The sequence below is a fragment of the Pongo pygmaeus genome, chromosome 4 (genome assembly GCF_028885625.2).
Source record: "Pongo pygmaeus isolate AG05252 chromosome 4, NHGRI_mPonPyg2-v2.0_pri, whole genome shotgun sequence".
NCBI lineage: Eukaryota > Metazoa > Chordata > Mammalia > Primates > Hominidae > Pongo > Pongo pygmaeus.
In genome coordinates, this window is record NC_072377.2 from 104757495 (window position 1) to 104901673 (window position 144179).

At 34.9% G+C, this 144179-nt stretch overlaps 1 protein-coding gene across 1 annotated transcript; it reads right to left on the bottom strand.

Moving 5' to 3' along the window:
• Positions 1-15517: 15517 nt before the first annotated feature.
• ST8SIA4 (ST8 alpha-N-acetyl-neuraminide alpha-2,8-sialyltransferase 4) lies at positions 15518-115915 on the bottom strand. Its single transcript, XM_054488190.2, is given in 6 exon segments — positions 15518-22997; positions 68349-68642; positions 98991-99248; positions 108343-108474; positions 115508-115791; positions 115793-115915. Coding segments are annotated over 6 exon segments (1365 nt in total). The 5' UTR covers positions 115907-115915; the 3' UTR covers positions 15518-22714.
• Between the last annotated feature and the right edge of the window lie 28264 nt (positions 115916-144179).

A 144179-nucleotide genomic window follows, 5' to 3' on the forward strand; every position in this document is an offset into this window, starting at 1 on the left:
ATGGATGCATGAGAAAATCTTTTTTTTTTTGAATACTGGAATTGGTATGGAAAAAAGTAGAAAGAAGAAATAATTCAAAAATTCATGAAAAGAGAAGAAAATTAAATTACGTGAGACAGAGATGAAAAGGTAAATAGGTCCCTTAGACCTGAAATAAATGTTAATGATTGCATTTGAGGCTATTCATCTTCTAGTGTTATTGATACCATTATCATAACAACAAATCTTTCTTTAATTCAAATCCAGTGCTTTATTATACATTAATTTTAATCACAATTTGTATTTCCTACATATTAAAGTATTTTAAAATATTAGAAATTAATTCATTTTAAAATGCTGTCAGGTTTTATATGTCATTCCAGGAAATGTGTGGCCTCTTGGTTATCCCACCAGGGATAATCACACCCTTCCTATATGACTGTTTGTTTTCTGACTTGACTCCATGCAGCAGAAGACTTTCTGCAAGGAATAGTCTAACCCTAAAGCATGGATAAGCAGTGTGTTCTAAGACACGTTGCCCACTGAAGGTAGGTTTTTCTCACTAAAATGACCTACTCAGGATCTCTCAGACTCTCAGGTGCTCTGAAGTATAGTTTTGAAGTAGTGGGTGACATGCTGCTGCTCATTGTGTTTTCACACAATGCAGCCCTCGATTATGTTGTCACTTCACACAAACAGACTCAGATGGAGAGTACGATGACTTTTGCTGTGTTCTCAGAAATGAACAAAGACACTCACTCTGGGAGAGTCAGATCTTGAATTTTCTAACCTGATTGAGCAATATTTCACCTGGCTGCAAAGCTACCACATGCTACACACTTTCCAACCGCCTTTAGACTTGCTAAATGCATTTATAGAGTAGATTGAGCAGTAGAAAAAATATGGTAGATGAAACAAAGTCTTTTTTACACTGACCCTTTTATTATTGTTATAAAAAACCCAGCCTCAAAATAGATTGAGGTAAATTTATCTTTTAATGAAAATCGCCAGGAGGTTTGAAGTCAAATATTCTTATCTTATTCTCATGCTCCAGTGCAGGACTCCTGTGCAGAGCTAACCTTGCAGTGCCATCCTAGAGGGAGCTATAATGATTACTGTGGACTGACTTCCTTCATTTCAAAAGGGACACTTAACAGAGACAATGAAGTCAGCATGCCTCCTTTAAGGTTCCATTGTCCAAGGTTGTGCCTGTCAGCTTTTCCGGAGAGGAAAGGACAGAAAAGTTCAGGGAGATTGTCTGCAGCAGAAAAGAGCAAGCTCTCAGGACATTATTAGAAAAGTGAACTTAACTGCTCCAGAGGCCACCTGTAGCACTGAGATGGTGGCTTCAGTGGTTATGTTAACTGAAGGTTAGAGGTTGAGCTGGTCTGTCTGTATCTGAGATCTCAGACCACATTCCAGCTGCCAGGACACTGAACAGAACCCTGATGCCGCAGCTGCCAGGGCTCAGTACTACAGAGCACTGCAAATGCTTCTTCCTGCTGTCACTGCAGCCTCGCCACATCTGAAATGGGCTCTCAGAAACCTATTTAGTCTGAGAATAATTTTACCAATTGCTTCTTGTCTTTGTTTTTCTTTTTACAGAAACCAGTGGGGAAATAATAATTTTGTGCTTCTTTTTGTTTTTAGTTCTTTCCTACAGAAATTTCAAAGGTCATAACAGATAAGAGGGTGGAGTTAGTGTTGGGAGGAATGAACATCGAGGTTAAGAAAGAAAAGTAGACAAGGGAATAGTATTTAAGGAAAGATTGTTGTCAGTCAGCATTTCCACAAATATCTGTAAAAAGATCACACAAGGGAAATACAATAATGAGAATTTAATGTCAAAATAATTGTAATTTTATGCCTAAATGAGTCAACATGACAGAAGATTCTCTTAATCTTAATTAGAAATAGGTGGGGGCATTTCAATTTTTTCCCACAAGCTGCATAGCTCCTGGCATAATCACTTTCCAAAACAATAGATAATAGAAAGACATGACTGCTGCATCAGATGTTGTGGAGAACATAAATAGCATTGCGCTGATTTCTTAACTCCCTGAACTGGAGCAGCATCTCAATCTAGCTGGTAGTAATTAAAATTTCATCTATTGGAATGGAAGGTTTTACTTTTTACGTGTGTCATTGTATAATCACCTTACTGTGAATGAATTCCATGTGCAAATGCAAAAGTAAGCTTAAAGAACTGTTTTGTGTAAGTGCTTTTTATCCATACTCTTAAGTGAAAGTCTTAATGAAATTGTATGCTGCTCAGCTTTTTAAAGATTTTTGTAAATTGGTGAAACAAATATATCTGCAGTAGATATGCTTATCTAGGACTGACTTATTATGCTAAAATCTACCCCCTATCTCTTCTGCTGCCTTACTTCTTTTAATGATTTTACATAACCACTTAGAATCCAGCCAGGGATGCCTGAATATGCTTGATTAAATTTTAACTGTCCTTCACTCACCGGAAACTTTGTCAGACTCTCCCTCAAAACCTACTGGAGCCTCCCTGAAAGTGAATCCTGTCTGAACAAAAAGTTTCTCAGAAAACATTAAAAAGAGATTTTCATTTGTCTTTCTTATCTTTTATTTTTCCTTACTCCAAGACACCACTGTAACTTATATTCAGTTGTGCCATGGAGATGATGTTCATAACTGGACCTGATTGAAAATGTTTACATGTATCCATGTTACTTGAAAATACAGAGAGAGCTTTCATAGTAAAAACTTAAGAACCATAATAATATAATTAAAGTTAGAAAAGAAGCCAGCCAAAACCATCAGTGTGGACACTGGCTTGTATACATGTGTAAGCTGTGAAATGCAGCACACTTTCTGCCAATCTGAGAAGCATACTTCTCTTCTATCCTTTAATAGAATACCTGGTAAAAAAGTTAGAAGATTTCTATGTCGAAAAGGTCTTTAGGGAAGCATATCTGACATTATGAAAAAAGAGAAAATAGGCTGGGCTGTGCTAAGACAACCAAAATTTATTTTGTCTTATTTGTGTGGTGAAGTTCTGGAACCTAAGACCAGAAAGTCTGTATTTGCTGTTTATTGTTTTGTTTGATAAGGTGACTCATGATAAGTCAAACTGACTAGTTGGTACCATGAGTCCGTTATAACCCTACATTAAAAGAATGAACAAGTGAATAAATTAATGATTCTTTGAATTTAATTTATGGTTGTGATCACAGTGTCAGAAATTTTTGAAAATACAAAGGGTGAGTCCAACATTTTTTAATTGAAAGCCTTAGATACTTTTGGAATGAATGTTACCCTGAATTTCAATGTATAAAATTAGTAAGTTTAGTCATGGAGAATGGGCTTGTTGAATTAGATATGTTTTCCACTGTAATCCCTTTATCCACTTTCAAAATTATGGACTTGAATATCATGGCTGTCCTGAGTCTTAAAATGTTTTGAAAATTTTTCTTTCTCTCAAAAACTAGTTTTTGAGCACCTATTATATATCAGATAATGTTGAAAATGCCAAGGATAATGCAGAGACTAAGATCAAGACTTCTTGCCTTCTCAAAACTAACATTCTAGTAAAGGAAAATAGCCAATGAATAAGAAGTAAGTAATGTATAGATATCCAATAGTGATGAGTGTTAGGCGAAAAAATAAAGCAAGAAAAGGAGGTGTGTTTAACTTTAATATAATGTAGCTAGGAAAGCCCACTGAGAATGTGAAGTATGAGGGAGGAAGATGAAGAAGTGAGCCCTGAGATATCCACGAATAGAAGGAACACTGAGGAGGACAAAGGCTCTGAGGCAGAACCATGACTGACATGTCAGAACAGCAGGGAAACCAGTGGACTGGAGGGAAAGGAGAAGAGCAGCATGTGAGTGGCTTAGAGTGCTGCAAATTCTGTTGGGCCAATCTTAGGACTGAATTTATGTCTGGGTGAGGTGAGAAAGGGGATAATTTACCTTACAAATTTTCACTACTTTGATATATACATTTTCTCTTAAATTCATTTGACAGCTACTCTTTTGAGCATTTCAAAACAAGTCTAATCCCTGAAACTTCAACTTCCTCCCTGAGCCAAAAAAGAGGGGTTTTATTGTATTTTGTCAGATAACTGTCCATACTGTCAAAATGCATTGAGGAGTATGAACATTTTGTGAAGAGCATTGGAATGAAAACAACGATGTATGTGAGGTCTAAATTGGACTCAGAAGACCTAGATGTGTTTCTCATCTTGACAATCATTCTGAAAATTTCAAGGTGGGCTCATTTGTGCAGTAGGCTGATGACAAGAGTGGGGTAAAGAAGAGTGTGAAGCCCAGTATCTATGTGACCATCCAGGTATTTTTTTCCCACAGTCAGAACTGGGGTTCACCAACTGGAGTCTGACTTTTGAAGAAAATCTAGAGACCAAGGAAAGGGATTACTAGCTTAGCAGCAACAGCTCAGAACAAGAAGACCAGCACTTCTTGCCCACTGAGCCCTAGAAGTCTAGATTTTATAACTATGCACTGGTGGGGCCCCTGTGTTCTGATGCAGCTACAAGGTCAGTAGAGACAAGTGATGGGAGCCACCCATCTGGAGCAGCCAGTTGCAGCAGGGGAGTCACAGCCAGGGCTGTTTGCTCCATGGAGTCAACGAGGCAGGAGCCCCACCCCCTACTGAGTTCGTGGGATGGGAGCTCTACATTCCCTAGTGCAGCTGCAGCCACCCAGAAGCAACTCTGGACCTGGGCATCCCTGCACTTTCGGGGTCCTGGGAAGCCCTACTTCCCCAATAGTCTTAGAAGTGCCTGCTCCCACTCCTCCCTGCTCCTGCTCCGATTTCAGAGCAAAGCAGAGGCTCAGCCCAGGTGCTGTCACAACCCGGCCAGATGTGTACATATTCAGGGTGTGCTGACACTCCATGGTCCTGCTAATTCAGCCTGCTCTGGACTTTGGGTGCCAATGAGCATGGAAGAGAGGCCAACGGGACACTGAGGGCAGCTTGGCAGAGCCTGTAGGCACCCCTTGGCATGAACAGCCTGAGCATCATGGATGGCATGTTGATGGCAGCAGGAGGAAAACACTATCCTGGGTTGAAAGGGATGGGTCCCTGGTGAAACCCCATCATCAAGCCAGGGAAGACCCAAAGACTGGGGTCCAGGCTGCCAGTTGTGGGTGGAGTCCATGGCCCAGAGTGAGAACTTGCGGTGTTTTTCCAGGCCCACACATGGCTGCCCATGGAACACTCAGCAGGCACTTCCTCCCTTCTGAGCCCATAAAAACCCAAGACTCAACCAGACTCCAACAAATGTTGGGACTACCAGCTGTGGGAAAAAGCTACTCACTTCAGGTCTCCTGGACTCATCGGGATGACCTGCCTGTAGAAAGGAGCTACCTGGTGTGGGTCTTCTGAGAGCTGTTCTGTTGCTCAATAAAGCTCCTCTCTACCTTGCTCATCCTGTAGGTGTCCACATACTTCATTCTTCCTGGACACGGGATAAGGATTTGGAACCCACTGCATGGTGGGACTGAAAGAGCTATAACACAAACAGGGCTGAAACACCCCCTCAACCCCGATTTTCTATGCTTCAGGCAATGAGAAAGAGAGAAGTGCTGAGGCCTTCCTGGGAGCCCAGAATTCTGGGATCCCTGACCTAAGGCTGTGACACACTGTAACACCCTCTTTGGGGCTCTGCATTTCCTGGCGTCTCTGAGATTTCAGGCACCATTGTGTTCCCCTTGACCAGATGCTGGTGCCCACGACAGAAGCCTCTTGTGGTATGTCTACTCTACCTTCAGTCTCGCACAGAACCAATAACTGTGCCAGCACCTGGAGCTGCCTGCCCTGCCACAGCCAGTGTGCCTGGCTGTGCACAGTGGCCAGACCCTGCATTCGTTCACCCATCCCTCGCCACTCTGCACCTGGCTAGCCCTTGGCAGGTGTGGGATCCAGGCTGATAGTGCAAGCTGAGTGCAGCCTGCAAGACCAAGCGGGTGGGATGAGCCCAGTGGGCCTGAGCAAAACTTGGGCATAGGTGCCACTGGACACAGAGGTTTCCACCTGGAAAAGTGACATCCTAAGGATCCTGAGACACAAGCAGCACTCTGATTTCAGAGATGTTAAAATATATGTGCTTTGAAATAAATTGAAACACAGTAATTAAATAATTCATTCATCTAATAGTATCAAGGACCTATTATGTGCTAGGTACTGTGAGAGGCCTCTGGTAATAACAAGTTGAACTGATAAAATAAAATCTGTCTCTATTATTTTGATAGTTTTATGAAATCAATAGACAATTAAACAAGTAATAATAAAATTTGGATGGTGCTGTGATGGGGGAATGTAGATTGATGATTGAACTAAGACCCGAGTGATATAGATACTAACCAGATAATATGTAGTGAAAATGGGGTATCATATACTCTCACTGAAAGAAATAAACCAGAGATAATAGAAAGAGGACAATGCACATAGGAAACTAACAAAATATGATATGGCTAGAATATACTGTTTGGCTCTGATGGGGCCCAGGAAGTGCTACCCCAAAATATGATATATTGGTATTTGACAATGTAGAAGCAGAAGGAAGGTCACTCTCACCTTCTCCTTGAACTTCTTCCCTGAAGCTGACCACAAAATCCAGGAAGGCCATTCTCTGACTTTCTCTTACCATTTCCTCTGTGGCAGGTTATAAAACCCTTATTTAAAAGGTACCCTCCTATACCTAGAAATAAGGAAAATTCTTATCTCTGAAGACACAGAAAAACACAGTTAAGGATCCAAACAGGCCTTTCTAAGATTCCCTCAGCTTAACACTATTGGTTCATGCCCCATTTGTCCAATCATACTTCCCCATCACTGCCCACTCTTTATCAAACCTAAGCATAAAAACACACAGGTTTCCCTGTTTCTTTCTGGCTTCATTTTCTTATGAAGCCTCCTGTGTCATGCGAAACATATATTAAAGAAATTAATATTCTTTTCTCTTATTTATCTGCCTTTTGTTAAAGGGGTCTCAGCCATGACCTAATAATGGGTGAGAAAAATAATTCTTTCTTTTCCCTACAGCCTTTGAAGTTTAAGCATCAAGAAATGTGATAAAAGAGACACACAAAAAAGAAGTTCTTGAAGGGTTGATCAGCAAAGATTAACAGAAAAGTACATCTAGATCCATAAAAGCTATCATTTAATACACTAAGAGTCCAAATCACCCTGAGTGCATCTTCTCCTTGAGATACCCTGCTTCCTTTGGAGAAAATGGAATTACGTGTTTGTGGTGAGAGAAAATGTTTACCTAGAGAATCAACCTGTAATTAACAGAACTTTTTGACTTGAGACATGCAGGTGTGCACATGGAATGCATCTTGACACATGCAGAGAAACTGGTTTTACATCTGGAAAGCTGAGGGCAGGATATTATCGAATGATTCTTTCATTTGAGTAACCCAACCAAAATAATTTAAAAATTTATATTATAGAATGCAATACAAAATAGTAGTGAAAATGTATCAAATAGTGCTACATGTATCAACATCAATATGGCCTACAAACATCCACTTTTATTGAGCTTAAAGCCATACAAAATGAACTACGTATCATTTAATAATGTAAACGTGTGGTAAAATTGTTACAGAAAACCAAGGATTCTGTGTTCTATTTTGTTATGAATAAATGTTAATGTACATGTTAAGTTTTCTGTATTCTATTTGTTATGAGAAACTAGTTCTTTTACACTGTTTCCAATATCTAGTACACTCAGCACATCACACAATTCTTCTCACTGCTAAGATTATTTTCTATTAATCATGGCATCTTATCATACCTAAGTGTCAGACGCTATGAGGGTATTATTACTCTCTCCAGTTAAGAGATGACGAAAATCAGAAATTTCTCAGCAAATGAGTAAAGGGGCTAGGACCAGACCAGGCCTGTAGCCCTGGGGCTCTTTCCTGTATAGATGTAACCTGATTGTTGACTGTGACGGTCCCTCCACAATTTATCAAAGAGGAATGTTTTGGGTTGTCCTGTCCAAGTCAATAGTCATTAGTCCTATGTTGCTCTTGAACACATTAAATGTGGCTCAGGAGAATCCAGGAATTCAATAAGTTGAGAAGCATCAGCCCATGTGTCAGACTCATTTTTTTTTCCCAACAAGGGTCCTGATTTTGACATAACAAGCTCCCTTGGTTAAGAGTTTTACCTTCTTTGGAGGTGGGCTACTCTGTCATTCTTATAATTAGGTTTTGGTCCTGGTCCTCAGCTGTCTATGCCTTCCCACTGCGGAAGAAGAATGTGTTTGTGTGAACTCTCAAAGAATCCTTTTATCGTTCCTATGACTTTTAAAATGCCTATTAATTGGAAGTATCTTTTCCTAGAGCATCAATTATTGTGCTTAACAAGAGTCATTCAATCCTATTGTTCTTATAATCACTATTTTCCCATACCTGTTATATGACACCACTATAACATCTAAACTAGAGTTGTAACAATTAAACATCAATGCATGCAAGTAGATACCTGTGCTTTACCTACCAACAGTGATGAAATGAATTCCTAATTTTCAACTAGGTGGCATCTTATTGCTTGATTTCTCTGCCGCCTCTAACACCAATTGTCACAGGTTGAATTCTCACGAAGCAGACATTGAGATGGAGTTTTATAAGTTGTGTATTTATCAGGTATGAATATCTGTGAACTAGGGAGACAGAAATAATGTTTTGGCAAAGGAAAAAGTCAAACTCTACTGCAGACCCTCAGACAGCCCCATAAGCATTGGGGCAGGGACTCTAGAATGTATAGAGTTCCTCATTGATTATGTTTATTTTCATTGTCTGTTTCCTCAGACATAGAAAGAAGCATATTACTCAGAGGGACACTGGATTTTGAAGGCAGCATACAATGGACTTGGAAAAAATACTCTGACTCATACAACAGAAGACAGAGGATTCTGTGGCAGGTCTAGGCTGCAGTAGAAGCTGATCCTACCACTTTGGCCTTGTGATCAGATAAGATGATGCTTGACATTTTTGTAGTAACTAAGTTTTCTGGGTCAATTTTCTGGAATACTCCAGTTGGAATGTCACACCATAAATCCCTAGTGTTTTGGAGTCAGAGTAATGTCTTCCTGGGGAGATAACTACTTGCAGTTTGAGAAGCAACTCTGGGAATACTAATGGACTCTGGTAAAGACTGAATGGCTGTGCTTAGGACTTCAAGGGATTATGCAGCTAACACTGCCCACCATGAGCTGGGGACTGTAAGATACTCTGAGTAATAAGATCATACAACTGCAACCATATGTAGGATGAAAACCAGGATAGAACCCCTGTTAGTCCATTTGGGCTGTTGTAACAATATGCCATAAACTTATTGGCTTATGAAAAAGAGAAATTTATTTCTCACAGTTCAGAGGCTCTGAAGTCCAAGATTAAGGTGCTAGTAAAATTGGTGTGGTAAGGACCCACTTACTGGTTCATGGACAGGCTCTTTTTGCTATGTACTCATAAGAAGTGAACAAACCCTCTTTGGCTTCTTTTTTAAGGGCACTGATCCCATTCATGGGCATTGCCCTCATAACCCAAATACTTCCAAAATAGCCCACCTCATAATAACTTCACCTGAAAGATTAGAATTTTAAACTATGATTTTTGAGGAACACAAATACTCAGACTGTAGCAGGACCTTATTTCATCTAGGTATATACCTAAGTTACCAAGTAGGTGGCTTATCATCCCATGTAAACTACTTCTAGTGAACCATTGTTTATCTCTTAGCTCACTTCTATGGCCTTCTAGGGCGTTCCCTATGACCAAGTGGTAGAGATGGAAAATTTGGGTCTAGTTCTCAGATGTGTCACCTCAATAGATGATGTGACCTAAATATGTACTGCTGCTGTACTTAAGCCCATCCCAGTTGTGTTCCTATAGGACAGTGGTGAGGAGATATCCTCCCAGGGAGCAGAGTTAGGAGTAATATCTTTGATCATTCACTTTGGTATCAAAATAGCAAATGATTTCTACTAGCTGAATTGGGACCTAAACAGACAAAAATTGGGAATAAAAGAAAGTTGGGAATATTATAAGCAGTTGATTATGGGGAGAGCGTTCAGTTTGTGAATTACTGTGTGTTTCATTGATGTCTAAAAGCCTCTATCACAGAGGAGAATCTCAACCAGTATGCGAATAGGATGGCTTGTCCTGCCGATGTCACTTGGCTTGTTTCTCAGCTGCCATGGTGTTTGTACAATGGGCCATTTATCGTGGCATAAATGGAACTATGTAAGGGGCCCAACAGTATGAGTTCCTTCTCACTAAGGCTGATTAGCTACTGCCATTGCTAATTGGACAAAATGTCAAAGAGAGTAACCAGTGTGGACCCCTAAAATGTTATCAACTCAAGTTAAATAATTTGGAGGCATGCTGAAATGAGACAGGTGCAATTCTATTGGACTCTTTAAACTCTGGAGAAGGCAGTAATTTAATCTTATCAAATTGATATAATTAAGTCTGGATATGGATTTGCTTTCTTATATACAGTACTTCTGCCAATCTTGTCATCCAGGCTCTTACAAAATCACTAATTCATTGGAATGGGATGCTGAACAATGTTGTTGTTGTTGTTGTTGTTTTCAGACTAACAATTTCCTAGCAAACAAGGTGAGGTATTAAGTGCATTACCATAGAATCCACTTCTCTCAGTACATAGCTTATTACCACAAAGCGCCAACATAATACAATGGAATGACCTGTTAACTGTTTTGCAGAATGACAGGTCAGGGGCAAGACACCATGCAGGTTTGGGAGGCTGTCCTTTAAAATGGGTTATAGGCATTAAACTAATGGCTAATATATGATGCTGTGTCCCCAATATCTAGAATCCCAGTTCCATAACCAAGAGGTAAAAGTACAATTACTCCTGTTAATCCACTTTGGAACTTTGGATTTCCCGTATTCATAATTCAGGATGTGGCACATCAGAAGTCCTGGTTTCTAATGGATGAATGTTTCTTCCAGGAAACTCAACTTGAAGCTAAAACAATTACTTTATTAAATTGGGCTCCTCATCACAGTGAACCAATAGGCAAGGAAGAGAGTTACTATGCTGGCAGGAGTGATTGACATTGATTATGACAAAGAGTTAGAGCTTATGCCGTACAACACAGGTAAACGAGAGTAAGTTTGGGACCCAGAAGAGTCATCGTGTCTTTTGGTGCTTCAATGCCCAGAAATAAATCTGAATGGACAATTTCAGCAATCAAGTTCACCACATAAAAGTCAACTAAGTGCTCAGTCTCCTTGGAGTAAAAGTTTGGGTCACCTTTTAGTTAACAAACCCACACTAGGTGAAGTGAGGGGGCCCTAAAATGAGTAATGGGAGGAGTTGATAAATACCAATCATCCTGGAATGATTTACAGATAGAGGGGCTATAGTTTCCAAACTAACCCTCTTATATACAGTCTTCCATAAATTCGGCAGCCTTCTAACAATTTGGAGAGTTGGCTACGAACTGGAATTAACGGAGTGCAGGAACCTATGCAAGTGACACACTAGAAAGACTGTGTTAAACATCTAATACACTATCTCACTTCCTCTCGGCTTCACCCACGATTCCAGTCACTAATTCAGCAAACAATATTTTGCATACAGTGCCTCATGTTAAGCACTACCTCTCTTGATACTGCAAGTGCTTTTCTGGCATATGCTATGAGTAACTTGTGGGAGCTAGCTTAGAATTCACAAGCACAACCCAGAATTTCAGGGACTTAAAGACTCATAGGGAAACTCTGCGTAGGGGATGGGGTCTGATGGACAATTACTTCTTTCTTTCATCTCTTGAATCCTGAGACCCTTATCTTAAGGCCCCTCAGATAGTCCGAGTGGGATTGAGCTCCCATTATTCACAGAAATGGCCAATTTGAAATGTATCTTTATATAGGCTTTCACTCCTTTTCTATCATACTTTTCTTGATTCTTCACTTCTGTTTCCTAGGAACATTTGCCCAATAAAGTATTTGCATTAAAATTCCCTTGAGCCATGTTTTAAGGGGACCTAGACTAAGACATGCATATGCACACTGTTCAATGACTAGATTCCTTGTTTTTATTATTATCTCCAGGGTGTCCCTACATCTTTCAAAAGCATCAGAATAGATTAGATCTCTAGAGGTGTGGAGATTTAAAAACAAGACTAAAATATCTTCCTCAAAACACAATATTTTAGAGGAGGACATAATAGAGGAGACTATGGAGGAGAGAGGACAAGTCATTGAGTGAAAATTGATATTAGAAGTTTCAAGTCACATATCATGAAAATTTTGGCAGGTAGATTTTCAGATCTTGGGATCACTCAAAAATCAAACTTTTAAACTAGGATAATTTGGAAACATATATTAAAGTAACTAAAATCATTTTAATTCATTATTTAGAATCAAGTCTGAGACATTTTCTTTTATGATGCATTCATTCAAGCTGGAAACACAGAAAAAATATTGAGAGTAATATTTGCAAGTGAAGGGTGTCATAAAATAAATACTTTCAGAAAGTCTGCAGTTACCTGGTATTGGTAGTAAGTGCATGCTTTATGGTATGCTGCAGTTTTATTTAAACTTGTAGTTCAACAGTTAACTTGGAGAATTATGATCAGGATGTGGGGAGCTCAGATAATTTTATAACTTCCATATGCAGGTATTGTTAGGTATTTCAATTATCTAGGACAATAGTTAGCTTCTATCAAACTCTATTGTTTAGATTATTAAAAACAAGCAAACAAGAAAAACAGCTGCCTTTTGTTATTTTGGGGTTCTGTCTGAAACGAATATTGTTTATCTTATTAATTAAATATCCCTTGTCTTGATTTTACCACTGACTACAAACCATGTCCAACTTTGCCCATTGTCCCCTGCTCAGGATATTTCAAGTTTGCAGAGGATGTGCAAGGGCAATTTATTTAAAAAGAGTGGTGTTCTTCCACCAGGCTCCGTTCTTTCCCAAAATTCTTCTGCTCCATGTCCTGCCTAATCAACTGCTGCACTTGTAGATGATCAGAGTTCCTGTGTTGCTTGTTGTATTAGTGTGTTCTCATACTGCTATAAGGACATACCTGAGACTGGGTAACTTATAAGGAGAGATATTTGATTCATGGTTCAGCATGGCCAGGGAGGGGGAGGCCGCAGGAAACTTACAGTCATTGGTGGAAGGGGAAGCAGGCATGTCCTTCTTCACATGGCAGCAGCAAGGAGAAATATGGGAGCTGAGCAAAGGGGGAAATTTCTTATAAAAGCATCATAACTTGTGAGAACTTAATCACTTTCATGAGAAGGGCATGGGGAAAACCACCCCCATGATTCAATTATCCCCAACCAGGTCCCTCCCACGACACATGGGGATTTTCAGAACTACAATTCAAGATGAGATTTGGGTGGGGACACAGCCAAACTGTATGACTTGTCATTCAAATAACTGAAATAAAGCTGCACAGATGTAAAAATTGCTAGCTCTTCATAGGTGCACATTATCAACACTGAGTGATGGTTGTCAAACTGAATTAAAGATGTTCTTTAACACTCAGTTTAATAGCCACTGGTCAGAAGATGCTTTCTTGATTATCCATTTCTATAGGCCAAGATCAATGTCCCTCATCCACAAACCTCCTTGAGGCGCCCCTAACTCTTTGGGCACACTATGAGTAGAGTACTTGATGACAAATGATATCATTTATTTTCTTCTATGCTGATTCTATTTAAATCTTGATAACCACAGAGAAAGGTATTCCTCCATGTTTAACAGAGTGACAAGTAGTTACTATTACTTTATAAATGCTGAATAAATGTAACCATTTTATACAATGAAGTATTTCGAGATTTTTATATGCCATCAAGATTTACAAATGCATACATATTAAATGAGTTTATAAAGTCATATAAAAATGTACTTCCAAGATCTACAGTATTAAATAAAATTTACCACAACTGAATGCTGAGTATTTCAATAAAAAAGCAGGACTAGAGCTATTAATACGAATAATGATTAGAACATCACAAGAGAACACTAAATTAAATTATACCAATGATCATAGAAAAGCAGAAACAATGCTTATTTTTCTTTCTCTAAACTTTATATTTTACGGTTGAAGAGCTCAGTAAATGAGATATTAAAGTAAAATAAGTCCCATTTATATAAGAAGAAAAATCTTGACCCATTAGGAAAGCCTTTAACAACATTTCTACATATATGAACATGGTAAATATAAAACAGGTGAGCCTTAGTCTACTGTGTTATTGCTCTATACCTGGGAGACAAATGATCTATTTGAACATAATAGCCTTATATCCAATCATAAAGATCAGCTAACAGAATCCAAAGCAGAACAACTCCAGTGTAGTGATCTTTCCTGGAAAACATCTGCTGCCAGCTGAGTGTGTTTACATTTTGGCAGCATTGGCAGATGTGCTCATAGTCAGCCCATCTGTGTGGTGCCCAGAGGCTGGAGCCAAGGAAGCTGGGCTGGACTGACAGCAGAGAATGAGCTTACTATAATATCCTGACTTGTTCTAGAAAATGCAAATTAGTGCCTCATAGCACTTTGTTTCTTCCTGTGCTAAAAAAAAGGCCTGAAAGTTAACTGATTTGTACGTATGGTTTAGAATGAGCAACGGCTTTTAGTTGTCCGACTGCTCTTAGGAATGTAATCATGTAGGTGTGTGATCAATATTTTAGAAAAGAGAGTAATAATTTCTGTGAAAAATAATTTAAGAAATGTTTAGAAAATAAAGAAATATATCAATTTAAACATTTTACATATTTGAAAATATTAAAAATATATAGTAGGTGGGAAAACACTGAATAAGTATGAGCTTTTACACGTGAAACTCTTATTTCTTCTTTCTTCTTGTATTGTTTATTACATTTGTTACCATTTGTTACATTCAGAAGTGTTATCCAAAGTATGTTCTTCAGAAAATAATTTCATAGCCAATAGAAGTACTTATAAAAGGATATATGGCTTTTAAAACAATAGAATTTCTATATTGCAGGTTCTCAGCACTTTTATGATGTTAATTCATTTTCTCAATCTCCAAGTAGGGAATCTATGGAGTTGTCTTTTACTGAACATATTTTTGTGGAACACATTCTGGACTAGAATTCTTTTGTGTTTACTTGAGTAATTCTACTTTGGTAATTGAATCCGAAATCAGCAATCTGGAAACAAAAAGTAAATAAATAAAGAGTTATTTTCATATTGGCATTCATATTTTACATAATTTCTGTATTGAGATAATTAAGCAACTAAGTGACTGAAATATTTTATCTTTTAAAAGTTGGTTAAACTAGTTTTATTCTTTTTGTTTGTTTGTTTGTTTGTTTGTTTTTTGAGACGGAGTCTCGCTCTGTTGCCCAGGCTGGAGTGCGGTGGCGTGATCTCGGCTCACTGCAAGCTCCACCTCCCGGGTTCACGCCATTCTCCTGCCTCAGCCTCCGAGTAACTGGGACTACAGGCACCCGCCACCAGGCCCGGCTAATTTTTTTTTTTTTGTATTTTTTAGTAGAGACGGAGTTTCACCGTGTTAGCCAGCATGGTCTCAATCTCCTGACCTTGTGATCAGCCCTCCTCGGCCTCCCAAAGTGCTGGGATTACAGGCATGAGCCACCGCGCCCAGCCACTAGTTTTATTCTTATATCTGATATTATTTTTTTTCTTCTCGTGGGATCATGCACAATGAAGCTAGTTTATAAAGCAAGTATTTAAGCTGCCACCTTAATTTGGAGATTAAGTTACTCCTATCCCCAGGAAGAGAGATAAATTAGTAAACAAAACAAAACAAAACAAAAACAGTATCAAATAGGTGAGTTTAGCTATCTGCAGAAGTTCAACTTTAAGAGATTTCTACAAACAGTTGCTAATGGAGATGAATAAAACATTTAAGTTCAATCAAAATGTTTACATAGGAAGTTCATATTTAGACTTTAAAATAACTGTAATGTAATAAATTCTGGGATACATAAAGTCAGATTTGAACATAAAGGTAATCCAGCTTGCGTGTAAAAAATATAACAAGAAGAGTCAGAAGCAAGAATTTGCAGTTTTTATCCAGCACCATCCAGGGGAAAGACACTGACCTGGAAATCAAGATATTCTTCTTATTAGAAATGATTGTCCTATTTGGGGGCAGGAATCAGTAATTAGACCTTACCAAAGTCTAAATTATATGTTATTTCTATATACTTACCTATATTTTTGATCTGTACTCATTAAATAGTCATCTATTTTGCAAACTGTTTCCCAAAGAATTTCTTGGCAGCTAAGAAAAGGCAGCATCAAAATGTGATGGTTAGGGAGGTGGACATTGAAGTCAGTGGTTTCAAGTCCTTGTTCTCTCATTTTTGAGCTATGTAATCTTGAGCACATCACATGACCTCTCCCTTAATCTTATCTATGAAATTATAATATTTGCAGAATCCATTTTATAGACTTGTTATTAGGATTAAATCAGTTAATACACATAAAGTATTAAAAACTATGTTTGGCCCAGAGTAAAGACAATTTAAGTCTTGATAACATATGAAAGGGGAGATTCAAATGGCTGATACATTTTTGGGTTACTATGAATGCATATTCAATCCATTTCACACTAACATTATAGGCCCTGTTGAATTGGATTGATTTGATTCAGTAATCCATAGCTAATAAAGCTTGTTCGAAAACTTAGAGGAATGTACATTTTAATAAACCATATGGAAAGCCCGTATGTAATCAAAATGTTCATCTTGACACTTGCATTTTAAATTGTAGCATGTAATATAACGAAAGGTGTGAATAAGGCAATCTATATATCATAAATTGTGTAGAACATTATAGATAATTAATCATAAGGCAAATAAAAATGTATGCCCAGTTTTTAATTCTGGGAAAAGGTTTGTAAAAAATAGTGTATTTTGGAATTTCTTAAAATAAGTACTAAATATGCAAAAATTTGATACATTTTGACATTCTTGGTTAGGAAAATTTAATACATTTTCTTTATTTGGAGACTTCTCGGTTTGTAATATGCTACCATCTCTTATTAATTCTTGAGACCATTGTGGAATTATGTGAGAACATATCATTCCTTTGCAGAGCATGTTGAACAGCAATGTTTCCCAGAATATATTTTGAAAAGGACTAGGCTGTAATATAAAATAATAAGAGTAAAGAGAGGGATTATAGCAAATCTATCCACCATTTCAGGCAAAACCATACCTAAACCTATTTTTAAATAATAAGCATTTAAAATAATATTTGACAGTAGGAATAAATTATTTGTAAATACTCCCTTTTAAAAAATTGCTTCAGGCATCAAAACTCATATTACAATCCTGAAATCTCTTCCATAACATCAAAAATGGAGTTCCACATGATGAGATCTGATTATATCCCCCAAAGTAGCTAAGAATAACCTGTTGTATATGAATCTTTGAAAAAAGGTAATTATGCAAATATAAATAACATCTATATGTATTAATTATTGTCAGTGCTTCATTGTTGGTCTCCAGTAAATGTTTCAAAATTGCAGAATGCTACAGTGGCTTCTTAAAATTACAGTTAAACATTTCTGCAGAAATCAATACAGAGTCTGAAAACAGACTTGCAAGTTATAGAAAGCCATGGAAGAAGATTTAAGCATGTAGTTTTTCAGAATCATCTCTGGAAGGCAAATCGCAAACAGTATTAAGTGGATCAAATAGCAGTTGAAATACTAAATCAAAAATCTACCATAGAATGTGCAGTGTGTATGAAGTCATTGTAGCTAAAACAACCCACTAACATTAGTCAGTGGGAGTATAAAATGGATATAAATGACTGTCACTTGTGAAATACTTTATTCCCTCAACCACAAACAGAATGTACTATACAAAATATCATTAAGGATTTCCTAATATTTATGGGGTTTTTGACATTGTTCATATTCCCATGTATACACTTAAAAATAAACGGTTTGCCTAATTGCCAACCACTAGGGCTAAGGGGAGTGGAAAAGTAAAGCACTAGCCAAAGCTTGTTAAAAATGATCACCTAACATTGACATACAAAGTATAACCAAGGGCTTGGATATATGAGATAAGAGAAACAGTGAAAAAAAGGGATTTAATTTATTTTACAATTTTACAAATGATAAAACAATAATACCTGGTTGCTATACACAAACAATAAGAAAACAGTGTTGAACAGAATGAACTTGAACTAGACAGAATAAACCTCATCTTTCAATTCCACAAATTCTATAAGAAATACTCAGTACCAATTATTCTGTGCAGCAATGCTATCTCTGTAAACTCTTTTTTTTTTCCTGCTATTTACATTTGAAACACTTGTGCTTTTGCCTACACAAAGAAACGGTTTTTATTAAAAGGTGCTACTTAAATGAGAAACACAAGGCCTGGAGCCACAATCTGAAAACTGTAATTCGAATACATTGCTAGCTTGAAGGCTTTACTTTTCTTCTTTATTATTATTTTTAAGATTTGGACATACTAGACCCTTACTGTAACTGTACGTATGAATGACATAGAATTCAGTTATAAAGTAGATACCTCTTAAAGCAGATTAGTAACTGAAGTCTCAAAAGAACTTCTTTATTCTAAAGTGGACTTACTTATCTCCAGGGGAGTTCACAGTGCAGACCCTGAAGATGTTAGCATAACACAAATCTAGTGTGTACATATTACAGACTCAGTGTGTATACACACATATACACATATATAACATTGTATATATGCATCACACATGTCTATTTGTACTATATAGGTATATCTATAGCACATATATAATAAAATATCTATTTCTAGGTGGGCTTTATTTGGATTTTCTTTCATCAAATACAAATAATAACCCTCACTCAATTTTTAAAACATTGGTATATTGATAATGTTTGATGGGAAAACTTTCAAACTTGTAGAGATAACAACTAACTATACACAACTCTTCCCATACCCCTTCCACAATTATATATACTCCCTACAATAACCACATGAAAACAACTCTTTCATGAACCAAATATCACGTTATATGCATTACGTCTAACTGGCTCAATTAGAAATAAATTAATTTGTTCATCCTTTTTCTGTATAGTAGCTGAATAACTAATTGGTATGTACACTACCCCTAGCATTACTTAAATAAATTGCTTTTGTAAGCATATATGTAGAAATTCCCATTAGTAATTGATATACAATTCATATGATATACAATACATGAAGACATTTGAATGCCCAGCACCTTCTTTCAGATAGAAAAACTTCCGCAGTAGTTTCAACAGTCCTGTGGGCTGAATCATTAGATTTGCCCAGAAAATCTATTACTTGCTCACTTTTTATTTCAGCAACTTAACATTAATTACAGCACAGGCTGAATAATAATGATGAAAATGTTTACATGGTCTATTCATGTCAACAGCACAATAACAACCATGTTCTGTAAAGGATAGGAATATTTCACAATCAGCTGCCTGAGCATTGCCACGTACAGGGTTAAATAGTAAAAAATAAATTAAAATATTAAAATTGTGAATATATATTTTCAAAAGAAAAAAACTCCACCTATTTCAAGTATGCTTTTATAATTTGATTTTGTCATGATCCTTTATGCTCCGCTATTGGTTAAATCTCAACTCTTTTTCTTATTCTTGCCATTCGCCTTCATTGATCTTGCTCTGTTCCTATAAAAAGGCCACAGTAGACAGTTAAAATGGGAGGGCAGATGGAAAGGTATACAACAAGGAATGAAATGGGCTTGTACAGTTTGTCTTCTTTGAACCCTAAATACCTTTAACTGAATTCATTCTTGACTATTGCAAGTTCCCTGAGATGAACAAAAGCAGTCTCAGTCGATACTGAAGCCCTTTTTTTCATGCTGAACATTTTTGGAAGTGGGCAAATGTATTTAGAGAACACAAAGGATATGGTGACAAAGCAATGTGAAAAAGTTAAAAAGGCACTACTCAATGCATCTATGAGATAAACATCAATGCACAGAACAATGAATGGCTGAGATACATGTGCTGTGGCCTTAACATTGTTTAAACGTATTTATTGAAAATATACTAAAAATGGTCCGGCTGCGGTGGCTCACACCTGTAATCCCAGCACTTTGGGAGGCTGAGGTGGGTGGATAACCTGAGGTCAGGAAGTTCAAGACCAGCCTGGCCAACATGGTGAAACTTTGTCTCTACTAAAAACACAAAATTAGCCGAGTGTGGTGGTGGGCACCTGTAATCCCAGCTACTCGGGAGACTGAGGCATGAGAATCACTTGAACCCAGGAGGCGGAGGTTGCAGTGAGCTGAGATGGCATCACTGCATTCCAGCCTGTGTGACAGAGTGAGACTCCATCTCAAAAAAAAAAAAAGAAAAGAAAAAAGAAAAAGGAAGAAAATATACTAAAAATGGCAAGGTACCTTGCTGCTGCTTTTTTAAGACATACTTTAAATGAGTGCCCAGATGGATTTTACCTATAAGATATTTGCTTGTGACTTCTAGATTTCTGTTGGATTTAAATTAAAGGCTACTAGAATAGCTTATCATTTGCAAGTAGTCCAAATTTAGATTTTATAAATCACTTTCAATTTGTTAAGTAAACCAGACTTTTCAACTTTACATTCAAAACATGTATCTATTCTCTTAACAATTTCCAATAGATAAGAGGTTTAATTATAAAAGTACATTAATGTTCATTCATTTTTAGCTATCAGTCTCCTATACACATTAGATTTTACTTACTTAGAGACACATACATTCTCAAAAGATGTAATATTCTATATCCCAAGGTTTTACTATATTAAAAAAATATGACATCTAATTAAAAATATTGAGAACTGTACTACTGTGAATATCCTTTTCCATGGTAACACACACACACACACGTACTTCATGCTTTTTATTCATTTCTCAGACTGTTTTCCCGAAGAAACAAAACATATATTCCTCATGCCATTTCTTCTTTCCTCAAATTGCCTCCCCAAGAAATAAGAAATCAAAGTACAAGTGAGAATGCAGTGCTTCTGCCCAGTTTCTAAAGAAACAATCTACTATCATAAGTTACCAGAAAACTGGCCTATTGGTCAATTCTGTTATACATTAAAATTTTTAAAATTACTTTATTAATAATTTCATGTGTTTCTTGAAGAACATGTGATATTGTGACTAAATTTAACTACAGAAAATATAGGTCAATTGAATTCATTTTAAATGCAAAATATTGACACAATTTCACTGTTAAACCTCTTGAAATTAATCATCTCTGTTTTGAAAACAATACTCTATTAATAATGTTATTTCTGCACTAAGAAATTTAACAGTAATATATAAAGCATTTCCATATTTCTATTTGAATAACAAGGGGAATATCAAAGAACTGGAAGTCACATTTCAGCTATATCAATCTAATATTTATTCTAAAGGGCAAAATGCTTCCACAAAATTATTATGTAATGCAAAAGGTGTGAAAAACATTTCAAATGAAAATAAAGTATGAGTTTGAAAACTAAAAAATATTTAGAGACAACTTTCACATTAATAGCAAAATAATATGTTCATGTTAATAATATATTATTTTCATGAAAGAAAAATGGTTTGCTGTGTAGAAACACAAGTGTAATCTTTGGTACCAAAAATTTTTTTTTTCCTGCCTATTTTACCATCTCTGATGACATGGAACAGCTTTCCTTTAGAATGGCCTAATATTACATAGTGGTTCACTTTAGCTGGTACCTTCTACACCATCGGAAAATAATATGGAGGTTTAGAGCTGTGCAAAATAAAACTTTTTTTAAAAATTCGGCTGGGCACGGTGGCTCACGCCTGTAATCCCGGCACTCTGGGAGGCCGAGGCGGGTGGATCACGAGGTCAGGAGATTGAGACCATCCTGGCTAACACGGTGAAACCCTGTCTCCACTAAAAATACAAAAAATTAGCCGGGCGTGGTGGCAGGCGCCTGCAGTCCCAGCCACTCAGGAGGCTGAGGCAGGAGAATGGAGTGAACTCGGGAGGCGGAGCTTGCAGTGAGCTAAGATCACGCCACTGCACTCCAGCCTGGGCAACAGAGCAAGACAAAAAAAAAAAAAAAAAAAAAAAAGTCTTTGTGTGATAGCTTTTAAAAAGTATAAGACCTTTAAAAATAATTACTTAAAGTTTATCTCCTCACTCATATGTATCTCAGAAAGGATTTCTAAGGATCCCAATATCCAAACCAAAAGAGATTCCACAAGACAAACAAAAACATAAATTAAAAGAAAATTCATGATCAGACTCAGAGTCCTGACTGAAGGCATTTACTTGAGTTGTTTAATCTTACGGATTTCATTGCTCAAACTGCTTCCATCTTGGCTTCTGCTGACAAGGATGGTTTAATTTCTCAAGGTCTGAGTTGTGTTCCTGGGGTTCCTCTTCTAATGTGCTTGGTGTTGCTGTGGGCAGCCTGACAGTGATGAACATATTTGCTTTGTTAACTAATGATGAGTGCACTGTTGGATCTTGTAAACACTACTGATTATACATTCAAACTGTATTCTTAGTGGAAGTGGCACTTACTAGGACCCTTAAAGTCAAAATATTTAATTTTTAGAGCACTTTGCAGGTATTTCATCAGCTGGTAGTCGATTTCTCATGAACGTCCTTTATTCACCTTTCAGTTCATTGGTGGATGCTGAAACCCAGCCGTGTTTTGGATCCTATTTTCAAATCTTCGGAAGCATCTTCAGAAAAGAAGTGCGTATTGTTTGTTTCAAAATGTGCTTTATTGCTTTACACACTTTCCTGTTGTCAGTTTTAGAGCTCCTCTATTATGTAGCACATTTAACGTTTTGAATTCTAATGGCATTCTGTGAGGGCTTGCATTGGAAAAGTACCTATATTTTAAGTCATCATAATAATGATATTTGACCGCTTTTCCATTTAAATCCTTAGGGAATGGCCAGAATCCATACAGGTGAATTTCATCACAGAATCTTGTGGCAAGTGTATACATGAGGAGACCTGTGCTGGGTCTTTTGATAGGAACTTTGTTGGTCAGCCAGTAACTGGAAAAACAAAAAACAAAATCAAGAAGAGAAGAATTTAGAGAAACATAGAGCATATCCTATAGCAAGTATATAATGCAGAAAACTTAAAAGGTGTCTCTATGAATAATATTTTAAAGAATAACTGAAGAAATATTTTTAAGCATTTAGAAAATTTGATGTTTTTATTTTATTTCTTCTTTATCCTTTATTTTCTTTCTTATTCTTGAGGTCATATAAATACCCAGGGGACCTGGAATGTAGGTGAATATTACTCTAGAATCTCACCTTTGAAATGAGTAATAGCAAACATTTATATAACATGCAGAGTAAAATCTTCTCAAAAAGGATTAAATACGACTGCAGAACTCATGGTAATTGGGTAGAGATTAAGTAATCCTAGAAAAAAAAGTTTGAAACTATGCCTATAGATTTTCAAAATGTGAGATATTGCAATTAAAAATCCAAAGAAATAAATGCTTTATCTATGTTATATCAACTGATTTATTCAGCTCCAGTTTTCCAACTCACAATTTACTAAAGCAAATTAGAAGCCTCACTTCCACTCACATAAGAACAACAATAAAAAAAAGTTGTAGAATAATTGATAGTTTTCCAGTTATGCAATTTAACATTTTGTTAGATAGATAAAATATATTTCAATGCTGATAAGTACTTTATAGGCAATAAAGTACTTCAAAATGTTTAAATCCATCATTGCTGTCAAACAGTGGTGTGAAAAGCACGCAAACTCACATCTCTGGAAGGAAGGAGACTTCCAATATTTCTTGGCATATTCATTTCCTTAAGGACAATGATCTTTTTTGAAAACAGCTGAAAGAGGGTGGATTTTCCTCTTACTTTCAAAGTTGTCCAATAATAAACACAAAAAATAAGTTTAAAAATTATTTTGTTCTTGCTATTGTCTTCTATTTGGAGAGATATGTGCTCTGCCATCCAAACGTAAGAGGAATATTATGTTAGATCCTGTTTGTTGCTGTATTTAATAAGCTTGCTTTAGATTTCACATATTATTTTCTTTTTCTCTAAAACTTTTATAAAACTTTCCAGGGGAGATAAAATACATCTAGAGTACTGAGTATGAAAAAAACTTAAAGTGATATGTTACTTCATTTCCTTAAATAAATTTATACTTTCAAACTTCACTGGAAACATCCAAAACAGGGAAAATATACCTGGCCATCATAATTCTATATTTTGTCTTTCATTTTCTCCCTTCTCTGAATCAGGATCGGCCTCACACATATTCTATTTTTTCTCATTTAGTGAAGGCCATGGGCTAAATATTTTGAGCTGTATGAAATGTGTTATGAACCCTTTATTATCACAATTGTTTTGAGAACGTCTGTTCTCAGTAAAGAAGATTTTATAAGAAATTTTCAGAGAAGAACATCTAGGAATTTTCTCGTAACTGAAAGTAACTGAATGAGCAAAACCATAACTTATACACTATAAACATAATGAAGAAACCATAGACAGTGATTCTATGCAAGGAGCATAGTCAAACTTCTTTGAAGGCTTTGAAGAAACTATGATGTGGCCTGAAGCTCTCTGGGCTCTGAGAAAACAAGTGTTTTTTAACATGAAATAATGATTATAAGAAAGTATTGTGAATGTGATTTATGTGAAAGTATTGTGAATATGTATGGTTACAGAGGTTAGGTGATAGAGTTGGTTAGTTAAAAAAAATCTATCTATTTATAAATTTTTAAAGTAAGCCAAGCAAATTCAAAATCAGTCAAAAAGAAAATAATATTTCCATTAGGCAAAGTTAATGATTAGGAATAATTTGGCAGTATGAAGGTCATGCTGAATTATTTCTAAAGTGAGAAAAATGCTGCTATATTACTTGTATGAAACTCCAAACTTCTTACTATCAATAAATGCTTTCCATCTCCTAATTCTGGAGAGATTTCCTCGAGGTTCATGTAACTATGGTTGCTCATTGACAAATACCAAACCTATTTCTACATGCAATACAAATAAGTAACTACAATGTTAGAAATGCTGAAGAAATATTAAATTATTGGTTTTAAAATGGTGTCAGAGATGTGCAATCACTCCAACTTTTTTGATACAGGGCATCTTATGAGATACCACAAATAGAATATCACTGAAGTGTCTTGAAAATGAAACTGTGATTGCAAAGCATCTTATTTGAAAATAATGAGTAGAGTGACTTTAAAAACTTTTTGTGGTCTTGTTCTAAATAAATTAATCTATGCAGTTAAAATACTGAATTAATTTAGCTTTAGAAATGCTAACAGAAAAATAAATTTTGTGAGATTTTATTTGCAACAGTTTGAATAATTTCAAAGAAAAACATACCATCAATATTTCAGGACATTTTTGAAGAAACAACACAAAATAAATGCCACTTATCCTATTGATTTCTAAAAAGTGTCACAGAAAGATACACCTTAATAAATGGCATCAATATGTAACAGATAAGTTGAAAAATACCTTAAATCAGGTCACTAAGTCAGGCAATAAGTAATAACTTTCTAAAAATCTAAAAACACAGAACTGATCAAATATGTCAGTAAGACTGTATTTTGTGTTTATTATCAACCTAATGTTGTGTTTGAAATTATTTCAATCTAAATTATTGCAATTCAGTATTAAACCAGTAACAAATTCCACATGTGAAAAGGACGAGAATAGATATTCTTTTTAATTCTGTCAGCATAATTGGTTAGATAATATTTATCAGCATTAAAAGCTAGAGCCCAGACTACAATTTTGAAATCCATACCTGAATGTATCTGCCTATACACAATTTGATATTTGAAAACTGCAAATTTTTATGGAGTCTATCAAAAATAGAATATTAACTTGTGTTTCATCCTCATTAGGAAAAATATTAAATTGAAAATAATGCATTGATAAAATAATGGAATATTCACACTGTTTCAGTATAACATGTTCCAGTTTTTATCCCAACTGTACATGTCATGGCTTAAAATTTAGCAAAATTTTAAATTCAAACAATAATTTAGTTTGTATATATGTATTTCTTTCTACGTAAATTGATTTTTTTGAGTTAACCAAATCCATCTAAGCTCCTTGTAGAAAATTTGAAGGAAAAAAAATCTGAGTAAGAAAAACACTACCTATAATCCATCCACGTAAGGATAATTACTGGTATAACATGCAACATCCTTTTGCTTCTCTGGTTGATTTGGATCTTAATATACGTTACATTCACACATAGGCATATACAAATTATTTTTCATCAGAGAGGCTATGTTTTATTTTTAATATTATTAATTTCGTTTTGTCCTTCCTTTCTTCCTTCCTTCCTTCCTTCCCTCCTTTTTTCCTTCTTTCCTTCCCTTTTGTTTTATTATTATACCTTCTTCTGTTGTATGAAACATTCACTCTGGACTTCATGTGTAAGTAGAACATTTATAACTTTTTAATAAATTTGATAGCCTGTGTAGATCTCACTACTCTCTCACATACAAAACAGAGCATGAAAGCTCTGTTTTGGCTAAGTGAGGGGTCTTATCTACTCTTGCTCCAACATATTAGTTCAATTTCTTACTTCAAACAAACTGAAAATTTGGCATGTCTCTACCCACCAAATCAGTGTGCTATAGAAGGCTATATTTATAGTCAGAAGACACAGCTTTGAATCTGTGATATGTTTATAAGTACTTGAGAAAGCTGCTTCACTTCCTTGGAGCCCAGTTAACAATATTTAACATGAAAGATTTTAATGCTGTAAAAGAGAGAGTAAAGGTAAAAGAACATAAAGCTTGACATATAATAAGCAATACTACTTGGCTCTCAACATATCCCAAAACAATCATTCTTCAGTCCCACTCACAAATCCCACTTCTCTCTTGGAACCTTCTGTGACTACTTATTGGCTGGACAATTGTGGTAATGTCATTTAACCTCAATGGACATGTTTCCTTAATTCTGAAACAAACATTTAATTCTATGGCTTTCAGGTTTCCTCTATAAAATTTGATTGCAGTTTCAAATCTTCTCTCTCCGTGAAATTGTGTGAAACACTCTTATTCCTTGTCTCCTTCCTCCTCACCATTTTGTTCCCTTTCCTTCCTTCAGGTTGTAATACATTGTGAAAAAAAGAAGGTACCTAATACATGCTTATTGATTTTAAATCCTATAATATTTTAGATTTTATCTCATAATAAAAGCAGATAATAATCACCTGATGAGTCAAAATACCTGATTATTTCAAGCAACCACAGTTTTAGAACAAAAATGTTATATTTAACAACGTTGATACTAAGGAGAGCTCACATTCAATATATTGACAAACAAGGAATATTGATTTGTGTTTATATTTAAATAAAGAAGTCTAAAAGTTTAGAAGTATTACATTGGTGCAAAAGTAATTGCGGTTTTTGCTATTGAAAGTAATGACAAAAACTGCAATTAATTTTATACCAACCTAATAGTAATAGTTTTTTCTCTTAAAATGTTATTATTCTTCCAAAAATCAAATGTGACAATTTCTAGAAGAATTTGAGTATCAAGGATGGAATGTCACTGTGCCAACGGTTGTAATTTAATGTTATATTACAAGCAAAGTTTCCATTAATGAGCTCAGAAATTCTTCTATCTGGAATGTGAGATGAAGTGTATAACAAAATGTACCCTTATATTCTTAATTAAGGAGTCTCCTCTATTTCTCCTCTCATATTTATCTTCCAGTAACTGAGATTTGTGCTTCATTCCACTGGAAGACTATGTCAAGGGTTAAAAAAAAGTCTTTTGGTTCTTCCAGTCTGCAGTAATTTGAGATATTATAAAATAATTGGCTTTCTTTTTTTTTTTTTTTTTTTTTGAGACAGAGTCTCGCTCTGTCACCCAGGCTGGAGTGCAATGGTGCAATCTTGGCTCACGCAATCTCTGCCTCCCGGATTGAAACTATTCTCCTGCTTAAGCCTCCCAAGTAGCTGGGATTACAGGCGCCCACTACAATGCCCAGCTAATTTTTTTTTTTTGTATTTTTGGTAGAGACTGAGTTTCACCATGTTGGCCAGGCTGGTCTCAAACTCCTGATCTCGTGATCCACCTGCCTCTGCATCCCAAAGTGCTGGGATTACAGGCATGAGCCACCGCTCCTGGCCAAATAATTGGCTTTCTATTAGTAATCTTTGCAGGACATATCTGCACATTCTCAACTCTAGAGTCACCCCGGAAAGCTAACGGAGACCATTTATGACGATATTATTTTTCCCTTCAAAAATCACAGTATGGAGCAATAAATAAATGTATGTTTTTTGAGATTCCATCATTCGCATTTGTCAATATGTCCATTCATTCTTATGAGGAGTATATGTGTGTCAGCTACATAACATGAAACTTAAAGCAGTCATCTGTGGACATATTGAAATGGAATATCTGCTGTTTTCTTCCTTACTGTTAAAATAGTCTTTTCATTGTATTCTAGTCTGCAGTATATTACATAAAGCACAAACAAGTTAATTTTGTTTTGAAATTATTTTGGTACAGTTCATGATACCTTTTAAGATTATGAGATGGCTTGTGTTTGTCAGATAAAGCAGGGATGATAGTAAATTTCTTAAATAAAAGTGGAACTTCCAGCACTGAACTTGCTGAGAATAATTCACTCTGCCATGAAGTAATCCTTATAGTATGCCAGACAGACAATAAGTGATAGATCTTAAATCTTCTTCTAATGCATGTAATAAAGGGACAGACAGACATATTTAACATGATTTGGCAAGCTAACAGTAAACCTAGGGATAAAAAAATAAGCAATTACTAAGAGGTAGCAATAAGAATAGTTTATTGAGAGTATATAATGGGCCAGAGACAGTGTAAAGAGCTCTATACATGGTGCTTTTTCATTTAATCCTCACCAAAAACCTGTGAGTAGATGTTATGTCATAGATGAGGACACTGAGGTTTGGTGGTGATGGGAAAGAAAGGATAAATAATCAGTTGAAGGTCACAGAAATTGTAGGTGACAGGACCAAGATTTAAGCTCACATATATCTGGCTATAACTATTTTAATTTTAACTTTAAAAAATTGTATTCTTTAGCTACTTAAGAACATTCAGCTTGGAATAGCAAGTCCTTAGGATCATTTCCAACATGGAGTTAACTGGTGGAAAAAATAAATAATGATCTGTATGGTGTTATGGTGATTAACAGGCCAGTATCAATAGTGATTTTTTTCTATGTGTGAAGCTTTTTGGGAATTTTTTTCAAAGGTAAATAAGAGAGGACTAGTATAAAGGACCCACTTTTCCCATGTACACTCTCAAAAGTGCTTGAAGTCAGAAGACAATTTTGTACTTTCACTATATATTTTACTTAACCACATTGCAAATGACAAAGGCAATGACATTGTACCAAAGGGTAAGAATTTCCATGCAGAATTGCATGATGCCTCTGAACGTACTTTGAAGTATCATTAAAATGAAAGCAGAAGTCTGTAACTTTAAGAGGTCAATTGTTATTTTTTTTTCCTATGTGCCCTTTGTATTCAGAGGTCTGTGTCAAGTAGCTGAGAAAAAGAAAGTAGAAAATCTTTTCTCCAGAAGCTCTTCATAGTATACATACAGACAATACTTTATCAAACTTTATAAGCTTAATTCATCAGAGGCATAAAGGACTCATGGCATGAAGAAAGGAATGAAGATACTACTTTATGCTCAATGATCACTAAATTCTCTTCAGTACCAATGTATGTTATCTGACATCTATCAGAGAAACAAGGCTTTGCCATTAGCTCTGAATTTCACCCCTCTTCTTTTTATCTGTCTATGCACATTGTCACGTCAAGTATGGATAGAATGTTAAGAAATTCTAGATCTACCTATATGATGTTGGTTTTGCCAACTGTCTCATATTTAGTGAATACATAACTCTCGTTATTGTGATATTAGTAATTTTACTCCATATAGTTTCAAACCACTTTCATATGATCCTCATAAAATATTACAATATACGCAATAGAATATATTATCATCCCTACTTCATAGAGGATGCAGCTGTGGCTCAAGAAGTAAAATAGCTTATCCAGTTTTGCTCAGCCAACAAGCTGTACATTGGTACGTTGGTGAATGTTTAAAGCAGACACTGGGTGTCGGGAGACATTTCAGTGATATATAGCATTTGTCAATTTCTGTGGAAATTCTAAGTGGTTCCTAAAAGCATTCCCAGCAAGTATCAAACTGATAGCATTTGGGAAGGTTAGTCAAATATAAATCTTTATTCTCTATTTTTATTCCTGCCATAAAGGGGAGGAACTGCCCATTTAGACAATTGCCTTTTCCCTGGCATAAATTGAACACTCAAAAAAAGGTAAATATTACGATCATGGCTGATTTCAAGCTACCAACCTGACATCAGTGAACACTGAATTGGGAAGAGATGGTGCAATGAGATCTTGCAAGCCAGTACAAGCAAGCTCCAGTATGCTGCAGACTGCAGAAGAGACAGAAAATATTCCTCCTGGCCTGTAGCTTCATGAGTTTTGATCAAGAAAATTCAATTTAAAAAATTACTTAGAAACATTTCCAGGTATTAGTTGTTTATTCCATTTGTGAAGAGAGAAAATGGAGTAAACCATTTATAAAGAGAGAAAGTGGAGTAAGGAAGCTATCTTTGTAAAGATAAAAAAAAATTACATATTAATATAAATGTTTAACATTAATAAAAATAGAAACAAGAGATAAATGATGTTTTTATTTTTAACTCATATTCAACACAATGCTGGATACACAGTAGGTACTTAATGCATGCTTATTTAATTTATTCTTGCTGGTATTTTAGAGATTTGTAGTGTTAATAAAACAGAGCATTCTTGTGACTTGCTAATCCCTGAGTTACAATATTCAATAGTGGGAAAGTATTGGAAAAACTGAAGCCTGGCCTTGATTTACCTTTGTTAATGATGTGATCTTGGTCAAACCATTTAAACATATTAGGACCCAGTTTACTCACCAACAAAATGAGGATCTTAATATGGTTTCACTATGTCTAAAACATTCACTTCTATACGGTCAAAAGCAGTATGAATTCACAATATGGAACATGGGAGTTCATCCAACTATAGCAGTAGTCTAATCTTTACATCTTGCTGGCAGATACTAACTACCCCTACTTTATCTGACATAACATGCAGCATTTCTCTTCAATCGCATTATAGAGCTATTTGATAAGATCATCCCTACTGAAAAACAATATAATTTCCACTTTCCTGTAATACTTGTAACTAGGGGTCATATAATCTTTTCTCCTAACAAATTCATAATTAATGTATTTTTTCAAATTTATTTATTCATTTTAATTGACATATAAAATTGTACGTATTTATTATATAAAACATGATGTTGTGATAATGTTTGATTATCTGAAAGTTATAAAATGACCCCTTACAATTTCAAAGCTAAAGCTAATGTAAGAGAATGAAGTCACAGGAAAATGGAATCTTGCTGAAAACTGAGAAAAATAAAACAAAAATAACCAGAGAGAATACTCTAGACTTTATTTACCATGTCAGATTGTTGAATGGAATTAAAATAGATGACTCCCAAATTACATGAGTGATTTAAATAATCATATGTGGGCTAGATTTTGGTGAAGAAGAATTTTAAAAATAAGCATCATATAATAGATGGATTATAACTGCATTTAGTAAAATATCTTTTGGGAGTTGTCAAAGATAATGCTTAAAATCTTGACCTGGCAAATTAGAGGTAGAGTAAAATATGAAACAGATGTCAAACCACAGATGTTAATGGCCTTTTCTTTTAATCCATTACTATTTTAATGACCTTCACTTTTAATCCTTCTGAGAAAAAACTGAAACTCATAATCTAAACTTGCAGAATGAAGAAGTGGTGACATACAAAAAGTGAAATACTAGAAAAATAGAAAAGGGATGGTCTTCTGAAGAATGATGAAGGAGTTATATTAGGTTAATATTTAAGTGCTCTTATGAGATCAGATTACTTTTTGGAAATCAAAAACCATGGAAACTACATTTTTCTTACTAAGATTGAAAGGAAACAGTGCAATCATTTATCACAGGACATGGAGTCCTACAAAGAAAAAAAAAAAAGCATTAAAATACAAGGTGTGGTAGTGGTGTAGGTAATCCTAAAGCTCAGTAAAAATGGGTTAGATAGGGAAGACAATAATGATCTAGGTGTTTATCCATGCAAATTTTTTCTTTACATTAACATGGAGTCCAAGGAGGCACTTAGAGAATATACTTCCATATTCCCCAGCCTATATGAGGTTAGTTTCCCAATAAAAGTTAATTTTACTATGACAACAAAATATAAACAACTCTTCTAATGGTCTGATGATCTTATTTTAGCTTGATCTGGACTATTTACAAATGGATATGCTCAGTTTACATCAATAAGTCAGGTTACATTAACCTCCCAGATAGTTGTGCTAAAATCAATTTCAAGAAAAGTAAGGACCAACAAATGTGATCTATATTCCATTGAATAATGTAACGTTCTTGCTATCAAAGTACACTAACTAAACATCAGTCAAATATCAGAGTTCTCAAATCCCAGCAAATGAATAGAATTAAGATAGCCATAAGCAAATTCTAAGTGGTTCCTAAAAGCATTCCCAGCAAGTATCAAACTAATAGCATTTGGGGGTTAGTCAAATATAAATCTTTATTCTCTACTTTTATTCCTGCCATAAAGGGCAGATACTGTAGGAACTGCCCATTTAGACAATTGCCTTGTCCCTGGCATAAATTGAACACTCAGAAAAGGGCTTTCCATGAGCATATAAGAAAGGGAACTTCCCAGCTGAGGAAAACCTCCATGAAGGAATAACGTTAAGACAATGTCAAGGTGGCAGGCTTTGGGTTTTGAATTATATTACAAAGCCACTGTTTTAATTCTGCTCCACAAAATTAGAGAAAAACTTTCAACTTTTAGCCCTGAAACTTTAAAGGGCTATAAGATGCTATGAAATATTTTTCATTAGTCAAATATTAATAAATACCTGGATTGTTTTTTCCCTCCACATGTCAATCTCTATTTGGTGAAACGTCAGTCTATTCAAACCATTGCTAATTTTCCTCCCTTTACTTTTTGTTTGAATCAACGGTGATACCTTCAACACATTTTAGGCCGAATCACTTAATTTATGAACTGCATTTATAAAATGGTTGCAGAATCAAGAACATTAATATAGCGAAAGTTTCTAAAATAATGTTAATGTTCCTATTGAACAACTTCGGTATAGTGAAAAATCCTAGGACTTAGAATGGAGTCAGCTGTCAGAGTGTAAGCTCTAAGACTTGGCTAGTCCTTGCAATGTCTGTGTTTCAGATTCCTGATCTCTAAATGTGGGTAAAAACATTTTCCCTTTAGGAATGCTAAAAGAATTGAATGATAACATACAAATAATAGTTCACTGTAAATTATGAATCAATATGTAAATGAAATTTAATATATTATGTCGAAGCAATCACATTAACAAAGTCAGGTCACAATACCTATGTACATGTGTCAGAGGCATTTGAAAGAGAGCAACTCCATCTTGAATAGGGGCTGGGTAAAATAAGACTGAGACCTACTGGGCTACATTCCCAGACCATTAGGCATTCTAAGTCACAGGATGAGACAGAAAGTCAACACAAGACACAGATCATAAAGACCTTGCTGATAAAACAGTTTGCAGTAAAGAAACCAGGCAAAACCCACCAAACCTGTAATCCCAGCACTTTGGGAGGCCCAGGCGGGCGGATCACGAGGTCAGGAGATCGAGATCATCCTGGCTAACACGGTGAAATCCCATCTCTACTAAAAATACAAAAAAGTAGCCGGGCGTGGTGGCGGGCGCCTGTAGTCCCAGCTACTCGGGGGGCTGAGGCGGGAGAATGGCGTGAACCCGGGAGGCAGAGGTTGCACTGAGCTGAGATCGTGCCACTGCACTCCAGCCTGGGAGACAGAGCGAGACTCCGTCTCAAAAACAAACAAACAAACAAAAAACCCACCCAAACCAAGATGGTGATGGGAGTGACCTCTGGTCATTCTCACTGCTACACTCCCACAAGGGCCATGGCAGTTTACAAATGCCATGGCAATGTCAGGAAGTTACCCTATATGGTCTAAAAAGAGAAGGTATGAATAATCCACCCCTTGTTTAACGTATAATCAAGAAATAAACATAAAAAAGGGCAACCAGCAGCCCTTGGGGCTGCTCTGTCTATGAAGTAGCCATTCTTGTATTCCTTTACTTTCTTAATAAACTTGCTTTCACTTTACGGACTTGCCGTGAATTCTTTCTTATGTGAGATCCAAGAACCCACTCTTGGGGTCTAGATGGGGTCTCCTTTCCAGTAATACCTGTTCATATAACACTCAACTCAACTAACAAATTTAAGTTCAGTTTCATTTAACTCTTATTTTTGTTTAAATAATTTAACGAACTAGTGCCTGAATTATACAACCAGGACTTGAAAATTATCTGGTAAAACAAAACAAAACAAATGAAGAAACAAAAAACTCCAATAGTTACTTTTTTTGGACTTGATACATTTTAGAAAGCAGTGAAAACTGATCATGTGGTATCTATCTAGAATGTGGACTATACAATTCAACTCAATATAGCAATCATGAAATTCACTTAAATTTAGAGGCACTGCCTAAGACAAACATTTATTCCATACAATTTGTTTTCTTTCTGTTACTCTGGTGTAATAGAAATTCAAGAATGAGAGTCACAAACTTTTTTTGCTGACACTTTGAATAAGAATATAAGTTGATAGAGATAATTAACTCAGACTTTATAACAATAAACTTAAAGAGGGTGAAATATAACTTTCTTTAAAATGAAAATGTGATTGAAATGGCTTTTTGTTGTTGTTATTGTTCAAGAGGAATATTTCCATAATAAAGCCTCTCAAATCACTTGTTTGATGATTGGTTCTACTTGGTCAAAAAATCTGAAGAAAAGCAATCTGTGGGAGTTGGTTTACGAAGAAATGTACAGTATTCTTGACCATCTGTTTCTCTTTTAGTACATTCATGTAATATTGTTTTGTATGATGACTCAAATTTCATGTATAAACTGCTAAAATGCCTGTAATACCTGTAGAGTGCAGAAGGCAAAAGAAGAATCTAGGGTATATACAGGTTCAAAAAGAAAGTATAGAGTGCTAGAGTATAAACTGCATTAAAATATTGGGGAAATATTAAGTTTAAAATATTAAGAAACCTCACATTGTATCTCTAATGGGATTACTTAACTAAAAGAGAACTGAAATAGCTCAGTTGCTATCTTAATTCATTCTTTGGAAGAAGGCTATGAATCCATAAAATTTACGGGAACTCTTTAAGGGATATCCAGAGGATCCTACATTTTGAACATTCATGAAAAAAAAAAGGCTTTTTATTTTTCGTCTAACAATTGTGTATCAAAGCAAACTCAGGAACTAAGGAACTCTGTTATATATCTAAGGAATTTTAAATTACAGCATCTAAAGAAAAAGGGGGGGGGGGCAAGGTAAGCCATCCCATTCAGTTCCTTAATCAAATAAGAAAATACACCTAATGAGTTCCTCCAATGGCTGCCTACACAAAAGACTTAGTTAATAAGATCCTTAGGTCAGGCACAGTGGCTCGTGCCTGCAATCCCATCACTTTGGGAGGTTGAGGTGGGAAGGTCCTGGAGGCCAAAGGTGTGAGACCAGCCTGGGCAACATAGCAAGACCCTGTCTTTACAAAAAAAAAAAAAAAAAAAAAAATTGCCAGCAGTAGTGGCACACACCTGTAGTCTTAGTTATTGGAGAGGCAGAGGTGGGAGGATAACTTGAGCCCAGGAGTTTGGGGTTACAGTGAGCTATTATCATGCCACTGCACTCCAGCCTGGGTGACAGTATGAGACTCTGTCTCTAAAAAAGTAATAAAAATAAGAGATTTTACCAGATTATTAGAACCAATGATTATTCACTGTCAGAGAAACATATAGATTCCTAGAGTGGGATATAAGTAGAAGAAGTATAATAAATACCGTTGTTTTGATTGGGTTCAAATCATATTATTTAATTTATTTTGCAATTCCAAATATTACTAAAGATAGACATGAGATTTCATGTGTATTTATTTATTTATTTATTTATTTATTGGGAGCAAGGGTTAAAGAAACTTTGAGGATGGTCTATGATTCTACTGACTTATATTTTATATATTAACATTAAACTTTCTATATCAGTGATGTTGAAATTAAGTAATGAGCACAGAAATAAGAAGTGCATCAGTGTCTGTCTTGGATAGTTGACATTTTTGTTATCAAATTCTGTCTGTAGGATATGAAGTTTTCAAATTTGCAGGTGTTCAATAATTAAGATTTATTCCAGACCAACTGCCAATTAGATTGTTCTCACAGACTTTAAAGAAAGCGAAGGATACTCAGTTTGATTGCTGTTTCCACTGTAAGAATTATCAGGTCAGAAACAGGCTCTGAAAGTGCAGGACCATGACTGAACTCTGGACATTAAGTGGCGTTTTAGGTCTGGTCACTGGCTATTGTAAGGAAAATATATATTATTTATGAATAGGATATCAATGTATAAATAAATGTACCTTTTCTAGCCATATAATTAAGGTCTGTCTTAGACAGATATTTTTGTCATTATTTACCTAACCTGTAGTTTGTAGAGAGATTATTCACCTAATTTGTAGCTTGTAGAGAGCTTATCCTAACACTGAATTACCAGTAATGCTTAATTTGACTTGCCTATATTAGGGTCAAAAAATACAATTATAATTTATATAATTACGTAAAATACAATTCAGCAGAGCAAACACATCCTTGTCAAGGGGATAGCTCATTTCTTTCTCTTGTAACATTTCACCAGCTCTTACTGTATTTCCAGAATTCTAGTTCTTTTGAAGAATATTCATACTGGATAGAAACACAGGCAACCTGATGAACTTTTGGTTGGTTTGGAGCAACTTAAATTTTTTTTTTTATTATGTGGTTCTATAGAATAAAGAAATTGGAACTATATGGCAATGCTAAATAATGATCTTCCAGTATTTCTTGCCACACACCCTGGCCAGTTCCCCTATTCGTTGTTTCTTCTCTATATTTAAGAGCTGACTACATATGCCAATGTGGGAAAACATTGCTCCTTTTCAAACAGAAGTTCTACTTAAGTTTCAATTTCCAGTTGATTCATCAAAACAAAGCTGGTTCAGAAAGGGGAAAAATTACAAATTGCTTACATCTGTTCAATGTAAAACAGTATTCATTATCTGCCAGTGATGATGGCTAAGCCATCTGGGGAATATGATAGGTACTTGGGGCCAAAAAAAAAATATGAAAACAAAAATCACAGTGCAATGAAGAAGTGACAAGTGTGAAGGTCTGAAGGTTATCCTGTAGTCTAGTTATGGCTTTCAGGTATTTGGGGATATGCAAGTTCTAAATTTATACGTGAACAAACTAGAAATACTTATATACTTAATATTTTCACATAACAAGCTTGAATATACTTGTTAAATTAATGAATTATTAAAATCAAGAGTTTCTGAGAAAAACAAGTGAAACAAATTGTTACAGGGCATCATTAGGTAATATATCATTTCATTCTAATTAACGAAGTAAATATCTATATGAGTGCCCTATTCAGAATAGTTACATAACACGTATAGTTATATGTTGCATATTATGTTTATATAAACAATTATATATAATACATTAATACATCGAATCCTATCTGTAAATGTATATAACACATATGTAAATATATATATTCAGTTTTCTATTCAGATATATGTGTGTGTATACACATACACACACACACACATCCCATGGGAAGGAAATTTCCTCCCCAAGTTTTTGTTACCACTTAATTGGGCACACTTGTGGGGTGATACATGTTAATTCCTTATTAGACAAACACTTATAAAATCACTAATTATATTCACTGGGCTTCTCCTGACACTAATGGTACAAGTCAAAAGTTTTGAAGTTCCATTATAAATGTGTTGCTAGCACTATACATTTGTCAGAGTGTTGAAGAGAATAAGTTCAATATCAAGAAATAAATATAAAATAACTTAAATCTACGTTGTGAAAACATCTCTTTTTCAGATGTGTCATGGATAATCTATAACAATTTTATCTTCATTGAGGAAAAAGGACAACTGGATATCTTAACTCTGTATGGCTTACAAATGTTCCCTGACCCTCTCAGATACAAACTAAGAAAATTATGCCTTCAGAAAATGCTCAGCAATCAGAGATGAGAAGAGGTACTGGGGTCACTTGCACACATCTGCATATTTAATATGGACCATCCTGCTGAAAAAACTCACATTCAAATATGACTAGAGCTGCTGTGCATTTGTATTCATTCCACCATGGAAACAGTTTGAATGCTTTTCTCTGGAGACTTATGTATCTCAGTGACAGCTGCATTGCCACAATATGCTGAAGTGGCTCATCTTGACAGGTCATATCCTGGATTTCACATTCTGAATGGCAGCTGGGATGCCAGAGTGTTTTCTCACAGTGGGAGGGCCCTGTATTTAATCAGGCCCTCCCTGGCTTCAGAGACAAGCTGCACGTGTGGCCACAGGCAACTCTAAGAAATCCAGGATGTATCTTTGTCACTCTAGTTCCTCCCTAAATAGCACTGACATTCACAGCAACAATCTGCGGCTCCACAAGAACAGGGCAAAGTGCATTTTAAGATCACAGATTTCCTATGTTTTATTGTAGCACTTTGCCCTGATGCCATGTGCAACATCAGTACTGTACACTGTTGATAAACACTGGTTAAGTAATTCAAATTTCAAACTGAAATCTATTTCTATATCCACTTAGCTATGCATATGCAGAATGTATATACTGAAGCAAAAATAAAACACTCTAATTCACAGTTCTGGGACATCTCGCTAATCAGAGCAAACCTGTGATTGCAACTATAAAAACATGAGTCCACTACCATTCACTGGAAAGTAAATTACCTGTCCTGGGAGAGCCTGGGGTTCTGGGGGAGTTTTCACTTCTCGGGTTCATTACACACTGGGGCCCGCATAAACCAACCACCGTGTAAAACCCTAATGAGCTGATGAGTAATAAATTGATACGTGCTGAAATGAGGAACATTTTTGTCAGCCTTTCAGAGTTCCTCTTTTGTGCCAGGCAAGCAGCTTTCCAAAACATTCACTCATAGCACCCTGAGAAAGCAACTTTCCGGTACTCCTTAGGGTCAGTGTGCTTTTTGCAGACTCCAAGCTCCACTTTTCCTTCTTTGAGACCTCAAAAAGCAATACCTCTTTGAAAATCCCTGAAAGTGGCTCATTATGGATCAAAAGCTTTTCTGTTAGATGGAAACATAGGTTGGATTTAAGATTTCTAATCACGTCTTTGTTAAAAGGCTCCTCTCAGGCCAAAAGTTGATTTTGCCCTGGATTTCCTCACTCATGGGACCCCACAGACATCTCTAGGGCTATTTCCCTTGCCTAAACCTGCACTTTGCCTCTAGAAAATTTAGGTAGAAAGGCCTTAGAATTCTAGAAGAGGATCAGAAGACTGTGCGGATGTGGAAGATCCTTAGTCTTGAACGAGCATTGGTTCAAGTCAAAAGCGGTAAACTACTATTTTTTTAATACTATTTTTAAGTAAGCAAGGGAAGAGTTCCATTTTCTTTCAAAGGCCCATATTCCTCGGAAATTTTCTTAGCAGGTCTGAGACTGAGAAGAATTTTCATTAGCTTAATTATTGCAGCCAGGAAAAGAACAAAGACTTGTCAAATGACTCACTATGAAATAACTATGAATTCTGATGCAGGCAATATTTGAGCTTAAAACACAGCCCAGTGACCTACAAAAACAGTGTGGGAATAGTCATTTGTAGGTGTAGGAATATTCGCAAGTCACATGTCTTTACCTATAAACTGCGAATATTCTGCACATAGGAGCATCAGTGTGTATTCACGCTTGCTCTCACCTCACTGCCATGCTCTGCTCTCTTGGGCTAATTGCCAAGAGAATCCCAGCGAACAGTACCCAGTGAGCCCCTACAGAGCTGTGTGAGCTATGCAGTCTTCCCCAGCACTGTCTCTCTCTCCCTTCAAAATAGTTATCTATTGGTTTGATCACTAAAGATTCTTTGTCTTTTGGTCTCTCATGGATTAGAAATTTAAACTCAACCCTTTTCCAATACAAGCACCTATATATTATTTGATCTATTTTTTCCCTTCACTCCTCCCAACTATTACCCAAATGCTTTGATAAATCCTTTCATTTACTTGAACTTTTTTCCTTTGCCTGAATTCTATTTTAGAGTAATAAAGATTGAAAAAAAAGGATATTGACAGTGATATATCTATAATAGGGGAAAGGAAAGTCATAAGTTACAGTAGATATAATAAATTACTTGTTGTGTATAACCTCTAAAATTCTCGAACACATTCAGACCCTTTAGAATTACTACAACATTTCTATCTAGCAACATTTTCTTATGTAAGGAAAAATGATCTTTCCAAAGCATAATTAACCAACATAAAGAGATAAGAAGTCTTTATTTATTATTTATGTTTCATTTATAAGAGTATATTTATGTTATTTTTGCAATCTTTGGTCATAAATGTGCCACACTGAAGATAAAATACTTATGTGGCTCACTCTAAGACTTTAGCAATTGCTTGCAAAGCTGCTGAAGACCTGTTACAAGGGGCAAGTAAGTGAAAGGGAATAGAGCTTACAAGACATTCTGTGCAATAATTATGGGTGCAGACTCTGGAGCCAGACTGATGAGTTTCAAAGCCTAGTGCTACCACTTACTATGTGAGCTGGTATAAGATATTTGACTTCATTGTGCTTTATTTCATCATCAATAAAATGGGAATATTATTTACCTTATAGAGTTGTTATGGAGACCAAATAAAGTAAAATTTGTAAAGTGCTTTAAGTAATGCCTAGCACATAATTAGTACTGTAGTATTTATTGTTGAATAAAACAGCCAATAGTTCCCTATCTGCATTTCAAATTTTTAAAGCCTAATCCATTTCTAAGTTAGAAACTCTCATATGCAGCAGATATCCGTATACATCAAATATTTTATTCTTCTGAATTCAAGATACCTCTATAAACCCTCGACAGACTTATTTTATGTCTTATAATATTTCTGGATGGTAATATATTGTAATAACTTCATGAGTTCAGGCAAGCAGTCAAGGACACATCATCAAGAATGGTATGGCAACTCATTATTGTATAACTTAGACAAAGACATTATTTCAAATAGTTGCATTATGTTTGTCTATGTGTGTGCATAAATGCACAAATATGCAAGAAATATATGTGTGCAAGTACAACTAAAATTAATTTTTAAAGGATACAAGCAAATAATTTCTACAGGAGATTCAGTAATCATATCTATTTATGTAACTATACTTCCACGTGACTTCAAATATAAACATTATGTTTTACTATGTTTACTTAGAATTGGTAAAGCACAGTATAACCAATGCATTCTTAAAATTAGACCTATAGCTTCTCAAAATAAACCCTATTACATATACATATAGGACTTATAATAAATGTCCAGTGGCAAGTCTCTTCAATAGTATTAATTGAAATTGAAATAGCTGGTTTGCCAGAGGTAATTAGTTACATTATATAATTATATTTATCTACCTAAATTAACTTTTTGAATGATTTCTTTTTTCATTATTGCTTCTGTTCTCCATTGACCATTTAATTTTGAGGAACTACTGTTCCCCAGGTACTTGGCTGGTGAACAAGCCCAGATGAGAAAAGACATAGTCCTTACCCTGGGGTGACTGACAGTCTCTATCCCATAACTAAAGCCCAGGTAGCTGTTTACTGGACCACAAAAGGACTGTATAAAATGCCTTGCAGGTGCCACATCAAGATAATTTCCGAAATGTAACTATAAAAAATACTAAAATTATACCTTGAGACATAAAACATTTATTAATTCTAAAACTTCCCACCTGGATTCTGAACAAGATTTTTTTAAATTCTTTTTGAGGCACAATTCTTTTCATCTTAAAAAAAGACTTATAAAACCTACTTACAATGATTCGATGATAAAATAAACGTTCAATAAATGGAATTATTATTACTACCATTGTTTTTCTTTCATGCAGAGACACAACTCTTCTTCAGCATATTTTCTCATCTCCATTGTGTTTCATGAAATTCATTTTTCTTTCATTCTCCACAATCTCTGCTCCACTGAAATTATTGTCCATCAGGCCCAATGCATAGAGCTAAAATGCCCCCATATGAGTTGGGTCTGATTATCTCTGAGGGTCAGGGGGCTCAAAAATATATATTTTTTAAAAATTTTCTTTATCTAATTCGTGAACTAACTTTTCTACAGTTGGTTTGTGTTATGGGGAGAGGGGCTGGAAAGGTGACACAGGAATTGAGAAGTGATGGGAATCTATATATTGTATGCAAGTCAAAAATACTTGAGTATACTCCCAGAATCTAGAACCATAACTTTATTTAAAATATTGGTTCTAGGAAATATTTAGAAGGAAGGAACTTACCTATGAATTCTAAAGAGAATCTTGTTTAGTTTAAATGCTATTTTAATCTTTCTCTACATAGATACTAAATATCAATAACAAACACTCCATATTTGGATGGATTAAGTGTGTACAAAGCAGATGCTTTGATACAAATCAGTTCACACCTTAGGTTTTATTTAATTAATTATTTATATTTATTTTAGTTAAATCCATATGGGTTAGTTTTTCTTTTGGAGGCTCTATTGGGGCACCACAGTGTTTGCAATTATAACTAAGATGTGATACTGTATATCTGGGACATATGCCTGAGGGAAGCCTTCTCAATTTCTAAAAAAAAAAAGAAGATATTTTTGTATCGCAGATGTTTTGTTATTGAAGATATTTCAGTATCACGGATGTTTCATTTTCAAACATGCTTTGGACCACAGAAACTGCAATGATAAGAGAAATTTGCTATGCCCATAAATGAAATGAAGGAGATTGTTCTTATTTTCAAAGTATGACTCTCTCTTTTTCAGTTAATGTAGGTTACTGCACTAAAATGTATTGCAGCATTCTAAAAACATAATCTTAATACATCCCTAGCTAACTTCCACATATATCTCTTTCCTTCTCTTCTTTTTTTCATTGGTCTGCCTTAGATCACCATTAATTTGCACAAAGGGTAACAAATTAACCTCTAAAATGTTCTTATAGGCTCCTGTTACATCATTCGAGGCCATCTAGAAACTTACACCAACCCAACTCTTCAGGACATTCTCTCATTGTTCTTATTCAGTTCTAACTTTTCTACTCTATTGCTTTTGCTTCTCTTTCCCTCTATGTGTCAAGTTTCATCTACCTTACTACTCTACCACCTTCCATTAAGAAAATCCAATCCACTCTTACAGGCCCTAAATGCCTCCTTTTAATGAAGTATCTCATGATTCATCCCAAGAAAAGTTTTTCTTCCCTTTATAGCATGTTGTTGTGTTCATTCATTCATTCTGTCTTTAGTCAGGTAATATACAGCATGCTATGAATTCAAAGGTGAATCAGGTAAACTCTGCACCCTCATATCACACGTAGGTGTCTGCTTGGTTGTATTTGGCATCAGTTTTATAAATTCTTATTGGTTAACATATTATTTTGCAGGAAAAATTGTGAACTCTTTCAGGGAAGAGATTAAACTAACTGATCTTTACATCCCTCGTAACTGGCACAGAGTCCTGCATGTAGAGGAAGACAATAAATCTTTGTTAAAGTGAAGTAAATTCCTAGCCTTCTTGCTGAGTTCAAATTCTTGATTGATGACACAGGGTTTTTGTATTATTTAAATGTTTGTAAGTTGGTTTCTAAAATTATTTTACTCAATTGATTGGGCTGCAAAATGAATACCTAGCATAATAAATTAAATCTTCTGTGCATTTTTATTGTAAAAGGCAGTATGGAATTGAGAGGAAGTAGGAAACGTACAGATGATGGAACCAGGCTACTTGGATCCCAGCCTTGAATTTTACTGGTTACGTTAACTTGGGCAAGTTACTTAACTAATTCATTCCTCAGTTTTCTCAACAGGAAAATAGGAGTAATAACAAATCTATGTCAAAAGGGTTGTTTACGTAGTGTGAAAATCACTTGTAATAATGATTGGCTTATAGTGTTACATGAGTGTTAACTAATATTATACAGCAAAAAGGCCTCTGGTTTTACACATGTAATTTTCTCTGCCTGAAACGTATTTCCCTGTTCTTGGCATTAACTAGAATATCAATTTCATCAGCAGGCCTTTTTCTTTTAATCAGTCCCCTAACTCAGTTTTGCTAGAAGGGATTCTCCAAGAGCATCCACTCCTCACTCATCTTGCACTTATCATACGGTACTATAATTTCCTAATAACGATATAATTATCCAAGTGAGGTAAGAACTGTATCTATTTAATCCAAATGTGCATCCCAAATAGAGCAAAATGCCTGGCACCTAGAATATGTTCAATAAATATTTGTTGAATAAGTGAATGAAAGAATTAAAGGATATTGAAGAGATTAGGATATCATCTTAATCAAATGAGTGCTAATATAATAATCAACAGACATTATTTCTATAAAATTCCATCTAAATATACATGCATTTATATATACACACACATGTAATGTATATGGATATGTACTACTGAGGTCCGTTTTTAATAGAATTAGACAGGTAGAAGAATGAAAGAATAATAAAACATAGAACGCTCTAGTGACAAAAGGAGCAATTGTTAGTTGTAGGGCATAGAGAGCAGAATGCTTAGAAATTAGAAATTAGCATTTACTAAAACTTTAAATATTAAGCACAGTTATCTCATAACTATTTAACTGACATTAAAAAGAAATGTTTGTATCTATGAAAATGCCTATAATTTGGTATCAAATGGGGACATTAAAGTATAATTGCTAAAAAGGTATTATTATGGTATTTATTTTGACAGTTTTGAGTTTCTAAAGCTTTAATATTGTTTCTCTTCTTATTGTTTATTACTTTTTCTCTTTCTTAAGTTGTCACTACTGATCAAATTGATTCAGTGATATAATCTGGGTCTATGTCCCTGAGGAATACCATGTTGAGATGTCAGCCTCAACATTGGATGTGGGGCCTTGTGAGAGGTGATTGGATCATGTGAGTGGATCCCTTATGGCTTGGTGCTGTCCTTGAGATAGTGAGTGGGTTCTCACAAGATATGATTGTTTAAAAGTGTGTACCATCTCCCAGCTCTTTCTCTTGACCCTGATCTCACCATGTGAGAGCCTGTCCCACTTTGCCTTTTGTCATGATTGTAAGCTTGCTGACGCCTCCCCAGAAGCCAAGCAGATGCTGGTGCCATGATTCTTATACAGCCTGCAGAACCATGAACCAATTAAATCCCTTTTATTTATAAATTACCCAGCCTCAGTTATCTCTTTATAGCAACATAAAAATGGCCTAACAGATCCGGTCTTCTTGGATTATTGTTTTTTTCAAAATGTAAAACATAGGTGAAATGAAAAACAAACAAGGAACTAGGGCTGAGATGTCTTCCAATTTATATTCCTGTTATTATAGATGTAGCATTTTTATATTCCAGAAAATATATTAATTTGTTCTTTTTCTGTTTGTACACAAACTTTTCAACCACAAATGCTAAAGCTACCCGTAAGTTCAGATCTATTAGTAAATGGCACATGATTAGTTATACAGTGACATTTCTCCCTTGAATTATCATATGGAGAGTTAATCAATTTTTCATGGAATTGTGGGATATTCTGACAGCCAGGAATGATTCTCTACTTATTTTGAAAGAGGTTGTCATATTTTCCAACATAAGCAAATTAAGTTATACTCACATGAAAGTAGGTAAATAAGTAGGAAAATGCATGGGAAAAACTACTAAATTTTTAAAAATCTTTTTTTTCAACCAAAGTAAATGTGGCTACTTGAAATTTGAAAATGTGTAATGCTATTAAAGATAAACATTGGAAAGTTAACTTCTTACAGTATTGCTATTACTGGTGGTTAAAATAAGGTTCTCCACTAATTCATATTCATTCATACCAAATTTTTCATCTGAGATTGTACTTGTCACTCCTGTGAAAAGCTTAAGATGAAGTTTAAAATATAAAAACGTCATTATAGATGCTGTGGTTGCCAATTATTGCTTCAGAAATAACATAGTGAAGTCCACAGATATTCACCAACAATTAATGTACAGCTATTTCAACTGCCAAGTTTGGAATGGACTTATCCCCACTTTGTGGGTTACATTGGACATATTCATTCATTATTAATATTCACCAGAATAGAAAGATAACCATCAGTTGACTTCAATCTAAATTGAGAGAGATATAGAAGTAAAAAGGAAGATAAACTCAGACATTTTTAGTAGATTACTTTCTGAAATCAAGGTAAGGCATAATACGATGTGATCACTAGGTCTCCTATTTGTTTTTCTAACCAAAATTCATTTATGTATTTCAAGATACTTTATTAGAACAACTGTGATTAATTTAAATAAACCTGCAGAAAGGGAAGAGTTGTCTGGAAAGAGAGAAATACCTTGAGAGAGAAATGAGCTTTGCTTAATTACCCAAAGGAAAATTTACTGAATCTATTTTTCAGTGATGTATTAATTAGAGATAAGCCTTATTTAGCACTTATAATGTGCCAGGCACTGTTCTAAAGGCTTTGCATATAACTCAAATGATTTCTCAGAGCCCTATGAGTAGGCACTCTTAATAATCTTATTTTACAGATGAGGAATGATAGTAACTAACTGACACAAAGTCATGGAGCTAGTAAATGTGGAACTGGGAATTACAAAGTAATCTGGCTCCAGAATCTGTGCTCCTAGAGACCATGTTGAGCTGGATCTCTAGTATTACTATTAATTTGGCCATGGTTGAATGCTGCATTCATTTTTTTTTTTGCATTGTTCTGAGATTTGTCATTAGGTATGGTAGACTACTAATGGATAAAAATACATAGAAAAGAAACCTAAGATTGAATGTAGAAAGGAAGGTTCACATGCTTTCTCAGCTAAATATATGGTACTCCTTACTAAGTATAACCTAGAAATAAATAACTTTCACTTTTCTACAGCAAATGTTAAATCCCACGTTGACTTCTCCAACTTGGCAAATTAAAGATATCATTTCATAACTCCCAGGTGGACAAATAATTTTTTTTAAAGAAAACGAAATTTAAACAATCAACTTGAATTATTCATAATTTTTAAATTCTAAAAGCATCATCTCCAGATTCAATTTTTTACTTAGATTTGGTAGAAAACACTAACTGAAACTTGGAAAAAAATAAAATCCATCAGAGAAAATTGCTACTGTTCCATACTGACATTAAAATGTAATACTTTGGAGACTTACTTTCCAATTTCCAGGTTAAAATACTCCCATGTCACTTATCACTATTGACTTTACTCATAGGAACTCTAAAGGAAGTCTAGGGAATTTTCTCATTAGTGCTAAAACAAACACACACACACACACACACCCCGTAATACCTGAGGGAAATAAGATGCCATTCTGATCATTAGCTCTACTTTCCACTTGCAAAACCTGAGTCATCAATAAGCGTCACAAGTGCTTTAGGGAGCCAGTGTTGAACTGGTTTCCGAGAGAGAGAGAGAGAAAGGAGAGAGAGAGAGAATAGATAGGAGATAGATGGGTAGATAGCTAAATAATAGAGAGATCTAGAATTGATTGTCTACTGCAGCTTTATTTTCCATACCCATACTCTCTCATTAAATTTGTGAAAGAACATATAAGAAAATAATAAGACATTTTAAATCTCAGTATCATGTCACCATTTCCGCTCCAAATTCTTTCTCAAGAATAATTCTAGAATACTTGAGCACAGACTATTTTACTTTTCTCTTATGCCCTTTTCTATTTTCATACACTGTCCACTTCAAATTCAAAGTCTTCTCTCCAAATTGTTGGGCAAAAGGATGATTTCCTTTACATTATATGTGAGGAACTATAAACAGCGAAGGACAGATTTCAACAACCATTCCAAGTGAATTTCCCAACACACACACACACACACACACACACACACACACACACACACACACTTATCTATTTTGCCAGTCTTTTCATAGACAGTAAGTAAAATCATTGGGGTGCATAAGTTCTGTGAGCAGCAGAAATCTTTTACTAGTGTTTAATACTATTTGAATATTTTTCAGCAAATTTTATCTTTATTTGCTTTCTTTAAGTCAAATGTTACATTTTTCTGTCATTTTATGGATTGCTTTTTTCATCCAGACAGGACAGTTAATGGAAACAAATGATGCAGATTCTCTATCTGTAACATTTAATAGTTCTGTAGCACTGGGCAAGTCTCCTTCCAGCAAAAACGGTGAAATATTTTAGATGCAGTGGTTGCAATAGAATGACATTCAACCATAAGAGTGAATTTAAGAGGTTTTAAATGAAACATCTGCTATTTTATTTTGCTCGTATAGTGCCACAAAATCACAGTCTTTTGAGAAAACCATTAAGCTCAATATTAAATTAAAAATGCTAGAAATTAAGGTAACCTATATATTCTTAAGTACTGTTGCAAAATATTCGGTTGTAATTCTCTTTAGTGGTGAGATTCCTTTTTTTATGGAATGAGTGAGAAATTATATTTCAGTTCTTAATTTAAAAGCTCTATCAGTCAATCACTGAGAGGTACAGTAAAACATCAAAGGTGAAAGGAGTTTTTCCCCCTAAAAAGTTGAGCATACATTACACCCAAATACCTTATTTCTATTTAAGAATTAATCATAATCTGTATTAATAATTAGTTTAATAAAATCCTGCGTTATAGTTCTGGAATTAGGAATAGAATTGAATGCATAATAACCTGAATATACATACTAACTGGAATATGTATACACACACAAATATACACATACATATATATATATACACACACATGCAAATGTATATATATATACATGTATATGTAATATTTGCCATATTTTAATCATGTATTATCAAGAATTAAATCTTATTTCTGTTTCTTGTATAAAACTTATATCACAAATTCTAAAGGAAATTATATAATTTTACTTTCTCAGATAAGCAGCAATCACCTTACTAATATCTCGTTTTCAGGCTAAGTAGTTAAGAAATCAATTTTTTCCAATCATGTAAGTAAACATATTTCTTACTTGTGAGAATCAATGTCATAACTACCAAGTTTCCAGAATAAAATGAAAACATTTAAATAATGTCAATGCTTTTAAGCATATATAATAGAGAAATTATAATATATATACTGTGCCATGTCATTACTATTAGAATTTTTTACATTTTAGACAAAGGATGAAAATTTAGAAAAATAATAATAGATTTAGAGTAAATATCCATTTCTGACACACATCATAAAATCTGAATGCTATTCAAAAGCATTTAGCCAGTCCAAACTCAATAGGAGGATGAAGACTTTAAATATTTTTTCTTCGTCCAAAACATTTAGAGACTCCACTTTTGGGATTATTATATAAAGTATCCATTACACATGTTGATATTTGATTGGTATAGTAAACCAGAAGTCATGAAGTCCATAAAAGCTATTGACTTTGTGTTTACAGATATCACTGTTGCCAGTGCGATTGCATTGGCCAATCTAAACTATGATGACAGATAAAATTTAAAGAAAATATTCTAATACGTGAGATAGACATTTCTGATTGAGGTGCCAATGTGATAGAAATGATTTCATTTATTAAACCTGAATGTTAATAGCTGCAGTTTTCTTCACCCAATTTACACAAGAATCTCCTTGAACCCTATGTCTATTCTGGTGTGCTAGAGCTGGCCCTTACTGATCCACAGAGCCACAGTGAATTTTTTTTTTGGAATTTTGTGAGCTGTTTGTCATCTCCTCATTAGTTTGAAATTGGACATGGTGGGAGTATTTACATTATGAAAATCAGTAAATGCTATAAATCCACTTTGTTTTCCCAGAGAGTTAGTTGTTAAACATTTACTAGCACACACTGCCTGAAAGGAATCTCTACTGGTGAAATGTTGCCTACTTTTTTGCAACTATTTCAAATTTGATTTCTTAAACTCATGCGGAAAGATGTATATTTGAGACCTAGCTATTGTATATGTTGTCTTAGTAAGTCACTTAATCTGCCCAATAATGTCTTAATGTCATTATTTTTAAATGAGATATTCATTGGAAAATATGCAGTATTCTCCATTTCTAAGAGTGTCTGAATCAATTACCATATATGTTTATACTTCATTCTACTCTCATAAGGCAGAATAATAAAACAAATGGTTAGAGAGCTGGATAAAACCAGAAAGTAGGATGAATGAATCGGGCTTGTTATCAGGATGAATGAGACAAAGCGGTACATGGGACTGTCAAGGACATGATGTCAGTGCCTAGAGTATAGAAGACAGCACAGTTTAGCTCTGCCTCACCATAATCATGAAGAAATAGAGATCTAGGACTGCCAGGTATTCTGATCTTTAAAAGAATCACCAGATATTGAAATGTCTGTTGAAAAATCTCGTGATACTTAGATGTTGACAGTTAATTTCATTTTTAAATATCTGTGTTATTAAGCAGGTCAGTAGGCCAAGTCAAACTGTGAGTCATGAGTCTGCTACCTCTCTTCCACAACCAGAAGAAGGAACAGAAATTACAGTATGGTGTTTCTATAAGATAAATGAAAGAAATCAGAGATTTTAATGAAGACCGATGTTACATTATTTAGACTGCTAACGAATACACATCAAATAACATAACCAAAATACATCTTGGCCAGAAGTAATATGTAAATTATGTATTTTTTTCATTCCAGTCAAAACATTAGTAACTGATTAAATTTGGAGCACTAGAGAAAAAAAACCTGTTAAATTAAATATCAAATTAAAAGTCACTGTATTACAAGTATTTATTTATTTATCTATAAGAATATGATTAATTTAATCTGAATTTATAATGAAAATGTTTCTGTGAATTCCAGAGACTCACTGTAAGTCATCAACACTGTAGATGCTTAGGAGGTATTCTCTGGCAGTTTCTTTTGCTATAGCTTCATGAATATTTGCTTTGAATAGACTAGCAAATATGTACAATAGAAAATAAAATTGCTACTGGGTAATTTCAGCAAATCATAAAATGGTGGTATTCAGTTTCCAACACTATGACATCCACATTATAAACTTCCTAGCAAAATGATTTAAGCCATAGTGACAAAACTTGCACTTAAGAGAACATTAATTTTTTTTCTTTTTTGTAGAGATGAGGGCTTGCTGTGTTGAAAAGCCTGATTTCAAACTCCCAGTCTCAAGCAATCCTCCTACCTTGGCCTCCCAAAAAGTTGGAATTACAGGCATGAGCCACCACACCCACCCTTTTAAAAATTTTTCTATAACCTTCTGCCATCTTAGAATATGCAAAAAAATTATATTTAATTATGATATGAATTTCACTTGTTTTCTGGGTGAATACACATTGCAAGGTTTCATATCTTGTTTCAAATTTCATTTAAACTAAAATATTTCAAATGTACATAGTTTGAGCCTTATAAATAATATGGCACACCATCAATCAATTTGCCAGAAAAGATCTTGATTTTGCTCTGCAGATGTCAGCTGAAAGCCTGAGCAGATAAATGAACTTAAATTTAATGAAATGCTTCGGAACTCAGCTATAGAATTTATGCTCTCTTTGTTAAATTGAAAAAATTACCATTGAAATTCTATTTTAGAATTATTTAAAAACTTGGGTCCAAAGTTTGAACTATAAATCCTTAGCTACAAAGGCAGTTAATTTAGTTGTTTCCTCTTCTTGTCTATGAAAAATAATCTTCTCTTTATCTCTGGCCAGGAAACACAAGACAGAAACAGCTCAAGATCTGTGATAACTTATATAAATAGAAAGCACTCACTTTCTGAATATTATTTTGGCAATACATACAAGGGTCTCTAAATCAATAGGTTTTATTATACTGAAAAATCATACATCAAAAAGGAATGATAAAATGGCACAAATATTGCCATGCTATTATAAAGATACATTGTTCTATAGTGAGACTGGTCGAAAGAGAGCTGCTCCTGGAATCAGCAACTCTAACTGTGCCACTAACTGAGTGTCTATTTTTGAGCAAATGAGACTCTGGGCTGCAACAGTCTCCTTTATAAAATAAGGAATTTAACTGGATTATGTCAAAAAATCATGAAAATATTTTCCATATGTAAGCATTAGCTACATATAATATATACATATATTTAAATAAAAATATATACTTTTAATATTTTCAATTCATACGGAGTCTTTTTAAAACTGTTCCCGATCCCAAACTTTTATATCATGTCATCTTATTTGGTTTTATCAGTGAGACACAGCAACATTGTCTAATACCTGAAATGAGAATTTTCAAATGTGTTTAGATTTCTCCAAGTTCTTATAAATTTCCTTTCACCCTTTTCTTTTAACATTTTAGAGTATTTTCTACTTATTTTAAGGAAGACTGTAGTGCTATTTTAAAGAAATCCAAAGCAGAGAATACATACAGTTGTTTGATGAAATATTTGTGTGTGTGTGTCTATTTATATATATATGTGTGTGTATATACATACATATGCACATGGCAATTTTAGAGTTTTTTTTAGGGTAGAAGTTGGGGAATTTTCAAGGAGGCTATGAAACTAGTTTTCAATGTGTTGATCTAATGGACTAAAAAACAAGCTATGAAAATGTTCCCTAATATCATCATCAGCTTGGTTAGAAAATCCCCAATCATACCTAAATATTAAAAGGGTCAGAACATTGAGCGAGTTGCAAAATTCCCCCAAGCAGTTCATTTCATCATGACTCACAATGCTTGAATAAGGCAAAGTCATTTCTTAACACACAAGTTACCGTAGAGGAAGATGAATGCCTATATTATCTCCTGACTAGCTTGGGCAGCATAACATTTTTGGAGCTTTTTGTCTTCCATAGGGTCTCTTTTCTAGTCAGCCTACATTATCTCTTATAACATTCTTGTCTCTAGGTTACTTAAGAATATAAGGAAAAAAAAAGTCCCCAAAGTTTTCTTATTACATATATTCCAAACAATAAAAACAAATGAAGATAGTTTGTTTTTTAAAAAAAAAATTGTTTCTGTGTGTTTTATTCTCTAGTAAGTACCCCTTTCCCTGGCCCCCAACTAATCCATTTGCAATCACAGTATGCCTCCTCATTATCACACTCAGTGTCACAGTAAGACATCCAAAAACTTATTTCCTGTGCACGCCAAGTTAAATGAGAAAGCCAAAATAAGGGAAATGCAAAACCTACTGTACATCATGATAAAGAAAGAAGAGAGGTTCATAAATCTATTTGGAACGTATTTTTGTTGTCATGTTGGTAATTTCTAAACAGGTTACTGATTTAAATAGTTGCATAGCTGTTTACTCTTATTGCCTTCCATGCCCTTCTAGAATAAAGTTGAGTATGTAAAATTATGGTTGGGAACCTGATGCTTTTTGTAAACTGGGACTTTTGTAAATTGGGATCAATACAAACTTTTATTCAAGCCATAGGTATTGGAGTCATTATGCTTATTTCTTTCAAAAGAGGTCAATTATGCAGTATATTGCTGAGGCAGGAGGATAGGGTCTGGAGGCAGGGAACATAAGGCCAATTCACGCTGACTTCTTAGAACTACATCAAATGGAAACACTTCAGCTATGACAAGAAATATCCTCTCCATTTACATAGGGCATACACCAAGTAACCAATGGAAACCTCTAGAGGGTATTTAAACACTATAAAATTTTGTAACACAGTTATTGAGCTCCTATTCTTGGGCCCGCTCCCATCCTGTGGAGTGCACTTTCATTTTCAATAATTCACTGCTTTTGTTGCTTCATTCATTCCTTGCTTTGTTTGTGTATTTTGTCCAATTATTTGTTCAAGACAGCAAAAACCTAGATACCCTCCACTGGTAACATAGTTTTGATACAATTTATGGATAGGCATTATTGTAAATTCTTAGTCTATACTTTTAGCTGATCTTTAATACTCTTTGGAATCTCTTCTGTGAATCTCTAATCTGTGACAAATTACATGTCACATCCACCAGAGGTATTACAAGCATTTGCCAAATCCCTTGATCTAGCATTCCAAAACTACTTTGTCCCTTCCCTATGTAATCTTGTTGGCTACCAAGCTGGTTTTGTTGCTTGAGGAAGCCCCTGCTTTGTTTTCTTCTTTGCAGCTTCAGACCTAGCCCAGTATAGCACTCTGTATATGTTTATAGAAGGAATGAACGTGATATAGCAGGAACACTTCTATTCGTATTTTCAAAATGTTGTGGAATTACGTGATTTCAAATATTTGACTGCTTCAATAGATTTTTTAATGAAAAATATCTGTATTTCACTTTTATTCGGTCTGATAGGAATTTGCAATTTGTACATTACTAAAATATTTGTATTTATATATTCTGTGTTATTTCTCATAAAATAATTAGCTTATTAATTTTGAAACTGACAGCAATTCTGGTGTACGCATCTGTTCCAGAGAAAACAGAAAGAGAGGAAATAATTGTGAGCTGAGCAAAGAACAAAATTTTAGCAGCATTGATTCTTCCTGGTAGTGACGTTTATTAATGGAGACCTGCTGATGGATTATTTGATTATAGCACAGATGGATTCCACAAAGTGTCAAGTTCCTTGTTTAAAAAAAAAAAAAAAGTTGACTATTAAGAAGCAAAAACAAAGCTGAAAATTTTGATAAAGTGCCCACATCCCACCCCAACACTATCCCCAATTTTTATTATTCCCAGATAGGGACTATTAACATTTATAATGACTGTACAATTCTTTCAAGCAGTATTGAGAAACATATATTTTGGTATAAGGTTAGCTTGCCATATTGTAGATTTTATATGTGCCCATAAAATAGTTTTTGCAAAAAGCTCACTGAATTCTATTGAGAGGAATAAGATCATAATTTGAATAAAATGCAGAATCAGAACTTTAGCTGCAAGTAATGAGTTTACTTTAATTAAGATTCACAAGTGAAAAGAAAAAATAGTTTCTATTAGATCAAATTATGAAATATATTAATAGTGTAAAGTAGAATCTGTGCCATGTTAGATTATGTTATGATACATTCAGTCACATGATTCTTTTAGCTATTTAATTTCATCCAAGTTTGTAACTGGTGCAAATATTGTTGAATATCTAAAACAAAGAAGCTTTGAAGTTGAACTCAGTTGCTTGATGCTATAGCTTAATGAACATTGGCAAAGTTTGCTGAAATTTGTATAAAGGCCAAGGAAGCTCCTATTATAAAGACCAATAATTTATTAAGGGAAATCCATATATGCTATTTACCTAAGAATTCCTAATTACTTTATTATATCGTCACTTTATTATTTTGTTTATTTTTTAAAGAAAGATAATTTTCCACTGATTTTACTATCTCTAGAGTGACATCAAAAGGCAATATTTTCTTTAGGAGTGTACTTTAAATGACTAATTAGAGAATGGGCAAAGCAATATAGACCATACTTTCATTATGAAAACAATTTGATGTTGACAATAAAAGTTTATACTGTCTGAAACAAAATCAGTTTATTCTTAGTTAGAAATAAGGTAGCAACTGCCAGCACAATCTCCCTCTGCAACATATTCCATTCAACTATCAACATGGTCACTGGAAGATGGTTTGGAGGATAAAAGTGGAAGCAGGTAAGAACTGAGTGTTTATAATTGAGTTCTTAAGATGCTAGCATTCGACTTGTGTTCTCTCCAGGAAAACTTAACCAGAGGATATAGCTAAACAATATCATTGCTGAAGAAATGAAGTCTGATGTTGAAAACTCATGTAAAAATAAAAAAGCAGCAGGCATTTACACAATATAGAGCAATGATTTCTCACCTACAATTTTTTGTTACTGAGCTTAAGTATGATGCCTAACCTTGATCCACCTGAATGAAGATGCAATGTATGCATTATCATGAGGAATAGAAGTCAGCCATACTGTTGCTCCAACATATTTTCCACTTCTTGCTCTGCAAATTCCCAAAGTATGTTCATAGGGCCCTTATAAATCCCTTCTTTTAATCTCAACAACTTATTTGCCCCTAAGAATGAATTAGCTATCAGTTATTTACACCTTACTTGGTATTTAAGCATTTTGTTATCTCTCTCCAATATTTGAAGTTTAGGTGGTGCTCATTGAGACATAAAGCCTTTTGAGTTATATTGAAGCAAAGTCTTAAGAGGGATAGAAATTCTTCACGGAATGTACAAAAATGGTACCATCTGGATGGCTCCCTAATTTGCCAACAAATAGGCACAATGTTATACTAGAGGGCCAGAGTTCCTAAGAAATGATGGCAAGTATCCTTCCTTAAGAACTGAGCAAATACTTTAAAATTTTGCTTTCACTTATGCTCCTCAGGTGACAGCCCCAGCATAAGATCATCTGGAAGAAACAGTTGTGTAAGAATTTGCATCTTATATAATGTGATTTGATTGATCTCAAAAGAAACTATTGAACAATATTTCCCACACATATCAACCACCATGTATTATGTTTAAATATAATCTTCAGAAAACCATACTCAATCATAAATGTACTATCTTGAAGGGAGAGTACATTCACCTACTAACACATAAACAAGAAATCTCATCCAGCAGAGTAGTGGGGAACACAGAATAACCCTGGCTATTTGGGATGCACATTGATGAGGGGAGGCTGCCAGAGGTATCAGAATCAGGCCACTGCATTTTGATTTTACTTCCTGCACTGGATACTGGTCTTCACTAGGGCTCTATTTTGTGATTCTTCTCTTGTAGGTCTGAATATTCTTTTTGATTTATTTTATCCATTGAATGTGAAAAAGTAAATGGCTTATTTCTGAGAAGTCAGTCATAGGTGTTAGGCTCAAACTGGAAACTGTAAGAAACAAAACTTCCAGCTTGCCTCTGGTTAATGTGGCTCTAATACTTGGCTTTATGTAATCAAATAACTGAAAAAGATTGTTAAAGCCACTTTAAAAATAAGTTTATAGCTAAAGTCTTTAAACTTATTCTGCTACAATGTATTTACTCATCCAGGTTTTTAAATGATTTGGGGGGTAAGGTTTTAGAGCAAAGAGAAAAAGAAACAGAAATGACTCTTTCTTTGATCTCTTACCAGTAGGAATCTGATGTGGCACACTAGTCTCTGAAAAAGTTGGCAGAATGTATCAGTATCTTGTTTCCTACATGGCAATTCTAGTGGTCAAGCCCCAAGTCTTTTGCCTTATTCTCTAACTTACTTCTTGTATGTTGAGCTGGCTTGACAAATGGCGATAGCCATAATTTGGAAGTTGTGGCCTGAGGCTGTGATTATATGATCAACCACATGAGACACTAGAGTTAGTTAACTGACCATGATCAATCACATAGAAACAAAAGACCTAATCTAAACTATTACACTCAAGCTAAAGCACACTTGTATCATTTGAAGAAGATAAGGACCTGTAACGTTTCCAAAGATTTATGGGAAATTTGATTAAATAACTTTTCTCCACAAACTCAGGAAGTAGCTAGTCATGTTCACTGTCTAAAAATTTATATTTGCATTTAACTTTAAATTCCCAACTATTTAATATTTAATAATTAGTTAAAATACATTAATTATTTTACTATATATAAGAAATCTCTGAATGCAGTACTTGACCAGTCATCTTGACTTAAATTAGAATAGCTTAATGCAAATTAACTCCGTATATATTTTGCATATTGATCAATGTTCTTTTCTCCTGAAAAGTCAAAGAAACAAGGGAATTCCTGAGGTTACCTGTGCACCTTCTATCACTCATTAAAAGATTGAGCCTTGAAAGTAAAAGGTAATAGAACAAATTATTGAGCTTTCCCTATCGTTCATTAATATAGCAGTATAGTGCTTTGTTCTGATTATGAAATTTTAGTCTTAGAATTTATAAAATAATGACAATTAATTTATTTCCCCAGCTAAAATGTTTTTAGTAACCATTTTTCCTCTATTGAGCACCATGATAAATTAATATTAACAAATAATGGATTGATTTCTTTATGCAGATTTTGAAAGATAACACCCAAGAGAAAACTGTTACTAAGTTATAGATCTAGGGTACTTTTCTCAGGTGGCCAGGATGAATTTATAGATGGTCAGCCTGGATGCTCCCATGCGTCATGCCTCATTATTATGATTCATCTACTTTTCTTATCAGAACTTGCTCTTTTATTTTTACCCTAGCAACACCACAGGCAGGTAAAATTTAGTAAGCATTAATTTCATAATTTAGTAGATTCAGGACACAAGTTGATACATAGTTTGATCAATAATAAATTGCAGGAAAACAAACTATCCAGATTACGTCCTCACTATTTAGAATTCAAGCCTTCCTTCTTGAAAGTTTCCCTCTTCTTCACCATAATACTGCCTAGTGAAAATAATTTCTAGTGCTACCCAGATTGATGAAAAAAACCTCTTCCTCAATTCTGCTTGGTTCCCTGCTTGTTTGAATTGCTCTAGAGAACTAACTGAACCAAATTGCACTGTCTAACTTCAGCACAACTTTGCCCATTTTTATTCCCCACCCCTTTGCACATGTGCCTCAACCTCCACCGTAACATATACTGGGAATTTATGCTTCTTATTAGTTATAGAGATGAATAAGTCAATCTTTGCTATGAAAAAATTTAAAATAAACCTACAGAGTTGAAAACAAACAATAGTCATACATTTTGAAGAATGTTCCAAAAGGGAAATACATCCCTTGAGAAGAGAATACAGAGAGCAGAAACCCAGGTCAATCTCACCAAAAGGAACAAGAATGAGAAATGATGCCCAATTGAAACTTACCTTTAAATTGAGACTTGAAGGAATAAAAAATGATCTATGTGAAGAGGAGAGAAAAATACGTACCAAGAAGGAAAGCCCAAATTTGCCAGTGTTACAGGGGTGCTATGAAAGCTTAACTACTCTTCCAAAGAAATTCTAGATATTTCGCAAAGCCTTTTAGTCTCAATGAGAGGTAAGCAGAACTGGGAAGCATATTGGTCAGGGGCAGAATGAAAGCTGTTTTCCATAGGTTCCAGTTTGAGCCACACACTTGGGAATATCTTCTCAGACACAAACTATTTATACTTCCACATTACACAATGCAATATGAATAACAGGATCTGCTAGGAAATAACATTGTGACTGAAGGGTAACCAGATTAAAATATCAGGAAACACTGAAGTTCTGGAAGTGTGCATATCAGAGTCTACCAGTAAGGAAAGAAGTATCCTTTCATGGAAATCTCCTTTGGTTTAAAATACCTAATACGCAGCATCTAGCTACTCAAAAACATTAAACTAGGACACATGTTTTATAAAGAAATATTACAGCTGTGTTGCTCATAGGTCAAAATAGAAACCATATGGAAATATTTTTAGCATAAGACTAATTTTAAAACAAGTAAGCCATTTTCAGAAAGCAGTTGGAGTGAATATTCTCTTTTCAAAGTTGTTTTTTTAAAATTGCTTTTCCTTATGTGACTTGAGTTGATTGAATACTCCAAAACAATCCATTAGAATGACTAATAAACTTGATTTCCTGAGGTCTATTGATGATGTATTTTAGCCTATAGTTTTGCTAAAGACTATTGGGAGCCTGGTCTGATTCAAATTCTTCTGAAAACCCATGACATTCACATGAAGTTATCCTGCAGAAGATCATCTTCATTTTATACAGACTTTAACCTTTACATTCATTTAAAATGAATTTTTACATCTGAAGATGAGTGCGGCAACTGACATTTGAGAAACCATATTTTTGTTAATTAATGCTGAAAAAAAGTTGATGGATGATGTGTGAAAATATAATCTGTTTATTTGTTAGAAACCATAAAAAATATTCTACCAAAGCAACTAATGTGTGCTTTCATTCTTTTAATAACCATTAAATACTTTTCAACAGAGTGAAAACTACCCAGATGAGAAGTTAGCTAGATATGTCACTTGATATCTGTAAGACGTAATTTTTCCCTCTTACATTTAGCTAGGAATTATGGTATTGATCATCGTGGTGTAAAGTACAGGCACAGGTAGTTTAGGAAGGTATGCCAAAATAAAATATCAATGTTCTAGCAAAACTCTGGGAATCCTGGGCGGGTACATTAAGTGATATCCTCTTGTTCACCGTAATTTTATTTAATAAAAATAATGAAGCAAAAAAGATGCTGCATATAAAGTATGTAAATCAATTAGACTATTATCTTATATTCTTAATGAGGAAATAATTCAAAACTTATTTAGTCACTTAAAGTAATAATGTGAAACAATACCTACTTAAAAACAAAAGATGAAATTACTAGAAATAAATTCAAGATGGCATGTCAAACACCAACAACAGAAATATAAAAGGGGGGCTATTTACTATACATTAAGCATGGAAAAACTGATTTCTGAAAATCCAAAGTGACCACAGTTGAATAAGATTCAGTAATGTACAATTATTACAAGAAAATCAATATATTATTGGCACTGTGTTTGACATACAAAATGTCTAACAAAGTAACTTGTATAGAAGAATAAACATATATATTATGAGTATACTATTACATATTATATAATTATATAAAATACATATTTGTATATTTTATATTTGTTAGTATGTGTAAATTATTTACAGTATATCTATATATGTGCCATGTGTATATATATACAAAGAATATACACATATATGCACACAGAGTATATATACTCTGTATAGTATACATAGAGACAGAGAAACAGCAAGAGAATATATAGAATTATATATAATATATTAATATATATGTTTTGTGTGTGTTTACAAAGAAAGTATATCGACAGTATATATAGACTATATATATAAAGTCTGTACAGTGTGTGTATATATAACAGTAAATATGTATGTATACTAATTTTATTTTTCAAATACATAACAAATAAATACTACTTCAGATATAGGTTTTCCACAACTGACATTTATGAAAAAAGTTACGCATTTTTAAAAAAATTAATAATTGCAGAAATCAAAGAAAGGGCAAATTCAGCAACAAACATGTCTGTCTATTCTTTTTATATAATATTTACCTAGGTATATATACATGCTTATATATATGAATGTGTAACTATGTGTGTCTATGTGTGTCTATATATTTCTTATATATATTTCTTATATATATTTCTTCTGCTGTCAAGTAAACATTTAGATGATGGTGGGTTAACTTAATTGTGGTGTTGAAATGTAAAGAATAAATATCAAGAGAAAATGACTTTAAAGAAGAAAGACTTTAGAAAGCTATCTTTATTATCATGATTACCAAAAATTTAATGAACCTCTTTAGGAAGTTACAGAGAATACATTCCTGAGGATGTTTAATTAAGGACAAGAGTTTTTTTGTGACAGTTTGAATATTCCCATGTGTAAGGACAAAGTTCAGAACCAGTGATTCTTAGAGCCCAAAGGAATCTATACGATTATATACATCAATACCTATATTTTAATGGTTATAAATCTGACACTCAAGGATTTAAACAGTCTTGTCTAAAGTCAGAATAGGAAAGGTTTGTTTCATCTTCCTTGGAAATAAAATTTCTGTGTAATTCTTCAAAATTCTCTACGTCAGTGTTCTTAGAATTGTTCAAATCCTCTTTAAAATCAAGAAAATTTTCGCAGAACCTCCAAAATACATATATGAGATTGAATTTAAGAAACACTGCTGGCTGAGTGCGGTGGCTCACACCTGTAATCCCCGCATTTTGGAAGGCCAAGGCAGATGGATCACCTGAGGTTAGCAGTTCGAGCGCAGCCTGGCCAACATGGTGAAACCCCATCCCTACTAAAAATAGAGAGAAAAAAAAAAAATTAACCGGGCATGGTGCCTCGTTCCTGCAGTCGCAGCTACTGGGGAGGCTGAGGCAGAAGAATCAATCGCTTGAACTCAGGAGGCGGAGGTTGCAGTGAGCCGATATTGCACCACTGCACTCCAGCCTGCGCGTCAGAGCGAGACTCTGTCTCAAAAAAGAAACCCAAAAAACAAAAATAAACAAAAAACAAACAAAAAAACACTGTTGTAGGGCATGAGATGTTTACCAAGTATTTCTAATAAAAAGAAAAATTCTTAATTCCAGGCAAATCTAAGCCAGTTTATGTAGCCCATTTATCTTACACATACTCGTCCTTTGCAATCACTAAAAAAGACTATATTTTTTTAAGTATACAGGTATCTTATGTATTCTCCACTAAAAGATAAATAACAAAAACCGAAAGTATTAGGCTGGTGCAAAAGTAATCATAGTTTTTGTCATTACTTTCAGTGGCAAAACCCACAACTACTTTTGCACCATATTACTACTCACGGAATCAAAATTTTAAAAATCTATATGAAATGAATTATCTTTAAAAATTTTTTGAGAAAGATGTAAGTTTAAAAATGGTAAATAACTTTAGAATTATTTACTATGGTGGTGACGTCACAGAATATTATATACATTTATCAATGTCATCTGTGAGTACTCAATCCAAGTTTTATCTTGATTAATACAAAGTAGAAGCTTATTAATTTAATGAAAGCATAACCCCCATTATATTAAAACAAATTACTACTTATAATGTGGTGACAAAATAGTACATATATATTACTTTTGTTATAGTAGAATTAAAAAAAGTAAAAATTAAAAAAAAAACTAAGGGGCCATAAAAATTTATAAGATAATTGAGTTAAATATCTAATTTTGGGTTTAAATCTTTTAATAATAGTTCATAATAATTAGCAGGGGCCAAAGGATTAGAAAGTAAATATTTTAACATTTTTTTCCCAGACTCGAATATCAACAGATCAAAAGCTTAATGTTTAAAATTAAAATATCTGAATACAGATCACATTTTCAGAAGGGAACATATTATACAGTATTCAGTAGGTTTAAACCCATCCATACCTCTATGTTTATTAAAATTCCCTTTTTTTGTGGGAAAAAAACACATTCTAAATGAATCCATATTGTGTAGATGTGTGTGTGTATATATATATATATATATATGATGTATATATATAAGATGTGTGTGTGTGTGTGTGTATATATATATATAAACAGACAAAAAGGATAGATGAATAAGAGCAAATATTAACTGTTGTTACTTCAGGATATTGTAATTGAAAAGGTAATATAAGACTAGTTTATATATAATTATTTGTTCAGAATTATTATTGTAAGCATACTTTTTTTTTTTTTGAGATGGAATCTCATGCTGTCGCCCAGGGTGGAGTGCAGTGGCATGATCTCAACTCATTGCAACCTCTGCCTCCTGGGCTTAAGCGATTCTCCTGCCTCAGCTTCCCTAGTAGCTGGGATTACAGGCATGCGCCACCATGCCTGGCTAATTTTTGTATTTTTTGTTAGAGATGGGGTTTCGCCATGTTGGCCAGGCTGGTCTCAAACTCCTGATCTCAAGTGATTCACCCGCCTTGGCCTCCCAAAGTGATGGGATTACAGGCATGAGCCACCATGCCTGGCCTATTGTAAGCATATATTAATTTCTTATTTTTAAAAATACTATTATTTTATAAAATCAGCTAACCAGAATTGTATATTTATTTTCCTTTCCCTATCTCTCATTGTTCCTATAATTTAAAATATTTTTAATAACAAAATAAAATTATACACAACAAGAACAAATGAGAAGTAATACAAATGTCCATCAAACAAGATTGGTTAAATACATTATAGAAAAGTATATAATGGAATATACTTTCTTATTTAAAAAAACAAGCTGTATTTATATGTTGTTGAGAAAATGTCATGTTAATTTAAAAAATACAGTGCAAAAGAGTACATATGATTCGAGTTGTAGAGCTACTACAATAAATACATATTTAGGTTTGTGCATATGAAACATAATTTTAAAATATGCTTCTCTATCTATCTGTCTATCTGTAGGTTTTTTGGAAGGATTCTTAAGAAATTATCTGTCATAGTTCGATAGTGAAACTGAAGATACACTTCCTGTAATGTTTGTTTTTTTCCCATATTAAAAGTAAGAAAATTAAGTATAATCATCCCACCAAAGTAAAAACAACACTTGGTTATTACTAGTCAAATTAAAGTAACTGTAAAATAAGAATTTTTACCTAACTCTAAGTATTTTATAAAAATGTATTTTGAGCTATGTGTTAGATAATAATTTAAAATATTATATAAAACTGTCATTAATTTAAACAGGTTATTAAGATATTAAGTGGTATATTAATAATTTTCTTAGAACTGTATAAATAAGAGGCTTTTATTTTACATTTTGTAGTCAAATTTTTAAATGACTTTGAAGTCCCCAAATCCCCTCTTCATGCTTACTATCTTATTTGCTCCACTCTTTTTTTTTTTGAGACGGAGTATCACTGTGTCATCCAGGCTGGAGTGCAGTAACATGAGCTCGGCTCACTGCAACCTCTGACTCCCTGGGTTCAAGTGATTCTCCTGCCTCAGCCTGCCAAGTAGTGGGGACTACAGGTATGTGCCACCACATCTGGCTCTTTTTTGTATTTTTAGTAAAGGCAGGGTTTCGCCATATTGGCCAGGCTCGTCTCGAACTCCTGACCTCCGGTAATCCACCCACCTTGGCCTCCCAAAGTGTTGGGATCACAGGCATGAGCCACTGCACTGGGCCCAAAATTGCTCCTTTCTTTATTAAAAAAAAAAAACAAAAAACAAAATGTTGATTTGAAAAATGCAGCCCATGTGGGGCTTCTGAAGAACTACCAATAAAAAAGTGGCAATCCCACACCAATTTTATGCTTTCATACATTCTCTTAAACTTGTAATTTATATATCTGATTTGTCCCCATTAGATTACTCTCTTACTATTTTTCAAGATTCTTTTTAAATTATGAATCTACCTACATATCTTTTCCTTCTATTTTACTGAATATGGTTTCAGAAGAATGACAATACATTAAAACAATACCTAAGAGTATCTGAAGTTTGTGACTGATGGTTTCATCTTCAGAGCTTTTAGAAAAATCTAAAATTGAATAGGTTTTTAAAGTTAGTAAGGAGTCACAGTTTTTAGAGGGCAAAATGTTTAAGTATTGATGTCTGACCGTATGAAAACTATCTAAATGATCCTCATTGTGTTCAGGAATCTTGTTTTACAAATCACTTAAACTTTTTATTTTAATTGCAGTACTTGGAAGAGCCTTCACATTTTAACATTATGATTATACACACCCTAAATTCTGTGTCTTGGGTGCTTTAATTGCTCATGAGAGGTAACCAACTCCAGTAATCAACAGAGGATATGAAACTTCTTATTTTGCTGAACTGTATTAACCACAGGGTTTCAGAGAGGTAAGTCAAAGGAGATGTAAAACAGTTACTTAAAGAATAGTTCTTTGGGGAGTTTGCCTTTGCTTTCATATCACATAAATCATTTTTGTTTCATCGGCGCTCACACTTCCTTATTTTCGTTTACAGTTCCAGCAGCAAGTACACACATTATGTCAAAACGCTCTCTTACGTACATCAATGTATTAGTTTCAATAAAATCCATAAATGAAGTTGCCTTTCACATGTACACCATGTGTACAAATTTCCATTCTATTTGAAAAGTCACAAGCCTCTCTAGACCGACTTTTATTATTCTTGGCCACAGTTTAGAACTCAATAACTTGACACTTTAAGAGGGTATATGTAGATTTGTGAACAGGAAGGTGAAGAGAGAAGTTATTTCTACAGAATTCAAAATCAGTTTAGAAAATATATCTAATTCACAGTAACCAAAAAAAGCATACCATTCCTTTCACCAGTGGTCAGAAGTTTGGCCTTGTTGCTCTTTGGAATAAAATGGTTAGGAATTAGTGAAGTAGTTTATATTTATAATGGTTATAAAAGTGAATAGGACAAAACGTAGGAGTCTTGTTAAATTACTAAAAGAATCTGCAAAGTTTATGTTTAAAATATCTGTAAAAACCCATGTGTATTCCCTGTTAATCATATATAACACTATCTGTATTCTAACTTACTGAAAATGCACTACTGCAGTCACTCCTCTTATTTCATGCTTTGGTTTTGGTATTGGATTGAGAAATATAAACCAAAATCTAGGAAACAAAGGTAGTAATTCAGAGTAATCTTAAGTTTTCTCATTAGTTTTCCATAGTCAGGGAGGACTTACTTCAGATTATTTATTTCTAAAACTTAATCTGCTATCACTGGAATGTGTTTGTGTGTGTGTGTGTGTGTGTGTTTAAGATGGAAATGTTATCTTTTTAAGGTGTTTTTCAGAATAATATGATACCCAAACAGACAAAAAAGGACATGTTCTTAACACAATGCACTGTAATGTTACAGTTTCTTAAGATGTACATTTTTTAAAGAGTCAAATGGTAATTACCAGGGATATTTGTAACAACAACAAAAAAAAAGCAGTGACTTATTCTTCAAATGCAGTATTTTTATCTTATTTTGTTGAAACTTCCTGTCAAACACCAAGAGAATGTGTGTTGAGTAACCATGATCTAATTATAAGAATTCAATTTAGGCCAGGTACGGTGGCTCATGCCTGTAATCCCAGCACTTTGGGAGCTGAGGCAGGCGGATCACGAAGTCAGGAGATCGAGACCATCCTGGCTAACACGGTGAAACCCTGTCTCTACTAAAAATACAAAAAATTAGCCAGGTGTGGTGGCGGGCGCCTGTAGTCCCAGCTACTCGGGAGGCTGAGGCAGGAGAATGGCGTGAACCCGGGAGGCAGAGCTTGCGGTGAGCCGAGATCGCACCACTGCACTCCAGCCTGGGCAACAGAGCGAGACTCCGTCTCAAAAAACAAAACAAAACAAAACAAAAAACAAAACAAAACAAAAGAATGTAATTTAATTGTATGCCAAATAATACAATACAAGAGACTATCTAGAGATTTAAACAGGAAATGGTAAATCCTTGCAGGAAATTATCTCAGGAACAAAACAAAAATACCTTAGCCCAGTTCCTATTACAGTATAAGAAACTATTTTTAAGTCTGGGCTTGGAAACCTGTTTTTTTCAGGACTTGTATCCATTGTATTTAATTGGCCCCCTGAACTTGCCCTTCCTTCCCAAGTCCACTGCCTCTGTTTTACATCCTTATTATCTTATGAGTAAATCAATCAAAAGCCTAATTGGTTTTTATGCCTCTGGCATTTTTCTTGTCCTTGTCAAATAAATGTCTGCAGTTACAAGATTTCTTCTTAAATTCAGACATCTAACTGTGTTTCATATAGCATAAACTCAATTCCCTTCTCAACCACACCCCAAGTTACTTTTCCAACTTTGTATTCCAGTGTTCCACAACAGACTCCATTATTCCATGTTTACTGTTCACTTCATCATTTGCTTGACCTGGTACCCTCTAATAATGCAACGGCATTTCCTTCTGTTTGGTTTTCTTATTCTCTTTCTTTTATCCCTCTGGCAATTGCTATTCTGTTTTTAAAGTCCAGTTCAAATGTTTGGTCCACTTTCCAAGTGTCTTTGTGAACTCAAGGGACAAATTATACACCTCTGACAATAAATTCCCCTATTAGGCCACTAGTGAATTGTATATGCGTCTGTCTGTACCATAAAGCCTATGCATTTTTTAAAGGTAGTGATCAGCTCTTCATTTTTGAAGCTACAGTATCTGACACTCAGTATACTTCCAGTAAAAATACATAATTTCTCATCTGTGGTTTATCTACTTTACATACTTATATGTGTGCATGAGTGAATTTGGCCTTTTGGTCGTTTGCCACTTTTAAGTGAGAGTTTATATTTTAATGCTTTTTTCTCAACTTATGTTAATAAAAGGGAAATGTTGGCTTAATTCATTAAAACAGCATCTGTGACTTTGGGGGGAAGCATTAAGGCATTTTATCACAGCCAGCCTCCTTTCTCACTAGTAGGCCTCTTGGCTACAGATGGGACTTCATTGCTTCTTAAATATATCTAACATTTATGCTTACACAATATTGCCCACCAGCCATTCAGCACTTCTGTTGTTTCCTTACCCAAAACTCATTAATTTTACTGTGAATTCTTATTACTTTTTAGTGCAAAAATATAAAAATTAGTAGTTTGTTCATGAACAGACATAAATAAGTGCCAGGTTCAACAATTTGCTTTTTCAAAAAAGAGGGTGAGTTAAAATCATATCATACGTAAACAAACCTCAAGTTTGTAAATAGAGTAACCATTATAAAATAACAGAACATATATCCATTTGGAGATTTTACTGAAGCTTATTCTTGTCTAAGGAAAATGTTTAGTTATATGTGTTCCACTGTGCCAAGGACAAACTGGTCCTTTCCAGTCACTTACCCTCTGACAGCATGAATAAGTCTCAATGATGGATAGGCAGTTCGCACTTTCAGTTTATTCTTAAGGATTAATGCATTAACCCACTCCACGTGCTTCTCTCCTCCTTTGACCATGAAAGCAGGAATCCAAAGGACACTGTCATTCAGCATGGAAAGTCTATGCACAAATTTTTCTCTGTCACTCTCATTTCGAAAGCCTCCAAATGCTCTTTGTACAACTGATGGATTCATGGTAATAAAATCTGATTTAGTTCCCACATCTGCAGCAAATTCCACCACAGGAGCTAGATTACACCTGAAGAGGAAAAAATTAATGGGACAAATGAAAAAAAAGAAATATTCACTGGTAAAATGGTGTTCATGAAAAGAAGAATGGGAAATGAGCATTTTTTTAACTGTGTGAAAAGAAAACCAAAAGATCATCTACTTGGTAAGATTACATTTTCAATAAGTCTCTGCACATGCAGGAATACTGCCTGCAATAAAAATATACACTCCCAGTACAGGGCTCAAAATGCCACTTGTATGAATTCAATCTGTTGTCTAAGAATACCCTTTGCTATTGTCTCATAAAACCACACAATTTGAATTTGTAATCAGAGAATTTATGATGGTAAATTCACAAGGGTTCTTTGGCCATTCTAAATGGGGAAGAAAAATAAGAAAAGTGGAGATATCATGTTTAATATGACTTTCTGGGGTTTTAAGTAATACAGAAAAGCTTTTACTATAAGATCAAATATCAACCTTCCTGTTATTTTAGGACATCCTCAAAATATCTGTTTTCCCTTTTCGGGGAATGCATCCCTGGGGAATGCATATGTAGGGAAAGGACAGAATATGTTGTACTGTTTTCTCCACTAGAGCCATAAGGTTTTGAAAAGAGCTTGGGCCTGATGTTATTTATATAACCTGTTATTTATATTTATATAATCTAATATAACATTCTTATATTAGAAGAAAGCTTTGAAAAGCACCTGAATTTGGCCTTTAACCAATTTCTGATACTTCTTTGATCGGTCACATAAACCTTTTTATACTTGATTTTAAAAATAGCTTCTTTTTTTTTTTTAACTATTTTTAACTTGCTTTTAAAAAGGTAGGTTTTAGTTGATAAGAGAAAAGTTAGATTTTAATGATTGCCATTCTAACTGGTGTGAGATGGTATCTCATTGTGGTTTTGATTTGCATTTCTCTGATGGCCAGTGATGGTGAGCATTTTTTCATGTGCTTTTTGGCTGCATAAATGTCTTCTTTTAAGAAGTGTCTGTTCATGTCCTTCGCCCACTTTTTGATGGGGTTGTTTGTTTTTTTCTTGTAAATTTGTTGGAGTTCATTGTAGATTCTGGATATTAGCCCTCTGTCAGATAAGTAGGTTGCGAAAATTTTCTCCCATTCTGTAGGTTGCCTGTTCACTCTGATGGTAGTTTCTTATGCTGTGCAGAAGCTCTTTAGTTTAATTAGATCCCATTGGAAATCATCATTCTCAGTAAACTATTGCAAGGACAAAAAACCAAACACCACATGTTCTCACTCATAGGTGGGAATTGAACAATGAGAACACATGAACACAGGAAGGAGAACATCACCCTCTGGGGACAGTTGTGGGGTGGCGGGAGGAGGGAGGGATAGCATTAGGAGATATACCTAATGCTAAATGACGAGTTAATGGGTGCAGCACACCAGCATGGCACATGTATACATATGTAACTAACCTGCACTTTGTGCACATGTACCCTAAAACTTAAAGTATAATAATAATAAAATAAAATAAAATAAAGAAAAGAAAAAGTAGCCAACAATCTACTAGATAGAAAAAAAAAAGTTAGATTTTGATAAACAAGAGTTTACTGTATTGGGAAAAAGTTGTTTGAATCTATTCAATCAAATCCTTCATGAAAATATGAAACTATTTTTAATACTTTTATCAGCCTTTCAAGGGAAGGGATTTTCTTTTTCTGCATTTTTGCATGTTTGGCTACATTATGAAAGTTCCTTACATTTCTCTTCCTTGTGTATTTTGTCACATTAATCTTATTATTAAACATTTTAATTAAAAAGTAAAGTATGTGTTCTGATACTAAAAATGCTGTCTTATATATCATTCCTTATCTCTCTTAATTAATATATCTTGTTACTTCCTAGATCTCTGACAATATTTAGCTACAACAGCAAATATATTTCATCTCAAATTCTATGTTATTTAGGGTTAGCTACTGAGGGAAAAATATTAACACAATAATATTATTTAGAAAGTATAAATTAAAGATTATTATTTTTTCAATTCAGGTATCTTTAATTACATCCACTATATTATATGACAGAGTATGTATTTGTTTCTACTCATGATTCATACCACCAATTATGATTAGATATTATTCATTCTCATTATGGTAAGAATATTACAAACAGGACTACCCAGAGAAAATTTGCTGCATGCGAATACTTGTCAAAGTGAACACCTTCTTGTGGAACTCAAGGAAGATCAAGGACTTGATCATTTTAAAGTCCTAAAATGTGCTCTACAAAAATATTAAAAGTAATCTAAACTCCTAATGAAGCTAGTTATGACATGAATTTGGATACTATGGGGAAAAGTACATTCTGGACAGCATTATTACTGACACTTCTTTAGGTGAAATAGGGAGAATACATGTAACATTACAGTTAACATGTTCCTGTTGGGGAAGTGGCTTCGGACATATTTTTCCACTACAACAAACCCTCAGTAATTTCTTTTTAGAGGATTCTGATTGTAGAAAAAACAATGTTTATACTTTATGTTTCACTATAATAGTAAAACTAGTAAAAACCAACCCAATTAAATAGAATAAAAATGATATATTCTGCTGAATTATCCCTTCAGGAAAAAAATCACTCAATTACTGTATACTTTTTCTTGCCACATCTTTAAACATCCCACCCCCATCCATATTTGCCAATACCCACTCTTGATTTTCTGGCCATGAATTTCTCAAGAGGTGGTAAGAGGCTCATCAATTAAAGCTGAAGGCTGAAAGATAAATGCTTTCCACTTTGAAAGCAAAAAGAAGCTAATAGAATAAGAATATTTATGGAGAACAGATTAATTTAGGAAACAAACCAACATATTTGATTTAATTAATGAATGCTAAATGAGTATGGTGCTAACTAAAAGAGCAACCAGAGATCAAAGAGTAACAAATCCACATGCAGAGTCTTGAGGATCTGAGCAGAGCCCAATCAGACTTTGTCAAGGATAGTAACTGAGGTACAGAAAATAACAAGACAGAAGACACTTCATAAAATACAACCCTTTGTGGATTTAGGAGTCCAGTTTGTTCATTTTCCTGGGGAAGAATAAATATACATTTTCCCTGGAAAATAGAGTAATACAATGTCCACATGTTGCTGGTAAATTAACCACTCTGTGGTTGAGTCAGATTTTTAGTCATATAATTGGCTGAATGCCACATATTTAAAAGAAAGCATTAAAAAATCAAAAATAACCAATGAGCTGTGTTGCACTCCAGCAATTCAGTAGACTTGTTGTGAGCATCCAAACATTACTAGCAGCAAAACTGCTGATTGAATAGGATTAGGAATATATTTGCCATCACAATTTTCATTTTTCTTTTTAAAAAATTCCTTAGAGGCTATAATATTCAAAATTAGCCAGAATGTGTCTCAAGCATTTATGAGTAATACATGATGCTCATGTTACTCTTAATCTCATAAAATAGAGGAGTAGCCAATTTTAAATTGATGGACTTTGGTGAGTCAAAATTGTTGAGTGCATATAAACATTTAATAGAGTCAAACAATATTATCTTTAGCCAAATTAAATTGTGCCCATTTTATATTTGACATGTTGAAAACATATACACAGAATTAGCTGTATTAACAATACTCTTTATTTACTCTAAACTTCCCAGTTCTCAATTTATTTGTGTTTATTCCCCAATATTGATTAAACATCTACAGGAATGCAGCTAACTCCACTGTATTCTAAGCCTCTGAATTTTCTTCCATGATTTCACACTGCATATGATGGCTTCTCATCCCTATATGCAGAATTGAAGGTACTTTCATGTTAATTTAAAAGTTATATAAAATATTTATTTTAGAATTCATAGGGAATAAGTGCTTATTTCATGTATCAGCACCTCAAGATTACAGAATTCCCTAGCACAAAATCTCTCTTGGATTGGCCATTATTCTCTGCAGTTAAATGATAGTTCAACAATGCATGCAACTAGGAGATCTCACTTGCATTTATTCAACAGGCATTTATTGAGAGTTTGTTTTGCAAACACTACTCTAGAAGCTCAGACTTTTTCTCTAGCTATTTAGTTATTTATGTTATTTAACAATGACATAATCTATCCAAAATATATTCTTGACAGATATTGTTAGTAGTATCAATAAGTTAATTCTCATTCATTTAGTGAAATATTTTTTAATTCTACAACGTGTTGTATGTATCTGTGCTAGGTATAGAACTCATCATCCAAAACTGGAGTAAATATGGTGTAAAACATGGTGTTCTGTAATAACTGGAGGTTGTCACTTACATCCTTTCACACACAACAGATTAAATAAGAAGAAAACAATTCTAGGTGTATTATAGACCAAATTTTCCCCACCTTTGTTGAAATTCAGACAAATTCCAAATACATAATTATCATCCTTTTTCTTTTTTGGCCAATCCCACTGTGTTGCTTCCTGTGCTAACTGACATCTCGCAGCCAAAACATTATTACCTATGGAAACACCTTTGTCAATCCACTGTGAAATAGGAACCAATGTCTTCTCTTTTCTGCCCCTAAAGGAAGCTTGTTGATGCTGTTTGCTCCCATCTTGTTTCTCAGCTTGAGGAGCAAATGGAACAAAAAAAATCTGTTAGCTATCTTTTCTTAGACTTTCTGATTACTTTCTCAAAATTTCTAGGGCAAGTTGGCACATGCGACCTGCCAGTCTCTTTGACTTTCCTGTCATGAAGGTTGTGGGCTCCACATAGACCTGAAACCATTCATTTTGCTTCGAGGTAAAAAGTAGTATTAACTTCACTTTTAGATAACAAACTAAGGTTAAAGTGGTTGAGAAACATGTCCAAGGGCATATAGGTTATAAAGGAAAAGCACCATCTAGTTTGGAATCATTCCAGGACAGGAGTTTTAACTGACACTATTATACATATGATTTCATTCAGAAATGTGATAAATGTCTATAAATTCATCCTTCACACAAACCTTCCTATAGAAGAAAAAGTGTTCTATCATTTATCCCTAGCTTTTCATCTCAGATTCCTAAGACTCAGGTATATTATTCAAGGCCATTCAGCCATGACCTTTCCCAAATTTTGAGCAGTTATTAAACAAAAGGTTTTAAACATCTAAAACATAAACATAATATCTATACCTCAGATCTCTTGATAGACAGGATTTCAAAATGATACTAGAAAGTATTAAATAACTAATTGATAAGACTTTTGAAATATTAACCATAGGATTAAAATTGACTTTCATATGGTATACCATAATGTAGTAAACAAAATATAAGAGATAAAGTTGAAATATCACATTGAACATTTGCATGTTCAGTATGATGAATAGGCACACAAAATACACACATACACACACACACACCACATTTTATGCTTTTAACAATACCAACTGATGAAATTCTCAGCTTGATAGAAACACAAACAACACACATCATGAAAATAATGAAATGACTAAACAGAAGAGGAAATTTTTCACAAACCCAGGTTCGTTAATATTACTGGCAAGGGTGGGAAGAACAGTGTCATAATTTCTAGAGAAATTCACAGAATGAAAATATAATCAAACTCCTTCTAGCAAACAAAGATCTGAATACCAAGAAATATGTTAGACTGTGTCATTCCGATACTTCTGTGAAAACAAAAATGGAATCATCGGTCAAATTTGCTGTAACTGCACAAATATTATAGAATAGCTTAGATTTTGGAGGGGACAAAAAGGGGAAGCATGTCAAGGAAAAATATATTGTTTAATTTAAATAAAAATGTTAAATATATACCTCATATTTATCCAAATTTGGCTTAAACTTTAAGAAATAAAAGATATTTAGCTTCATTTCTATTCTTAGCTATCTGATCATCACTAACCATGTGGGCAATGGAGTTCACATCAATCAAGTTACTTAACTTCTCTAAGCTTATAACTCTTGTTTTACTTCTTCCTTTATTGAAGTATAAGTGACAAATAAAAATATTTCAGAGATTCAAATTTTTCTATAGATCAGGCTAACACTGATGGGAACTGTACTGGGAAAATTAAATCAAACAAAATATTTGGAATGCCTCTCAAAATTCCTTGCCCTGGGTGGATAAAACATATTAGATTATGCTAATTCCTTTTACATGCTCTTTCCTTTTACAATCTATTATGATAATAAATCTTTTGAAATGCACGCAGGTAAGTTAAAGGCATGTCAAATAAGATCTCTGAGCAACAGCGTAAGGAAGCCTGAACTTTATTTATAACACATTTAGTAAGCAATTTTGGCTGAAATTTACTTTTGATCCCCTAGGAATTGAGACTTGAATGACTGATGGGGCCAGACTGCAAACATTTTAAATATTAGATGAAATAAATTTGACTCCATAGGCAGTGTGGAAACTTTAAAACTCATAGACATGGTCAATTGTACTTAAAAAGAGGAATATGACTCAAGTGTTCAGGAGAATAAGGCCGCCCAGTTAGAATTTCATAATAACATAATTCACATAGAAGGTGATAAAAATCTTTTATTATTGCTCTAAGAAGAATACTTAAGTTTTTAAAATATTTATTTCTTTATTTCTTTATTTATTTTGAGATAGAGTCTCGCACTGTCGCCTTGGCTGGAGTGCAGTGGCCTGATATCGGCTCACTCCTACCTCCGCCTCCTGGGTTCAATTGATTCTCCTGCCTCAGCCTCCTAAGTAGCTGGGATTACAGGCGCCCGCCACCACCCTAGCTATTTTTTTTTTGTATTTTTAGTAGAGACGGGGTTTCACTATGTTTGTCATGCTCGTCTTAAACTCCTGTCTTCAGGTGATCCACCCGCCTCTGCCCCCCAAGTAGCTGGGATTACAGGCATGAGCCACCGTGCTCGGCCGAATACCTTTTATTGAACATTTGTTATATGCCAGGGAGCATTTTCTGTGTTTTGCATGTAATATATGTGATTCTCACAATAAGCCAATGAGACAGTCACTATTGCTGTTTTCCAATGATGAGGAAATGCAGTTGCAAGAAATTTGTCCAAGATTACATAGTTTATAAGTAACAGAGGCAGATTTTAAGCTCATGCTCTTAAATATTGTGTACCACTTAATCCCTAAGAATGGAAATAATAAATACAAAAAATACAAAAAAAAGCAAAAAATAAATACAAAGAACTTGGTCACAAGTTCAGTTGTTTATGTGCAAGTGATATGGCTGTGACTTCTATCACCTTGTTGAACCTCATGTTTGGTCTGAAAGTCTGATTGGCTAAAGTGAAGGCTTCATCTTTTCTCAGTCTTCTGTAAATCCTCCTCCCTAAAGGTAGGGTCTTGGGTGGATAATCCCAGCATGCAGAAAGTCACTCCCAGGTAGGAATATATAGAAGGTTGTGCTCCTCTGAAAAGCCACCAAAGAAAACAGACATACGAAAGAATGTGAAGGAAAATAAAAGGTTGATTCTGAGATTTCCTACTATGGAAGTGTGGGAAAAAGGTTAGGTAATTAATAGTAGATGCACATACACTAAAGGAGGGAGGGAAGAAGGAAGCAAGGAAGAAAGAAAAATGACCCACTTCTGAGATGCCATTTAAAAGTACAGTACTAAAATTCAGAACACATGAATTCAAATCAAGACTCTTTACAATAAAACCAGTGGCCTATATTCTCTTTCCTAAAATAAAAAGTTGTTCTAGGTGAAAATGAGAAGTAAAATCCACTCACCGAGTTTAATTTTAAAATAAATATATTGAAATGTGTAAATTTTTATCTTCTTTCTCTTCAAGAGATTTATATCATATAAGAAATGTGCCCAGTATGAACAACTACACATAAACAAATGTTATTGCTGAAATAAAAAAATCTTCTTTAGCATTGGAACTCAAGTCTTGAAATAAATAATAAGAGGATACTGAAAGCGTTATCTCAAAATATTTTGAGGTCGCTAAAATGCTATTAGTATCTTTAATTTATTTAAATGTAACCTAAAATACAATTATCTTTTCTGATATAAAGCAATGGATTAAAATAAGACCCAAAATTAGCGAGTTATCCCAGGACTTCAGCTACGGACAAGTGGTAAGGACAGCTCTGTCTTACACTGTCTTTATTAACTTCAGCATATCAACAGAAAAGAACCTGTAAAATCAGGAAAGGTGTTTTTAGTCAGAGTGCTTGCTTGTGAATCCATGTTTTAAATCAAACTTCACATTCATCAGCTTTCTCCTTGGAGACTTGAATGGTATGACTAATTACAAGTTAGCACTTGTTTTTTCAAGAAAGGATAAAAAAATAGAGCATAGTGTAAAAGGAACCAAAAAAATGAATAAATAAAAATGATAAGATCATAAAGACAACAATTTGTAAATACTTTTATCAATTAAAAAGAAAATCTAACAGCATCTGGTTGTCAATGCATAGTTGCTTGTAATAAGCAATACGGAGGGTAAAGCATTAACTGCTGTTCTTTATCTGGGACTTCACAATATATTTATAAAAGCCAACAGCAAACTCTGAAATGGCAACAAACTTCAGATTCTACTAATGCGGGGAGCTATCTTGTCTCGTTCATTACTTATTCCCACTGCCAAAGTATCTCATAGTAGGTGTTCAGTAATTATTTTGTAAAGTTCTCTCATTTATTAAAATCGGTACAAAGCACATAGCAATATCAGTGAGACATAACATACACATAACTGAATACTATATTTTCAAAATTGTATCCCACAAAACAACCAATTATTATAATGTTTGTTATTTAAGTTGACTTCTTGTGACATTTGCATAGTGTTTCTTAAATTTCAGTGAAGTCTATTTCCTTTGTTTCTGTTCTTACCTTGTCCATACCCAACTCCCAGAAACCAACTCTGGCTTAGAAAAAATGATTTATTGGAAAGCTGGCTGGACCACAGAAATCACTAAAAAGATCATAGTCCCCAAACAATGGTTATGTCCCTGTCAGGGATACCTCAGCATTTCTCACTATCAGGGAACTCTGAACTTCCAGTTTACCCAGTTTTCTTACCCCATATTTCACTAGCCAAAGTCATAATTAGGAAAATGTGGTTAAACTAGTTTTGACCACATTTCTGCCCCCTTGCTGCTAGGCAGAGAGAAATGAAAATATTGCTCAATTTTTGCTTTTGTAGTGGACAACAGGGCCCCTTTCTACATTTTTACAGATTATCCTTAAATAACAAGAAATTGTCAGATACTGAATAGTTTTTTAAAAAGGCAAAAAATAGTCCAATTGATCACTCCTTATTATTAATTTTTCCTTGTTGGCATTTTCTAGATTTTTGTTGCTAGACATATTCTCTCTCAATTCACACCTCACCTCTTGCAGGAGATCAACTACTTTAACTCTTCAGTTAGCATGGTTAAGGAAATCTTTATCTTCAACTCTAACTCCTACCTGAGTTTCAATCAGTTACTGAACTCCTCAGTGACTATCCCAATGATATTTCAAATCAGCATGTTCAAATTGAAAACAATTACCTGTAGTGTTCTCTTTTCTCTTCCATAAACTTCTTGTTTTTTTCTTTATTTTCTAATACTATGTCACTATTACTTCTACTGTCACCAAAATACAAGCATCTCAGAGACTTCTTACGCTTTTCTCCCTATTGTATTTTCCATATCTTCTTGGTCATCAAATTCTGCTTCATATATACTCTTCTTACCACCCAAATATGACCCTTCCTATTTACTCTTCTTGCCACTGTCCAATTTTAGTTATACCTTGCTTAGATTTTTGTTATAATTTAAATGGTCTTACAATCTTTAGTCTCATACTCCTCCAATCATTCATGCACATTTACTAATTATGAGAATTCTGTTTGATGAGACTTCCAGTCAATGAAATTTAAAATGTAGTGTTCTGGAATCTCAGTCTGCTTTAGAAAGCATAAGCTTGCCCCTTAAGCTTGAGGACACATGGGCATGGCCAATAGCAATTCTCAGTGCCTTCAGAATTAAGAACCAAACCTTAGATTATGTCATTTTAACACTGATTTTACTAAGTGCTGTCTTGTACTCATTGACACAATGTTAACATAGTGTCTGTTTGTCTCTCAATGAATTTATCACACTGTGGATTAATTACATAGTTATGTTAGTTTCTTCTACCAGACTATGGATTCCTTAGACATATCTATTTTCTCTTTATGTTTCCAGGGCCTATCAGTCAAAGCCAAAAATATAGGAGAAATAAGATATGTGAAATATTTGCCAAAATGAATGGAAATATTTGAAGTTAAAAGTGCTATATCTTGATTAACTGTTTAATTTAATGTTCACATTTTTCCATCACATATAACACACATATTTTCTTTCAAAGAGTAAACTGAAAGATGTTTGTATAAGTAAAAATAATGACTATGTGAAAAATTTTCTTCAATGAAATGTTACAAAGACATCTTTGTTTTTATTTAAACACTTGTAAAGGACTTCAAGAATGCCAGGACCTCTTCTAAATTTCACACACACACACACACACACACACACACACACAATAAATATATGTATATATGTTTACACACACATATACATAAACTTAACATTTAAGCCTCATAACAACACAATGAAGTAGTACTACAATTATATGTACTTTACAAATTAGTAAACTGAAGCACAAACACAGAGGATGGGTGACCAGCCCAAGGTCATTGGTTTGTAAGTGCTGGAGCTGGAGTTCAAAACCAAGCAGTCTACATCTGACTCTACACTCAAACTTTTTTTTAACACCTGGGCTAAATAAACATATACATAGATGTGAAAAATACATCATTAAACTTCATGAGCATTGTTAGGAACTTGCTGTTACACTACATGAATTGCCAAGGTAATTTAAATATGACATATTAATTTCACCATTTATCATAGACCATTAAGAATTAGCATGTGATTGTTTTCCTTTTTTCACAAAAGTGAATATGGATGTATTTATGGTAGTCAACTAATATATATTTGAATCATAAATATGTTTCTTAAAATTGCACATAGAATCAATACTAGGCATACCCTCAAAATTCTGCCTTTGTAATTAAAAAGAAGTCTAATTTTTATTTGCCTGAGGAATGCAGGGAAAAAATATGAGTTGTTGAAAAATTCCCTGTGTATTGCAAAATAAAACTTTGAGTAAAAGTTCGGGGACTGTTGTGGGCTGGGGGGAGGTGGGAGGGATAGCATTGGGAGATATACCTAATGCTAGATGACGAGTTAGTGGGTGCAGCGCACCAGCATGGCACATGTATACATATGTAACTTACCTGCACATTGCGCACATGTACCATAAAACCTAAAGTATAATAATAATAATAATAATAATAATAATAATAAAAAGTTTGTAACTGGGATATTTAAAATTAGGGATTGGGGAACCAAGTGAGAATTCTCAAGATGTATGTATCCTGACACATTCTTGCCAAAATCATCAGGGAAACTGACTACTCCATTGGTCTGTGGTTGCTGAGCAGTTACTGCTGTTTAACAGAAGAAAGAACTGATTCAGCATAGTACTTAAGTCCTTAAAAATTATGTTGTACACTAAAAAGAACGAAACAACATTTATTATGGCTGATACTGTAATCACCCATGATAGAAAACTAAGGTAGAAAAACTATAATTGTTCCCTTTGCAATTCATGCTGTTAATAAGGTATGTACAATGGGTACATTAGAGGGGTTGTAGGAAAAATATCTAACTCTTAGTGATTATACCATCAAATTGCCACAGAAATGTCACTTTGACATTTAACTTCCTTGTTTAAATAAACAAAAAAATTAATACCATATTCACTTGTCATTCTTAGAAATACCTTTTTGAAAGTATAACCCAAGGTTGAAAATGATTTTTAACTTAGTATATATTATTTATTCAATACTGAGCCCCAGAAAGACAGTTGGTTTGATGCTCAAAAGATGTAGGCATTCTTATACCAATCAAGCATTGGGAAAAATATCATGAATGTATAAAAATGAATGTTTCAATTTCTGATATCATAAGTTAGGCCAAGGCAATTTCACGTTTATTACACCATACTTATTCTAAGGGGATCATTCTCAAGCTCTATTTTAACAGATTCATACTTTGACCTAGCTGTAATGCCTGATCCCCATAATGTTCTTATCCTCTGTATCTGATTCATTACAAAGCCCTAAAAATTCCTCTCAGAATTTCCCCTGAATATATTTCCTCTGGTATGTTTTTATGGATACATTCTCAGCTGAGGTACCACCATGTTTCTTTGAACTAGTATTGTAATAATGTCCTTATTATTTTTCAAACAATTAACTAGACTCATTGGTAGATCATGAATTTATTGTGTGCTCACTGATAACCAATTTTGAAAGAATGAAAAAGGATAGAGCGGATTATAACAGAAAATGACAGCGTTCCTTGAACATAATTTTAAGAAAATTTGTTGAAGACTTCCATATTTGTGTGCATGTGTAGTAGCCGGGGAAATAATACAAGGAGTAAATCATGATATAAAATCTATTCTATTACTAATCATTGTGAAAAGATATTAAAAGACACTGCTCTAACCGGTTGCTTGCCACAAGGACTGTCAACTTTATCAATTCTGTTTCACAGATGGTGTTTCGTTGTTTAAAATGTACATTTAATCATGTTATGAACCTAACCAAACATCTTCAGTAGTTTCAGTCAAGATTCCTAATTGGGTCTTTCATAACTATTCCCTCCCCTACCCAGAATTTTTGTTTTATACATCCTATTGCCTATCTTAGATTCAAATATTATCAGACTACCTATGTCTTTGTTTATCTGTATTCCTTTATTTATGCTGATGTCTTTACCTGAAACTGCCTCTCTCCCTAAGAAACCCTAGCCCTAAACCTGAAAAAGTCATATTTGTTCTTAAAAATCAACAATTAATATCCATTTCAATGCTTTACATAATTTCCCAGGCAAAATTGATTGTTTCCACTGCTCTGGTGTAAAAGTACTTACTCTTATCTGTATTCTACTATATATTAAACTCTGGCATATTTTGTTACTTGTATAGGGATTGACATCTTTAATAAGTTAGTAAAGCTACACATAATAATAATGAGAGATTATGTCCTCCTTTTGCCTCATTATCAGTGCCTAGTTCTGTGAGTACCTTTAATAAAGCAATTTGGACACTGTTAGTGTATCAATTTATTTCCTTCATTAGAGTGTGATCACCTCAAAAGTTGAAACTTGCTCTTTATATTTGTATCTGAACTTTCTGATAAAGCACTGAATGAAGAAGTGAAGAACAATTATAAGAAAGATGAAAGTTATAATTACACATAACTTGAAACAACAGGCACTGACAAGTGTATTTGTGTTTGGCTTTGGAGTACATTTTTTTACCTATGTCTTATTTACAGATAAATATGATAGTTGAAAAATAACAAGTACTTTAAACCAAAAACTGTAGCCATATTTTGAAAATCTATAGAAGGATAGTTCTACCGACCATTTGCTAATGTCCATTTCATGTCAAAGAGGGATAATAACGATAACATTTCACATTAATATGAATCATACGATTGACACTAGGTGTTATCATCTTACTTTCTGCTATGATCTGAATGTCATCACTTTTTTCCTCCTCTAGTATCTTCCTCATTTAGGGTGTCTTCTCTTTCAGATATTTTATTTATCTGTTTATTATTATGGTCTTTCCAAGTGTGAATATGCTCATGTTTCTATACTTCTCAGTATGTTTCTCTTCTGTTTATAACAATAACAACAAAATTCAAACAAACAAAAAAGAGCAAACCAACATACTAACAAACTCCAAGTGTCCCTCTTGGACTATAAGATTCCAAGCAAATTCTTAACATGATGTCATGATCCTTCATCATTTAAATTCAGCATATCTTGGCTTTTCCCCTTGAATGTTCTTTATTACGAACCTAACAATAGGGTAGTCTCAAATTCTGTCTTATCTTTTTTTTTATTATTATACTTTAAGTTCTAGGTTACATGTGCACAATGTGCAGGTTTGTTACATATGTATACATGTGCCATGTTGGTGTGCTGCACCCATTAACTCGTCATTTACATTAGGTATATCTCCTAATGCTATCTCTCCCACCTCCCCCCACCCCACGACAGGCCCTGGTGTGTGATGTTCCCCAACCTGTGTCCAAGTGATCTCATTGTTCAATTCCCACCTATGAGTGAGAACATGCGGTGTTTGGTTTTCTGTCCTTGTGATAGTTTGCTGAGAATGATGGTTTCCAGCTTCATCCATGTCCCTACAAAGGACAGGAACTCATCTTTTTTTATGGCTGCATAGTATTGTATGGTGTATATGTGCCACGTTTTCTTAATCCAGTCTATCATTGATGGACATTTGGGTTGGTTCCAAGTCTTTGCTATTGTGAATAGTCTTATCTTAAGATCATGGAAAGTATTTGTCTGTGTGCTTACTGGTCCCATTGCCTCAGATTCCTCTTCTTCACATGTTGAATAATCATTCAGATGTACAATGATTTAATTTAATTTGTAAGCCTTTGGAAGACATCATTAACTTGATTTTTGGAAAAGCTGTTATTAGTTTACATTTCCAAATGCATTTTACGAGAGTGCCAACATCAATGTAACTTTTCACTTACTAGTAAACATTTTAAAAATCTTTTGTTAGACTGATATATGAAAAATTGTTTACAATCTTTGTTTTAGAAAATGGGTGAAAACATTTAAAACGTTTTAAAATTTTAGATAATTTATTGTCATCATTTCCATATTTTAAAATTTTTACTTGTAGATAAAATAATTTCTGTGTGAGGAGTGACATAATTAGAAATAAAGAGCTGTACCTCTCATCACAATTTATATTTCATATTTCATGTGTAGTTTTAAGTTAAATTTTAAACATCATAATTAGAACAACATATAAATCATATTTCTACATGTAACATAAATTTTGCATTTAAAATCAATAAATAAAAATCACTTAATTAGTTTTATACAAATTATAAAATCTCATAGATCAAAAACATGAATAAGGTATTAAGCAAAAGTACTGGAGAAAATGTGTGTAGCAAATATTAGATAAGCAATGTTACTATTCCTAAACTATAAGTGGTTACTCGTTTTAGTAGTAATTTTTAAAAAATCATTCTAGTGCCCTAGACTTGGCTGTCTATCATGAACTTAGTTGTTTGCTATTTGCTGTTTTAGTTAAGGAAATACATATCCTCTGTGAGAGTAGAAGGATAAAGTCTTAAGGCCATTCATTGTGAACATTTAGAAAAAATAAGATTTTTTTTTCTGTTCCAGAAAAGTCTATTTTGTTATAAAAGAGTTAGCATTCAAAGAAGGTCAAGAAGGTGATTTAAAGCTTGCTGTAAATTATCCACCAGTGGAGAATAAAAAATTGATTGAGTTATAAAAATGCATTGTACCAGCCAGTCAATTCCTCCATCCTTTTTCTTTGGGAAAAATATCATATCTACTTTTAGGAATATAGATCATCATCAAATAATATATCTTTACCATATTACTTTAGTTTTCTGAAGACATATATATCTTCACTACATTTATATCTAATTTTACATACTCAGATTTTGTAGACACTCCTGAGTGATATTGCTTTGTTTTTTACATCACATTGTCTAATATATTATTCAGTGTCAGTTTTATCCAGTTATTGAGTGTCAACTTTACATATGTTTGATAAATTTGGGGAAAGTTCCTCTTCTTATTCATATCAGACGATAATAATTTGCGTCTCTAGTCAACAGGCTTCCCTTTTAGCCATGGCTGTTAGAAAATGCAGTGCCAATTTTAAGTTTTACCTATGACAATTAACTCAAACAAGATGTCCTTTAACATCACTCATTATGAGTTTTGTTTTACAATTTGTGCTTCTCTTTACTATGCTCTCATCTGATAAGTGAGAAAATCACTCTGCTGTTAATAGTCCTATTATTATTGACCTCACTGAGCAGTGAAAATAGTGATGGTTGTCTAATATTACATTTATAGTAATTAATAGGAACCCAGGTTTTCTGATCCCTAATCTTTAGAACATTTCACTGTATCACTCTTCATAGTTCTGTATTTTCTTGTAAAGGTTTAAATTCTCTTTATATATGACTTCTCTTATGTACTAATTTTGAAATTCAGGGTGTCAAAAATTCTGACAGCAGATACATGAATACAAACCAAAATTTTCTCAACTCCTACATTAATTTTCTCATTCATTTATCCATTCAATAAATAAATTCTATATACCTCAATGTATCAGGTTTTTATTGGAAGTTACATTCTTTTTTAAAAAAATCTTATTCACTCTATCATTTTTTGTTTATAAATGACACATAATAATCCTATATATTTATGGGATACAGCACGTATAGATTATATAATGATCAAATCAAGGTAATTACCATATTCATCACTTTAAACATTTTTTTCATTTCTTTCTGGTGATAACATTGAAAATTTTTTTCTTGTACCTATCTTGAAATATACAATACATTGTAACTTTCTATAGTCATCCTATTGTGTCACAGACACCAGAATTTATCCTTTTTGTCTCATAGGATTTAGCTGTGTCCCAACCCAAATCTCATCTTGAATTGTAGTTCTCATAACCCTCAAGTGTCATGAGAGGGACCAGACAGAGATAATTGATTCATGGAGGGAGTTTCCTCCATCCTGTTCTTGTGATAGTGAGTGACTTCTCAAGAGATCTGATGGTTTCATAAGGGGCTTCCCCTTTGCTGGGCACTCATTCTCTTTCCTGCCACCCTGTGAAGAGGTGCTTTCCACCATTATTGTAAGTTTCCTGAGGCCTTCCCAGCTATATGGAATTGTGAGTCAAGCCTCTTTTCTTTATAAATTACCCAGTCTTCGATATTTATTTATTAGCAATGTGAGAATGGACTAAACTGTCTAACTGTAATTTTGTACCTGTTGACCAACCTCAGTGTACCAATCTTGGTGCTAGGTCCTAAAGATATGGGCTAAAAAAAAAAAAAAATCAGACATAGTGGGAGCTCCAGCGTGCCTAGGATATATTGTTTAGGCCAGCACATCTCAAGCCTTAATGCACGTAAGAATCACCTGGACACTGTAATCAAATGAACATTCTGACTCAGCAGACCAGGTGCAAGTTCTGACATTCTGTAGTTCTAACAAGCTTCCAGGTGATAATGCTGGTCATCTAAGACCACACTTTGAGTAGCAAATATTTACTTACATAAATACGTACACATGTAAGTGGCCCTCTTAATTGATTCTTATTGCTGTTTTTGATTTATAAGGAAAAAAATATACACCAAGAGGAAATTAGGAGGAAAGCAGTCAAGGAGAGAAAAAGCTGCAGGTCAGGGACTGAAGATGTTGGTTAAGAAATTAAAAAGGAGTAAATAGAAGATAGTGATTTAAGCTAGAGGGAAGATGAGGAGAAGATAGAATGGAGAAAAGGTCAGTAGAAAGAAATAAGTAAATAAACTTAAGTTAGAAATTCCAACTAATTAGCCAAAAGTGACAAAAGAAAGTGTTTTGTAGCTCTTAGTTGATTTCTGACTCACTATCTCTAGAAGACTCACTATCTCTAGTATCTTTGTTTAAACAAAGTAAGTAGTGGTATTTGATGGTTAAACAATATTAGGTGCCAATTGCAATTGTTAATCATTGCCTCCCTCAGAGTCCACCATATAATGCCAAAGACAGTGCAGGGCCAGATCTTCTTGTTACCAAGGGGAAACAAGGTTTCTTTTCTATGAGGAACCGGTACTGAAGTGCTGCTTGAGAGTTTCTACAATCCCCAGCCAGCCCAGAGAAAGGAAATAATTTACCACCGCTTTTCCAACAAAGGTGGGGAAGAGGAGACTAGGAGCGATGGAATGAGACTTTGCTCTCTGCCATCACTCAAAATCACTATTAGGAAATATATGAATATTTTTTATTGAAAACCACTGTTGTGAAATTATTGAGTATAGCTAGCACAAATATTAGAATATGCTTTTTTGTAGATACTTATGAGAGTAGATTATGTAAAAGCTTGAAAGATAACTACAGAAAATTTAAAAGCACTTTAAGGATTGCTTTGCAGAATTCAAAACAATTTTCACAACCAACAAATTAAATTCCTTAATGTAATATATACACTACTACATTAATTTCAGAAGTACTCAAAGAGAAAGAACCTAAGAAAGGTTTCGAAAGACACTTTATACAGATTGTATGAGGGAATCTTTCTAAACCTGTTTTCCTTTACCTATGGTGATATATAAATGATATATGCAATCTTTCAAACTCTCAATTCTTGAAATTTTACAGCACACTTTTTGACAAATAAGCATAAATGGTGGGGGTAAATTTGAGGCAAGGATTTTGTAGGAGCAATACTATCACTCTGTGGTATCTACAATAGGTAAGTTGTAAAACTCCAGGTAGAGAGAAAGAATACATATATTAATCTCAGTTTGTAAATTAGAAAACTAAATATGGAAAAGCTAAAAACTTCATCCAATATCACCTACAATAAACTCTTATTGGACTCTTGGACTATATCTGGAGTGATGCTTTTCAGTGCAGCACAGCATCGATTTGATTCATATTTTTATGTCCTCTTTCTGTGCCTTTTCCTCTCTCTCCCTCTCCTTTTCCCCTCTCCCCTCTCTATATTTCTCTGCCTGTCATCTCTTTTTTCTTCCGTTTTTTGAGACAGGGTCTTGCTCTTGTTCTTGCTCTTTTATGCAGGCTCGAGTCTAGTGATACCATCATGGCTCACTGCAGCCTCAACCTCCCAGGGTCAAGTGATCCTCTCACCTCAGTCTTCTGAGTAGCTAGGACTACGGGCACACATCACTAAACCTGGCTAATTTTTTAATTTTTATAGAGATGGAGTTTCATCATGTTGCCCAGGCTGGTCTCAAATTCCTGGAATCAAGCAATCTTCCCACCTAGGCCTCACAAAGTGCTGGGATAACAGGTATGAGCCACTGTGCCCAGCTTCTATCTGTCATCTCTGTTTATCATCTATCTCTACGTTTACATGATATTTAGCACATCAAACAATCCAAGTGCAAAATTTAAAAAATAGTATCAATTGGACAATTTTTCTAATGTTTACTAGCTTTTATTTAACTTAATAAAGAGCCTACTCTTATCATTATTCCATTTTATGTGGCATTAAAAAGGGTTATGTAAGTTAAATTCAGCTCAGATATGGTACTAGACAATCCCATGAACTGTATGTAAAGTCTAAAAGTGGGTCAAAGTATTCTACAATACACGTATGGTAGAGACCGCCATGGTTTTAGTCAGTTGAATATTTTTCAGCCCCTAATGATGGTGACTGAATCTGTTAATAGTTTATTATATAAGGTGTGTAGATGTTGGCGGTGTTCTGGTTGGTGTAGAGCAGAATGTTAGATAGCTTACGGCACTTAAATAAAACTTTAAAGTGACCAATGATATCTTCTTAAAATTTATTATGTGTGATATCTAAGATTAGTGACCTAATTAGTTATCCTGACATATCTCAAAGACTTCAGATAAAGTTCTGAGTGGGAACACCTCATTCAGCATTGGAAGCATACCTTAATTTCTCTTTCAAACATTCTATTAGTCCCTCTGCATTATTGGAAATAATAAACCTGGCCTTAGACAAATATTTTAAATGTGCTATGTGTCTTTGGAGACTCTGAATTGTAGTGATTATTCCTCACCCCACACAGCACCAGTTGTCCTTTAAGAATGAATGTAGATGTTTATTTCTGTAATTGGGCACTGTAATTGGGCTCTTGGTTGGTACTCATGAAAGTTTATTGTATAAATAAAATAATGTAACAAGTGTTAGTGCCTTTGATAAAATAAACAATGTTTATCTTTTAACAGTTAATTTTGTCTTTAAATGTTTACAAGAAAAATATAAAGCCAATGTATTTCAGTTGATAGAATTTTCATTAATGTGGACTCTCGTTGAGACAAATTTTAGGGAACTAGTTCTAGAGGTTCCCAAATTTACTAATGTTAAAAGCAGTGGTATCAAGTAGTGTTTTAGTGTTTTACAATTTTAAAATCACATATATTTTACCTTCTTCTGCACACATCATTGCTATTGATGTTAGAAGTGTAGCATTAGTCAACTGAATATTTGCAATTTCTCTTTTATTAGTTAATAAAACAAAGACGTAAAGCCTAAAACTATACTCCTCTGTATTTAACAATACCAGAAATACAGATGTTATCTGAAGGATAAAATAAATTATCCCAGAGATGAAAAAGAGAATATGACAGATTGAATTATATATGTAACTGAACATTCTTTCATACAGAATCTCATAGAGGAAAATCATTTTCTGCAGTTTTAAGGTAGCGCATCAAGAGTATTCAGAATTCCTATCAATCTTTGAAGAGATATGTCTAAGGAATAATACCAAAACAATATTTTCTCTTATGCTTCCATTTGCTTTTTTTCCTCAAGCAGGTGAGAAATAGTATATAAATGGCATATCAATGCCTAACGAAATTTGTCAAAATTTTGCTTGTCTGTAATCATATGACAAAATCTTAATATTACAAGGACATTATCATTTTTTGTAAACCTTTCTTATCAGAGGGTACTGCAGGACAAGAAGTAAGATATCTTTAACCTAGTCAATGACTGGCTTCCTTTGTTTTTCTATCTTAGCCAATCTTCTTTCCTTGAAACATGACATTTGCTATATAAGGAATCTCGTAAAAATACTGGGCATTTTTAGGGTTGCACATATAAAAACATTGATCACAGTGTATTTAAAATTCTTACTTAAGTTAGGGTTTTAGACATTTTTGTTAAGAAATAAGAATTTTAATCTTATCATTATTTTTCTGTTATTTAGGGATATATGTACATGAGACCTAAATTTTAGAAATCAGTTTGATATTGAGTCACTCAGTAAGAAATGAAAATTGAGCTTTAATTTATTTTCTTATTTTTATCTGTTTTTTTTTTAACTTTAAGCATCATGTAATGATATTGACCAGGACTCTCTTTTTTTGAAATACCCCACTAAAACCATTATTTAACGTAATTGATTAATGAATGATACAAACAGCCACTAAAAGAGAATCTTGGTTTATAAAGTTAGAGGTCAACTTGAGTATAATACCTGGGTAAATCTTATCCTTAAGGAGTTACTGTACTAATTAGTACCCACTGCAAGTAAACCAGGTATAATTTATCTCTCTCTCTCTCTCTCACCAAATTTACTATGTTAAATGAAAAGTGAGAAACAAACAACTGGAAACACAGACTATAAAACCAACCATCCAACGAATCAATCGTACCTACAGCTATGCAGATATATACACACCTCCAGGATAATAAAAAATTCTAGGGATTCTAAAAATTATTACTGAAATTTTGTGATAATTTTAACCAGTTCAATGTGGCTAGGAAACTATTTCAAGAAAGAATAATGAGGATTGATTAAATTTGAAGCAAAAATTCTCTGGACCTTCTAAAGTAGAGGAGACACATTTGCAATAACAAAGGGCTACACATACACTTGAGGAAGTAAATGCATTTGTTACACAAATAATGAATCAGAAGGCAAGAAGAAGAACAAGAGTTGTAAGGAAGAATGAAACTCTGGTATGACAATAGGTCATTGAAGATCTCGTGTCCACAATGAAGTGACTGGTTTGTTTATGTTCATAATTCAGACTAGAATTTTGTATTTTCAAGGGTTGTTACAAATCTAAGAATGTTAACAGGTAGCACAATATGACCTTCAAAATAGAAAATAGATATCCTCCTAAGGGAAAAGGTAGTACCAGAAGAAAAAAATCCAAAGTCTATTGGTTGAACACTTACACGTGATTATGGAGAGCTTCTATTATTAAAATTATTACCAAAATTGTCTCTGATTTTTGTTTCATATACTCTATATTTAAATTACTTATGGTCACACTCTCCACCTATCAATTACAAATTGGTATTTGTGAGCTGAAATTAACTTTTGTCTTTGGGAAAATGGTTTGGTATTGGATTCTGTTTTACTCCTCCATCTTTACTACCCTTCAAATAATGATTTGATTTCAGAGATTCAAATGACTATTAATTAACCTTTGAAAAGGATCTAATTTATAGGGAGTTTAGGCACTGGGAGAGTTTGGTTCATCATTAATATTGCCAGACATAGAACCTCATTTTTCAGCTTGATGGTTTGAAGGATATATTCTTAGGAGTGGCCTAATTAATAAAATGAGAAGAATGAGGTCACATGCCTCTTCACAAGAAGTGACAGTCTTTATTCAGAAGTGACAAATATATATATATTTTTTATGGAGTTTCGCTCTTGTTGCCTAGGCTGGAGTACAATGGAGCGATCTCTGATCACCGCAATCTTGGCCTCCCAGGTTCAAGAGATTCTCCTGCCTCAGCTTTCCGAGTAGCTAAGATTACAGGCATGCACCACCACGCCTGGCTAATTTTGTATGTTCAGTAGAGATGGGGTTTCTCCGTGTTGGTCAGGCTGGTCTCGAACTCCCGACCTCTGGTGATCCACCTCCCTCAGCCTCTCAAAGTGCTGGGATTACAAGCATGAGCCACTGTGCTGGGCTGCAAAGTTTTTATTCCCAGGCATTACTTTTGCTCATTTTTTTGTTTGTAATGATGACTCTTAAGTGCTAATTGAACCTTGATACAACCACCAACTACTTAATAATAACCAACTATCAGTGTTTTGCTTATTGCTTCCTACAATAAAGGAATATATTTTTCAGCTCATAGGTACTGAGAAAAGTTTTCAAGTATCTCCACAATTAAACACTGTAGAATACAGTAAGTGATCACATACAATTTCATAACAAAATGATAAAATTACACTCAAAGGAATGAATTTCTCAACTAGCTATTAAGTAACAAAAGATGATTTTTCTGTAGATATTGTTTCTAAAATGTAGATACTTTCTAAAATGTTCATTAGAAAATCTGATTTTTTGTGGTAAATCAGAAATTTTGTTGTAGAATGTTGTAGATTATATTATGTGGTAGGCAGTACCACATGTTTTGCTTGGTGAGATGGTGAGACAAAATGCAAACAACAGATGCCAAATCTATAATCCCTTACCGCATGAAAGGCAGTAGAGCCCTAGCAAATAATTTAATCTACAACATTCTAACTTCTATTTTTGGAAAGTAGTAAAAATATAGAACAAATCAAAAATGATCAAGGTGATAATTTTTGTGCCTTCATTAAGATGCTTATCTTTACCTTTCTATACTTCTTGGTAAGTCCAGAATACAATTATGAACTTGAATTGGTCACTATTTCGTTCTTATTAAGTAATCTTTTTAAATAGTCATAGCTGCTAAAATATCAAGAGACTCCTAAACTCCTAGTCCTAAGTGTACTCTGCCATTTACAAATTTTCAAGCACAAATCAGTAAATTCTGTGGCTATTCAACTCATTTCTACATTGCAAATTTATAGAGAAAGGTTTAGACATTTTTCTTGAAAGTTAAGCTCATAAAAATTTGAATTTATAGAGCCCAATATGTTTGCTTTTAATTTTATTATCATCTTTAAATATAATATAAAGGAATGTTTTATCTGTAAAGAAATAATATAGATGTTGTGTCTTTAAAGGAATAATATAATAGAGATGATGATAGTTTAGAAAAAAAATCTAGTTACCAAAAGATTTCAGATGTGCACATGTAAAGTAGCCTCTACCCTACAACATTTCTCTAGGTTGTAAGACACTGAGTTTATGTAAATTCAACTTCATGCAAATTGTTTCATAAGATACATTCTATAAATTTGGAATTATAGACTATATACTGTAAGTTTAAAAATATGTTAATACAAGAAAATGAAGAGGCACACAAAGCAGAGATCTTCATGTTTTGCTTGGTGAGTTAGTGGGCTAAAAGGCAAACAACAGATGCCAAATATATATTTCTCCATGAAAGACACAGTAAGATAGCTTCTGCATTTACTGTAGGAAGAATTTGCATGCTGCTCTGAAACTTGGTCACCTAAGGTTTTAGAGGAGATGATGACTAGATGAGCTGTAGTTTTGGAGGAGATGATGTGACAGCCACTCATCCCAGACAACCAAGTACATTATTATGGTATTATTGAAGTTTGTATAAGGGATTATCATTCATGCAAGGTGGGATGAATGATAGAAGACCATGATAGAACACTTTTCTCCCTCCTTGCCCTCCCTCTTTCCTTTACTTTCTTCCTCTTTTCCTCCCTTTTTCCTTTTCTTTCTTACTACATGCCTTCTTGCTTACCTCTAGCAAATATTTATACAATATATAAATATGTCAGACTCTTTACTAGGGTCTGAGATTAAAAAAGGGATAAATGCAGGCAAAGCTTGTCTTGCATATTCCAGTTGTAAAGATAAACAATAAAGAAATAAACATACAATGCAAAAATAAATACATAAATGGAAGGGTAAAGAGATAGTGACAGATGGTGACAGTGGTAGGGGGTGTTTCTGATATTACAGTCAGAGAAGACTTGCAGAGGATATTCTGTACAAGCATAGACCCTCATCCTTTCCCCAAATAAGGGGTAAAACCACCCATAGGTATGTGGGTAAGAGGGTTTCAGGGAAAATGACTGGCAGGCACATAGTCTGTCCCTGAAGCTTCAGATTACCACATTTATTGTTACTGGCAAGATATTAGTATTTTATAGAGTGCAGTAAGAAGCTGCTTTATGATGAAGAGAGACTTTGGCTTTGGGAACAGGGAGCAAGAATGCAACCTGGCACATCAGTTAAGGAACTATTGTAGAGTTCTAATTAAGAGACGATGTTGGCTTTTACCAGGGTGACAGCAGTGGATGTCATGATAAATCATTTGACTCCTGATATTTTTTGAAGGTAATATCTATAGAATTTGCTGATTAATTGGTGATATAATGCTAAGAAGAAAAAGGGGTCAAGGCACTTTTATGGCAATTTCAATTTTCTCATTCATATTTACCATAAAATAATTAAATAAGATATTTGTATGTGCCTGTGGGTGTGTATATGAATCTGACACTCTAAGACATAGTTATCTGAGTTAGATATACATAAAACACATATATCTACATTCACTAAATTTCTACATTATAGTGAATTAAGTGTCAACTCCCCATATACATGCTTTTCAAAGATGCAGATTCTTTCTCCACTCTAAAATTTCTGATTTTGTATGCAGGTAATACTCATGTAGGAAATTCACCAACAGTGGGAGGTAGACTGAAGTAGGTTGTAGATTTACAGAAATGTGTTTGAAAAATCCATGGTGATGTTCCAAAGTCAAAAATACAAATTAAAACTCCAGCAAGCCTATCTTGTGTTTAAGTTTATAAACTCTGTTTGAATTGTCAAAGAACTCTTTTATTGCAAAGTATAGAGATAAGTCTACTTTGAAATGAGAAAGTTAGTATTTTGTGTGGCATATATTCTTATATAATAACTCTCATTTTAGTTCATCTGAGGTCATCCGTTCTCTGAGAAGAGAAAGTGCCTGGAAACTACCAATAAGAGAAAATTCTAGTTTGTTAACTATGTCAACATTATTCTCAAAGCTTTAAAAGTATTTTTTTCACACTACTTAATATTACTAGTTATCTAGGCAAGGAATTTTATCTTTTTAAGTTTGGATGTATATATATATATATATAAAATAGAATACTCATGAAATCTAAAAGAAAGTAAAGCACACATTGCACACAGAAAAAGTATAAGGTCAAAATACAACTATTGACTCAATGAGGTTCTCACTTGATATAGTTTAGCTGGGTCCCCACCCAAATCTCATCTTGAATTGCATTCCCATAATTCCCACGTATTGTTGGAGGGCCCTGGTGGTAGATAATTTGAATCATGGGGGTGGTTTCACCCATAGTGTTCTCATGGTAGTGAATAAGTCTCATGAGATCTGATGGTTTTATGTAGGGTTTCCGCTTTTGCATCTTCCCCAGTTTCTCTTGCCACCGCCATGTAAGAAGGGCCTTTCGCCTCCCGCCGTAATTCTGAGGCCTCTCCAGCCATGTGGAATTGTAAGTCCAATTAAACCTCCTTTTCTTCCCAGTCTCGGGCATGTCTTTATCAGCAGCTGAATACAAACTAATACAGTAAATTAGTACCAGTAGAGTGGGGTGTTGCTGAAAAGATACTCAAAAATGTAAAAGCGACTTTGGAACTGTGTAACAGGCAGAGGTTGGAACAGTTTGGAGGGCTCAGAACAAGACAGGAAAATGTGGGAAAGTTTGGAACTTCCTAGAGACTTGTTGAATAGCATTGACCAAAAGCCTGATAGCAATATGGATAATAAGGTCCAGGCTGAGGTGGTCTCAGATGGAGATGAGGAACTTGTTGGGAACTGGAGCAAAGGTGACTCTTTTTATGTTTTAGCAAAAAGACTGGTGGCATTTTGCCCCTGCCCTAGAGATTGGTGGAACTTTGAACTTGAGAGAGATGATTTAGGGTATCTAGCAGAAGAAATTTCTAAGCAGTAAAGCATTCAAGATGTGACTTGGGTGCTGTTAAAGGCACTCACTTTTAGAAGGGAAACTGAATAAAATAAAAGTTTGGAAAATTTGCAGCCTGACAATGTGATAGAAAATAAAAACCTATTTTCTGGGGAGAAATTCAAGCTGGCTGCACAATTTTTCATAAGTAACAAGGAGCAGAATGTTAATCCCTAAGACAATGGGGAAAATGTCTCCAAGGCATGTCAGAGGTCTTTATGGCAGCCCCTCCCATCACAGACCTGGAGACCTAGGAGAAAATGTTTTCACCGGCTGGGCCCAGGATCCCTGTGTGCAGCCTAGGGACTTGGTGCACTGCATCCCAGCTGCTCCAGCCATGGCTGAAAGGGGCCAATGTAGAACTCAGGCTGTGGCTTCAGAGGGTGTAAGCCCGAAGCCTTTGCAGCTCCCATTTGGTGTTGAGCCTGTGAGTGCACAGAACTCAAGAATTGGGGTTTGGGAACCTCTGCCTAGACTTCTGAAGATGTATGGAAATGCCTGGATGCCTAGGCAGAAGTTTGCTCCAGGGGCGGAGGGCTCACAGATAACCTCTGCAAGGGCAGTGTAGAAGGGAAATGTGAGGTTGGAGCTCCCCACCCCGCCACAATCCCTACTAGGGCACCGCCTAGAGGAGCTGTGAGAAGAGGGCCACCATCCTTCAGACCCCAGAATGGTAAATCCACAGACAGCTTGCATCGTTTGCCTGGAAAAGCCGCAGTCAATGCTAGCGCGTGAAAGAAACTGGACAGAAGACTGTATCCTGCAAAGCCACAGAGGCGGAGCTGCCCAAGACCATGGGAACCCACCTCTTGCATCAGCGTGACCTACACATGAGACCTGGCATCAAAGGAGATCATTTTGGAGCTTTAAAATTTGACTGCCTCACTGGATTTTAGACTAGCACAGGCCCTGTAAACTTTTTGTTTTGGCCAGTTTCTCCCATTTAGAACGGCTGTATTTACTCAATAACTGTACTCCCATTGTATCTAAGAAGTAACTAGCTTGCTTTTGATTTTACAGGCTCATAGGCGGAAGGGAACTTTGGACTGTGGACTTTTGGGTTAATTCTGAAATGAGTCAAGACTTTGGGGTACTGTTGGGAAGGCATGACTGGTTTTGAAATGTGAGGACATGATATTTGGAGGGGCCAGGGTGGAATGATATGGTTTGGCTGTGTCCTCACCTAAATCTCGTCTCAAATTGTACTCTTTTAATTCCCATGTGTTGTGGGAGGGACCAGTGGGAGATAATTTGAATCATGGGGGCAGTTTCCCCTATACCGTTCTCGTGGTAGTGAATAAGTCTTACGAGATCTGATGGTTTTATCAGGGGTTTCTGCTTTTGCATCTCCCTCATTTTCTCTAGCTGCTGCCATGTAAGAAGTGCTTTTCACCTCCCACAATGATTCTGAAACCTCCCAGCTGTGTGGAACTGTAAGTCCAATTAAACCTCTTTTTCTTCCCAGTCTCAGGTATGCCCTTATCAGCAGCATGAAAATGGACTAATACACCACTTAAGGAAGTGCTAAGGCTATTCTGCTAAAAAATTAGATCTGTTGATTGACAATAGTGGACAAGAAACTAAGAACAGACATTCGAATCCATCTGATACTTAGCAATAAGTTAGATAAAGAATCTAGGAGCCACAAAATATGGAGTAAAAACAGTTAAACCATTTACTGAACATCACTGGAGTTCGGTTACTATAGGAATGATCAAAGAATATTCCAAATTGAAATTGGAGTGCATTAATATATGGCAGATTATAGGGTTTTAAATCTAAAACGTAGGCATGAAATTAGGTGCCTAAAACATAAAAGGAAGAGAAAGTATATGTACAATATCAACTTCTAGGCATTTTGCTGGAGTACCACCAGAGTAAATTAGTAGTGGTCTAAATGCCCAGTAGTCCATAGTAGAGCTGTGAAGGCAATACTATCAAGTGGCCAGTTGCTGCTTGGCCAGTGCAAGAGAAATTAGTCTTCAATTTTAGAATAAGAGAGGTGTACAGAAGGATTTTTTGGGATCAGAATTTTATTCACAGGTTGACTACATCCCAGAAATCTGGAAACCTATAGGCTTGCCATAGCCAATTGCAGGGAAGTGAGATATATGCAGGCTGTGTAACTTCTAGAAATTGAAGGCAGGAAAAGTGAAAATGAGAGGTGGTAGTATAAAGCAAGGTTGGCCACCAGCCACTCTTGACAGAGAAAGAGTGTCGGAACCTACTTTTATTGGACACACAATTCCATGTGAGATAAGAACTCAGTAGTTTAGGAATTGAAATAATGCAAAATCCCAGTCAATAGAAACTGGAATAACAAAGCCAGATCAGGAAGCAATAAGGAAATGATACAAACTTTGAGGACTACTGCCATCAGACCTCTCTCATTACCCACATGTAAAAGCCATCTTCATTTCAGAGTCACAGGTGGGGCTAAATCTAACAACTTGGCCTCCAGTGTCAAAGTTTAGAGGAATGCAGAAATAAGAAGTCATTTAGACTCTATTTTCCTCCAGTATTATCACCTTTTAAAATTCCCTATTGCGATTGTTGAAATCCTTACATTGCAACAATTTTGATTATGGCTTGACATTGTTACTTCTTTATTTTACCTGCCTTATGATTTAGTCACATCAGAAATTCTAGAGGCCTTACATTTTTTCACAGCTATACTTCGCATAGACTTCAACATTTGAAGCTCCTGATTTCCACTTCCATTGCCATTCCCTCATCAACATTTTTACATCCTCTTTCTATACAGTTGTCCTTGTTTGTATCTACTTGTTCACAAGGTTTCTCTTATAGTCTTATAGTCTAATTAGTTTAAAAAGCTAAATTGATTTCACATTAATCTCTGACCCTTCACCCAAGAGAGAAAAGGAAAGATAATAAGGTAAAATGTTTGCAGTTTTATTTGCTATTATGAATTTTCTTCACTTGATAATGCTTGAGTGTGATTTCTCATGACTTTCTTTTAAAAAGTAGTTGCCCATTTATGATCTTAAGACTTTATTTCAAAAATATTCAAAAAATATTCAAAATATTCAAAAATAATGTATTCCAGCGTATCTTCAAGAGACTTTTTTCAACATGCCAACTCAGTATACTTTTCTATCCATCTTTATATTGTACTATTTCATATTTCAATATCCATGTTTCATTCATTTAGCTACTTTTTCTAAGGAACTAAAACAATCCAAAAAAACTGTACAGATATAAAAATTGATCATTAAAAACTGCTTATATTTATGATGTGATTATAATTCCATTTCTACTGTTGAGTTTTTTTCAGTTAATAGGTTAATCAAACACACAATTCATCAAATATCTTTTAACCGTTAATGAAAAACAAACATGCATGCTTAATTATGTTTTGAAAAAACATAAAACTCAAATATACTAACATACACAAATACCACATATAAAGAGAAATTAAAGAAATATGGCTCAGGATATCAAATATAAACTTGCTAAACTATGTTCTTACTATCTCCTAGATAATTATTAATAAAAAGTAACATTAACATAAATCTATATATCATTCCATAGTAATATTCATAATCTTTATACAACAAATAAAATCACACAAAACTAATGAGTATGAAGAAGAGATACTAAGAAAAAAGTTTGTGTGGAATGTTAAATTTAATAAAATTGCCATTTGCCTCCCCCCTCACCAAAAAAAGCTGTGTGAATCTTGTTGCTATGACAAGATCACTTTTTCTTTCAACTATGCAATAATTATAATATTCTATTCCAGGGTAGATGTAATTTAAATGTTACACAGAAAAGGATATCATAGACAAATATTTGTTTGAGCTTTTAGTAATACTTTAAAATTTTCTAACAGTTTTCCATCCCCAAGTAAAATATCTTTGAAAAACTTACAATCTCAAAAAACAGAAGAAAGCTCACCTTATTACAAAATTGTGACTGTCAATCTCCTTTCCACATTCACTGTCTAACAGAATGCCAGAATTTCCAACAACTGCACAGGTCTTAAACCTGCGATTCTTCATTGGTGAAACTTCAGGTAGGAGGCTATGTAGATCATGAGAAATGTTTAGTGTCCGGCGCCTGTCAAGCACATAGTGTATGACATCACCAGGCTTAAAACTGCTCTTGACCACTGAGACATCTCGTTCTGCATCTAAGAAACGAAGTATGTTCTTCCTGTATTTGAAATACAAGCAAAGTTTTACATTACCGTCAGCATATCCAAGAACTGATGGTGTCATTTACAAAGTAACATAAGACAAAATACAAATTAGCAAACTATTAATCTTACATTACCAAATTAGTAAGCTATGAATCTTAGGTGGCGATTAAACCGATGAATTAAGTCGATTCTATAAGAAATAAAATTTTAAAAATCATTTGCACAGATTCTTAATGACTGTATACATAGATATAGTATATACATCTATTTGTGGAGTTATAAAAAGCACTCCAATTATCAAAATATATAGAAAAATTGGTTTATTAAGTAAAACACAGTGGCCATGACTTGACTTTGAATAGTTATTCTGCTAGCTTCAGCCTATTTTGATAGTCATAAATGTTGTTTAATATCATCTAGTTAAGGTGGAGAGAAATAATTTGAGATTGTTTTTGATTGCATCATAGTTAATGCTATTAAAAGGAATGAACTTCTCAAATTTATACACATTTATACATATGATATGTATATTATAATTATCTAAAGAAGAATTAAAACTATAGCAATAGATGTATATGCAACTTTTCCTCTAAGATCAAGAGTCCTGGAAGTAAGATGGATACATCAAAGACAAAATGAGTAGATAGAACATTGGACTGTGTGTGGCAGAAGTAGCTAATTGTTCCTTAGTTTCCTTTCTTCTCTTCTTCCTTCTAATATTTGAATCTTCTAAGTTTTACTTGGGCACATGGATGCTCAGCTAGAATATTTGCAAGTCTCAAAACCCGAGTAGAGCTCAGTTGGGTCATGCAAGTTAGTTTTCTTAATTAAATAGGATAAGAGTGGATCATGTGAGTTTAAGTGAGAAATAAAGAAATTTCCTACTTGTTTGGCCACTAAATTTTAAGGTTACTTTTTTGGTCGATACTTAGCCTAGCCCATACCTAATATATAAATTGATAACAGATTGAGAGGCTACATGAACATAAATATATGCATATGCTAAGTAGGTAGATGATGGAAAATGGTTATTTTATTTATTTATATATATATAGCTGGCTGGAAAACTGATGATCCTTGGCATGATATAGAAAAGCACCTGATACAATTGCTGTCTTCAATAATTTGGGAGTTGTGCCATGCATCTAATAAATATGTTGTTCTTGAATAATTGTTTAAAATGTGTCTGTATGTTGGTTTATGTTAGTTTCTCCTTTTAGCAAGGCACTAGAAGAGGTGAAGTCAGGCACAAAATAGCCAACTAACTTGCATGCTGAGATGAAAGGGAATACATATCTAGCAGTGCCTGTAATCTAAACTGTGTGAGAGTCTATTGATTGGGACCGTTTAAATGTTCCTGTAACCCCAATCAGCAAGAGATACCACTATAAATTGGAGCCATCCCAGCAGCAAAAGGGATATTGCCTTCCCATATAAGTCCACAGATTCAAATGACTTAAGGGTAGCTGCTGTTAAATTGAGAGGAGGAAAGGATAGGTCAGAGTAATTAGAGGAGAGTTTGAAGGCTTAAGAACAGTGAGCAGAAGAAATCACTGGATGAGGTTATTTACACCTGGAACTAACAAGAAGGGAAGAGTCCGGGACCCTAGTAGGTTTTAAGGAAAAAAAAAATACATATATATATATGGCTTTAATATCTGAGCTCTAGAGAAACATGAATCAGCAAAATCTAATGCTTAATATGCATGCTTTACCAGTACAAGTTTTACTAGTATGTGGTCAAGTTATTACCTGATATTCAAAGCAGAGGGTTGTGTTTGACTCAAACTATGAACCCGGCCTACAAAAGTCTGGAATTGTTTGATTCTAGGGGTATCCAACATAATAGGGGATATACAACATAATACCGGCAAAAAGCAATTTGAGAAAATGCTACACCTAGTTTGGAAATTGGATATTATTTACTAAAGTGCTCTTAGTGCAAGCTTGTATTTTAAAATAATAAAAACAACGTCATTATTATAACATTTAAGATATGTGGAAAGTTTTCCTCTAGTGCTCTTATTTTTTAAGTTCATCACAATTGGTAAATTTTATTACTGAGAGCAGAATATAACCTCATCCCTTGATTCCATCAACAGAGTAATTCTCTAACTCAGAAGGCATAAGCATGATTAGCAAAGAAGGGAGGAAAGTAACTCATATCTTTTCTTTTGTTGTCTTTATTTTGATTTGCTCTAAATGTTTTCCAGTTTAATATTTGTTCTAATTAGAAAACCAAGTGATTGATAAACTCTGCTCTGATTTTATAAACAAGAAATATGTCCACCAGCTAGCTGAAAAAATAATGTTATGATCTTTTTCCCCAAATATTCTGAATATCAGGTTCAAAAACAGTAGAATTTGTACAGGAAAGCCTATATAAATACTCTACAAATGAAATCACAAAAATTGATAGAAATACCACTGACACACCATAACAGTTTATCTTAACAAAGTCCAGGTTATATAAGAAGATAATTATATTTTAAATAAGCAACCCTACGGCTTATGCATTATAGAAACTGGAAAAGTGTTTATGTCAAGCACTTAATGACTTTTCACAAAAGTTAACAACTAGCACCAAAAGTGTCAATATACAGAAATTTTTGTATATATTTATTGAGTACCACTTATTTGTCTGGTGAATAATTAATATCTGACACCTGTACTTCAACAGAAATTTCTCATTTCCTGTGAAAACGACAAGGCTGGCTCTAAAATAGAGACTACACGGATGTGGTTAAATCATCAAGCTAGATGGTGTTATCGTTTTTCTTTGAATATAATTTAAATGGGTTGCTGTAGATCTATTTGAAGATGTACACTCCCAAGAACTGGCATGTTTGCAAGCTTGCAGTGAGTAGATTAGCGGTCCTGATTTGAAAAAAGACTCTGTAGCTTGGAAATCCAAAAGGGAAAATCTATTTTATTTGGTCAAAAAAGTTAACACTTACATGCTAGTCAACTAACGTCAAAAGGGACTTTCCAATAACAGCACCTTTGCTGTGTTATAGACAGTTAGTTGCAAAAATAATGTAAAACATGTCTTTTAAGTTCCTGATTATAATTAAACCTCTTTATTTTATTTACTCTTAAGGAAAAATGATTTAAAAAGGGAACTATAAGAGTTAAGCACAGTTTTAAAAGACGTCATATTGTCTAACTCTTAGGAGAAACCAATGCTTAATAAGATAAATAATTACTAAATGCAGATTGTAATTACGTGTTTTTCTAATGTTGTTACAGGCTCAGCAGTATTTTTTTCAATTGAAGCGGTAAAAATAGTAAAAGTGATTTCAAAACAGAAAAGACTACCAACTCACATAGACTAATCAAAATATAAAAACACAAAAAGCTTAGGCAAAACTCAGAATTCGCTATTTTACAAAGTAAAAAGAAAAAGAGGTAAACTTGAGGGACTCTGGGTTTGTTTGTGTGTTTGTTTTTTCTTATTGCTGAACCAAACTTTTAGTTTCTGTTTTAGGTCTTCTACGTACGGAAAATTATCTCAGTTAAGATTCCTTTTATAGGATCCAAGAAAGACTGAAAGTAATTACTATGAGTGAATAATATTATGACTTAATATGACTTAAGTGCTTAATAATTTTTGGAAACAGTAAGAAAAGGTTAGTTTTTTATCTCCTAGTGCAAACAGTTTTTAGATTGTAGATGTAATGACGAATTAAAAGCTTTGTGAATTTGCTAAGTCTAGTTGTTGTTCAGACTATAAATATGAAAAAAAACATTCAAATATAATTAGCTAAATGTCATTGGAAGCATAGAAAACTCCTGTACTTACACTGAACTGAAACAACACCATGTTACCAAGGAGAACATACATGCTTTTGCTAAGAAGACAATTGATAGAAATTTTTAACAGCAGGTCAAACAAAATTATTTCAGAAATGAGAGAGGTAGAAAGAAAACTGGCTTTAATATCTGTGCTCTATCTAGAGAAACATGAATCAACAAAAGCTAATGGTTAATATGCATGCTTTACCAGTACAGGTTTTCCTAGTACGTGGTCAAGTTATTACCCGATATTCAAAGCAAGGGGTTGTGTTTTCTGTGCATGACTCAAAAGAACAAACAAACAAACAAAAAAAGACCCTTCACAGGTCTTTAGCTGTCATTTTGTGATCATAATTCAACTTTTGAAACCTCATTAGATAAGCAAACACCTAAATTGAGCAATTATTTTAACGTTAAAGATAACTGAAGGAATCTGAAAATATGTTTCATTTTCAGTGAAACTAAACATCTTAGTCATAAAAACCATTTTTTGTTAGGCAATATCAGCCTTAAACTGAAAGTTTGGTTTGGACTGTTGAACTGACAACAAGTAGAGTTCTACACAGAAACTTTTAACTGAATTTTCAACTAGAACTTCCCTTTCAACATCACCTATCACTTGAAATAGCAACTGCAGAATCCCAGAAAATTAATTTACTAAACATTGTTTAGTAACAAGTTTTCACTTGTGAAATGTTAAATATAGCTAAGCTATCACCAAGTGCCACTCTTCTCTGTAGGTTTCTTGGCAATAATAAGCACACAGTTGCAACTAAAATTTAATCTAAATGACATTGTTAACTCCATCAGAAAATACTGTGTGACGAATCTTATAGGTGGAATGTATCACAAGTTGAGAAGCAAATTAGGCTATGATACATATGTTAGGAATCAGTTTTTGCAAACTTTAGACACTGACTACAAAAAAAAATCACTGTAAATTAAGTTAGTACTGACCCAGTTCACTACAAGAAAATAAAAAGTAAAACTAAAAAATGCCAAGTGTTTCATTATGCCTACAAAAAATCAGAGAGAACACACATTTTTTATTTGTTTGTTTCAAAAGATTATTTTTGCAAGGCAACTTGTCTTAAAGCTCTGGAAGAATAAAACGTTTAACTGTACCTTGTTTAGGATTTCTAAGTCCTAGCAGTTATGGGAAAGACATCTTAGTGTCAAAAAAAAATCTTAAACACAACAAATGAAAAGGCAAAATTGTCCCACAATACTTGATGAAGAGCATTTTTAGTTTAATTTACACCCTAGAGTGCCATTTGATATTTGGTCCAGAATTTGGTATTGTTGAATGAAAAATGTCTTTTGTTATTTTAGAGCAAAGAGAATCATTTATTCCATAATGATAAATTTTAATAGTATACATTTGGGTACTAAAATATATTCTTAACAAAAAAATTATTTTATAAGGTCCTGCTTCCTCAGTCGGGAGGTCTGGGTTTGAATCTTGACACCGCCACTAATAAGCTTTGTGACCCAAGATTAGCTCTGCTGGTAACTTATTGATCAAAGCAAGTAGAAGATAGTATAAACATTGCATGTAGAAGTTTTTGTAAAGTAAATCTATGTATGCAATAGGAAATTTTTCTTGTAAGTTAAGCATATACAAATTAGCTATTATGTTTAGTTAACCTGCAGGTTTTATGTATTTCAGATTATTGATATATCATGACACTAAGAGCTGAAATATTTTTTCTAATTATGATGTGATAAAGCTATCCTGATGTGTACATTTGTACATTTCTATACATTTATAATTGATGTTTGCACTTTTCGGGGTTTCATATAAAAACATATAAAAACAACAACAAAAAAAGAAAAGAAATAATCCAAATATGGAAAAAAAGTCAAGTTGCAAGTATTGGATATAACTACAATTTAATCTCTTAGTACAATGTTCACAGATTTATTCACAACATATAATGCATCTTAAATGTGTTATTTCTTAGCTTATAATAATAAAGAACAAACTTTTATCAACAATATCAAGGCTTAAAACTAAGATAATTATTTTGAGTGCAAAGTTAGCTGTAGAATGCATAAACTCCATATATTTTGAATCCTCAAAGTACAATGAAGTAACACATGGCACCATCTCTCATAGACAACTGCATAGAAGTACAGTTGTTTGATGAATACATGTGAACCGATTCTTGGTGTGCTTATGACAATAATATAAGGCATATGGGAATGAAGGGATTAGTAATAGGGTTGAAAATCATATCCACAAATGTAAAAAAAAATTATCTCAGGAAATGTTTTCACATTTTATTATGTGAACAATTATTAGGAATGTAATAAGAACATTATAAGTTTAATAAGATTTTTAAATTTGAAAGATTTATAATCATAGTTGAATCAGTAAGATAAAAAAATGGTTGGAAATAATGTCTTAATGTTCTCACTAATAAGTGAGAGTTGAACAAAGAGAACACATGGACACAGGAAGGGGACCATCACACACCTGGGCCTGTCGGGCGGTGATGGACAAGGGGAGGGAGAGCATTAGGAGAAATACTTTATGCATGCAGGGCTTAAAACCTAGATGATGGGTTGATAGGTGCAGCAAACCACCATGGCACATATGTACCTGTGTAACAAACCTGCATGCTCTGCACACATCCTGGAACTTAAAGTAAAATAAAAAATAAATAAAAATAAAAATAAACAAAAACTTAAAAGTAGAATTTTGAAAACACTTTTAAAATTTACCCACACCCAATTACTGACCCAAAGTGATATGGAAATTCTTAAATGCCAGAAAAGTGAGGAAGAAAGAAAATAATAACAATAATAATAAAAGATCCATAATTAGTTTCCAATATGTCTTTTAAAAATATTTGCAAAAGCTAAGCCAACAGGCAGATATTTTCATATTCTAAATTTTTTATTACAGGTATCAAACTGATTAATACTCACTAGTCATTTCTGCTATAGCCAATTCTAATTTTTATGAACTCTTTGCACATTGTACAATAATGGTTTTACAAATTATCCTTTCCTTTCAAGGAAGTGACAACTTTGTATGTATTATTCAACATTTGTTCATTGTTTTATTGTTTATTTCTTTAATCTGTTAAGGAGAACCATACAAAAATAGTACTAACATTTCATTCATACTATCAGCTATTATAACTGAAAATAGATCACCCTTAAATACATGAATGCAATGCTCATTGATTTGTAAAATTGTAATATGAATCTTTTGGGTCAATTTATGTTTACTACCCTTCACTTGAATATGTTATTAATAGCAAAATGTATATAGCCTCATGCATATTTATAGTATTTGATTTTTATATAGCTATTAGGAAAGGCATGACCAGATATAATACTTGAACTAGTGTCAATTACTTATTTAATTTACTTACTAGATTTTTTGCTATCTGACACATTATTTAGCATGGCTAGATATAATAATTAAACTATTACAATATTTTATTTTACTTTCTTCCATCAGGTTTCTTTACCAGATCTCTATAGCCTTAATTGGCTCCTTTCTTGCTAAGCCAACCAATTTGAAAGTTATTTTTCTGCTTACAGATCAAATTTTTGCTATTTAATCACCTATCTCTCTCTCTTTCCAATATACCCTCAAGAAATACGAATCTTTCTCCATTCTAAACCAAAGTATATCTGTGTTTATAATCCCACATCATCTCACATCTTGTGACTTTTTCCTCATAATTATCTCATCTCTCACAGGGTTTCTAAATTCAAATATAAGGATGGGGATATGAGACAGAGAAGAATGCACTTGACAAGTATCATGAAAGATGTGAGCTCCAGGTATGAAAATGTCAAACTTAAGAGACCATGAGTAGGGTCAGCTTTAGCCAGCTAAATCTTAGGAAGAGTACAGATTCAGAGTTGTCAAATCTTTCAAATTCTCAAGAGTTTATGGAAATCTGTACTTTTATTTAAAAACCTCCTGGTTTTTAATATTGGCTTTAAGGTTTCTTTTTTCTTTATCCAGTGGAAATAAATTTTGCTTGCTGGCCATATTCTACCCAGAAGTCATTGATTTATGAGCTCTGTCATCAGACTCTACTCATCTATTCATTCTTGTAGGAGGCACATGAATATAGAAAGCTCCCACCAAACTAAAAGCAAACAAACATACACCACTTGACATTGCCATGATTTGATTCCTGTTTCCCTTTCCAGTCAATTTCAAACCTTTAAACCAAAGTAGTAATACTATTCCTACATCGCCCTGATGCCCATATTTTTAAAATTTCCAGATATTCGTTCAAGTAAATTTCAACATGCTGTAATTATCTTTGCTCCAAAACATTGTGTGAAATTTCTGTGCATACTCTAAAGATGAGTGTAATAGACTAATAGACTCTTCCTTCAAATTTCTTATAATCTACATTAAAGGTAGTTATAATCCAAGAAGTGAGTAGGTAGAAACCCAAGAAAATTAATCAGCCCCTTGTATCTTAGTCACTAAGCTACACCTATAAAATCTGTGTTAATGCTAACTATTCATTGACTTTTGGATTATTTTATTATATAACGAATGTATTCTTTCACACTTTTAGTGAGTTCTCGTTTACTGAAGTGCTCTGATTCAAATGTACCAACCAATACAGTAATGCAATGTAACTATAAAGAAAAAAAAATCTTCCTGTTTCCTCCATAATTAAGAAGGTATGACCCTACTTTTCTTATTAGTAACAAGTTTATATCAGAAGAAAATTACATACTGGATAAACGTAGGCATGGAGTATGATTTCAAGAGTGGGTTTCAGCTAAAATGACTAGTCTTACAAATAAGAAGTCAGTAATGTAGAAAGCTTATTTTCTGATTTTTATCCAATTTTTAAAACACGAGCCCACACAGAAATACTCATTCACAGGATAAGACTAATTTATTTATAATCGTCAGCACAATAGGAGTGTAATAGGCTCAATTTTCAGCTAGTTGAGAAAACCCAAAAGCAGAATGAAGATTCAATAGGGAAGTTAAAGATAATTCTTAAAATATATGTCCATCCTGAGTAATTGAGTGAAGTATGTTAAATATTAGTACTCTGCTGAATATTTTATTCCATTAGTATAAAGACACTATATTCAAAACTCACATATTCATCCTTAAATCTCTGACCATATAATGATTTCAGTTTTATGGTTTCATATTCTTCAGTGAGCAACATTGAATAGAGCTGGTTCATTCTTTTATTTAAGTATTCACACTTAAACCATAAATCAGGTGTTAAATATAAGTTTGCCAAGCCCAACGTATTTGAGAACATGATGTGAAATTTATTATGCCTTAGTAAAGAAACTCACCTTATCTCTAGGACCAAAGAGGAATTGATTTTCCAACCTTCTACATTGTGCTGGAAGATTGAAGAGCCAGCCTTTCGAATGATTTTATCAGAGCTATTGACAAGTGACCGACTCAAAGACAATTCACCATCTCTGAAACAAAACAAAATTGCCAGCTTTGTGAAAGTAAGAAACATTTTGTGTATACAGCACAGTACATAATTTGAATTAATTACTGGTGATGAATTTTAGATACTTTTTCCCCTACAAGTTAGAAGGAAATATGCAAGCATGACGAAAGGTGTTATGAGGATTAAGTGAATATGACTATCAGGACAAGAATCTACACATAATATTTTTGAAATTAAACAATTTCTGAATAAAAAAAGATCTCTATGGTACTTAAAGAAAAAAATCACCAAATATAAAAACAGAATTACATAATTCAGCAATCTCTCCTCTGGGCATATACCCAAAGGAATTGAAATCAGTATGTCAAAGAGATGCTTGTAGTCCCAAGTTCATTGCATCATTATTCACAATAGCCAAGATATAGAAATAATATAACTGTCCATCAACAGAGGAATAGATAAAGAAAATGTGATATATATACCAATGGAGTACTATTCAGCCCTTAAAAAAAACAAAATCCTGCCATTTGTGCTAACATGAATGAACCTAGAGGACCTTAAGGTAAGTGAGTAAGTCTAAAACATAGAGACAAATACCTTATAATCTCACCTATATATTGATTCTAAAACAGTGGAAATCATAGAAGTAGAGAACAGAATATTGGGAAGAAGGAGTGAATGGGGAATGGGGAGAAATTGGTCAATAGGTACAAAATTTCACATTTAGACGGGAGGAATAAGTTCTGTTGCACAACACAGTGACTATAGTTAATAATATTGTATTGTATATTTTTAAGTAGCTCCAAGAGATTTTAAATGTTCACACTACAAAGAAATGACATGTTTTTGAGGTGATGGATATGCTAATTAGCCTGATCTTATCATTACAAAGTGTATACTTGTGTAGAAACTTCACATTGTATCCTGTAAATATACACAATTATTGTTTGGCAACTAAAATAAGATAAAACAAATAAGCTCTGTTTCCTACTAGTCACTCACTAGCTCTGTTTAGACAACAGAGACAGAATGTTTTGTCAGTGCTCCTCCATCTGTATAATTGTCATTCCTAAGATTGTAATTTCATTTTTACAGAAGGCATATATGCATAATAGAAGGGGCTTCTGTTTTGAAGCAAGAATAACTTGGAACATCAGGTGATCTGGGCATGTTTGTGATTATATGACTTGCTTGAGTTCCTAGACCCTATTCTCTTTCTAAGCCACAGTAGTCTTACCTTACCTTGAAAATTACAATAACTTTATGTAATATACAATGGCTTTGTGAGGATCAAGTAAGGCTCTGCATGTAAAAGTAATTTTTCAAAAATTGCATTGATTTCAAAACATCTCAACAATGAGTCAATTCTCTGACAGTTGGTGGAGAGACAGAGATTATAGTAGAGAGAAAACTCATTAAGTAGTCATTATTATTAGTATTTTCTCTTATATTAAAAAAACTACCTCCCTGCAACCAATAGTGTCAAGCTAGTATATCATGTGGCATGGTACTAGCTGAGGTGCTGGTGGGAGTGATGATGCTGGCAGAAACCTATAATAGCATGCATGCCATTAAAATATTTATAGCTGAATAAATTCATTATTCAATAGACCATTTTCTTGTACTTTATAAATGTAAACCTAGACTCAGAAAATCAAAAAGCTACTTCTTACGGGATACCAATAGTAACCATAGCCCTTTGAATATTTGTATTTATTTCTTTATATCACCTTTTACTTCTTAGAATGTCAAAAATATAGTTAAAAAATAACATGACTATTTGCTCCATAACAAAGTCTAAATCTGTGTTTTTTTTATGCAGGCAATCATCTCCTAGTATCAGTGGAAACATTGCCTGTGTAACAGCTATTGGATGAATTCTGTAATTGAAGCCTTATAGTTTGGTATTTTGGTTTGCATTCTTTTTTAAACATGTTAGTTTAAATTTGAAGCAGCTCAAAGCATCATAGGCTGCTACTCCCTGTGAAATTCAGAATTCTATAAAAATTAATATCTTAAACTATCCTACTGATGAAAATGATACGTTTGCATGCCTATGCATGGCAAATAATGATTGCCTTACAGGGAGCATTTAGGATGCCAGAAAACACGGGGTGTGCTTTACTGACCATCGGCCCAGAAGTCAATTTTTATATTATATTTCTAATGATAATAGCTACTTATGAATAAAAATGTGGCTATACACAGAAGCTAACGTTCACACTTTGGGAGATATGACTACATGGTTTCAGGTGCAAACTATCACTATTTCTGGGGATAAGGGATATTTCTAATCATCACCTTATTGATTGATGTATCAGTGTCATCTTTTTCTAACCACAGATTGATATCATTATAATAATTATTTTCACCACCAATAAACTTTCATAGGAGAAATAAAAATATGGATGGGCTTGCACTCTTTAAAATGTGTGGAAGAGCTGGGTATGGTTGGCAGTGCCTACTCAGGATTACTTGATCCTAGGAGTTAGAGACCAGCCTGGGTAACATCACAAGTCCTTGTCTCTAAAAACTAAATAGTTAATTAAATAAACAATCTATAGATGATTGCTTCATTGACATGGAAATACAGTATATTTTTACATGGCAGAATGTTTGATATGATGTTTTCAGTTGTACCAAGCCTTTTCAGAATATCCAAGATTTAAAAAGTTTAAATCAGTGTTCTATGAATAAAATGCTACCATTTTACTCTGCTGTTTGAATTGCTTTCATTGAGCTGGTGATAAGCCAAATTTCAGACTTTTATCACTGGAAAGAATTTTGAATGAAAATATCTACAGCTAGTCACACTTTTTATAGTCAGTGTGGGAGAAGGTCAAACTTAGTACAATCTGAAGCTCTAGAGTAAATTTCTCTGTATAAAGTTAAATGGGTCCCATGGGATGTTTCACTCATGACCTTGGTAGCATTCTGTCTCAGAAAAGGCTCTTCCTTCCCATGAATGCGAAGCTTGAAGGATGTTGCCACCCCTCTACTTATCTCTCATTCCAGATCAGACATGACTTTTGAACAGCTGCACTGAAAACATTTATTGCATAGGATCATCTACAAGAAGATTCAATATGTACTTTCAAAAGGAAAATAGCGAAACACATCAACGAAATCACTCCACATAAATCAATATAATACAAAGGATCCCTGCTTATTTGGAGCAAAGAAAAATTCACTAAGATGATCATCTATGTGATACCAGTGGCAGGAATCAATCATTTTTTAGGTAACCTAGTGTCTGCACTTATTTCCAGCTTTCACCACAATTTATTAGTTTTGCAGTACGTAAGACATATGATTAATTTCACTTCATGGTATTAGGTCTCAAAAGCCCCGTATTCCACCCTACTGAAACGCTTCATGACTTGGCTCTTGAATATATTTGTTCCCTTTTAACTAGGTTAAACTTCCTCTTTAATATAAAAATTTAAATAAAGAACTTGCATGAAACTAAGCCTGAACACACACAGCAGGCCATTTTGTATTTTCATTACCTAAGTGTCAAACAACTAAAAATAAAGATGACAGGTTCTACCTTAATTTATTGCTTATGAGTTTTAGTAGAATTGTGAAATGTGAAATGTGAAGTAAAGTGCAAATTCTAGATTTCTGCACTCACGAGGTTGTGTTTCATCCTAGAACAAACTGGGACTAACTTTGCTGTCAATGGTAATACTCTAAGTAAAAATATTTATTTCCACTTTCAATTTTATCATAGGTTTTAGAACTAATATTGTTGATTATTTAGTAATACAACCTAAAGTACATAGTCAAATTATAAGAGAGATCTTTGGATAATAAGAAAAGTAAGTTAGTCTCATTTGTAGTCAACCAGAAAAATAGTGTGTAGCAAGATTTAAGGACTAACAAAACAAATATTTATATGACATTAAAGTTTATGTTACACTTTCAAATATATTATCTCATTAAATGAGGATGCTTACATATTTTACCTGTGGGAGCCTTACATTAACACATTTCCAATTATACCCAAAAGTGCACAAAGAGCTAGTTAAATCATAAGCCGACTGTGAGGTCTACTAAGAAAGTAAAGTTAGTCAAGAACACACCACTTAATGCCTTCACTGCTCTTCGACTTAAACTTTATTAACTAATAGGCTTTCATGGAAGGAAATATGAATTTTAGATGTTCAATAATCATTACTTGACCTATGCTGGAACAATTCCTTATGTATTTAAAAAAACATGCCACAGGTATTCCTTTGGAGATATGAGAATGTGGATGGTTGGTGAGAAGGTTCTATTTTTCCATCTGCGTGGTATGACTGCTCAATATTGTGGCATACTGTAAGAGTAACTATAGATGGGACCTCCAGTTGGGGGGCAAGGGTCGAAGGGATAAAGGAACTGCCTTGTATTACAAAATTGGTAGCAGAAAAGCTAAATATGAATCTGCGGTGGTGATGCAAGATTCAAGGACTATGGAAGGCCCTTCTTTGAAACTGCTGCCAAGCCACAAGACTCGCAGTGCCCCCCAAAGGCCAGGGACTGCCTTGGTTACCTCACTTGAGTACTGGACCGGGATCTGGAGCCGAACCTCCATTCCAGTTTACTCAAAACTCAAAACTGGCCTCTCCAGGTGGCTTGGGTAGAAAGAGAGTCAATGAGATGATTAGATGATTTTATGAGTCAACTCCACCAGAAGCGCTATTTGGGAGTTGAAACGAAATAACGAGCTCGGGTCACAAGCTTTTCCACTGAACCTTTCATCCTGGGGAAAAAGGAAAGTGCTCAGGGAGCCTAGCTGCCCTCGCATTGTTCCTGGCAGCTCCAACTCTTTCCACAGTCTTGGTCTCTCAGGAAGAGCCAAGGCAGTCAGGACGCTACAGGGCAGGGGTGTAAGCGCGATGTTCGCGGCCAGCCTCTGCCTTGCCCCACTGTAATTGCGGGTTTTAATTAAGAAGGAGGAGCCAGTTGCCGACTGAGCTTTGAAAGTGACTTTGGGTGGGGGTGGGGGGGAGGAAGGAGGGGAGGGACGAAAGGCGCCTGAGTCCTGCAATAAAGCCTTCCCCCTATCTTCTCACTCATTCTTTCCCCCTCGCCGCCAGCGCTCTGGGAGCAGGGGATAGCCCCGGTGCGCGCCTCTCTTCCTGTTTGGTTTACTCAAGCGCCTGCCCCAACGCCTTCTCAGCCAAGCTGGGAGGAAACTGCTTCAGCTTGAAAAGGTTGCGGGCAAAAGCCCAGCCCGGCTAGCTCAACCGCCGCGCCCGTGCCCGCCTCCTCTTCCTTAACGCCTAGGGCTGCGCCCACCAGCCGGCAACGTCCAGGAAAGGGCCACAGGAGAAATGACACCCGTGCAATGCGGAGTGTCCCGGCTCCACTTCCCCCGCAGGGACTCGAGGCGCGCTCCTTTTCCTGACCACGGTTTAGGGAGGCTCGGAGATGGACACCTCGGCAGTATCTGGCGACCCTCTCCTCACTCGCTCCGCCCACTCCTGCTCTCCAGGGTCCGAGCCAAGGGCCCGAACCCTCGGAGTCCTAGTGAGCCTTGGCCGCTTTGTCTGGGATCAGGCTTATCCTCCTAGCCCACGGCCCGGGAGGGAACAAAGAGCCTCGACCCTCACGCTCTAGCCTCTGCCTCTCATCGGAGCCCCACGCGCCCATTCATCACCTTTCTAAAGACCCCTTTGTCTGCCTGGCAAGCACAGGTCTGCAAGGGATGCCCACGCCCCTGCCCAAAGTCCTGCTTTTCTAACAATTGTGCTAGATTGGATTTTCAAGCCACCCAGTCTTGTGTAAACGACCTCATACCGGTCTTTTTTACCCCCTCAGAATAGACCATGCATAGATTCGTTGATGCATGACTACCATTCCAGCCCATTCCTTGCTAGCTTTTTCATTCTCTTCCAGTCCCCTTTGACTGTGCTACTGTTATCCTGGTTTTCTACAGAATAGCAAGTCCTTCTGTAAGGATCAACCTGCATCTTGCTCACTTAAATGCTTATTACCTAGGGAGCAGGAATATTAAGAAATGGAGTGCAGGAAGTTTAAGAGCATGTGTGTGTGTTAGCAGTCCCATCTCTCTCTCTCTCTCACACACACACATACACACACACGCAAGGGCTGTTTTCTTTGTTTTAATCAATGTCAGAGAAAAATATAAACTGGGCAGGCATCTCTGCTGGTGTGTAGTTTCTGATAGAGGACGCCTCCAAACCGGAACAGGGAGGATTTCCGAAACAGGACTTTGAATAGAGTTGACAATCAGGTTCACATCCTCAGAAAAAGGCTTCCAAGCTATGTCAGCAACACAAAGTTGCACCACCTCCTGGGTAAACTTCAAAGACACAGAGGCCAGCGGGTGGAAGGAAGTGTGATATTTAGAGAACTTAGTGGGGCGGGGGAGAGTCTGAACTCATCTAGACAAACTAAAAAAAAATAGCAGAAATATAGTCTGTGTGAAGCTACAGTACCCAGTTTCTTTCTAAAACTGTAACCATGACGCCCATGCGTTTTACCCGTAGAAGAACAAATAAGGAAGTATCCTTAGTGGTACTGGAGTTTCTAATTCAAATTATAATACATTAATCTATCCAACGTCAAATAGAAAAAAAAAAGTAGAGAAACAGAGTATACCTATTTCCTGCTTTCTAAGCTTTAACGTCAGCCCTTCGAGAAACCATCTATCTCCAGTATCTCCTTAGGTGATAGGACATTGAAAACATGCAACCGTTTGGTGAATAAAGACATTTCTCTTGAGTTCTGCCCACATATTAAAAGGACAAGGGCACACGTTCTTTGTTGACACTTCTGCAGTGACTTCTCCTTTGGCGAGAGAGCACCCAGGGCCAACACAACTGTCACCACAACCACACAGAGCAAGTTGAACTCATACTGGGAACAGCTTAGAGAAGCACGCACATCTCAACAACAGCCTTTGTTATTTAATTCATGACATTAACCACGCGCAAGCTCAAACAAACACACATGCTATCCTAACCATCACTCTACCCTCTATATTCACATTTCATTTATGCCTTGACTTTTTGTCATATCCTGAAATGAAGCTTTGCATTTACCCGATGAGTTGCGTCTCCTGGTGCTCCTCAGTTCTTGCTATTTCTTTTGTCTTATAAAAGATCAGGAGCAGACTTATTGTGCAGATCGTCCACCTCTTCCTAATGGAGCGCATCTTGGGTGCCCGGGAAAGTCCTGGTTGCCCCAGCTCCCGCACCTTCTCTTGATATAAAGGCTCCGTTTTGGGGAGATAGTCGCGGGGGTGAAATCTGTAAAATGCGAGGAGAGCTTGGAGCCGGGATCCCAGGATCAGATCGCTGGGGTCTTCTGTGGCCGAGCTCCCTCTGGTCCTCGAGCGCTGCCCAGCGACCTCTCGCCCTGTTCGCGCCAGCTCTGCCAGGGTCGCTCTGCGCCGCCTCCCTGGGGCTCAGGTTTCTTTTCAGATGAGACACCTTGTGCATTGGAGGTGGCGGCAGCTTCTGCAGCTGGGTTCGGGGGCGTCACTGGCCCTTCCCCCTTGCTAGGAGATAAACGCTGCGCAAAGCCAATCACCGGGCTGAGGGGGCGGAGGCTGCTTGGAGAGTAACGTCCCCGGCTCTGACTGCTCTGTGCCAGGAGAGGAAGCTCACAGTGCTACGCGCCTGCGAGCTCGCGCACATACACATATACATACATACACACATACATACATATGCACAGACACGTACACGCAGAATCACACACACTCTCCTGGGACATCAAAGCATCAGCTCTCTGGACCTGGGAGCTCCAAGATAGTCTATCCGCATCTAGGTGAGAGGGCACCTCGCCTGGGGACAGATTACAAAAGCGTCCCGCCCGAGGAATGCTTCAGGTAGAGCTAGGGGTGGATTGCAAGAGGAGTACCTTCTTTTAATCGCTTTTGCTAAACACACACCCTCACACGCAAAAACACGCCGTCCAAGGTGGAGTGAAACGGGGTGCCGGGGTGGGGACGGCGGTGGGGACGGCGGTGGAAGGAAGAAGGCTTTTATTACTCAATCTGGAAAGTGCAAAGACACACATGAACCTGTTAGCCGATCGGCCCACTCTGCATGGGTGGTGGACGACGACCCTGGCTCAGGATCCTGCAGGAAACAAGTGATGGTAGAGGTGTCATTAGGAACTTTATGGATATTTATGCGCCTCCCTTTCATTGCCATTTGGAAACTCCTCACGCAGAAGTCAAGGAAACTCCAATCCCACTTAAACTTCATTGCGGAGAAACAGGGTTCTGAAAAAAAAGCAGCTACCGTGGACCTCTCTTTTAAACGCAAGTACACCCACACACATTCGGATACCCAGGAAGGAAGGAAAGAAAGAAAGGAAAGGGAGGGGAGGAGGGAAGAGCAAAGTCCTCTCCAAAAGTCTCAATTATATATATAGCCTCTGATTGTCACCTATCCTCCGTCCCACCATTTTTCGTACTTGTATTGGGTGGCAGGGACACTTTTCAAGAGTTCTGTGTTCGAATGTTCACTCTGAGTACCTCTCCACCATCCTCCGGTCCTTGCCCTCATTGGGTGAGATGCTTGCTATTCTGCTAGTACCATGCTTTGGTTCCGGTCTTTACTGTGGGCTGGTAGGTCGGGAGGCACCTCTAGCATGAGACAGTGTCTGGAAGCCAGGATTTCCCTCATCTATATGCGCCCGTCCCCCAGCTCCCTGGTCGCCAGAGTTTCTCTCCAGTTGAATTCCTTGTTCCTTTAGTTTGAACAGTAGCTTCAGCGGTTTTTCATGCTCAGAAATGATGAGGCCCAAGTCCAATCTTCCCTCCTGCCGGAAGTAAGAAGGGGAATTCTGAGTTGCTTGTCGCCTGACAGCTTAAAATAGCAACGAAAACAGCCAGCATCTTTGCTTAAAAACCCGAGGTTCCCGCCAGTGTTTACCATACTTCCTCTAGAGTTTAGGAAGTTAAGAACTTCTGAGATCTTGAATTTCCTCTTTGCAGCACAGCGAACGGGGTCGGGTATAAAAATGCTCCAAGGAGCAAGTAATTACGAACATTTATTGACACTACAAGTGGCCCACAGGGAGCCTTTCGAGTTTATTGATGTCTAGGCAAATCCAGCCTGCATTAATGCATTTCTGTTAGATTGACTTCTGTTAGACTCACTTTTCTTCTGGCAAAAACTGCCAGAATAAAACAGCTTCTTATTTAAGTTAAAAGGGATCCGGTGCTGAGGGCAGGGGTCGGGTGGGATAGGGATGCATGGTTAGGATGCTAAATTCTCAAGGATAGACTTTGATTTTTAAACAGTAGACAACTATATTTTAGATTATAGGTAAAACATCACTCTCTGTCAGGGATAGAGTAATATGCATCATTTCGTTAAACTCATTATTTCTTAAGCAGTTGTTATGGGGCAGGCAATGTGTGAGGGGATGGAAACACAAAGATGAATAAAACGTAGCATCTAGTCAGACACAAATCCTACTCACTCAAAGGGGGACATCTTTTTAAAATAATAATTTACAGTATGGCAGCATGAATCAGAAATATCATTTAAAATATATATGGTATCTGAGTAAGCTCCTGGGTTGAAGCAGATGGAGTGTTTAAGCCTTTTGAAGTCCGGAAGATGAGTTTCCCGGTGAAGGGGACACACAGACTCCTGTTTTCAAAGCTGACAAGGGAGTAAGCCAAGCAGAGGGAGGATAGAACATTGCAAGTAGAAAAAGGAGTATGCGCAACTCCAGAGGGGAATAAAACGCTGGTGCTTTGGGGCAACTTTGAAGTGGCTCAGTACTGTTAGAAGGGAAAGTGGTAAGAGAGAGTGCTGGTCCAAAAGTTTCGGTGTACTCATAATATTCTATGGCTCCAGAGTGTGGAACTGTCTTCTGTAATGAGAAAGCCACAAGAAAATCTTCAAGAGAAAAGTGAGTATAATTTATATTAAGCTTTAAATTACATTAGGGGAAACTACTTACCTAGCCCAAACAGGAAAACAAACAAACAAACAAACAAACAAAAAAAACGAGCGAAACGAAAGCAACCAAGAACTAGTTATAGGAACACATAAGACAAATTTAAATGTACAGAAGAAAAATAAGTGAACTCTCCAATTGTATAATGCTGCTGTTTCTGAATTTTTTAAGTACAGAACTTTTTATATTAAGGTGAGCAATTCTGAATGACTGATAACTGTTCAGCGAGACTCCAGGCATTCTTCCCAAATTAAAGCAATTTAGTGTTTGGAGTGTAATTAAATGCCATTTGTTTAATATTGTTAGATTCGTTAAATAAAAAGCCATTATAATTTGTCAATTAAAAAGAAGCCATACAGGCCAATACTTAGAACAAAGTGAGGACAGTATGGTTTTTTCTCAATATGTAAATAGGTGCAAGAAATATAAATATTGGATAAAAAGTCTTTTGGAACTAACTTCTATTAGAATGCTTAGTTTGATGTTCCTGAGCACGAAAAGACTATAAAGAAGTCTTTTGGAGTTAACTTCTATTAGAATGCTTAGTTTGATGTTCCTGAGCAAATAAGGTTGTTTCTAAATTTTCATTGATCTTTAGATTGTAAGTTCTTCAATAAAGAGAATATATTTGTCTTTATTCAGCACAATTCTACAATTATACAATAGCCTATAAATAAATAATGTGAGTAATGGCAGCTGGTTTTAAAATGATACTTTATCCTTTGACTTAATGTAAATTCATGTTTTCATTGCTGGCTGAACTCTCAAATCTAGCTGGCAAGAAATGAATAGATACTTGCAGTCTCATGGTGGAGTTTTTAATGACCCATGACATTTTTAATAGACTATTTTTTTTTAGAAAACATTTAGGTTTATAGCAAAATTGAACAGAAAATAGAGAGTTCCCATATAACTCTACCTTCTCCCCATACTCAGTCTCCCTATCAACATTCCTCATCAGAGCAGAACATTTCTTTTTTCACATTCAATGAACCTACATGTACATATCATTATCACCTACAGTACATAGGTCATATTAGGATTCATTCTTGGTGTTGCACATTTTATGGGTTTTGCCAAATAGTTACTGAACATATATTCACCATTATAGTATAATACAAATTAGTGTCACTGCCCTAAACATCCTCTGTGATCTGATTATTCATGTTTCTTTCTCACTCGCGCTCACCCCAGGCTCTGACTTCCCTAATATTTTTACTGTCTCCACAGTTTTGCCTTTTCAAGTGTCATATAGTTGGAATCATACAGTATGTAGCTTTTTCTGATTGGATTCTTTGACTTAGTAACATGCTCCATTTTTTTTCATGGCTTGAAAAACAATTTTTTTTTCATGGCTTGAAAGTCCATTTTATTTTAGCACTAAATAAAATTCATTATATGGATATACCAAAGTTTATCCATTCACTTACTGAAGGACATCTTTATTGCTTTCAAGTTTGGGCAATTATGAATAAGGCTGCTGTAAACATCTGTGTACAGTTTTCTGTGTAGATGTAAAGCTTTCAACCCAGTTGGGTAAATAGAAAGAAATAAGATTGTTGGATTATATGGTAAGAATATGTCTAGTTTTGAAAGACAGTGTCAAAGTGACTTCCAAAGTGGCTGTACCATTTTGCATTCCCATCAGCAATGAATGAGAGTCCTTGTTGTTTCATATCCTTGCCAACATTTGCTGTTGTATTGGTTTAGATTTTGACCATTATATTAGACGTGTAGTAGTTGTATCTTACTGTTGTTTTAATTTGCAATTCCCTGATATTATATGATGTTGAGCAATTTACACATGTTTATCTTCTATGGTAAGGTGTCTGTTCAGAACTTTTGCTCAGGTTTTTAATCAGGTTGTTCATTTTCTTACTCTTGAGTTTTAAGAGTTCTTTCTGTATTGTGGATAACAGTTCTTTCACACATCTCTTTTTTGAAAATATTTTCTCTCAGTTTGTGGCTTGTCTTTTCATTCTCTTGACAGTTTCTTTCACAGAGCAGAGGGTTTTAATTTTAATGAAGTCCAACATATTAATTATTTATTTTATTGATGATTCCTTTGATGTTGTATTTAAAATCTAAACCTAAGATACACTAGATTTTTAAGATGTGTTATCTTTTAGGCATTTTATCATTTTCTGTTTAGGTCTATAATCTATTTTAAGTTTTGTGAATCATGCAAAGTTTGTGTCTGGATTATTATTTTTTTATCATGTAGATGTCTAATTGTTTCAGCACCATTTGTTGAAAAAGCTGTCTTCTCTCCATTGTATTGACTTTGCTTCTTTGTCAAAGAAACAAAGGTTAAATATATTTGGGTGGGTCTATCCTGTGCTTTCTATTCTCTTCCATTGATCTATTTGTCTATTCTTTCACCAATACCACACTCTCTTGACTGCTGAAGCTTTATAGTAAGTCTTGAAATAGGGTAGCATCAGTCTTCCAACTTTATTCTTTTCCTTTAATACTGTGTTAGCTATTCTGGGTCTTTTGCCTCTCTGTGTAATCTTTGGAATGAGTTTCTTTTTTCTTTTTTATTTATTTATTTATTTATTTATTATACTTTAAGTTTTAGGGTACATGTGCGCAACGTGCAGGTTTGTTACATATGTATACATGGGCCATGTTGGTCTGCTGCACCCATTAACTCGTCATTTAACATTAGGTATATCTCGTAATGCTATCCCTCCCCCCTCCCCCCACCCTACAACAGGCCCCGGTGTGTGGTGTTCCCCTTCCTGTGTCCATGTGTTCTGATTGCTCAATTCCCACCTATGAGTGAGAACATGCGGTGTTTGGTTTTTTGTCCTTGCGATAGTTTGCTGAGAATGATGGTTTCCAGCTTCATCCATGTCCCTACAAAGGACATGAACTCATCATTTTTTATGGCTTGGAATGAGTTTCTTGATATCCAAAAAAATCTTATTGGGATTTTGATTGAGCTTGCACTGAATCTATGTATCACGTTGGGAAGGAATGACATCTTGACAGTTTGAATATTTCTAGCCATGAATATGGACTATCTCTCCATTTATTTAGCTGTTCTTTATTTCATTAGAGTTTTGTTTTTTTTTTTTACTTTTCCTCACGTGGATCTTATACATATTTAATTAGTTTTATACCTGAATATTTTATTGTTTGGGGAGTTAATGTAACTGACACTGTGTTTCATTTCAAATTCCAATTGCCTTCTGCAGGAACTCATGGCATTTTTTTTTTTTAATAATGGAAATGTTAAATAGTGTATACTTCAGAGTTTTTTTTTTTCAGAGAAAAAGAACCAATAACATTTGTATGGATAGTGAAAATGAGATTTATTTTAAGGAATAGACCTCATGATGTGTGGGCTGGCAATTCCAAAACCTGCAGAGTAGGCTGACAGGCTGGAGACCTAGGGAAGAGCTATCTTCCATGTCTGAAGACAGTCGAGGCAGAATTCCCTCTTACTTAGGGGACATCCATCTGTTTTTAACTAAGGCCATCAACCGATTGATTTAGGCCCACCCACATTATGGTGGTAAATCTACTTTACTGATAGTTTTAACTGATTTAAAAGTTAATTTTATTTAAAAAATACTTTCACAGCAACATCTGGACTGGTGTTTGACCACATATCTGAGTACCATGGCCTAGCTAAGTTGACACAGAAAATTAAAAAGTTGAAATTTTTTTTGTGATTATACAATATAGTGAGGATTGTTCATGCTTAGCTTTTTACCTATGAATGAGGAAATGCATATAAATGAGAAAACTGCTGTTAACCACTGGGCAATTATATCTCTTTCATTTCTTTCTGGACAAGACATCTAGTTTAAGTATTTTTTTCTAAATTAATTTTTACCCACATGAATTCCTATGAAATATTAATATTTTTCTGTATGTGTATTCACATACCTTCTTGTTCTGTTACGTTTTTTCATCCATAATAACCAGATATAATAAGCTTATGATAGAAAGATGACCTTGACATTAGGTAAAAGACGCAATCATGAATCTAGTATAATTTCTAAAAGAACAGAAAAATTCCATCATTGTCCTTATCAATTCCTCCTCATGTTTGACCCGTGTAACTTATAGCATTATCCTTTGCATTTAGTACTCTGATCTCTCTTTAAACATGAACGTCCTTGCAAGAGGCAATTCTTAGGTAACATTAGTCAAATAGTCTTCAATTTGTAATATCCATTTGGAATGTCCTTTGAAAGACATCTTTTAATTACTTTTGGTCAAATAGATCCAATTTGTAATAAGCGCTTCAACTGCTCACAGCCCACATTTTAATTGTTTATCTACATTTATCTCCTTTAGTTATATAGTTCCGGTTAGTATTCTTTTATTTTCTACTGTATAGACCCCTAAAATGTTGTAAACAAACAAATAGACTATTGCACACATATTTTGGGAAATCACAGATGTCCTGTTTTAATACCTAGCAATATATTTCCTTTTCTTTGTTTTCTTTTTGCTGTGTTTTTCTGATCAAATGTGGTAAGAGGAACTGTCTAGTAGGAACAGAGTAATCAGTAAACAAAATATCCCTCCAACCTGCTCTCCTATTGAAAAGTCATCATTTACTAGGTAATTTTCTATGTCACTATCTCTAGGAAGTTTATTGTTTGGAGATGTAATTTCTTCATATTTGTGGGCTTTTTAAACATTCTCACTTGGATGTGATTTAGCCAACTTATTTCACCTGTCATAGGATCTTTTGTCTCTCATATTGTCCAATCCAATCACCCACTTAATTTCTTCATTTGAGTAACTCATCTTCCTTTTATTCTATTTTTAACCCTTCATATTAAAAGCAAAAGGAGAGATAATGGTACATATTGTGCAAGGCTAAAAATTTATTTGTATAAGTCTATGTCTTTTGAGATCTACACATCTACATAACTGCTTTTATAGTTCTAATAAAAACAGTGAGTATCACGGAAAAATATTGCATCAAAGTACATATTATTACATGGAGCAGTTCTATGTACATTGAATTTTGTAAACGAAATGACATTTTAAATATTCTTTTAATATTTATTGTTTGAATGTTATAAAAATAACAATATTGAAATCATTAATGACAGACTAAGTAATGGATATAGCCTGCAGAAGACTTTTGTTTCTTTGTAAATTGGGTTGAAATAAAACACCCCCCCCCCAACGCACACACACACAAACACACACAGTGCCAGTACTTCAAATTGCTTTTCAGAAATATCATGCGGTTTGTTAATGCCAGACTTACCTACTCTAAGAGTAACAATTAGATGGAGTTGAGTAACAGTTGTGTCATCTTACTTTATCTTAAATTTTTGTTTATTCCAAAAATTTTATTCAGTGATTTAATTTACTTCAACCCTGCATGAATTTGAGTCTGCAATCCTTAAAGTGACTATTCTATTATGACATACACATTTCACAACTGACCTGCTTAATAGATTAAAATTTCAATAATCTTAGCATTTGTAAAGTGAATAGTTGAGGAAATAACCAAATAAAACTCATATGAACTACAGTTTGATGCCAACTCTATAGATGCCTAATCAGTCAGCAGGAGAAATTTGCTCTGGGAGAATGAATCAACAGATACTTGTTGGAGGGAGCCTGTGGGAATACAAGAAAAATAATGAGTCTTATTCACATCTGACCTGTGCCTACCCAACATAATACAAATAATCTCTCCTCTGTATTTCCACAATTGTAATTGCCTACATTTCACCAGAAAACTTTATGTCAATACCTATGGATAGCATAGATATTGTGGTTCAGTACATGATGCTTACAAATATCAAAGTTTATGCAAATTGTGACAGCTTATGTTAGTTGCTGTCCGATTGTAATCCCATCAATAGAAAAAAACAAACAAATACATATTAAACTCTACCAAAAGATCCAAACTATTAGGATTTTTAATAACTTTTGTATGACCTACATGTAAAGCTATTTGCTTTGTGACTACATGTCTTACATGGGAACATAAAGAAAGTAGCAGAGTGGATTTTTGCACTTATGTTTTTGGCAGATGAATAAATTTAAAGTGAGTTCTCAGGAATGAATTGATTATTGTAACTTTTTTTAAAGTGTAAAATTCTTGTGAACACTAACCTAGAACCTATAGAGATTTTGAAAGTGTGTGGCTAATATTACAGACAGCTACTATATTTCTACTAAGGTGAGCAGAGAGGTTTGGACAATTGATGATTCCTGTTTTTTTTTTTTTTTTTTTGAGACGGAGTCTTGCCCTGTCGCCCAGGCTGGAGTGCAGTGGCATGATCTTGGCTCACTGCAAGCTCCCAGGTTCAAGCCATTCTCCTGCCTCGGCCTCCCGAGTAGCTAGGACTACAGGCACCCGCCACCACGCCCAGCTAATTTTTTGTATTTTTAGTACAGACGGGGTTTTGCTGTATTAGCTAGGATGGTCTTTATCTCCTGACCTTGTGATCCGCCCACCTCAGCCTCCCAAAGTGCTGAGATTACAGGCTTGAGCCACTGCGCCCGGCCGATGATTCTTGTTTATGGATGCTGAGACCTCTTTGAAGATGTAGTCACCTATAGGAAGCATCAAAAGTAGCCTCATATCAGGAAATCTCTATGACAAACAGTAGCACCAACCCAAATAGACACTTCAAACTAACAGTTGATTCAACTACCCATCTAATCAGGTGGCACAGTTATTCACAATCTGTAGTCAAGGGGTTAGAGATGAGACTACAACCCCAAAGAAGACTTTGGAAATGATGTATGTTTACCTGCTCTCTTTACATATAAAAAACTGAATTAGTGTTAGCAAGTGATTTGCATGTGGTATTCATTCATTCATTAATCAAAAAATATTTCCTGTGCACATGCTCTTTGCCAGGCATTAAACTAGACACTAAGGATATTGCAGAATACAAAACAGAAAAACATCCTCCTCTTGAGGGCAATCATTTTTAGATGTAGAAAGGTATAATAAAAGGAAAAAAATGGAGGTAATTATTGTGATTAGTGCTATGAAGGAACCAACAGGGCAATGTAACTGAGAGTAATAAAGGAGTTTTCTTTGAATAGGATTTCCATCCAAGGGCTTTCTGAGGAGGTGACATTTGAATTGAAACCTGCAGAATAAGAACAGAATGGGGAAAGAGCCTTATAGTCTGAAAGAATAGAAAGTGCAAAGATCAGGAAGTGGAAATTGTCTAGGCAGAAATGTCAGGAAATAAAGAATACAATGGAAGCCATTATACTGAGCACAATAAATTAAGAAAGATAGAATAGTATATAGGGATGGATTTATTGAAAGCAAGTTTCTGAAATAACTATACCAAATTCTAAAAAAGCAAACCAATTTAGGACATGTAATATTATTTTTAGGCAGTGATTAATTTAAAGAGAGTCCTGTCAATACGGTTATATGACTATTTTCAGTTGAGTTCAGTTGTACGGAGTTTAGACATAGAAAATGTATGTACTTGAGTTCAAGCAGTGAAGAGAAAACAAGAGTTGTAAGTGCTTAAAAACTCATGATAATAAATATGAACCACCAAATATAAGAGGGTAACAAGGAGAGTGAAAACAGAAAGGGAATCATGCATAAAGATAAAATCTAAAGCTCCTTGGGATGAAACCTCAATTTTGAGGTACTACCAGAAAAGTTGAGCTGAAAAGATGAGAGATATTTAGTAATACTGAGAAAGTGAGATGGTTACAACCTGGATTTCTGGGGGAAAATAAGTCACTGATGTACAAGAGTGTTTCCATGGGAACAGAAGACTAAATCAAGGTGAAACCAGATTTTGCTAGATATAAGGGAGTAAAAGACAGAGAGAGACTAAGGTTTTGAAGAGCTCATCAGTACAATTATTTAACTCACTAAGAATGATAATAAGTATGGATTACATGAGCTGTGCATGACTTTAATTTCTGGGGAAGAACAGGTGATCTGTAGATGACAGCTTGAGGAGTAGTAGAGAAAAATATAACCGGTGGTATAATCTCCAAAGGACATGAAGAGATGTTTGGTGTATGTAATGGAGAACGAAAAAAGATACTTTTCCTATTCCTGGCCATGACTTAGACGACATGTCAAAGAAAAGCAGCCTTCTCTTTGTAAGGTCATGCTAAAGTAGGAGAGATGTCTCCTCAAATGCTCAGGAGTGATATTAAGTGATGAGACTACTAGTTTATTTAATCATATATTATTAAAACCAAAAGGCAAAGAAATCATACTTTTTAGTAACTCAAGATTGCAGAGTTTTCTTATTTTTTATTAATGTGAATTGTAATAAATTTAAAATTTTTATTTTTGTTCAAGCGCAAACTTTTTTACTCTTCATGTCATTTAAGATGCATTCCAATCTGCAATTCAAATTTTTTGTTAAAATGTTTCATCTTGATTGTTTTCTAATCTAGTTATGAATTTTATTACTTGGCTTTATTAATAACAAACAACCCCCCAAATGACAGTGGCTACAACTGACATTGATTTATTGTTCCAGACAGATATCCATGGCTGTGGATCAATTTCTGTGGCTCTGTTCCCCTTGTCTTCTCACACCAGATTCCAGCCTCTTCAAGAACTGGTTCTTATTTGGGACATCTAGCAAGAGAGACCTGTCAGAAACACTTGATGCCTTCTGAAGTTTTTCTTTTTCTTCTCAGATGTTTCTATACGTTATATTCCCTCACATTCCATTGGCTAAAGCTTGAAATGTGGCCAGGCCCTAAATCAATGGGACAATAATGTAGTACCTCTTTAAGGAGGGCTCTATATGCTGCATGTCAATAAATGATTCAGGATAAAGCCCTTACTAGAAAGAGAACAGAGCAAAAATTGAGCGGCAAAAATAAGATCTACCACTGGAAGGTGGTACTGATCCCTCACAAAAGTTATGAAAATGTGGTGGATAAATCATTGAGAGACTAATATTCAGGAGATAAATCCACACTTGTTAGAGACATGTATCTGTCATGAATAAAATCCAAATGGTGACAATGTCTTCAGGGTCCAACAGGATAGAGGATTTAAGAAAAGAATAAATGTCAGTAATACTTTTTTCTGAAAAAGTCTAGAAAATAAAAACAAATGAAACAATGAGAATAATACTGTTGTAAAAAGAAGGTAGTTAATTAATATCTCTAAAATTCTCATAAGTGACAATTCTTTTATGGTAAAATTTTCATGATCCGATGTCTGGCCACCAAATTTACTGACTAAGGTACATGATTCTATCATCACTCCACAAATGTTCCATATATCAAAGGGCAGACAGGTATTATTAAACCCATGAAGCAAAGAGCATGTTTTATTCATCTGAGGATGGAGATAGTTCTGCCAGATGTCTAAGAGTATTTGAAAGCTGATGGCCAAAGCTCTCTTTCCATAAAAAAGTGGTGAACTAGCAGCTGCCAAAACTTGTATCTTCAAGTTTCTTTTCTATAGGATTATTAGTTTAATCTTAATACTTTCTGATTGACCCACTTATTGTTTAGCTTTCTTAATCCATATAATCAGGTTACATTTATGTATTCACAGCATGAAGCTATCCTGTCTCATATAACGTTGTATGTCTGATCTTTAATTTTAAAATTTCTCCCCCAAAAAGCAACCATTATCGCCTGGTGCAGTGTGGCTCATGCCTATAATCCCAAGCCTGTAATCCCAGCAGTTTGGGAGGCTGAGGCAGGCAGATCACTAGGTCAGAAGATCAAGGCTATCCTGGCCAATATGGTAAAACCCCATCGCTACTAAAATACAAAAAAAACCAAAAAACAAAACAAAACAAGAATTAGCCAAGCATGGTGGAACATGCCTGTAGTCCCAGCTACTTGGGAGGCTGAGGCAGGGGAATCACTTGAACTTGGGAGGCAGAGGCTGCAGTGAGCTGAGATCGTGCCACTGCACTCCAGCCTGGTGACAGAGTGAGACTCTGTATAAAAAAAAAAAAAAAAAAAAAAAAATAGCAACCAATATTCCCACTCCTTTCCTAAAATTTAGAGGGTTCACCTTCCAGAGAACTGACATCTTATTTACATATTCCCAAATCTTAAATTTGGAGAAAACTTCCCCTTAGTTATATCACCTCAATTAATTAATAATGTTTATATTTGAGAGATAGACTTCAAGAAATCTTGGATATCACATTAATAATCCAAAATGTCTCAATGATCAAGGCAGAAAGACTTAGAGAGCAATGAGCTATGAGCATAAAGGTGTTCACAAAGGTATGATAATGAGTTTGGTTATCCTTTCTCATTGTCCACTCTAGACTTTAGCCAGAATCATTTTTTTCTTTTTTTTTTAAATTATACTTTAAGTTCTAGGGTACATGTGCACAACGTGCAGGTTTGTTACATATGTATACATGTGCCATGTTGGTGTGCTGCACACATTTAGCATTAGGTATATCTCCTAATGCTATCCCTCCCCGCTCCCCCTACCCCACAACAGGCCCTGGTGTGTGATGTTCCCCAACCTGTGTCCAAGTGTTCTCATTGTTCAACTCCCACTTACGAGTGAGAACATGCGGTGTTTGGTTTTCTGTCCTTGCGATAGTTTGCTAAGAATGATGGTTTACGGCTTCATCCATGTCCCTGCAAAGGACATGAACTCATCCTTTTTTATGGTTGCACAGTATTCCATGGTGTATATGTGCCACATTTTCTTAATCCAGTCTATCACTGATGGACATTTGGGTTGGTTCCAAGTCTTTGCTATTGTGAATAGTGCTGCATTAAACATACATGTGCATGTGTCTTTATAGTAGCATGATTTATAATCCTTTGGGTATATACCCAGTAATGGGATGGCTGGGTCAAATGGTATTTCTAGTTCTAGATCCCTGAGGAATCGCAACACTGTCTTCCACAATGGTTGCACTAGTTTACAATCCCACCAACAGTGTAAAAGTGTTCCTATTTCTCCACATCCTCTCCAGCACCTGTTGTTTCCTGACTTTTTAATGATTGCCATTCTAACTGGTGTGAGATGGTATCTCATTGTGGTTTTGATTTGCATTTCTCTGATGGCCAGTAATGATGAGCATTTTTTCATGTGTCTGTTGGCTGCATAAATGTCTTCTTTTGAGAAGTGTCTGTTTATATCCTTTGCCCACTTTTTGATGAGGTTGTTTGATTTTTTTCTTGTAAATTTGTTTACGTTCTTTGTTAATTCTGGATATTAGCCCTTTGTCACATGGGTAGATTGCAAAAACTTTCTCCATTCTGTAGGTTGACTGTTCACTCTGATGGTAGATTCTTTTGCAGTGCAAAGCTCCTTAGTTTAATTAGATCCCATTTGTCGATTTTGGCTTTTGCTGCCATTGCTTTTGGTGTTTTAGACATGAAGTCCTTGCCCATGCCTATGTCCTGAATGGTATTGCCTATGTTTTCTTCTAGGGTTTTTATGGTTTTAGGTCTGACATTTAAGACTTTAATCCGTTTTGAATTAATTTTTGTATAAGGTGTTAGGAAGGGATCCAGTTTCAGCTTTCTACATATGGCTAGCCATTTTTTCCCAGCACCATTTATTAAATAGGGAATCCTTTCCCCATTTCTTGTTTTTGTCAGGTTTGTCAAAGATCAGATGGTTGTAGATGTGTGGTGTTATTTCTGAGGCCTCTGTTCTGTTCCATTTGTCAGGTTTGTCAAAGATCAGATGGTTGTAGATGTGTGGTGTTATATCTGAGGCCTCTGTTCTGTTCCATCGGTCTATATCTCTGCGTTGGTACCAGTACCATGCTGTTTTGGTTACTGTAGCCTTGTAGTATAGTTTGAAATCAGGTAGCGTGATGCCTCCAGCTTTGTTCTTTTGTCTTAGGATTGTCTTGGCAATGCAGGATCTTTTTGGTTCCATATGAACTTAGTAATTTTTCCTAATTCTGTGAAGAAAGTCATTGGTAGCTTGATAGGGATGGCACTGAATCTATAAATTACCTTGGGCAGTATGGCCATTTTCACGATATTGATTCTTCCTATCCATGAGCATGGGATGTTCTTCCATTTGCTTCTGTCCTCTTTTATTTTATTGAGCAGTGGTTTGTAGTTCTCCTTGAAGAGGTCCTTCACCTCCCTTGTAAGTTGGATTCCTAGGTATTTTATTGTCTTTGAAGCAATTGTGAATGGGAGTTCACTCATGATTTGGCTCTCTGTTTGTCTGTTATTGGTGTATAAGAATGCTTGTGATTTTTGCACATGGATTTTGTATCCCGAGACTTTGCTGAAGGTGTTTATCAGCTTAAGGAGATTTTGGGCTGAGACGATGGGGTTTTCGAAATATACAATCATGTCATCTGCAAACAGGGACAATTTGGCTTCCTCTTTCCTAATTGAATACCCTTTATTTCTTTCTCCTGCCTGATTGCCCTGGCCAGAACTTCCAACATCATGTTGAATATGAGTGGTGAGAGAGGGCGTCCCTGTCTTGTGCCAGTTTTCAAAGGGAATGCTTCCAGTGTTTGCCCATTCAGTATGATATCGGCTGTGGGTTTGTCATAAATAGCTCTTATTATTTTGCGATACATCATCAGGGATATCGGTCTAAAATTATCTTTTTTTGTTGTGTCTCTGCCATTGCCAGAATCATTTTTTCTTTTGGGTAATAATTTGCAATCAGTGAAATGTACTGTTCTTAATTGTTCAATGTAATAATTTTGGTAAAATCTGTAAGCAATAACTAACACTTTGATCAAAGCATAGACTATTTTCATCATCGCAGAATATCCCTTTTTCTCTCTCCCTAGTAAACCCCATCTATCATAAACAACCATTCTTTATTATTTATCTCACCATAAATGTTTACCTGTTCTTGAGCTCCATAAAAATTGATGTATGCAGTATCTGTTGTTTGACACCTATGTTTTGAGAGTTCTCAATGTTGTGTTTGTTAGTAGTTCATTTGCCAAAAAAATATTGTTTGGTATTCTATTGAATAAATATACCTCAGCTTGATCATTTATTTTCTTGTTGATGGATAGTTGGGGTTATTTTCAGTTTGAGGCTTTTATAGATAAACTTAGAACTTTGCAAGTCTTTTGTGGAAAAAAGATATTCATTTCTCTTGGAAAATATTTTTATTTTCCAGGGGTGATAATGTTTGGTCATTTAATACGTGTGTGTGTGTGTGTTTCACTCTCCCTATCATTTGTATCTTTCATATCATTGTATGAAAGTTCTAGCTATTCCACATTATCACCAACATTTGATATTTTCAGTCCTTTTCCCAATTTTGTACCTTCTATTGAATGTGAGGTATTATTTCATTATGTTCTTGGCCATTTGTGTATATTCATCTTTGAAATTTCTGTAAAGAAATGTACCTATTTTTATTGTGTCTGTTTTCTTTTTATTGTTGAGTTATAGGAGTTCTTTATACAATCTGGACAAAATATAAGGTTGTAAAAGCAATGTGATTTTAATGACATTACTTCTAATGGCAAAAACTGCAGTAACTTGCACCAGTTTAATACTTCATCACATATACCTATTCTAAGTATTTTTCCCTAATCTAAATCTTCCCTTTTCATTTCCTTAGAGCGGCATAAGAATGAGCAGATGTTTTCAATTTGGTAAAGCACAATTCATCAGCTTTTCTTCTATGGTTTGTGTTTTTTGTGTCCTGTCTAAAAACCCCTTTGCTCTCCACAGAGTCATGTGTGTGTGTGTATATGTATATATATATATACATATACACACACACACATATTCTACTTCAGAATTTTAGGTTCAATATCAAGGCCTGTTATCCTTTTCAAATTAATGTTTGTATGTTATATATTATTGGTTAAGATATATTTTGTCCATATAAACATTGAGTTGTTTCAGCACTATTTATGCAATATACATTCTGTTCTCCTTCAATTGTTTTGACATTTTCATTAAAACCAACTTGGCCATGAGTAAAACTATTTCCAGAATTTGTATTTTATTTTATTGATATATCTGTTAATTGTTATACAAGCATAATACTATTTTGATTAATGTAGCTTAATAGTAAGTCTTAAAATCAGTAGAATGTATCCTCCATTTATTTTATTCTCCAAAAATTTTGTTTTCCTAGGTTCTTTGCATTTCCATACACATTTTAGAATCAGTTTGTCAATTTCTTTAAAAAACAAACAAAAAGCCTGTTATTATTTTGATTGGTATTGCAATGAATATATAAATCCATTTGTGGAGAAAAGACACCTTGACAACATCAAGTTTTCTAATCCATAAACATGGCGTATTTTTCCATTTATTTAGGTTTTAATTTATCTCAACTATGTTTTAAACTTTTTAATGGAGATGTCCTCCACATTTTATGTTAAATTTATTTCTAAACATTTTTTAAATACTACTTTGAATGGTAATTTTAAGCTGTTATTTTTCAATCCTTTCTTGCTATTAAATAGAAATATAACTTTTTAAAAGACATTAACCTTGCATTCAATAATAAATCTAAAATTATTTATTAGTTTCTTTGTCCACAGTTTCTTTATCCACTTGTTGATTGATGGGCATTTGGGTTGGTTCCACATTTTTACAATTGTGAATTGTGTTGCTGTAAACATCTGTGTGCAAGTATCTCTTTTATATAATGATTTCTTATCCTCTGGATAGATACCCAGTAGTGGGATTGCTGGATCAAATGGAAGTTCTACTTTTAGTTCTTTAAGGAATCTCCACACTGTTTTCCATAGTGGTTTTACTAGTTTACATTCCCACTAGCAGTGTAGAAGTGTTCCCTGTTCACTGCATCTATGCCAACATCTATTATTTTTTGATTTTTTGATTGTGGCCATTCTTACAGGAGTAAGATGGTATAGCATGGTGGTTTTGATTTGCATTTCCCTAATCATTACTGATATTGAGCATTTTTTCATGTTTTTTGGCCATTTGTATATCTTCTTTTGAGAATTGTCTATGCATGTCCTTAGCCCATGTTTTGATGGGATTGTTTGTTTGTTTTTTCTTCTTGCTAATTTCTTTGAGTTCATTGTAGATTCTGAATATTAGTCTTTTGTCAGATGGATATATTGTGAAGATTTTCTCCCACTCTGAGGTTGTCTGTGTACTCTGCTGACTGTTCCTTTTGCCATGCAAAATTCTTTTACTTAATTAAGTCCCAGGTCAGATGGATAGATTGTGAAGATTTTTTCCCACTCTGGGGGTTGTCCATTTACTCTGCTGACTATTCCTTTTGCCATGCAAAAGCTCTTCTGCTTAAAAGTCCTAGCTACTTATCTTTGTTTTTATTGCATTTGCTTTTGGGTGCTTGGGTCATGAAATCCTTACCTAAGCCAATGTCTAGAAGGGTTTTTCTGATGTTATCTTCTAGAATTTTTACAGTTCCAGGTCTTAGATTTAAGTGTTTGATCCACCTTGAGTTGATTTTTGTATAAGGTGAAAGATGAGGATCCAGTTTCACTCTCCTACATGTTGCTCGCCAATGATCCCAGCACCATTTGTTGAATAGGGTGTTCTTTTCCCACTTTATGCTTTGGTTTGCTTTGTCAAAGATCAACTGGCTGTAAGTATTTGGGTTTATTTCTGGGTTCTCTATTCTGTTCTATTTGTCTATGCCTATTTTTATACCAGTATCATGCTGTTTTGGTGACTATGGCCTTATGGTATAGTTTGAAATCAGGTAATGTGATGCCTTCAGATTTGTTCTTTTTGCCTAGTCTTACTTTGGCTATGCAGGCTCTTTTTTGGTTTCATATGAATTTTAGGATTTTTTTTTTTCTATTTCTATGAAGAATGATGGTGGTATTTTGATGGGAATTGCATTAAATTTGTAGATTGCTTTTGGCAGTATGGTCATTTGCACAATAGGGTTTCTACCTATCCAGGAGCATAGGAGGTGTTTCTATGTTTGTGTTGTCTATGATTTCTTTCAGCAGTGTTTTGCAGTTTTCCTTGTAGAGGTCTTTCACCTTCCTGGATAAATAGGACTAAGTATTTTTTTTGCAGCTATTGTAAAAGGGGTTGAATTTTTTATTTGATTCTCTGCTTGGTTGTTGTTAGTGTACAGAAGAGCTACAAATTTGTGTACACTAATTTTGTATCCTGAAACTTTGCTGAATTCATTTATGAGTTCTAGGAGCTTTTTGGATGAGTCTTTAGGATTTTCTAGGTATAAAATCATATCATTAGCCAACAGTGAGAATTTGATTTCCTCTTTGCCAATTTGGATGCTCTTTATTTCTTTCTCTTGTCTGATTGCTCTGGCTGGGACTTCTAGTACTATGTTGAAAAGAAGTGGTGAGAGTGGGCATCCCTGTCTTATTCCAGTTCTCAGAGGGAATGCTTTCACATTTTTCCCATTCAGCATTGTGTTGGCTGTGGGTTTGTCATAGATGGCTTTTATTAGATTGAGGTATGTCCCTTCTATGGCAATTTTGCTGATGATTTTAATCATAAAGGGATGCTGGATTTTTTCAAATGCTTTTCTACATCTATTGAGATGATCAGGTGATTTTTAATTGTGTATATGTGGTGTATCACATTTATTGACTTCCGTATGTTAAACCATCCCTGGTATGAAACCCACTTGATCTCAGTGAATTCAGTTTTTGATATGTTTTTGGAGTCGGTTAGCTAGTATTTTGTTAAGAACTTTTGCATCTATATTCATCAGGGATACTGGTCTGTAGTTTGTTTTGTTTTGTTTTTTGGTTACGTCATTTCTTGTTTTTGGTCTTAGGGTGATACTAGCTTCATAGAATGATTTAGGGAGGATTCTCTCTTTCTCTATCTTGTGGAATAGTATCAATAGGATTGGTACCAACTCATCTTTGAATGCCCAGTAGAATTCAGCTGTGAATCCGTCTGGTCCCCAACTTTTTTTTGTTGGTAATTTTTTTATTATCTTCGCAATCTCACTGCTAGTTATTGGTATGTTCAGGGTATCTAATTCTTCCTGATATAAGTTAGGAGGGTTGTATCTTTCCAGGAATTTATTCATCTCTTGTAGGTTTTCTAGTTTATGTGTGCAAATGTGTTCATAGTAGCCTTGAATTATCTTTTGTATTTCTATGGTGTTAGTTTTAATATCTCCTGTTATTAAATGAATAATATTTATTTTCATTTAATAGAAATGAAATGAAATTAGAAATAGAAATCAATTAGAAAGGAAATTGATTTCTAATTGATCTTATTTGGATTTCTAATTGATCTTATTTGGATTTTCTCTCTTTTTTTCTTGGTTAATCTTGCTAATGGTCCATCACTTTTATTTATCTTTTCAAATAACCAGCTTTTTGTTTCATTTATCTTTTGTACTGTTTTCTGTTTCAATTTCATTTAGTTGTGCTCTGATGTTAGTTATTTCCTTTTTTCTGCTGGGTTTGGGTTTGCTTTGTTCTTGTTTCTCTATTTCCTTGGGGCGTGACCTTAGATTGTCTATTTGTGCTCTTTCAGAGTTTTTGATACAGGCATTTAAGACTATAACTTTTCTCTTAGCACTGCTTTTGATGTATCCCAGAGTTTTTGATAGGTTTTGTCACTATTATCATTCAGTTTGAAGAATTTTTTAATTTTCATCTTGATTTTATTGTTGACCCAATGATCATTCAGGAGCAGGTTATTTAATGTCCACGTATTTGCATGATTTTGAAGGTTTCTTTTGGAGTTGATTTCCGGTTTTATTTCACTGTGGTCTGAGAGAGTACTTGATATAACTTCAATTTTCTTAACTTATTCAGACTTGTTTTGCGGCTTAGCATATGGTCTATCTTGGAGAAAATTTCATGCACTGATGAAAAGAATCTATTTTCTGTGGTTGTTAGGTAGAATGTTCTATAAATATCTAAGTCTATTTGTTCCAGAGTATAATTTAAGTTCATTGTTTCTTTGTTGACTTTCTGTCTTGATGACATGTCTAGTGCTGTAGGTGGAGTATTGAAGCCCTCACTATTATTGTGTTGCTGTCTATCTCATTTCTTAGGTCTAGTAGTAAGTGTTTTATAAATTTGAGAGCTCCAGTGTTAGGTGCATGTATATTTAGGATTGTGAAATCTTCCTTTTTACAAGACCTTTTATCATTATATAATGTCCGTCTGTCTTTTTTAACTGCTGTTGTTTTAAAGTTTGTTTTGTCTGATATAAGAATAGGTAGTCCTGCTTGCTTTTGGTATCCATTTGCATGGAATATCTTTTTCCACTACTTTACCTTAAGTTTATGTGAGTTCTTATACGTTAGGTGAGTCTCTTGAAGGAAGCAGATAGTTGATTTATGAATTATTTGCATTCTGCAATTCTGTATTTTTTAAGCAGAGCATTTAGGCCATTTACATTCAACATTATTATTAAGATGTGAGGTACTATTCCATTCATTGTGCTATTTATTGCCTGTATACCTTGTGGGTTTTTTTGTGTGTTTTTATTTTATAAGTCCTGTGAGATTTATGGCTTTAAAGAGGTTCTGTTTTGATATGTTTTCAGGATTTGTTTCAAGATTTAGAACTGCTTTTAGCAGTTCTTATAGTGCTGGCTTGGTAGTGGCATATTTTCTCAGCATTTGTTTGTCTAAAAGAGACTGTATCTTTCCTTCATTTATAAAGTTTAGTTTTGCTGGATACAGAATTCTTGGCTGATAATTGTTTTGTTTAAGGAGACTGAAGATGGAGCTCCAATCCCTTTTAGGTCGTAGGGTTTCTGCTGATAAATTTACTGTTAATCTAATATGTTTTCCTTTATAGGTTACCTGGTGCTTTTGCCTCACATCTCTTAAGAGTCTTTCCTTCATCTTGACTTTAGATAACCTGATGACAATGTTCCTAGCTGATGATCTTTTTGTGATAAATTTCCCAGGTGTTCTTTGAGCTTCTTGTATTGGGATGTCTAGGTCTCTTGCAAGGCTGGGGAAGCTTTCCTCAGCTATTCCCCCAAATATGCTTTCCAAACATTTGGATTTCTCTTCTTCCTCAGCAACACCAGTTATTCTTGTTTGGTCACTTAACATAATCCCAACCTTCTTGGAGGCTTTGTTCATTTTTTTCTTATTCTTTTATCTTTGTCTTTGGATTGGGTTAATTCAAAAACCTTGCTTTCAAGCTCTGAAGTTCTTTCTCCTGCTTGTTCAATTCTAATGCTGAGACTTTCCAGAACATTTTGCATTTCTCTAAATGTGTCCTTTATTTCCTGAAGTTGTGATTGTTTTCTATTTATGCTATCTATTTCACTGAAGATTTCTCCCCTCATTTCTTCTATCATTTTTTTTTCAATTTCCTTAAATTGAACTTGATTTTTCTCTGGTACCTCCTTGATTAGCTTAATAACTAACCTGAATTCTTTCTCAGGTAAATCAGGGATTTCTTCTTGGTTTGGATCCATTGCTGGTGAGCTAGTGTGATTTTCTCGGGGTGTTAAATAACACTATTTTGTCGTATTATCAGAATTGTGTTTCTGTTTCCTTCTCATTTGGGTAGGCTATTTCAGAAGGAAGGTCTAGGGCTTGAGGCTACTGTTCAGTTTCTTTTGTCCCACAAGCTGTTCCCTTGATGTAGTACCCTCCCCCAGTCCTAGGGATGTGGCTTCCAGAGAGCCAAGCTGTAGTGATTGTTATCTCTTTTCTGGATCTAGCCACCCAGCAGGTCTAGCCGGTTCCAGGCTGGTCCTGGGGGATATCTGCACAGTGTCTTGTGATATGAATGATCTGCAGGTATCTTAGCCATGAATATCAGCATTTCCTCTGGTGGAAGTAACAGGGAGGTGAAATGGACTCTGTGAAGGTCTTTAGTTTTGGTTGTTTAGTGCACTATTTTTTGTGCTAGTTGGCCTCTTGCCAGGACGTGGGCTTTCAAGAGAGCATCAGCTGTAGTAGTGTCCAATCTTAATGTCTTTCTTTAAGACAACATGAAATAATGCAAAAATAGTACCAAGTTTAGTCCAATACAACAGTATACAAATTATAGGCACCATGAACAATGTACTTTATACAAAACAAAAAGCATCCTGAATTCTAGAGTGGCAAGTTCTTTGAGCTGGTGTTATGAATTGAACATGTGCATCCCCTAAACTCATATGCTAAAATCCTAATTCCCCAATATGATGATATTAGGAAGTGGGGCCTTTGGAAGATCATAAGGGTGGAGCCCACATGAATGGGATTAGCACCGTTATAAAAGAGACCCGTAGAGCTCACTAGTTCTTTCTTCCATGTTAGAACACAGCAAGAAGATAGCTATATATGAACCAGAAAGTAGACCTTCACCAGACATGGAATCTACTGGTGCCTTGATATTGAAATCCTCAGCCTCCAGAACTGGAGAAATAAATGTTTGTTGTTTAAGCTACCCAACCTATGATCTATGTTCTTTTTCTATAGCAATACAAACAGATCAAGATAGCTGGAAATTATTTTCATCTTCTTAGAGAACTATGAATGCATGGCTGGGGTTGGTGAAAGACTAGAAATAGGTCACAATATCCTATATTGTGAGGGGAAATGGCATTATTCTGGAGAAATATAAGTGTCCAACAAATATTTTAGTGTGCCAGAAATCTCCCTTTATGTTTAATTATGATCACCATGCTCTGTCATAAATGAAGTACTCCAGATATCCAGAAGAGATTGCCAGGGACAATGGCTTTTCGCTCGATCAGAACTCCAGCTTCAGTTCCGTATTACTAATATCGTACTAAAAATCTTCAGATTTTTCTAGATTTAAACGAGTTTGAGTCATCCTGTTGACCAATTAAGGCCTAGGCATTGGAATGAACTAAAATTAATTATTATATTAATATGTTAGTTGATAAAGATACTCTGATTTTCTGTAAGGATTATGCCTTATATTTGGTACAGGAAACAGACTGTGAGATGAAGACTTGAATGAAGAAAGTTGATTTACCAGTGCCTTTGATATTAATATCTGTGTTAGAGTGAAGGAAGGAAGTTTGAGCAGAGAAAATGTAAACTGCGATTCAGTCTTAACAAAAGCCTCAGCATATCCACAAGGAACTCTGAATCTGAGAAAGCCTTTCAGTGTTATCCAGCCTCGAAGCACAGGGATCAGGTCTTGATATCCTTTTATTGATCAGTCATAGATTGGGTTTCTTCAGGGTACAAATATTACCTTGAGCAGGCAGCTCTCTTTGACTTAAGGTAATTCATGGAGAGGGATTCAGCAGGGAACCATTATCTGGTGACAGTTCTGAAGGAGATCTCGGATTGTGCACCACAGCATCCACTATGGTTCACTCCTTGTGCTATCTTAGTCCACTACCACCCTATGATAAATTTCACACATGTTTTATGTGACTCTTATTAGTCTATAATTCAAGATAAACTTACAAAAAGAAGGGAAGTGGGATAAATTATCATCCCTGCTTCTGCAAGTGGTCTTAAGACTGAGGCTTTACCATGTAGATTTTCTATCATTATTACCTTTCAGGACCACTACTGATTAGGGTTGTAGTACAGCAGCTGATTAAGCTCAACTTCCATTAGTTGGACAAGATAGATTCCTGTACTGTTATAAATGTAGGCAGATATAGAGGGACTGGTATACCAATGGTGGGTGTTATAAGGGTCTGGACCACTGCACATTCCTGATTTTAGATGTATCATTTCTATGTTGCAATGTGTTTCTACTAGACCTGCCTTGCTTATGACATGAAGGGTCTGACAGAACTCAGCTCATGATTTGCAGGGCAAATGGCCACTTAATTTCTTATGGTTAAGTATTTCTTCTATACCAGGGCCAAATAACATGCTAGAAACAGAGGTTTTTTTTTAATGTTGCATAATTCTCCACTATGCCATAAATAACAAAGAATCATTACCCATTACCCAAACCTCTGTATGAGAATATGCCAGGTTGGTACAGCTTTTACTTTTTCTAGCTTTTCTCTACTGCAGAACACTTTCCTGGTCTGGACCTACTCAAAGATGGCAGGTATGCATGTCACTTTGTTAAAGCTTGTAGCAATATTCTTAAGTGTGGGAGATGCTACTTCTCTTTTTCTTTTCCACCACCCCCTCCTTTCTCTTTCCTTATCTCAATAGGCTCCATATATGAAAACTCGTTCAAGTTCAGAAACTGTGTCAAGAACCATGGAATTTTATTGGAGATGCTGCCCTCAGTCTACTGATCATCCATGCTTAATTTCTTTTGATTGTGCATATGGAGAAACTTTCATCAGTTCCCCACCTGAGGATGCTGCTATCTATTAACTACCTCCATAACTCTCTGAGAGTCATGGCCTACAGGTGGCCATTGTGATTTTGCCACTAGTTATGGCAACTGGTTCCATCCTGTTTCTGATGATTAAATACTGCCTTTGGCCTCCACCTTTTCAAGATTCCATTACCCTTTGCGTCATTGAGGAACCCAGTTCTGTAATAGTATTTATTACTCATAAGTCCTCCTAGTAGAGGGCAGGTGACATTGAGTTTCTCCAGGATGATATTTCTCTCACTAGTACATCACATATTGCTTTGGCAAATGCGGCTCTTCTTCAGAATATGGTTAAATGGTGAATTTTCTGGCCTTACATAGTATATTCAGTAGGTTGGCCACTTTTGTAAAATTTTAAACTCTTCTTTGCCACGTCTGCCAGTTTTGGCATTTATACTTTACCTACTATAAACTACCACTTTCTCAAAACTTCTAAGAACTCAATCAGTATGTTAACACTGTTTTCTGAGGTTTTCATCAAAGTGTCAAATCCTTTTGGGATAGTTTTCCTTTACCAATAAACTGGCCAGCCATTATCCATTCTCATGTTCTATCTTCTTTGATACAAGAGCCTCTGGCTACAGACCAAATCACACTCTCCTAACTCCTTCCAATATACAGTCATCCCTGGTATCCACAGGGGATTGGTTCCAGGACCTCCCCTGGATACCCAAATCTGTAGATGCTCAAGTCCCTTATGTAAAATGGCATAGCATTGGCATATAATCTATGGACATAATCCTGTATACTTTATATCATTTCTAGATTATTTACAATACCTAACACAATGTAAACGCTGTGTAAATAGTTGTTATACTTTTTAAAAAAATTTGTACAGTATTATTTTTTATTGTATTTTTGTCGTATTTTCAATCTGCAGTTAGTTGAATCTGTGGGTGGGGAACTTGTGAATACGAAGGACTAATTGTATATTGACTAGGTCTTGCTGAACCCATTAGAAGTTTGTTGAGAGATGTCCTCAGGTCTTTTTGGGATATAGTCACTATCTTTCTTAACATGCCTAGCACTTTGCCAGCGTGTAAGCTAAAAAAGGAGTTGAGTTTAGACGCTGAGGAGTGTTCGAGACACTGGGTGAGATGGAAATTACTGCATCATTTTCAGACAATGGGGGCATTCTAGTCTTTATTAGGAAGGAATGTGCATCTTCTTCAAGCCCAGAGTATTCAGGGGATTTGGGTTTAATGATTTTTAATCCATCAACAAAAATATTTCCAACTCAAGCCTCAGAGTCCCAATCTTTTCCAACCAGGAATCTATCATTGGCATTAACATAGCCTTTGTTGGCTATGAATTCGACCTCCTCTGGAAAGCTCTCTGCTGCTATTATAATTATAATACTATAATTTATTCTTGGACCTGATTCTCAGGTTTTTTCCTGCCCTCTATCTTTAGGAAATAAGAGTCTGTTTTTAACCTGCCAAGGAGGCCCTCTGAATTTTACAGTTGACTTTCATTGGTGATTAATCACCCACAACATTTTATTGGTCTTCTCTGATGTATCAACGTCACTCAGCTAAAACATCTAATTCAATTTCCTTCTAACACTTCCCTTAGCCACTCAAAAGCCGAGATACTAAATTTTGAGTGCATTAACTTATACCAGCATACCATCTCAATTTATCAAAGGTTAGAGTTTTAACAATTGCACTGCTATAATTACAGTACTCCATCTCCTCCCAATAATGATGTTGCCCTTACCAGCTGGCTAATAGAGGAACAGCCTTCAATATCTCATATTAAAATATGTTTACTTAGACTTGATGATGCCAATTGTCTTGAGTCAGGATTCCCTGAAAAGAAATGAAGATGGATTTTGCATGTGGGGACTGTGTTGGGCAGCATCCTCAAAATCAACATTTTAAACATGTAAAGTCACTAGAATTTGGCAAAGGAAGAAGTTAAGCTTCAATGCAGTTACAAGGATGGCCTCAAATAGTTTCAGGAGAAGTGCTTGAGCCAAAAACACCCTTCGGAGTCATCTTGCCTTGAGACAAAGGAGCCATGACTTTACACTTTTATACTGACAATGAATAGGTTTAAATGTTGGGAGGGGTCCTGACACGAGCACACATGTTTCCAGCTAAAAGAAAGTTCTAAAGAGAGACTTAGCTGCTCACATTTTCAGAAGGTGGTGGAATGAGTTTCTCAGTCCTGCAGGAGGAGTCTGGGTAGCACGTCATATTATCCATTACAGAAAGTGATTGCAAATTACATTGTGTTACTCACTTCTTCTTGATTTCACGTTCATAAGTACTTTAGGCGCTTTTTCCCTCCCTGTTTCTACTATAACTTCTGGGAGTAGTAAGGATCTTGATTCAGGTTTCCTTATGTTTATGTTCTTTTTTTTTATTATACCTTAAGGTCCAGGTTACATGTGCACAACATGCAGGTTTGTTATATATGTAAACATGTGCCATGTTGGTGTGCTGCATCCATTAACTCATCATTTACATTAGGTGTATCTCCTAATGCTATCCGCCCACCTCCCCTCAACCCACGACAGGCCCCAGTGTGTGATGTTCCCCACCCAGTGTCCATGTGTTCTCATTGTTCAATTCCCACCTATGAGTGAGAACATGTGGTGTTTGGTTTTCTGTCCTTGCGATAGTTTGCTGAGAATGATGGTTTCCAGCTTCATCCATGTCCCTGCAAAGGACATGAACTCATCCCTTTTTATGGTTGCATAGTATTCCACAGTGTATATGTGCCACATTTTCTAATTCAGTCTATCATTGATGGACATTTGGGATGGTTCCAAGTCTTTGCTATTGTGAATAGTGCCACAGTAAACATACGTGTGCATGTGTCTCTATAGCAGCATGATTTATAATCCTTTGGGTATATACCCAGTAATGGGATGGCTGGGTCAAATGGTATTTCTAGTTCTAGATCCTTGAGGAATTGCCACACTGTCTTCCACAATGATTGAACTAGTTTACAGTCCCCAGCAACAGTGTAAAATGTTCGTATTTCTCCACATCCTCTCCAGCATCTGTTGTTTCCTGACGTTTTAATGATTGCCATTCTAACTGGTGTGAGATGGTATCTCACTGTGGTTTTGATTTGCATTTCCCTGATGGCCAGTGATGATGAGCATTTTTTCATGTGTCTGTTGGCTGCATAAGTGTCTTCTTTTGAGAAGCGTCTGTTCATATCCTTCACCCATTTTGATGGGGTTGTTTGATTTTTTCTTGTAAATTTGTTTAAGTTCTTTGTAGATTCTGGATATTAGCCCTTTGTCACATGGGTAGATTGCAAAAATTTTCTCCCATTCTGTAGGTTGCCTGTTCACTCTGATGGTAGTTTCTTTTGCTGTGCAGACTCTCTTTAGTTTAATTAGATCCCATTTCTCAGTTTTGGCTTTGGTTGCCATTGCTTTTGGTGTTTTAAACATGAAGTCCTTGCCCATGCCTATGTCCTGAATGGTATTGCCTATGTTTTCTTCTAGGGTTTTTATGGTTTTAGGTCTGACATTTAAGACTTTAATCCATCTTGAATTAATTTTTGTATAAGGTGTAAGGAAGGGTTCCGGTTTCAGCTTTCTACATATGGATAGCCAGTTTTCCAAGCACCATTTATCAAATAGGGAATCCTTTCCCCATTTCTTGTTTTTGTCAGGTTTGTCAAA